At 38.1% G+C, this 121,896-nt stretch overlaps 10 protein-coding genes across 12 annotated transcripts; 5 read left to right on the top strand and 5 right to left on the bottom strand.

The window, feature by feature from the left end:
• The first annotated feature begins 10,272 nt into the window (after nucleotides 1-10,272).
• LOC135733816 (T-cell ecto-ADP-ribosyltransferase 2-like) lies at nucleotides 10,273-13,910 on the top strand. The gene is made up of 3 exons (XM_065252601.2): nucleotides 10,273-11,700; nucleotides 12,854-12,929; nucleotides 13,012-13,910. Exons 2-3 carry the CDS (start codon nucleotides 12,873-12,875, stop codon nucleotides 13,750-13,752), a joined length of 798 nt encoding a protein of 265 aa, XP_065108673.1. The 5' UTR covers nucleotides 10,273-11,700; nucleotides 12,854-12,872; the 3' UTR covers nucleotides 13,753-13,910.
• A 7,710-nt stretch (nucleotides 13,911-21,620) lies between these two features.
• LOC135734126 (ecto-ADP-ribosyltransferase 4-like) lies at nucleotides 21,621-23,134 on the top strand. Its single transcript, XM_065252995.1, has 2 exons — nucleotides 21,621-21,752; nucleotides 21,834-23,134. The coding sequence occupies exons 1-2, from the start codon at nucleotides 21,696-21,698 to the stop codon at nucleotides 22,566-22,568; spliced, it is 792 nt and encodes a 263-aa protein (XP_065109067.1). The 5' UTR covers nucleotides 21,621-21,695; the 3' UTR covers nucleotides 22,569-23,134.
• Nucleotides 23,135-33,883: 10,749 nt separating this feature from the next.
• Nucleotides 33,884-35,001, top strand: LOC135733815 (ecto-ADP-ribosyltransferase 4-like). The gene is made up of 2 exons (XM_065252599.1): nucleotides 33,884-34,007; nucleotides 34,089-35,001. Exons 1-2 carry the CDS (start codon nucleotides 33,948-33,950, stop codon nucleotides 34,800-34,802), a joined length of 774 nt encoding a protein of 257 aa, XP_065108671.1. The 5' UTR covers nucleotides 33,884-33,947; the 3' UTR covers nucleotides 34,803-35,001.
• Nucleotides 35,002-50,647: 15,646 nt separating this feature from the next.
• On the top strand, nucleotides 50,648-51,701 carry LOC135733814 (ecto-ADP-ribosyltransferase 4-like). Its single transcript, XM_065252598.1, has 2 exons — nucleotides 50,648-50,771; nucleotides 50,853-51,701. The coding sequence occupies exons 1-2, from the start codon at nucleotides 50,712-50,714 to the stop codon at nucleotides 51,555-51,557; spliced, it is 765 nt and encodes a 254-aa protein (XP_065108670.1). The 5' UTR covers nucleotides 50,648-50,711; the 3' UTR covers nucleotides 51,558-51,701.
• A 3,918-nt stretch (nucleotides 51,702-55,619) lies between these two features.
• LOC135734127 (erythroblast NAD(P)(+)--arginine ADP-ribosyltransferase-like) lies at nucleotides 55,620-61,838 on the bottom strand. 3 transcript variants are annotated; one of them, XM_065252997.2, is made up of 3 exons: nucleotides 61,503-61,838; nucleotides 56,903-57,029; nucleotides 55,620-56,829 (listed from the first exon to the last, which is right to left on the bottom strand). In XM_065252997.2, the coding sequence occupies exons 2-3, from the start codon at nucleotides 56,957-56,959 to the stop codon at nucleotides 56,104-56,106; spliced, it is 783 nt and encodes a 260-aa protein (XP_065109069.1). In that variant the 5' UTR covers nucleotides 56,960-57,029; nucleotides 61,503-61,838; the 3' UTR covers nucleotides 55,620-56,103. The 3 variants fall into 3 exon arrangements, with proteins under 3 accessions (XP_065109069.1, XP_065109070.1, XP_065109068.1); XM_065252998.2 differs by lacking the exon at nucleotides 61,503-61,838 and adding an exon at nucleotides 57,275-57,359; XM_065252996.2 differs by lacking the exon at nucleotides 61,503-61,838 and adding an exon at nucleotides 57,195-57,285.
• An 8,438-nt stretch (nucleotides 61,839-70,276) lies between these two features.
• Nucleotides 70,277-71,821, top strand: LOC135734124 (ecto-ADP-ribosyltransferase 5-like). The gene is made up of 2 exons (XM_065252993.2): nucleotides 70,277-70,814; nucleotides 70,896-71,821. Exons 1-2 carry the CDS (start codon nucleotides 70,758-70,760, stop codon nucleotides 71,640-71,642), a joined length of 804 nt encoding a protein of 267 aa, XP_065109065.1. The 5' UTR covers nucleotides 70,277-70,757; the 3' UTR covers nucleotides 71,643-71,821.
• Nucleotides 71,822-76,978: 5,157 nt separating this feature from the next.
• LOC135734125 (erythroblast NAD(P)(+)--arginine ADP-ribosyltransferase-like) lies at nucleotides 76,979-78,057 on the bottom strand. The gene is made up of 2 exons (XM_065252994.1): nucleotides 77,843-78,057; nucleotides 76,979-77,772 (listed from the first exon to the last, which is right to left on the bottom strand). The coding sequence occupies exons 1-2, from the start codon at nucleotides 77,900-77,902 to the stop codon at nucleotides 77,029-77,031; spliced, it is 804 nt and encodes a 267-aa protein (XP_065109066.1). The 5' UTR covers nucleotides 77,903-78,057; the 3' UTR covers nucleotides 76,979-77,028.
• An 8,415-nt stretch (nucleotides 78,058-86,472) lies between these two features.
• LOC135733813 (ecto-ADP-ribosyltransferase 5-like) lies at nucleotides 86,473-89,254 on the bottom strand. Its single transcript, XM_065252597.2, has 3 exons — nucleotides 88,185-89,254; nucleotides 87,581-87,655; nucleotides 86,473-87,498 (listed from the first exon to the last, which is right to left on the bottom strand). Exons 2-3 carry the CDS (start codon nucleotides 87,635-87,637, stop codon nucleotides 86,533-86,535), a joined length of 1,023 nt encoding a protein of 340 aa, XP_065108669.1. The 5' UTR covers nucleotides 87,638-87,655; nucleotides 88,185-89,254; the 3' UTR covers nucleotides 86,473-86,532.
• Nucleotides 89,255-90,610: 1,356 nt separating this feature from the next.
• Nucleotides 90,611-91,628, bottom strand: LOC135733812 (ecto-ADP-ribosyltransferase 5-like). Its single transcript, XM_065252596.2, is given in 2 exon segments — nucleotides 90,611-91,190; nucleotides 91,193-91,628. Coding segments are annotated over 2 exon segments (723 nt in total). The 5' UTR covers nucleotides 91,560-91,628; the 3' UTR covers nucleotides 90,611-90,834.
• Nucleotides 91,629-103,562: 11,934 nt separating this feature from the next.
• On the bottom strand, nucleotides 103,563-104,272 carry LOC135769134 (NAD(P)(+)--arginine ADP-ribosyltransferase 1-like). The gene has a single exon (XM_065278518.2). It carries the CDS (start codon nucleotides 104,256-104,258, stop codon nucleotides 103,563-103,565), a length of 696 nt encoding a protein of 231 aa, XP_065134590.2. The 5' UTR covers nucleotides 104,259-104,272.
• Between the last annotated feature and the right edge of the window lie 17,624 nt (nucleotides 104,273-121,896).

Here is a 121,896-nt window from a genome sequence, read left to right as displayed (position 1 = left end):
GACGATGGAATTGCGTCACCTCTCTCTCTGCAACAACAATGTTTATGCAACTGGAAACATCAATAACAATAGCCCCAAATCGTACTCACACCTCTGCTGTTTCCTCGGCTCTTCACCGCCACTCTCCACATCCGCCCGATGTCTAGACGGGGGAAAATCGTTTCTGGGCACCGTACTATTCCTGGAGGCCCAAAGCACACTCACAACATATGCCGTATTGGACTGAGCTAAAGCCAGCAGCCTCTTTGTCTTCTCTCGACGAAGTGCGTGAAGGCGGGGGTTAATCTGACAAGACACACAGCAATACACCGCAACCCACAGCAATATACAGCACCACGTCAAAAATAAAGGTTTCCACAGCACAAAGACTCACCCACCACTCCAAGTGTACGAAAAAGGCGCCCGTCTTCCCTCACTTCGCTTAGTTCAGATATGGCGATGGAAATATGCGGCCCAGCTAGTGGTGTCGTTGTTGTGTCTGCTTCGGTAAGCATTTCCTCGGCTCACCCACCACGCTCTATGAGGGGTAGGGCCGTCCTCCTTCTCCTGGAGGGAGTTAACATAAGCCAGGTTCCAAGGACGGGGCGTGTGGTTCAGTCTGCCCTAGGCAGTAGTGGCGCTCGTGCCCGAAACAAAACGACTCCCTTGTGTATTGCTACAGCTCCATTTATGTGGCCCGTCCTCATCTCTTCCTCTAATCAGAGCTGCTACATAAATTGGCTGCACCTGTGGCTCGTTTCTTCCTGATTTGTGTTGCCAGGGAGACTGGGAAGTGAAAGGAGCACTTAAAAATTCTGTCCGGGCAGAACCTCTCCTCTCCCTTTTTGGTTCCGCCCTAAGTCACCCTGTGACATATTTTTGGAGAGATGTGCGTCAGATTCGACCATCCCTGATGCTATTTTGGAGTTTCACAAAACAATTGCGCCACTGACCAAAAAATGCGCCTGGTTCATTATGCTATTTTAAGGGCGCATGCTTGACCATAATGTATAGCGTGCACAACGCGCACACACTTTGCTTATCTAATGTACACAGATGCAACAGTGATTTTTGCAAATCATAAATTGTTACAATAAAAAATATTAACACATGAAATAAGGGAAATCGTAGTGGTGAGCATTGTGGTGATAGTTTTTATTTATTGTGTGGCTGCGTTAAAAAAATTCTCATGCAAATAACGATTAAAATATTCGGTCAGATCAGGTATGAGACAAATTAGCATTGGAGCCTGAACAGCATAAACACAAGACGGTGACAAGACTGGAACAAGACAACACAGAAGTCAGGTAGAATGCATTGAGTAAAGAATGGTCTGACACAGGACAAGAGAAACACGCAAAATAAATAGGGGTAAAAATGGGAGACAACTGTAGGGAGTGAAGCAATAATCAGATAATAATGTTGAATATGTTGCTTCTTGCAAAGAGGTATTTTCAGACCCTGACACCAGTGGCGGCTCGTGACTTCTTTTCCGAGGAGGCATGAATGTGAAACTTGTGTGTGGAACGTCATGTCAAAATATATGTTCAGTGCATCATGTGAACCTATGTGCATTGTGCATCCTGTCAAAATACCAACCCTATATCACGAAAATGCGTGACTATTTCACGCATGGACCAGCGTGACAATGTCACGCTTTGCCGCGTTTGAGCGTGAGCATGTCACGCTTTGCTGTTTGTGTCACTGTCACGTATTGGTTACTCAACTTTTTTTTCCTATTTTCAAACCATTGTCGCTTCGGTTTAGGGTTAGATTTGGTGCTTGTGTTATATGTCACTTTAAGTATTTGTCACTTTAAGTATTGGTTTATAAAAAAAAAGATACAATACTTATTCTTTTATATTTTCTAAACTTTAACCAATTGTCACCTGACGTTGGGGTTAGAGTTTGTTTAGGTAAGGGTGTCATTTTATGTAAATCTAACCCTAAACCGAAGCGAAAATGGTAAGAAATTAGGACAAAAAAGTTGAGTAACCAATACGTGACAGTGACACAAACAGAAAGCGTGACATGCTCACGCTCAAACGCGGCAAAGCGTGACATTGTCACGCTGGTCCATGCGTGAAATAGTCACGCAATTTCGTGATACTGGGTTGCAAAATACGTGCCTGCTGAAGACACGCTGTTAGGGTTTATGATAAAAGAAATGCTAACGTTTGCTGGATACTCGCTTAATCTCGTGTGTTATCAGTTTAGTGTTAAGTTAGTGTCTTGCGAGACATGAGTGTCTCTATTATAAACCCCCAGCAACCTAATATGTAGATAAAATACATTCAAGTATGGTTTTAAATGCATGTTTCATGTGTGAAATGTAGGCATAACATTCATAGGTTCAATGGTAAACAAACTTTTAATAAAGCGTCAAAATACATGCTGAGAGTGCAATCCACAGCTAAATTAACAATTTGTGAATGGGAAACCACAGATGAAGATGGTGTTAAGTATGCATCTTTTCTCAAAAAGCACATAGTGAGAATGAGTAAGCTGCATGGCATTACTAAGAATCGTTATAGGCTAAAATACAATGAAAAGTACATGTAAACATGCAATAACTTTTAAACCTGTTAGAATATTTTTTATCATTTTGTACTTTCTTAAAGGGACAGAAAAACTGGTTATCTAGCCTATGATAATCATGGCATGTTTGAAAAAAAATTATGACATAATTGTTGTAGTGAATAATTAGAGAACAACGAATAAAGTTTTAAGAATTAGTCTATAGGATTGTCCTCAGGGCCCCCTACAGAATGTTTTAGATGTCTCCTAATATTTTTAGTTTTAGAAGTCCTTTCTACCATACGAGCTTAACTCCTCCTACGCTTGCTTCGAAACGGACATTACAACACACATAACGAATGCAACCACGGCTAAGGGCCGATTCACACCGGCTGCGTGCAGTGCCGGGTTAAGCCTTTGTGAGGCCCTGGGCTAACGCTGGTTTGGGGCCCCCCCAATACACTGAAAAAAATAAAGGCTGGATTTACTAAGTGCCCCATTGCATACATTTTTTTAGTAAAACTTGCAAAAACGATGCACTGTCTATATTTTTTAGTAAATCCAGTGTTTTTTACAGCGTATGTACAACATTAAATGGCTAAAATTATTTAAATAAATTAAACAATATTATCAAATAATTTTACAATCAGAAATAGCCCAGAAAATAACATTTATTTAATAAAACTTACAACAAAAAGTGCTTCTTTCTGCTCTTCTTTAAAGAGAATTCTTCAATTAAATCATTAAAATCAAGTTGACGCAAAAGTAGGCTGAAATTATTTAAATAAATTAAACAATATTATCAAGTAATAATTTTACAATCAGAAACAGCCCAGAAAATAACATTTATTAAATGCAACTCACAACTAAAAGTGCTTCTGTCTGTTCTTCTTTAAATATAATTCCTCATTTAAATTATTAAAATCAAGTTGACGCAAAAGTAAGAGCCCAGAATTCTCAGCACGAGTCCGAACTTTTTAATTCTCCCCATTAGGAATCTGTGTCCGCAGATATAGTTAGCCTACTGCATCGCGTATGTTTGTGAGTAGAAGTCTGTGCTGTCTGCTGTGAGGTTTTTATGAGAGAAGCACAAACTTTTTAATAGTCTATTTAATATGTAAAACTTGAATTTGAAATAAAACTTACTGCGGAGAAGTTAATGAGATCTCTATCCTCTCTCTTGCTACGTGACGCGATAATTATATATTATTTCAAATCCGTTTACAAGATAAATATATATACATTGTGTTGTTAAACTGATGAAATTATCTTGCTATATACGCTACATTTATTATGAGAAGCCTTTTCTTTTTACTGTTACACTGTAGACAGTAATATATGTGTATTATATAAAACTTAATGGTCGTGAAAGCACATTATCCATTATCTGTTGGTTCATGTTGGTCTAGTTTAATTCAGGGTAATCCTTTAATAAAATGTATAGTATAGTTATAAAATATTTTATTTTTTTAATATTCACAGCGCACATTCTCTCGGATCGTTTTAAAACGTTTTAAATCATTCTGCAAAATTCCGCATAGATTTAGCATAGAAATAGCAAAAAATAACTGCTTACACAGCTTGTACAGCTGTACTGTTGCAGCAATTAAAGCAGTTCAGTTTTGTTTTAAATGGCAAAATAGTTATATTTCTTTTTTATTTACATTTTAGAGCAGTTTTTGTTTGTTAAAGTTTTTATGATAAACAAGTGGTTAGCGGCCGACAGCAAGTTGACGACATGTATGATGAATTGAGCTTCTCAAATCAATACTTCACATAATAACAACTATTTAAATAAATATTTTCAGCATATCACAATGTTAGTTTAAACGTTTATTATCAACACACACTATTTTTAAAAAGCGAAGGCAGGTTGCTCTGCTGCTGGCAGTTGCAACGGGTGCAGAAATAAAAAAATAAAAAGGGCTTTACAAAACGAAACGAAATAAACATGAAACAGAATAAACATGCATGTTGCCTTAGCTTACAACTTCGCTTTTGCATATACATTTTTTTAATGTAAGGACTTACCACAGAAGATGGCTATTCATGTATCCATCCAACAGTTAAACTAAGAAAAAAGTCGATCCATACACAAACAAGAAATAAAGAAACAGCCTTCTTACACGAAATTAATACAGTGAGAAGTCTTTAATAGATTATGTCTTGGATGCTGTCTGCATATATTATGTACAGTATCCAAGGTTTTAATCTAGTACTCCATTTATAATTTTTCCTGGTGCGTTGAATGTCCTGCTGTTAAATAAGCACAGCTGCATTGTAAATGTGTGGCTGTGCGTAGCGGACTCATGCGATAGGTTAAACGTCTTCCTATGTTTGTTTTGCAATCATCAATTTCTGTCAAAAGGTTTTTTTAATTAATTGAAAAATATAAAAAGATGGAGAAGCCTAAATAAGCCCGAGGTCCGGCCCGCGTATCTGCTGTGACGTTAAAATTGGCCCGAAACCCGACCCGTAAACAGGTCGAGCCCCGTCAGGCTCGGGCTGAAATGCAGGGCTCTAAATAGGCTAAAATTATTTAAACAAATTAAACAATATTATCAATTAATAATTTTACAATCAGAACAGCACAGAAGATAACATTTATTAAGCAACTAAAAGTGCTTCTTTCTGCTCTTATTTAAAGAGAATTCCTCGACTAAATCATCAAAATCAAGTTAAATCATATTTTGGCAGATCGTTTTACTTTCATTGTTTCACGAGATTCCCTGCCTATTTAGTAATATTAATAATTAACAGTAAACGAACTTGGGTTGCTGTTTTTGAAGGCAGCTCGAGCCTCGACCTTAGGTCGGGTTCGAGCCCCAAGTTTAAGTGAAGGAGGAGATGATGAGGAGAGATGCCAGAAGAATTGCGGCTGGGCGCGGAGGCTCTTAAAGGACAAAATATCCCATACGCTTTTACGTAGCTATTATACAATTTTTTTTTTCAGAACATTTTTGCGACCCAGTGGTTGGGGGCCTCTGCTCTAGGTAGCACTTACGCAGAATTACGTCAATCAAAATGTTTTTAAAAACTCAAAAAAAAAAAAAAAATTTGTCTCGGAGGCCCCCTAGTGTTCGGGGCCCTGGGCTGCAGCCCATGTTGCCCATTAGGATAACGCGGCCTTGGCTGCGTGGCGTGTGCCTCTCAGCTGCGTGGCGTGTGCCTCTCAGCTGCGTGGCGTGTGCCTCTCAGCTGCGTGGCGTGTCCGTTTTTATTTAGGCTCCCATGTTAGCAGGTTCGACAGTTCACACCTCCTGCTGCGTCAGGCACACTTCTGGTATGTACAGACACAGAAAACGCAATGCAGCCACCGCGCAGATCAGCTGGTAACGAGTGGATATGTAGAGTGAGCGAAGTCTCAGTAATAAGGTTGAAAGAGGTTTGTGTGTGTGTGGTGGCGCTGTTTATGGTTTTACATTGAATTGTAGTAGGACTCAACTGATCCGGGTTAATGATACTAGAGACTCGCGACTCATGAGTTAATTTAAAGATCCGGGTGAAAGATCCAAGTGAGTCATGACTCAAACAGGTCTACTCTGCAGTTTGCTTACCGCAGCAATTGCTTTACAGATGATGCCAAAGCCTTCACCCTACACACTGCCCTGTCCCATCTGGATAACAAGAACACCTATGCGAGAATGCTGTTTGTGGACTACAGCTCAACATTCAATAGTGCCATCTAAGCTTGTTGTGAAGCTTCAGATTCTGGGACTAAACTTACTTTGTCACTGTAAGTATTGGTTTATAACATTTTTTCTGATGTATTCTTTATATTTTCTAAACTTTAATCAATTGTCACCTGGCATTGGGGTTAGAGTTGGGTTTGGGTAGGGATGTCATTTTATGTAAATCTAACCCTAAACCGAAGCGAAAATGGTAAGAAAATAGGACAAAACAGTTGAGTAACCCATCCGTGAGAATGCCACGGAAAAGAAAGTCCGTGGCAGGGCCACGGAAATATGCGGAGATCCGTGAGAATGTCACGGAAAAATGAGCACAAAATTCCGTGACTATGCCACGGAAATTCGTGAGATCAGGTTGGCCTAAACATATCATTTTGTGGCTGGATCCTGGACTTCCTGTCAGGCAGACATCAGGTGGTCAGAATGGGAAACAGCATCTCCTCCTCAATGACTCTCAACACAGGTGCTCCTTAATGCTGCATTCTTAGCCCTCTTCTTTACTCCCTGTACACACATGACAATAATGAGATGGCTAACAGAGAGGAGGTGTGTGCTCTGAGACACTGATGTCAGGAGAACCACCTCTTACTCAACATTAACAAGACCAACGGTGGATTTCAGGAACGGTGGACAGGAAAAAGAACACACCCCAATCAGTATAGATGGAACACCTGTGGAATGGGTCAACAGCTTCAAGTTCCTTGGCATATACATCACTGAGGATTTTACATGGACTGTTTACACTAATGCAATGCTGAATGCTGAACATCAGTGCTTATTTTTCCACAGGTGCCTGAGGAAGTTTGGGATGAGCCCCAGGATCCTCAGATCCTTTTACACCTGCACAGTGGAGAGCATTTTGACTGGTTGCATTACCGTCTAATATGGGAACAGCACTGCTGGCAACTGCAAAGCACTACAGAGGGTGGTACAAACTGCCGCCATGTTGTAGGAGGTGAGCTCCCCTCCCTCTAGAACATTACATTTACATTACATTTAGCAGACACTTTTGCACAAAGCGACTTAAAAATGAGGTAAACAACAAAAGCAATTATAGCAAAAGAAGATCAGCATAAGTGCACTAAAATTAGTCTTATCAAGTCTAACATAGTATACATAGCCAAGGGTTGGTTAGTTAGTTGTATATTGAAAAGAGCAGTGGTCCAAGCACGGACCCTTGAGGTACCCCGGTATCGAGCCATTGGGGTTCAGAGGATTTTTAGAGGATACCTTAATTGACCTACCTGACTTGAATCATAGAAGCGCCGTATCAGAGACACCCATGGCCATTAGGGTCAACAGGAGGGTGTGGTGATTGACCGTTTGAACATCTACACATTTAATATATTCTGTGTATATTGTGAACATCTGTGTATAATGTGTATTATGTAAAACTGTGATTTTTACAGTTTGTCTTATTGTATTCTACTGTCTGGAGCACACACACCCAAGACTTTCACTCACACCTTGCACATGTGCTAATTGTGATGTGACAATAAAGTGATTTGATATGAAAACAAAACGATCAATGTCAGACAGCTGCAGAAGTAACTGTTGCCTACATTCCTTGGGTTCATTGTAGTCCACAAAAGGAGATTTAAGTTGGACCCATCCCAGTAAGTAGAGAACATACACATGCGCAAGTCATGAACACCCACACACATAGACACACACTCGGAGCACTGGGCAGCTACTGCATCACTGCTTGCAGCAACAATTTGCAACAATTTGCTCGCTGTGAGACTTGAACCAGCGACCTGACACAAACCAGCCTGATCTTACAAGAATTCATTCATATTTACAAGATGGCTAATTCGTATAAATTTGTACAAAGTTAATCGTGCAAAAATGTATGATTATCATAAAAAAACAATAACTATATTTGGCATAATCATAGTTTGATATTTACAAGTCTATTTACAAACATCCTGTCACAGACTAATGAAAACATGGGTGTTATAATTCTCAGAAGTTTTATAAACTGTTAATATATTCAGATGTGATGAGTTTTCTAAGAACTGATTATGTTTTCTTAGTATTTAGTGTGTCTTTGACCCGCCTACTACTTTCAGAAAGTATAAAACCCTCTGAGTTTGTTCCTCATTGCCACTCTTTCTTCATGCATACAGGTATGATATCTTAACTTTCTATACATTTTAATTACTTTACAGTAATTACAATAAATAATTACAATAAATTAATCTAATGTAGGGGTAACTATTAAAAAACAAAACATAATTTTACTTTTTGATAGACTCATAAGTTGGCACTGAAGACAGTGAAGTATTATCACACTTATGGTGTAAAGTAAGGATGTAGCTAAAAATCTATTTGTGTCTTGCAAACATCCTGACACAAACAAATAAAAAAATTGTGTTATAAGATTCTCAGAAATTATAAGGGTAACTGTGAAAAACATGCATTTAATATTTAGAAGCATTCATGTTTCTTAAGAACTGACGTACAGTCTTGGTACAGTATTGGGCAGCTTTGACCCGCCTATTATTTTGAAATAATATAAAAACCAATGAGATTGTTCCTCATTGTCACTTAGGGCCCTATTTTAACGATCTGAAACGCAAGTGCAAAGCGCAACGCGCAAGTGACTTTGTGGGCGGATCTTGGGCGCTGTTGCTATTTTCCCGGCGTGAGAAATAACTCTTGCGCCAGGCGCAAATCAATAAGGGGTTGGTCTGAAGTAGGTTCATTATTCATAGGTGTGGTTTGGGCGTAACGTCAAATAAACCAATCAGAACGCTATCCAACATTCCCTTTAAACGCAAGGGCGCAAGTTCCATGGCGGGTTGCTATTATTATGACGGATTTACCAGGCGTACGCCAGGAGCGGTTTACAGCCGAGGAGACCGACGTTCTTGTAAGAGCAGTCAAAGACAGAGAAGTTGTTTTGTATGGGGATGGGAGAAACCCGCCCAAATCAGCGTCGGTTAAACAGGCATGAGAGGAAATAGCCACAGTCTCATCAGCTGGAATCCCCATCGTTGCGCCAAGCGCTACAATGATGTCAGGAGACGGGGAATCCCAAGCTTGCCAGCATAAATCGGGCACGCCATGTAACGGAAGGTGGATCTGCCTCTACACTAGGGGTGACCCCGAATAGTCGAAGATTCGATGCATCGATAGGAGAAGTCTGATTCGATTACCAATCTCACAGTCCAATCGTCACAGATGTGTTATGAAATGAGGATCATTCAATTTTAGCCGTATATGGGTTCACACATTATCTGATTTCACATATAACAGCTTTCTCACAATATATTAATATACAGCATATTATGATAATGCTGCAAATAATATGTGAAGTAACAGCTTTCAATAAATATTTTTAAAATGCGTTAATAAACATCCAACATCCCCTGTGACCGGGCTACACGGAGGTTTCTTTGTTAATAAAACATTGCCTCTTTGTTTCTACATTTAAAAGACAAAGCTGGCAATTATATTATGGCTATAGTTTTCTATTCTTTCAATAATTTATTTTATTTTATTTATAAATCACTCTGGGTTATCTGATTTGATTTAACTATTTGGCTTGTGTTTTGTTTCTGTGCACTTGAGGCATTTTGCATATTTGTTCTGCACCTTGTTACTTCTGATGACCTTATTTTATTTAAAAAATGTATCTATTATAAACGTAAATTCTGATCTAATTTAAGTCTGTAAATTTTGGATAGCTTTTCGTTGTATCAATGTTGCGCTACTGCGTGGTGGCCATGCTTGCGCATGTAATTTAGCCGAACGGGCTAGGTGCTCTGCCTCTCATATTTAGGAGTTCATCAAACTAAACATTAAAAAACGGATGTTTTTCGACGGGTATAAGTTTTTAAAATGTATTTATCATACATTTTGGTTATCTTGTCAAAAGTTAAACTACAAAACAGGTAAGCCGTGGTGATGAAACGGAAAATATCTGCACCGAACCTATTTCTGCCTGACACGAATGTCTTTCTTGTGATTTAATATTATGGTTGGTGTTCACTTTTAAATGATAGCAAAGAGATTCCTGAAATAAATAATATCATCCGGTCTTTCTGTATCTTAAGTTAATACAGAGATTATCAAAGTCAAAGCAAGCAAGCAGGTATTTCTGTGCTAAATAATAACGCATAGTGTCTATAAAATCATTAATTTCAGTGTTTTTCATGTTATAAATTAACGTTTAATGAATTGTAAATAAAGATTAGTTTTTATCATTTACAGTCACAATCACAAATTATTTGTCATTTCTCATTTGTCTGGTTTTTTTTGGTCATGACTGCTTTGACGCGCTATATCTCCAAATTAAATAAAAACACTGAATTAGCCGAGGTTTCCAAGGCAGAATCACCTTTGTTATTTTTTTTAGGTTTAGTTATCAAAATGTATTTTTGTGTGATGTTCTGTAGATCTTGGCTTTAAAATGTTATGAGGAATAAATAAACAAATGTTGCCTTATATATTTTACCTTAAAAAAATAAATATATAAATGCATCGTCAGTTTTGTCTTCGTTCATCACTTGAAAGACAGTTTTGGTCACTTTAACAGAAAGTTGTTTATGTGTGCTGCTTGTGAAAGAAAATAAAAGTTAACAATTTGTACCTGGTCTGGCCCCCTCCCAACCCATGCAGACAAACATAGATATGATTCGACTATCGGTCGACTATGGAAAGATTCGACAATTCTAATTCGAATACGTAAATCCTTAGTCGAGGACACCCCTACTCTACACAGATCTGCGTCCACCCTTGCCGCTGAAAGGGTTTGGGGGCTTTGAAATCGGACCCAAGAAACGCAAGCAAGGTCCAACCCAAAGTACTCTTACAAATCAAGTTCATATACATTAAGGTTTCTTATGAAAACATTTTAATTATTATTTACATAAAATAAACATAATACAGCCACACAACAAACTTATGAAAACATTTTAATCGTTATTTGCATGAGAATTTTTTAACGCAGCCACACAATAAATAAAAACTATCACCACAATGCTCACCACTATGATTCGCCTTATCTCGTGTATTAATATTTTTAAGTGTAACAATTTATGATTTGCAAAAATAACTGTTGCATCTGTGTAGATTAGATGCAAAGTGTATGCGCGTTGTGCACGCTATACATTATGGTCAAGCATGCGCCCTTAAAATAGCATAATGAACAACACGCAACGCGCCACTGACTTTAAACTTTTTTTTTCTGGTCAGTGGCGCAATTGTTTTTTGAAACTGCAAAATAGCATCAGAGATGGTTTGCGCTGGAACACGCCTCTTTTTTTGCGCTGAACCGCCCAGGGAGCGCAAGTTCATTCCCTAGTTTGCCGACGTGCGTCTGTGGAGGGAAAAACCTGCTGTGCGCCGGTGCAAAATACGAATGATACATGCGTCACTGACAAAGTCAATTGCGCTGGGTGCAAGATAGGGCCCTTAGTGTTCATCAACATATGAACTTTTTCATATACTGAAACTTGAAAATCAAAACCTGGACTGAAAATCACTTGAAGTCTCAACATCTGAAAAGGTTTGTTACTGTAAATGTTTTTGTCTCACAAAGGATGCCTGTAAAATTTTAACTGATGTAACAATTACATATTTACAGAATAATGCTAAGTTTAAATTAATGCCTGTGCTTTGAAAAGTAAAAATGCTTTTTTAAACAAGCTGTTGAATGCTATTTATACATTGAAACTATAAGAAACTGTGCAAGTGATGTGTTGTAAGATTTTGATTTCAAACACAAAGGCACATTTTATCACGTTTCTCATTGGGCACTTCAGTAGCCTCTTTCACACAGTAATTCTGGTAAATTACCATGAATTTACCAGAATGAATTTACCAGTAAATACAAAAATGTGCTGTTCACACATGCAGTGACATTCCGTCTTTTTACCAGTAAGACATCATTCACACATCATTATCAAAATACCGGTAAATTCGGAGAGAAAGCGGAAGTTACCTGTGGCGCGCGGCCGGCGAGCTCCGTCCGTGTCGTATTTGTAAACGGCGGGTTATGACTTAATATCCACGGTCCGTATTTTGTTGTTTTCACATCTTTGGCAAACGCTCGCGAAGTTGCTCGTGACCAAACAACATTGCGTTAGGCGGCGTCAAACGGAACCTGCGCGTTTGCACATTAGGCTTCACAGATGGTGTGCTAAGGACGTCGGCAATTTGGCAATTAGATGGTAAGCTGTTTTAAACAACTTTGGTGAAGAAATGTGGATGTTAACTTCAGGTGTGCTCGACTTTTAAGCAACATGTGTGTGGAAACGTCCGTAAACAGTCTGCGTCACCTGTATAAAAAACTTTCTGATTGGCCCGCCCGATCTGTCAGCGCGGTCTGACGTCATCTAAATGCCGGTAATGCTATATTTTTCGTTCACACACAGCGCTTACCGGCAAATTACCGTTAATCTTACAACCTGTCTTACTGGTAAATTGGGAGCACTGATTTACCGGAAAGGTTCTGTTCACACATGACATGTTAACTGCAATTTACCAGTAAATTACCAGTAAAGACTGTATGTGTGAAAGGGACTAGTGATAGCTGCCCGCTGTTCTGTGTGCATGTGTTTATTACTCCTTATATTACCATACATTGGCAGTTACATCACTTTTACAAATATTTGTGGTTTTCTTCACTGTACTGAATTTCTATTTGTTGTTCATCTGAGGATTCTGAACCAAATTAGGATGTTGACCATAGCATCTTTTATTCTCATCATCACCAGTAAAGTTGTCTTAGGACAGGTAAGATTGAATTATGAGTCTTTATATTATTCCACAAGCATGATTACTGATGATATGCAATTATTTCTTATTCATTTCTCAGGATGACAGATGCGCTGATGAAGAGGAGATATATCCATTGGATATGGCAGTGAATTCAGTTGATGACCAGTATGTAAAGTGTACAAAGGAAATGGAAACCCTGGTGTGGAAAAAGTATTTAAATAATGAAATCAAAACTAACAAGGTTTTCGGAGAAGAATGGAAAAAGGGGGAAATAAAAAATTACTCTAAACTACAAGATAACTTGACAAGAAACAATTCAATTGCCATTTTTGTGTACACTGGTAGAGCATCTAAGCTATTCAATCCAGATGTTTTATTTGGTAAAGAAAAATACCTAAACGGTACATTCGCTTGGTATTCACTTCACTTTTTCTTGACACAAGCAATACAGACTCTAAAAATAACAAATTGCATCTTAACATATCGTTGTACCAGAGATAAATTTAATGAAACTGTTCTGAATAAGGAGATTCGTTTTGGCTTTTTTGCATCCTCCTCTCTTGATCGTAAAGCAAATGTATTTGGAAATGAATCTTGTTTTGAAATCAATACTTGTTATGGTGCTAATGTGATACAATATTCCCAGCATCCTCTTGAGAAAGAGGTTCTGATTCCCCCGTATGAGAAGTTTAAAGTCACTGATATAAAGAAGACTAACTGGTGTAAGACTGTGTTTGTGTTGGAGAGCACAGGAATAGAAAGTAATTTAAACTGTGCAGTACCAAAAAAAATGAGAACCCAGTATAGAAGGAAAGGCACTGGCTTTCTGTTGTTATAAGAAAATATTGCTGTTTTTAAAGACTTCAATCTGTTTTCCTCTTTTTTTCACAGGGATGAATATCTAGTAAATTGAGATGATTTGATTATTATAAAATGAGAAGTGTTTCTAACTATGCAAAATCTTTTAAGGGAGGAAATGCAGGCAACTGTGTATTGTAGGTGATTTTTTAAATATAAAAGCTTACATCTTTATTCATTTACTGTATCTCTGTACTGTGTTGCTTTCTGTACTAACATCTGAAGAATTGATTCTGATGATTTTGTTAAATCTGTACTTCTGTAACTTCTCTTGGTTAAAAATAAACAAATATAATATTGAGAGTTCTTTCTGTATTTTCTGAAGACAGATTTGCAATGTGAAGACATCACTAAACTGAAGACATAAGAACTATACAGTGTATATATTTACCGTGCACCAGAGCAATGTTTGTGTTAACCGTGGTATAAGAGGAATAATTGACTCCGGTCCTTAGAATTATTTGAAAATAATACACACCCACGTTGTAAACCACGTTAAATATAAATAATAAATGAACCTTAGGTATTTACCCTGTCTTGGGCGTAGAATAGCCTTAATTCTTAATTCATAAGGAGAAGCAGATGATTGAAGGTCAGCTACCCTCCTCAGAGAGGTAATGGCCAAAAGAAACGTTAAATTAGAGAGAAATGTAATCTGTACTAGAGTCAATATATTCAAAGGGTGCCAGAGAAATCCCTATTAAAACTACAGTGAGTTCCCATGCTGGAACTCTCCCTTCAATAGGACGCCTTATTCTCAAGGTACCATGCAGGAAACAAACAAGGGGTTGACACCTCTAGACCCCTCAGGAAGAGGTCTCACGGTAGAGCTAGGGGGGCTGCAAAACAACAGGAGAACATGACGTGCCAATCTGCACAGTGGGCATGACCTAAGGCCTCCCTGGTGATGAATGATGTAGAGACCACCGACATATTGTCTAATCTAACCAGTAAAACATGGCCTAGTAAACACAATTTTTAGTGACCAGCAATATAACAGCTTTTCCAATCTGTTATCAAACAGTTCAAGAAAACGTTCAGAAATTTTCTCATGTAATGGAATCGTTTTGTGCAGCATTTAGTACAAATATTTGCATCTTTAGCCATGCCTGCCAAGAAGAGCCATGTATTTCATTGCATTTAGCTGCTTTGTTTACATTTTCAATGACAAAGTTGAATCTAATCTAATATTATTAACAGAATGGGGACCAGTAGGTAAACCTACTATATATATCTTGTTCCTTTTACAAGGTTTTCACCAGCAGGTGGCGCCATATTTAGGTGTTTCGAGCGCTTCGAAACAGTAAACAATTTGGTAACACTTTATTTTACGACCCGCACAGTACTGCGTAATTACACCGAATTTACAGCGTACCTATTTGTAACAACAGGGTACCTCTACAGTACCTACTTGTAGGTATAAGGGAATAATATTTTAAGTTTGGGGTAATAAGAGGGTAAGAATATGAAGAATTATAAATTATTTATACTCTAAGTATTTTATAACTACAGGGTACCTATTGTAATATTACGTGTTATGTATGACTTAGTCAAGTCTGTGGGGAAATTATGTTTTACTTTTTTATGATTTTATTGTGAATTTTTCATATTGACTACTGAATGTTGTATACAGTCAATGTCTAGGAGCCACATCGGCAAATAAATATAACAGCACATCACTTTCATTTTAGTAGCCTATATTACTTGCTTTTACAAAAGTCCAGCTGATTTAATGTGGTTATCTTTTTTTAAGGTAAGTACAATAAAAATAGCAACTTATTCCCTATTTACCAGGAAACTCTTACATTTGCGGACATATTTGAAGTGGTGCTTTGCAATTTTGACTCTGAAACTCTTTTATTTTAAATGACACAATAACACAATAATGACCACAAAGCAGCACGCTATTTGTTTATTTTTAATAAGTGTTATCATTGGTGGAATAAAACTTTGTAACATGTGTAAACACAAGTATTTTAGCCAAATATAATGTATGCAATGGCAAACCAGAATGAAACAACAGAAGATATCAGCACCCGCTAAAGCAAACGACGACTACATGCGTAGGCTACTGCGCAGGTGTAGAGCGCGCGGGCGTCTGCAGGAGGTTTGCTGGAACGCGATCCTGAGGTGAAATTTCTTTAAGAGGTTTTAAAAACGTTCTACACTGTGGAGTACGGCTGCAAGTGATGTGAGCAGGATCCGCATGCTGAATAAGGTGACTGGTTTTGTTAATACATGACTCACGCATTTCAAACAATGTTTTTTCAAGACAGTTGCCAGCTAACTGTAGCAGCAGGTTAGCTAGCACATAAATTAGCCTAAAGTTATTAACGTAACTGGCTCAGAAAACTCTGTTTCTGTCAAGGCACAGTGAAGAAACATTTACTGAAGGCTTTCATTTATGTTTTTTATATGTAATGCAGAACAGCATTTGTGAGACGACATCAACTCAACATCCGAGTGGACAAGAACACCAACAGAGGAAGCCAAGCCGCAAAAACAATGAAAAATTGTCATGACTTTTTATTTGAAATAAAAGTTTTGTGTTAATAAAAATTAAGGGTTGGCTTAATTATAGTGTTTTAAAGCTGTTTTGAAAGAAGTTGCTTTAAAATAAAAATAACAATATTCTGTATGTTTATGGTATTTACCCTATAACATTTATAACAAGAGGTGAACAAAGCACCACTTTAGTTTACAGCCCGCAAATATGAAAGTTACCTGGTACCTACAGAGAACAAGCGGGGAATAAGCCCCACTTTAATTTACAGCCCGCAAATATAAGAGTTACCTGGTAACTCCTGTATACATATACAGATCAAAGAGGTACAAGTTGCTATTATTTTTATTGTGCTGTTATATATTATTTACCGACGTGGCTTGTAGACATCAACTGTAGGCTATACAATACACCTCATCAGATAAGTAGCAAATATGAAAAAAAAAACATATTACACATAGACGTAAGTCATACATACCACGTAATATTACAATACTGTAGGTACCCTGTAATTATGAAATACTTAGAGAATAATTTTCCATATATTCTTACCCCCTTATTACCCCAAACTTAAAATATTGTTCCCTTATAACTACAAGTACGTACTGTAGAGGTACTCTGTTGTTACAAATAGGTACGCTGTAAATTCAGTTTAATTACGCGGTACTTTGCGGGTCGTAAAATAAAGTGTTACCAACAATTTTTCAAAGGAAATGTTTCAGTTGATTCGAAGCTTCGAAAAGCTTCGTTTCTCCATCACTACCACTCGCCTTCATCTGCCTTCGTAAAAACCTTCTGATGTGTGCAGCAGGGTTACATGAATGTCTGAGTGGTACAAGCGATAGATTGACAGTAATATGATAGGCATGTGAGAGTGCTGTGTGTCATCACGCTCCAAATGCCTCATAATAAAAAACACAGACTTAAGAGTAATTTATAGTCCTGTGTAAGTTCTAGGCCATAGCTACGTTGTAGGCTATGCGTAGGCTGTCATGTACCTCACAAAAATGTAACAACACGTCTGTTCTATGCGGACCGCAAGCGCTGTAACTGGTCAACTAGTCAGGTTTAGGCATTACCACTTGTTGAGGCCTAGCTGAGGTGATCTCTGCTGGAAAACCAGGTGACCACCAGCTAAACCAACACCAAACCACACCAGCATGGGAATTTTTCGGCAGAGATTTTACTCAAACTGCAACAAACGTCGTTGTTTATTTACCTCCATCACTGCTGGTCTTCTCAAATCATACACAACAAGCTGCTTCTTCTTCTTCGTTTGTGGATTTATTGGCCAAGCTGCTGCATCTTCGGTGGTTGTGCTGCTACTGTGGGTTACATGCATGTCGAGGCTTTGCCAGCGAACTTAGACAGAAATATAATGAGCTTTAGTCACTGAACCACAACACACTGATGCACTCAGGAAACTATGTAAAACTGCCATCTAGAGGGACATTGCTGTATGTATGAATGATGTAGTAAAACTTGTTTCACTACATTTCAGAAAATGAAACGGTATAATGCACTCCACACTACATTACTATCCATACTGTATACTGCATTGTGATTATGGTGATGAGAGGAGTTCAACATGTACTTTAATAGTCGTTCTAATATGTGCCATATTCCTTCGCTATGTTGGTGTATTCAAATTACACTAGGTGGAGAGCTAAATGTCCAAAGTTGAAGTGGGCAAATGTGCAGTATGTTGTGACATTTGAAAAGGAGAAGAAAATCAGTCACAATAACGTATAGTGTGGAGCCCCCCAAGGGATTAAAATGCCCCCCCCCCCGTTATGCCATCCTGGCGCTGGACCTGATTGGTATTAGCTCCTTTTATCCTAAACCCCCTGACAGCAACCTAATATGTAAATGAAAGACAATTAAGTATTGTTTTCAAAAGCATGTTTCAAGAAGCAAAGATGCAAAAGTTCAACTTAAAAAGTTGATAATGTGTAATGTAGGCATAATATTGATAAGTTGAATGGTAAACAAACTTTTAATAAAGTGTCAAAATACATGCTAAGAGTGCATGCTTGCTATACACAGCTAAAGGAAAACCACAGATGAAGATGGTGTTAAGTTATACATCTTTTCTCAAAAAGCACATGATGAGAATTAAAGAGTAAGCTGTGTATATATTGTAATGTGGAACGGGCCAACGGGTTCCTTGACATACACATCGGATATTACATGGACTGTTCGCACTGATGCATTGCTGAAAAAGGCACATCAGCGCCTATTTTTCCACAGGCACCTGAGGAAGTTCGAGATGAGCCCCAGGATCCTCGGATCTTTTACACCTGCACAGTGGAGAGTCTTCGTGGTTGTACCGATGCCGATTTTCCTGTGGTGCGTTGTATGTTAAGAGCTTGGAAGCATGCTCTGTTTGCAAATCAGTAATATTTTATTATTTTCCACAAACATACCGTACATTATTGTTGCTCCTCTATGCTACTCCTTTGTGATTTGTACAAAGCTCATATTTCTGAGAAAGTGCAGTGTGCTCCGATTGGCCATTTATCTAGTGTGTTGTGATTAGCCGAATAGCTCAAGCCAGTGGCGGAAATTTGATCGCCACTCTACGATCAATTCAATTCGTGATTGTGGACTGCTTAAAACTCGTGGTTTGAAAAGTCAGCAGTACATTCTCTAAATATGAAAACATAAACTACTTACAGGCTGTGAATAAGAGAGTGTGGAGTTATAATGTGCATCCAGTCCACATCAACCAGCTGCAGAAGTAAACTGTTGCCTACAATCCGTGCGTTCACCGTAGATCAAGAAAAGAGATTTCAGTTGGAGATGATAACTCGCGTCTTCGAAGACTTTGTGTTTTGTAACTTTGCGGGTTAACATGTAACCCACACTTACACACCAAAAGAAATGTAAAATCATGGAAAAGAAATTTGCTTCAGTTGGCTGTCATCTTGTTTAACACCACTGAAGGCAACGTAGTATGTAAATTAAATAAAAATATCATGATTGTAAAGTATGGTTGCCTATACTCGAAATTTTACCCCTGTATTTAACCCATCCCAGTAAGTAGAGAACACAAACACGTCAAGTCACAAATACACACGCGTGCACGCACGCACACGAAGCACTGGGCAGCTACTGCATCACTGCCTGCAGCAACAACTTCACAACTTGCCCAACTTGCAACAACTTGCTGGCTCTGGGACTCGAACCAGCGACCTAATACAAACCAGCCTGATCTCACAAGAATTCATTCATATTTTAAGATAATTCTTATAAATTTGTACAATCTTAATCATGCAAAAATGTATGATTATCATAAAAAAACAATAACAATATTTGGTATAATCATAGTTGGATCTTTACAAGTCTATTTACAAACATCCTTTCACAGACAAATGAAAATCTGGGTGTTATAATTCTCAGAAGTTTTATAAACTGTTAATATATTCAGATGTGATGAGTTTTCTAAGAACTGAGGATGTTTTCTTAGTATTTAGTGTGTCTATAACCCGCCTACTACTTTCAGAAAGTATAAAACCCTCTGAGTTTGTTCCTCACTGCCACTTTTTCTTCATGCATACAGGTATGATATCTTAACTTTCTATACACTTAAATTACTTTACTGAACTTAAACTTTGAGAATTGTTACTCTATTTATGAAATCTTGCACACTCTTTAAAAAATTGTTCTTTAGCACCACCTATGGTTGTACAGAGGTGTTATATTCAGTATGGGCCCTATCTTGCACCCAGCGCAATTGACTTTGTCAGTGACGCATGTATCATTTCGTATTTCACAGCGGGTTTTTCCCTTCACAGACGCACGTCGGCAAACTAGGGAATGAACTTGCGCTCCCTGGGCGGTTCAGCGCAAAAAAGGAGGCGTGCTCCGGCGCAAACCATCTCTTATGCTATTTTGCAGTTTCAAAAAACAATTGCGCTACTAACCAAAAAAAACTAGTCTAAAGTCAGTGACGCGTTGTGCATAGTTCATTATGCTATTTTAAGGGCGCATGCTTGACCATAATGTATAGCGTGCACAACGCGCATTGCTTATCTAATCTACACAGATTTAACAGTTATCTTTGCAAATCATAAATTGTTAAAATAAAAAATATTAACACATGAGATAAGGGAAATCATTGTGGTGAGCATTGTTGTGATAGTTTTTATTTATTTTGTGTGGCAGCGTTAAACAATAATCATGCAAATAACGATTAAAATATTTTCATAAGTTTGTTGTGTGGCTGTATTACGTTTATTTTATCTAAATAATAATTAAAATGTTTTTATAAGAAACCTTAATGTATATGAACTTGATTTGTAAGAGTACTTTGGGGTTGGACCTTGCTTGCGTTTCTTGTGTCCGATTTCAAAGCCCCCAAACCCTTTCAGTGGTGAGGGTGGACGCAGCGATGTCCTCCTGTGTGCCCGATTTATGCTGGCAAGCTTGGGATCCTCCCGTCTCCTGACATCATTGTAGTGCTTGGCGCAGCTGATGAGACAATTGTGGCTATTTCCTCTCACGCCTGTTTAACCGACGCTGTTTAAACAACTTCTCTGTCTTTGACTGCTCTTACAAGAACGTCGGTCTCCTCGGCTGTGAACCGCTCCTGGCGTGCGCCTGGTAAATCCGTCATAATAATAGCAACCCGCCATGGAACTTGCGCCCTTGCGTTTAAAGGGAATGTTGGATAGCGTTCTGATTGGTTTATTTGACATTACGCCCAAACCACACATATGAATACTGAACCTACTTCAGACCAACCCTTTATTGATTTGCGCCTGGCGCAAGAGTTATTTCTCCTGCCGGGAAAATAGCAACAGCGCCAAAGATCCGCCCACAAAGTCACTTGCGCTTCGAACTTGCGTTTCAGATTGTTAAAATAGGGCCCTAGGTGTTCTTTAGCTCTCTAAAAATGATTCCCTTATGATTACAAGCTTTTGGTACTATTATAGCACAAATTAATTATAAATATTTACAGTTCATGTTTGCTTTAAAAACTAAGGGGCGGTTTCCCGGACAGGGATTAGACTAGTCCTAGACTAAAACATTTTTAAGAGCTGTCCAAACTGAAAACAACTTGCACTGCCATATCTTAAAATACATCAGGGCCCTTTGCTTTGCCTCAAAATGCACACAGATAATGTTTTTAGTAAGGCATATTTGTTAAAACAAGTTATATTTCCTAATTAAACTAAGGCCTAGTCCTGGATTAAGCTAATCCCTGTCAGGGAAACCGCCCCTAAATGTTTAAAATGTCTCAAAGAAAATGTTGAATAAATCAGAAATTATGCGAAGCTATGAGTTTTGTACTGTGCAAAGATTTTGGATTAGTAATACAATGTTGTATTTGTTGTCTTTTGCAGTTTCTTTACTGTATTATATTCATACCTGATCTTTTTTTTCGTTGTTCATCTGAGGATTCAGACTAAATCAGGATGTTGACCACTGCAGCTCTTATTCTCATTGTCACCAGTAATGTTGTCCTAGGACAGGTAAGATTGATTTATGAGTCTGTATATTATTGTACAAGCATAATGACATTATTACTAAAGTTATTATAATTTTGGATATAGGATGACAGCCATCCATTGGATTTGGCAGATAAGTCAGTTGATGACCAGTATGACGGTTGTGCAGACAAGATGAACAACTTGGTGGTGGATGAAGACTATCTAAACAAAGAAAGGAAAGCTAACATAGCAGGCTTTGGAGACGCTTGGAGTAAAAGTGAAAATAAAACCAAGGGAAAAAAGCTAGAAACCTTAACTAGAAACCATTTAATTGCCATTTATGTGTATACTGGTGTTATAGGAGGCGTACATAAAAAATTTAATCAGGATGTTAGGACCGGTGGAGAGAAATACAAAAACAATAAATTCTCATGGTATACACTTTACTTTTGGTTGACACGAGCGATACAGACTCTTAAGAAAACGCAAAATGGATGCATATCAACTTATCGTGGTACCAGTGTTAAATTTAATGGTGTCAAGAACAAAGAGATTCGTTTTGGCTCATTTGCGTCCTCCTCTCTTGAGCGTGATATAGCAGAGTGGTTTGGAACTGAATCTTGTTTTGAAATCAAGACTTGTCATGGTGCTGATGTGACAGAATACTCATTTCACCGCAATCAGAAAGAGGTGTTGATTCCCCCATACGAGACATTTGAAGTCACTGATATAAGAAACGGTAAGATGGGTGACTGGTGTACGACTGTGTTTGAGTTGAAAAGCACTGGTATAAAAAGTAACCTAAACTGTAAATTGATAAAGAAAATGAAATATCACAATGTCAATATCTCTGAATGATCTTTACATATTATAATTTTTCGTTGATATATTAAGCAAGCTTTCAGGATTGCAGCTTAAATGACACAAATGAGAATCAAAATTGTTTTATCACAAGCAGAATTAATTGCAGCTTAACATGTTTGTTGCATATTTGTTGTTTTGTTTATAATATAGTAATACTGTCATGGTTCTGCCATCTTGTCTTTTGTTTAATCTAGTCTTGTGGCAGAATCATGACAGACCCATGTTTTGTGTGGGTTCACGTGGTCTTAGTATTGGTTTACTGGACCACGTGTTCCCTGTGTCTTGTCTCTTTTACCCCGCTCCCTTGTCGTCGTCCTCATTATTGTTTGATTCTTATCACCTGCTCCCCTCTTGATTTGTTACCCTATTTAATCCTCTTGTATTCATTGTCCTGTGCTTGTGCATTGTGTGTTCCATATACCTGCGAGTACTCTGTTAAAAGTCAAGTCTAGTGTTTATACATTAAGTGTTTTGTCTAGTTTATTGTTAAGTGTTTCCAGTTTAGTGTCACAGTTTAGTCCTGTCTAGTTTAGTGTTCTTTAGTCTTCCTGTTTATATTGTTTTGCCCCCTCGTGGGTTTTGTTTTCTGTTTTATTCATTAATAAATATCCTTAGTTAACCCCTTGTTGTCTGCATCTGGGTTCATCCATACATCCTCATAACAAATACAATATTTTAAATCAATATTTTGTGTCCTCTTAATTATAGCTGTCTTTATTATCTTGTAATTATAATGTGATAAATAAGGGATACCTGCACTTAGAAAAAATAATGGTTTAATTATAGTTAAAGGTGGGTTCCCGGACAGGAATAAGCTTAAGCCAGGAGCTTAATTAGGAAATATAACTAGGTTTGTCCGGGAAACTGGCCCAAAGTGTAGTAACCGTGGTTTTTGACAGAATAATACATTTGTATTAGCTACCACATAGTTTTTAAGGTGGCGATACAGGCTCTGTATGCAAACTGCATGCCTGCACCTGCGCTAGAATCACCTGCTTCATCATCTTCTCAAACACGTTCATAACCAGGGAAGTTAAAGCTACAGGTCTAGAGTCATTTAGCGCTTGGGATTAGAGCACTTTGCAACAGGGACTACAGTGGATACTTCCAAATAGCAGGAATACTCTGTTCCTCCAGGCATTCCTGAAAAATATACTGGAAGATAATCCCCAGTTGCTTAGCACAGGTCTTTAACACATTTCCACAGATGTAATCGTGGCCTGGACTTTTTCTACTATTAATCTGCTTGAGTAACCTGATCACACACCCTGTGATAATTTTAACATTGTTCATTGTTTTTATCAGAGTCCCCAAAACAGCCTGTCATTTTCTCACACCATTCCACGCAAATTCTGTCTCTATCTTATCTTTGTAATTTATTTTAGCTTTCTTAATTTCACAATTTTCACATTTCTTTAACCTTAAGTGTATTACCACAATTGAAAGCAGCATTCCTTTGGCTTATCAACAGTTTTATTTCAGGTGAAACCCAAGGTTTATTATTAGGATAAACCTTAACCTCCTTAGAGGAATTCACAGAATCTTTACAGAATTTAATATAGCTACACACTACATCAGTAAGATCATGCATATTAGCTGAGGAGTCCTTAAGCAGCCTTAAAGGGCAAGGGAACTCTCATCAGACCAGACATCAACCTTCTGCTTGCATTTGAATCCGCCACCTTGTCTTGCCTAGCCTTCAACCATAACAGAATACTTAGCCAACTATTGGATTCAGCATTCCAACTCATCTGCCTGCGCCAAGGTAATCTGTCCCTTGAAGACCACACCCAGCAGGGCTGGACTGGGACATAAATTCGGCCCTGGCATTTTGGCCCAAAACGGCCCACACTACATAGTCTGCAAAAAATTATTTTCAAGAAAAAAAATTCTTAGTGTTTTTGTCTTGTTTTCAGTAAAAATATCTAAATGACACAAGACAATAAGTATAGTTTTTAGACCAAAAATATCAAATTTAAGTGATTTTGTGCATAAAACAAAGAAAACCAATACTACACCTCATACTATCTTTGTCTGAGCAGCCCAGTTAGCGACAGACCGGCCCACTGACATTTAAGCAGCAGCCCATTGGTTCTTTTTTTAATGACATTAAGCTGGCCCAATGACTGCCCAGCCCAGTCATCGTCCTTCTTTTCCTAGATAGACCGGCCCACTCAGCTGCAGCCCATTGGTTATTTTTGATTGACATTAAGCTGGCCCAATCACCGCTTTGGTCTCTGTGCAAGCGAGCGTGCATCGTCGGTCAGTTCACGTGTCAAAATAGAGAGAGAGAGAGAGAGATGGAGAAAAACGCAAGGAAGGCGCAGAAAAACTGTGCGACAAAAAGAAACAGGCTATTCAGGCAGACGCTGCAAAATGTGTTAAAATAACACAGCAGGACCTTCAACTCGCGTTACTGGTGATGATGATGATGGTGGCGGTGGTGGCCCTGGCTGGCAGCACCAGCAGCACGCAAAGCAACCTGATCTCACGAATTTCCGTGGCATAGTCACGGAATTTTTTGCTCATTTTTCCGTGACATTCTCACGGATCTCCGCATATTTCCGTGGCCCTGCCACGGACTTTCTTTTCCGTTGCATTCTCACGGATTGGTTACTCAACTGTTTTGTCCTATTTTCTTACCATTGTCGCTTCGGTTTAGGGTTAGATTTACGTAAAATGACATCCTTACCCAAACCCAACTCTAACCCCAATGCCAGGTGACAATTGATTAAAGTTTAGAAAATATAAAAGAATACATCAGAAAAAATTGTATAAACCAATACTTACAGTGACAAAGTAACGCAAGCACCAAATCTAACCCTAAACCGAAGCGACAATGGTTTGAAAATAGGAAAAAGCAGTTGAGTAACCAATCCGTGAGAATGCCACGGAAAAGAAAGTCCGTGGCAGGGCCACGGAAATATGCGGAGATCCGTGAGAATGTCACGGAAAAATTAGCAAAAAATTCCGTGTCTATCCCACGGAACTTTGTGAGATCATGTTGCGCAAAGTGTCAGTGATGAGAAGGAGAGAGACGCAGGAGAAGTGAGTGACGTAGATTCATTTATGCTTTTTAATAATTACAGTTTTCTTTCATGGGATATGGACCGCCTAAAGTAGCCTTGGCCAACCCATTTATACAATTCTGGTTCCACCACTGCATTACTGATGTTGTATTTCAGCATATTAAGTGTATAATAAGTATGTGCATATTGTGAATTAATTTAATAAACTAATTATTGATAGCCTTAAGTTAATTTACTAAAATTATCATATATTCAGTTGCCCAGTGTGCCCAAGATAAAAAAGAGTAAAAATAATTATTAAAATGTATTCCTAATGACCAACACAAATTTTCTGCATACTGACATGGTTTGAAATATATAGTTTATTGATCCTTTGGTTTTCTAATGTATTAAAATTCATATATGTAGAGCAGAGAAATAAGATTTTTTTCCTGGGGTGCATGCCCTAGAAAAATATATATATGGACCTCTGTATTTATAAAATCCAGCGTACGGCCCTGCTCATAATTAAATACGAAAGGAGGAGAAAAACTGCAAAAAAGAACCCCCCCCCCCTTTCAATAGGCTGGCTACGGACCTGTATTAGTATGATGTTTTCAAGTAAAACTACATTTTGAAAGTTTATTAGATATTTGTTATTTTTTGACACAAGGTATGCCTACATTACGTTGGCAATATACATGATCTAAGCAATAAAAAATTTACTATAAGGAGTTTTATTTTTCCATCTGTTTCCCCTGCATACTTTTTACATCTTTCTTGTGTTTTGTATATCGGGGGTTCCAAGAAAATGAGTCCCACTCTGTCCCTGATTCCTTCTTAAAGGAATAGTCTACTCATTTTCAATATTAAAATATGTTATTACCTTAACTAAGAATTGTTGATACATCCCTCTATCATCTGTGTGCGTGCACGTAAGCGCTGGAGCGCGCTGCGACGCTTCGATAGCATTTAGCTTAGCCCCATTCATTCAATGGTACCATTTAGAGATAAAGTTAGAAGTGACCAAACACATCAACATTTTTCCTATTTAAGACGAGTAGTTATACGAGCAAGTTTGGTGGTACAAAATAAAACGTAGCGCTTTTCTAAGCGGATTTAAAAGAGGAACTATATTTTATGGCGTAATAGCACTTTTGGGAGTACTTTGACTCGCCTGAAAAGTCCGCTCCCCTTCTCACTCTCATAATGGGAGAGGGAGGGTGTTACTGCGCCGAGTCGATTAGTTAATTAGAAATAAAAAGGTTGGCAAGAAAATGCATCTCAAAACTCATCAGATTGATGCTTTAAAATGCTTTAAAATGTGTAATTTTAAAAAAATTCTAAGGAGGAGCATGCTCCCAGACCCTAGAGGGGTAATATTCTTCTCATCTTTTTCACCCCTGACCCGTTTTCATGCCTGAAAGGTCTCCAAAAAAATCTGGTTATTATTAAATTTTGGAGTTAGTTGAACCAATGTTAAAATTATAGTCATTTTACAATAGACATATTTATTGGTTTCTGTAGGAAAAAAGAGTGGGTGGTGGCAGCGGAGCTCATTGAGTGCTTAGCACCCCTAAAGCTCTAACCCTAGAATCGCCTCTGATGATAAGTATAGACCAATTTAGAGTAGACGTCACAGTTACGTCACTGCAAGCTGCGCGCACAATGCGGTTGCAGAAAAACAGTGGAAATAAATTAGACACGAGTGAAAAGAGCAAGATAACTCACTAGAAAATGTCCTGTTGTGCTGTTAAGTGTCAGAATAAGAATGCCAAAAAAGATGGCTTTCATTTTTATAGAATACCGTCGTCGAAGACATCATTTGAAGATAAATAGATGTTTATGATTACAATAAGCCCTTAAACGAACAGAATGGAGCGAGGAAATCATCTGGAAATCTTTTAATAATTAGAATAGAAAATAAGTAGAGAAGATGTCTGGTGTTCTGTCGAAGTATGTTTCTTATAGCGTTTTTATCACGTTACAATTATAATTTATTCAGAATAAATGTTTTTTTTATACTGAAAAAGGCAATAATATCACAATTTATTTTTAATATTTCATAATTTTTTCGTTTTCTATTATTTCTTTTTATTTCCTTATATCTTAGCTTATGTCTTCTTCCTGTTTGTTCTAAAATTATTATGTTTACATACTTAATAAATATATAAATATCAGGCTTGTGCACAATTCAGAATTTCAGAATTGGCCTCCATTCAATTCATGAATTGGAATTTGAATTGAATTGACTCCACCCTACAGGAAGTTGAATTGGAATTGGAATTGAAATGACAGGAAGTGGAATTTAATTCATGGCAATTCAAAGAAATTCAACAGTCACACAACAGAAAGAATCTCACATACATTCAGTGTTAGGAAAGTTGCTTTGGAAAATTGTTTGCCAACCATTTTAAATACTTGGTAAAATTAAAGCATTCTGGGAAATGAAGTCATGTTACATCGTGTTCCATAAAATTACAATTGCAAAAAATCAAACTTAATTATTTGCTATGTGACTAGAGCTTTTAAAATTAATTGCTGGGGGAAAACATTTCCTGTTAATATAATCTGTACAAACGAATATATTTATAAAATGTGTAATGCAATCATATCTGACATATACTGAAAACTTCATTTTTAACACTTCACTTACTGTATAATATGTATAAGAATTTCTTTGAATTTCTATTGAATTGCAATTCTGCTTCCTTTAATTCAAATTCGAATTGTAATTCTAGATCCACGTAAGATAAATATAAGGAAGAAATAATAGAAAACAGGAAAATTATGAAATATTTAATAAACTCTATTATATATAATACATGATAGTATTGCTTTTATATGTACTTTAGCGATTCAGACTGTAAAAATAATTGATTTAGCAAAAAATAACAATACATATACATTACATACATGCATATCAGTAGCCAAGCCATTTCAACTTTTTAACTATCTAAAAAATAAACGTAATGTGATTAAAACGCTATAAGAAACATTGCACTAAAGGGAAAACCTAGGGGAATCAGACTTCGACAGAACACCGGATCCATAAAAATCACGGTTTAATGCTAAAACACTTCACAACCCTACTGCGGAGCTGTCACTTTCTGCAACCAGTTTGGCTCCGCCCACAAAAAAACGTCATCTCTGTTTGCAAACACGAAATTTGTCTTTATGTACAATTATTTTGTGTTTCCTTAAGAATCTGAATTGTGTTTGTCAACAAAAAGTGAAATGAATACCAAGTGTATGTCTTGCCTTTTTATTTTTGTTTACGATTATTGAATTTTATATGTACATCGGAGTGTACACAAAAAATAGCAAATAAATGATTTCTTGTCAAGTTATCTTCTGGTTCAAGGATATGCTGTCTTCCATTTATCCAAGCATTTGCAAAGTCTTTCTTACGAAGCCTTTTTTATGATTAGAAAATCTGACTCCACCTGGTTTGCCATCCTCTCTGTACAGCCATCATACCAGTCATCAACTGAAATCTCTAACATATCCTATGGATATATCTCTTCTTTAACTGGCTCACCATGATCCTATAGAAATTACAAATAGTAACTTTTCATCATTAGTAATCATAGTTGTAACATAGGGACTCATAATTCAATCTTACCTGTCCTAGGACAACATTACTGGTGATCCTGATTTAATCTCCAGATGAACAATATTGTGTCCAAAATCATACATCCCAAAGCTTCTTAGTTTCCAGTTTACAAATGAGGCAGAATTCAGCATTCTGTCTTAAGAGACATTTTGTAATCTGTAACTTAAAATCTGTAAAACCTATTTCCTGTGAAATCTGACTTGACAGTTCAAATTGTTATTCATTATTATAAACATACTATATTTATGTTACCGGTATAAAGTAAGGAGACTGTTTTAAACTCTGATTGTTTATGTACTTGCTCAGTAAATGTTTTTTTTTTTTATGATTTAATGTTTTCAATTCAAGGAAAGTTATTAAAGTTGCTACTGTATTAAAAAAGCTACTGTATTTTAAACATTTAGTTTTCAAAGCAAACATATTCTTTAACCTAAGCATTACCTGTGAATATCAAATCGTGGCTATCAATGCAAATTTTGCATCCTTTACTAGGCAAAAACATTTACAGTTACAAATCTTTAAGACCTTTAGGGGATTTTTGTTCAGTTAAGTAAAATGTGAAGCACATAAAATGTTAAACTTTCATTTGTATAAATCAAAAGTGGCAATGAGGAACAATCTTATTGGATTTTTTATATTATTGTGAAATGAAAGGCTGGACAAAGGGACCCGATTCCAGGAATATCAGTTCTTAAGAAAACAAAATAAATCTATATATAAAATGGGTGTTTTGCACAGTTCCCATTATATTTTCTAAGAATTACACATTTTTTTACATCTGTCAGGATTTCTGCAAGACACAAACAGACTTTATTTAGCTACAAGCTGACTTTATATAATAGGGGAGAGCAGGGGCGATATAGCTTTTCAGATTTTTTTTTTTTTTAAAGATATTGTTTTAGACAGATAGATATATTTTTGCTAGGGTCAATAACTCACAGGTGTGCTCGATCAAGCTGGTATTTCGTACAAATGTAGAATGTAAACATAGAATTAATGTAAATGTAGAACGAATTCAACTCCAGCACGACCTTTTTGTCAGAATGTCAGAAGCCAATTCACTTGGATATAATTTACGTCACAGGGAAAATAAGTCAATTGCAACTTCTGTTTCATGGCAACTTTAACAGTAACACACATCAAAATACATAATTACACTGTAAAAAAATGTCTGTAGAAATTACAGTATTACTGAGTATTACTGGCAACTTGCTGCCAGTAACTTACTGTATAATTTACATGTATGCTATTTACTGGCAATAGTTTGTTCAAAGTTAAATGAACATGAAATATTTTCAGTCTTCATCTTCTACAGTAAGTTACTGGCAACCAACAGCATTATTACAGCAATTTTTTTTACAGTGTAGCATTTTAGCTTTTCTTAATGAATTATATATTATTTTATGTGTTCTATGTTGTTTACTTTATTAAATCAATGAAGCATCACTGATTTAATTTAATAATTCAGTGTAGCATCACTTAGGTCAGGGTAGCTGTTAGATTGTGGATGGATCTGCAGTAAAATGTAACACCATCTACATATAGTTTTCCTTTCACATTTTGTAACTTCCATATTTTGTGGCTTCCTCAAATGCAGTTTTGTCCAGTATTTTTGAAAAGTAACCACTTTATTTAAAAAAACTGATCTGATAAAGTTATGTTTGATGCGAACCCACAAAATAATAACCATTCAACATTATTCAACATAGCCTACGTTACAAGTATTTTAAAACAATATTGACAAACAGTTTTAAATATTTTACTTTTTTAGTTGTAAGTAGCTGCTCTTGTATGCTTCTAGTTAAATGATTAAAATTTGGTTGCAGCAATTTTGCTAATGTTCACTAGAAGTGATCCATTTATTCATCTTTGTTAATGTTAGCTAATGCAAATACACTCCTGAACAAATTCTTAAGACCAGGGAAAACATTACAAGTATTCACATCTTACGCTGGCGGATCATAACTGTTTAGTAACTACTGCTTTAAAATCCCAAAATAAGAAACAGGAGCAAGAGAAAAAAGAGTAGTGAGTAAGCAATTTATTGACAACTGCATTTGAACTCAAAGAGGCTGTTTATCAGCTGATCAAAAGTTTAAGACCATAACCCAAAAATACCCCATAACAAAACTAAAAGTGTTAATAGGATCTCAGTACTGAGTAACCCCACCATTATTGTTGATCAATTAAAAACCTCTTTGTGGCATGCTTGATGCAACTGTTTCCAGGAGGCTTGTGGAAACATTGTTCAATGTGGTGAAGATGGCTTCACGAAGGGCATCTACAGTCGGGAACTGATGTGTGTTTTTGTAAACTTTCCTTGCCATCCTGTTCTCAATGGGATTTAGATCAGGGGAACATGCAGGATGGTCTAAAAGAGTGACGTTATTCTCCTGGAAGAAGCTCTTCATCAGGCGGGCATTGTGAACTGTAGCATTGTCCTGTTGAAAGACCCAGTCATTACCACACAGATGAGGGCCCTCAGTCAAGAGGGATGCCCGCTGCAACATGTCCACATAGCCAGCCGCTGTTTGACGCCCCTGCACAACCTGAAACTCCATCTTCCCATTAAAGGAAAAAACACCCCAGATCATGATGGAGCCTCCTCTACTATACGCGTAGAAAACATCTCTAGTGGGATCTCCTTGTCATGCCAGTAATGTTGGAGGCCTTAAAAATGGCCACCCTGTGGATCCAGCCATTTGGAGGCTATATATAGCTGCCTTTTGCTATATACAGCTACGTTTTGACACCATATTATACACTTGTGTCAGAAGAACCACCTCTTACTCAACATCAACAAGACCAAGAAGCTGGTGGTGGATTTCAGAAGACAGGACAAAGAACCCTAACCCTCATCACCTTAGATGCAACACCTGTGAAATCGTTTAACAGCTTTCCTGGGTGTACACATCACTGAGGATCTTACATGGACTGTTCACACTGATGCATTGCTGAAAAAGGCACATCAGTGCCTATTTTTCCTCGGACGCCTTAGGAAGTTCAAATAAGCCCCTGGATCCTCAGATACTTTTACAACTGCACAGTGGAGAGCATTTTGACTGGTTGCATTACCGCCCGGTATGGCAACAGTACTGCTGGCAACTGCAAAGCACTTCAGAGGGTGCCCCCATATTGTAGGAGGTGAGCTTCCCTCCCTCCAGAACACTTTACATTACATTTAGTCATTTAGCAGACACTTTTGTCCAAAGCGACTTACAAATGAGGTAAACAATAGAAGCAATTATAGCAACATAAGCATAGCAATACATAAGTGCGCTAGGAATAGTCTTATCATGTCTAACACAGTATACACAGCCAAGGGTTAGTTAGTTGTATATCGAAAAGAGCAGGGATCCAAGAATGGAGCCTTGAGGTACCCCGGTATTGAGACGTTGGGGTTCAGAGACGTCACCTTTCCAGGATACCTTAAATGCCCTATAAAACATAAAACCATGCCTTCAATTGTGATCGTAGACTGCTCAAAACTCGTGTTTAAATCATTGTTTCAATAGTCAGTAGTAAAGTCTTTAAATTTTAACAAATTTAAACTTTGTGTTTTGTAACTTTGCGGAGGGTTATGTACTAACACTCACACACCAAAATAAATGTAAAATCATGAAAAGAAAAGTTTGCTTCAGTTGGCTGCCATATTGTTTAACACTACTGGAAAGCAACCTAGTATGTAAATTAAATTAAAATTTTCATGACTGTGAAGTATGGTTGCCTATACTCGAAATGTCATGCCTGTAATTAACCCATCCCATTAAGTAGAGAACACACACATGCCGGAAGTCATGAGCGCGCACACACACACACACACACACACACACACACACACACACACACGTGCGCTGAGCACTGAGCAGCTACTGCATCACTGCCTGCAGCAACAACTTCACAACTTGTACAACTTGCAACAGCTTGCTAGCCGTGATACTCGAACCAGTGACCTGATACAAACCAGCCTGATCTGAATTCATTCATATTTTACAAGATGGCTAATTTATATAAGTTTGTACAAAGTTAATCGTGCAAAAATCTTTGATTATCATTAAAAAACAATAACAATATCTGGTATAATCATAGTTGGATCTACAAGTCTATTTACAAACATCCTGTCACAGACTAATGAAAACCTGGGTGTTATAATTCTCAGCAGTTTTATAAACAGTTAATATATTTAGATGTGATGAGTTTTCTAAGAACTGATGATGTTTTCTTAGTATTTAGTTTGTCTTTGACCCGCCTACTACTATCAGAAAGTATAAAACCCTCTGAGTTTGTTCCTCATTGCCACTCTTTCTTCATGCATACAGGTATGATGTCTTAACTTTCTATACACTTTAATTACTTTACTGAACTTATACTTTGAGACTTGTTATGAAATACACTATTGTGCTTTAGCATCACCTATGGTTGTACAGAAGTGTTATATACAGTAGGTGTTCTTTAGCTCTGTAAAAATGATTCCCTTATGATTACAAGCTTTTGGTACTATTAAAGCACAAATTAATTATATATTTTTACAGTTCATGTTTGCTTTAAAAACTAAATGTTTAAAATGTCTCAAAGAAAATGTTGAATAAATCAGAAATTATGCGAAGCTACGGTGTGCACAGTTTTGTACTGTGCAAAGATTTTGGATTAGTAACACAATGTTGTATTGTTGTCTTTTGCAGCTTCTTAACGGTATTATATTCATACCTGATCTCCATTGGTTGTTCATCTGAGGATTCAGACTACATCATGATGTTGACCACTGCAGCTCTTATTCTCATTTTCACCAGTAATGTTGTCCTAGGAAAGGTAAGATTGATTTATGAGTCTGTATATTATTGTACAAGCATAATGACATTATTACTAAAGTTATTATAATTTTGGATATAGGATGACAGCATTCCATTGGATATGGCAGAGAATTCAGTTGATGACCAATATATTGGTTGTGCAGTAGAGATGAACAACTTGGTGGAGAAAGAAAACTATCTAAACAAAGAAAGGAAAGCTAACATGTCAGGCTTTGGAGACGCTTGGAGTAAAAGTGAAAAAAAAATCGAGGGAAAAAAACTAGAACCCTTAAAAACTAAAAAGCATTTAATTGCCATTTATGTGTATACTGGTGTTATAGGAGGCGTACATAAAAAATTCAATCAGGATGTTAGGACCGGTAGAGAGAAATACCAATACAAGAAATTCTCATGGTATACACTTTACTTTTGGTTGACACGAGCGATACAGACTCTTAAGGAAACGCAAAATGGATGCATATCAACTTATCGTCGTACCAGTGTTAAATTTAATGGTGTCAATAACACAGAGATTCGTTTTGGCTCATTTGCGTCCTCCTCTCTTGATCGTGATGTAGGATTGAAGTTTGGAAATGAATCGTGTTTTGAAATTGAGACTTGTTACGGTGCTAATGTGACAGACTACTCCTGGTACCGTGATCAGAAAGAGGTATTGATTCCCCCATATGAGAAATTTAAAATCACTGATATCAGGAAAGGTAAGAAGGGTGACTGGTGTAAGACTGTGTTTGTGTTGAAAAGCGCTGGTATAAAAAGTAACCTAAACTGTAAATTGTTCAAGAAAATTAAATAGCAAATGTCATTATCTCTGAATGATCAGCATTTACATATTATCATTTTTCTTTGATATATTAAGCAAGCTTTCAGGATTGCCGCTTAAATGACCCAAATGAGAATCAATTTTTTTATCACAAGCAGAATTAAATGCAGCTTAACACGTTTGTTGCATATTTGTTGTTTTGTTTATAATATAATAATAAAATATTTTAAATTAATATTTTGTGTCCAATTCTTTAATTATAGCTGTCTTTATTATCTTGCAATTATAATAATGATAAATAAGGGATACCTGCACTTAGAAAAAATCATGGTTTAATTATAGTGATAAGGGTGAGTTCCCGGACAGGGATAAGCTTAAGCCAGGACTTGGCCTTAGTTTAATAAGGAAATATAACTATTTTTGTCCGGGAAACCGCCCAAAGTGTAGTAACTGTGGTTTTTGACAGAATAATACATTTGGTTTACCACAGTTTTTAACACACATCAGCTTATGTATGACTCACTGGATATACTGTGACTCGCATGGGACGTGGGGCTCTCAAGGTGGCGATACAGGCTAGTCAGCATCGTCAGAGGCATCCTCCACATCTCTTTCTGCCCTGTACGCAAACTGCATGAGGTCTAATGACATACCTGTTTCATCACCTTCTCAAACATTTTCATAACCAGGGAAGTTAAAGCTACAGGTCTAAAGTCCTTTAGTGCTTTGGGATTAGAGCACTTTGCAACAGGGACTACAGTGGACAGCTGTTGCTCAGCACAGGTCTTTAACACATTTCCACAGATGTGATCGTGGCCTGGACTCTTTCTAATATTTATCTGCTTGAGTAACCTGATCACACCCTGTGTTAATTTTAACATTGTTAGGGGATGACCTACTCATTTGTCTCAAATAGTTAACCTGACCAGTAAAATTATGCTTGTCGAAGCTCAAATAAAATGTATAAGCCATCAGATCAATGTCAGAGTTAAATCCAGCAAGTCTAACTTCAGAGCTCCCAAAACAGCCTGTAATTTTCTCATACCATTCCACGCAAATTCTGTCTCTATCTTATCTTTGTAATTTATTTTAGCTTTCTTAATATTGCAATTTCATACACTTCTTTAACCTTAAGTGTATTACCACAATTAAAAGCAGCATTCCTTTGGCTTATCAATATTTTTATTTCAGGTGAAACCTAAGGTTTATTATTAGGATAAACCTTAAAGCAGACATATCATGCTTTTAAATCTGTCCTTTTTACATATAAATCATCTATTTGTGGTCTATATAAAGCAAAACTGCAATGCTTGGGTCTGAATTCCTCATTATTATAGTCCCAGAGGCCCCCTTTTTACCCCTTTTCTGATGTGCATCTGAGAGCAACTCGTTTTGGTACTATCTTTTTAAATGCACGTCATACCCTGCCCCCTCTCCAGGTTGCAGAGGTGACACTCGGTTAAACTCCACCCCGTTCGGCCATTTTTGTAGTTTTATAGCAGAGATACGATTATCTAGCTGCACAGAAACTTTTTATTTACTCGTTATTCACAAAATGTCAACAACGGAAGACTTGTCCATCCAGCCTTATATGTTCGCGCCAGAGTCGGAAATGGAGCGAGATGAAAATGAAGACGACGAACCTGCAGAACAACGTCTTCATATGGAGGTATCGCAATGGTGTGTTAATGCCGGCTGTCTTATTTCAGAATATTAACAATTATAAAGTTGACTATTACTCTTAGTTAATTGTAAGTTGTTGTAATATGCTATAACTTAATCCCGGGTTGATGACCACATGCGACATCCACAGGCTGCAGCCTTCGGATTGAGAAACAGCACTGCTAAACCATGACCACCGTGTACTTTACTGTTTTTAAAGTTATTTACAGCTTACCGAAGTGCTCTGCTCGTCGTCTCCAAAGATAGAAGTAATTGACCCCTCAATCAGACGAAGTCTATCGGCAAATCCTTCTTTATACTGGTGGAGGTTGGTGAAATTATCCTTGAAGTGCTTCGCACACTAAAAAATGACATTTCCGTGAAAAATAAAACTCAACCAGGCACAGGTTCAACAACCGAACATTTTGATTTACTCTCTCGTAACTTCTGCATCCTTGAGCTTGGACTACAATATCGCAGCGAAAAATAAATAATGGCGGATTGCTCGTAGTGTTGGGCTGGGAGTCGATGTCCTTATTTGGCAGTTCCGCTGCAAATACTGTGACGTAATTGTTCAAAAAACGTAATAGATAATAGAAAAATCAGAACCGGTTGGAAAATATGACCAAAACAGAATATAAAGATATCAACAAAGCACCTGAAGAGACTAATTTCAACTTTGATGTACTTCTAAACACTACAAATATACAACAAAATGCATTTAAGAGCTAAGAAAGTTGATTTAGCATGATATGTCTCCTTTAACCTCCTTAGAGGAATTCACAGAATCTTTACAGAATTTAATATAGCTACACACCATGCATCTTAGCTGAGGAGTCCTTAACTCTTTCCCCGCCATTGACGAGATATCTCGTCAATTAAGAGAAAACGCGTCCCCGCCAATGACGAGATTTTCCGTCTTTCCGCAATACCGCTATTAATTACCCTTCCGCAACTTTTTAAAACCGGAAGTATTGCCCTATGGCAAGCTGCTGCATGTCCGTGTCTGTTCTAAAGATCGCTCTGAATCGGATCTCTATGAAAAGTCCGTCACAAATATGGAATTATCTCTGCTTTTTGCTCAAAATATGGTGTTTTTGCAAAAACCTACCCATATTCAAAAGCTGATTGCAAAAGAACCACTAAAGGTAGGATGAAACGTTTTTTTTTGTTTGAAAGCAGAGGGTCTGTTCTTTCATTTGAAATATTGTATGTTTATTTATTTAAAGAAGAACATTTTCTGGAAGGCATTAAACTTTGGTGAAAATCATGAAAAACGCTGGCGCTGGCTGGCAACTTTTTTTAAAAACGCTGGCGGTGAAAGAGTTAAGCAGCCCTGAAGGGCAAGGGACTAATTCAACCACTCAAGGCCATTTTCACCTATAATGATCCTTGAGGGTCGATTGAGCCATTTTTTAATTATGCGCTGTTGTTGGCCGGGTCTTCCTTTACCGTGGGTGAGGTAGACGAGGACGCCTTGCCTAAACAGTTTTTTTTTTGGGGGGGGGGAATATGCACCAGGCTACGTATGCCTGAGAGCCAGGCCGGTCACAGATGCCTGTGTGCACCACAATGGTGGTTAGACCGAGACTCATACCTGCACCTGTGTCTAAGATGGCTGCCGTGTCAGCATCTGAGCCTGTGTCCAAGATGGCTGCCAAGCTCGAAAAGTTCTTGCAATGAAGCACTGTTTCGGAGCTTGTATCGTTACGTCAATAGTAACGTGAAATATGACGTCTGAAGCAATCAACTTGAACCACACGACTGCTTTGATAGCCCAATCCGGCGTTGACAGGTTTGAAACTTGGCAGCTTTATTTTTCACACAAGTGAAGCCATGCCATAGAAAAGCTTTTGTGTACTCCAGCATTATCTGTTTCATGCGAGAGAATGTTCTCCAAAAGCTGGTGAAATTGTTAAAAAAGAAATTACCAAATGTATAGCCTATTATATTATAAATTATTATAAAATAAAAATATATTGTATTTATTATCAAATTATATTTCTAAATAAAAACCACAACATTTAATGAATAATCTCCTCCACTCACCTTTTTTAAATACATAAATGTCCAGCCCACAAAATCTCAGGCTCGATGTTTTATTATTAAGGTGAACACATGAAACTCATCAGTATCTGTAAAATTCACCTACTAAATAAATGTGTGTTTTGTCTTATGCAGTGACCTGTATATTGCTTGTAAGGTGACGTTGGGTGTTCTGAAAGGCACCGTGAAATAAAATGCATTATTATTATTAAATGGGTTTAAAAAACATGAACACTGTGTCAAAGCTCTGACCGCTTAAATGGGGCAGTAACATTAGCCTACTTGTATTTTATAGTTTCAGCTTTGTTGCATTACATTTACTTCACCAGAAGATGGTGGTGTGCATTTTCTCTTTGATTGAAGCTTCGATTAATTAACCATTTTTGACAAAATTGCATCAGAAAGCAATAATGCTTTGAAATGCTTCATTTAGCCATCACTAGTCATAGTCAGCATGTATTTTTTAATAAAGCGTTGTTAGCACAGTCTAACTTCAGTTTAAACTGGTACTCACACTGTATCTAAATAAAACATTAATCAAAAATATGTCATCAAAATTACTTATGTACAGAACAGGTGTGGCTATTGGGGTGCATAGCCTTAAATGTTTTTTTTTAGTCAAAATATATGGTACAGCATCAGTGAATAATTAGAAAACTGAGTACATTTTTAAGAATTAGTCTAGTCTACAGCAGTGTCCTCATCCCCCCAGATTTTTTATATAAAACATCTGCCTCTCTCCAAAATGTTTGAATTGTCTTATAAGTAAACACACTAACAAGCTAATAATTTGAATCAGGCGTTTTATAAGACATCTAAAACATTCTAGGACACTTTTGGGTCCTTTAGAAGCTTGAAGAGTTTTCTGGTTACGATGACCGACTCAATCCCCATCCACTCATGTTTTCCAAAGAAAGGGCGCATAATTGATTTTTGTTTATTTCTAACCAAAAGACTTAATGATTGCAGATTTAACAAAAACACCAGAAAAGTTTAATTCAGTTCAATTTTATTTATATAAAGCTTATCCCAATTGTTCATTGTTCCAAAGCAGCTTTACACAGATTACAACAAAAAGTTTATCAAGTATAAGTTCAATAAAAACATCATGTAATTTAAAGAAGAAAAATGTGTAAAGATTTAAAGCTGCATGGACTATTCAATGTTTTTGACTCAAGTATTTTTTTTTAATCAAGTAACACAGTTGCAATTACTGAAATTTAAATGAGTTGGTTACTTGCGTTGCTCTATTTGTGATAAATGAACACTTGCAGACAAGACATTTCTGATTTAACATAGCAGGACTGTGGTGAGTGGAACAATGAATAATAACAAAGAAGGTGTGTTAGTATAGGGACAACACATTTTATGCCGCCCACCAAGGTCCTGCAACATTATATCAGAAATGTCTTGTCTGCAAGTGTTTATTTATCACAAAATAGAGTAACACGAGTAGCCAACTCATTTAAATTTCAGTAATTGTAACTGCGTTACTTGATTTTAAAAAATACTTCGTTACATGTTTATTACCGCTAAAAGTAGTGGAATTACAGTAACGGAATTACTTTGTAACGCGTTACTACCGTCACTGTTTTTAACGCAACTTGTGTCGGCCCTTTCATTTATTTTAACATGAAATAACGCCTTTAATGGCATGACACACACAATGTGTAAAAAATTAACACATCATTTTTTTGCAGTGTATAAATCAAAAGTGGCAATGAGGAACAATCTTTTTGGATTTTTTATATTATTGTGAAATGAAAGGCGGGACAAAGGCACCCGATTCCAGGAATATCAGTTCTTAAGTAAACAAAATACATCTATATATAAAATTGGTGTTTTGCACAGTTCCCATTATATTTTCTAAGAATTACACATTTTTTTACATCTGTCAGGATTTCTGCAAGACACAAACAGACTTTATTTAGCTACATGCTGACTTTACATAATAGGGGTGAGCAGGGACGAAAATTTCTTTTCAGAAAAACATAATTTTAAAAGATAACGTTTTAGACGTTATCTTTTAACTACAGTCATCAGAGAGAGGCAACGTCATCAGAGAGAGACGCTGAGAGTAAGACGAAGAGAAGAGTCGCAAGCCCGAAGCTCCGTTGAGCTTATCAGCTAAATCCTATTTTTTCACTATCTTATTCCTATCTATATAATATAACTTATTAGTTTATCTTAGGAATACTTTACCTTGACGATTACTGAATTGTATTACTAAGCGAAACGATTTTATCACTTGTAACACCCAGTTTTAGCATATAGCCCTCTAGCATTTCTTACCGTCTGTTTACTTAAACCTGCCTTCTTTGGCGATCTAATGGCGGATTCATCCGAGGTATGCTTTTCTGATCTGTCCACACCAGATCGGGAAGCTGTGAAGGAGGTGCTGCCCGGCCTTCGCAGAGTCAGCGTGCCTCACATCACCCTGACCACAGACACTCGTAGGCGGCCGAGGCGTACTGCGAGCCAGCACCCGTCTCGATGCAGCTTCACGGACCGCGTTCAGGCGAACGGAGACGCCATCGCCCAGCATGAACACGGTAAGACTCCGCTTGTCATTGTAACCTGCACTACTTGCCACATGTACAGTTTAGCTTCTTCCGTCAGCATAGAGGGGTTTACATGTGCTAAGTGTATTGAAGTAGTAAGGCTGACGGAGAAGGTTGCTGAACTAGAAGCGCGCATCCGAACGCTAGTTGAGGACAGTAAGACCGCTAATGTTATTGTTACAAACACTGTTTCGGGTGCGCCTAGTGTTAAGCGTAATACACATGGCTCGGTTCCGACTTCAGAGTCAAGGCGGCTGACTAACTGGGTGACTGTCAGGCGGCATAGTCACATTCGGCACCCAAATCACGCTCCTGTTTTAATATCAAACAGATTTTCTCCACTCAGCAATACACCGGCTGAGACGTCTGTTAAAAGTGCCCTGGTTATTGGAGATTCTATACTCAGGAACGTTGACATTGAGGCACCAGCCACCATAGTCGATTGTATACCGGGAGCCAGAGCGTCTGACATTAGATCCAAATTAAAAGTGCTGGCTAATGCTAAACGTAAGTTTTCTAAGATTGTTATTAACGCCGGCACGAATGACACCAGACTCCGCCAGTCGGAGATCACCAAAGATACTATTAAAGAGGTGTGTGAAATTGCAAAAACAATGTCAGACAATGTAATTTGCTCTGGTCCCCTCCCCGCCTACCGGGGAGATGAAACTTACAGTAGATTAGTGTCTCTTCATGGCTGGATGTCAAAGTGGTGCCCTCAGCATAACGTAGGGTTTATAGACAATTGGAAGCATTTCCGGGGAAGACCTGACCTGCTAAAGAGAGATGGCCTCCATCCGTCTCCGGAAGGTAGTGCTATACTCTCTAGAAATCTGACCAATAGTCTTACTTTTGATATAGTCTGACTATCCAGGGCCCAGGTCAGGAAACAGACAGATCGGCTTACCCATCAGTCTGTTAGCTGCCTTGACATGTCAAGATCACATATATCCCAGCACATAGAGCCTTTTTTACCAGAGTACCAACACATCTCGACTGTGTCTGTTCCTCGAACAAATAAATACAGAGCACCGTCTACCTCGTCTCGTACAAATCTTATTAACATAAAATTAGAACACAATACACTAAAAGATGAAACTCAAATGTTAAAATTCGGCCTTCTTAACATTAGATCGCTTACCAATAAAGAACCTATTATCAATGAAATAATTACTGACCAAAACTTAGATGCACTCTGTTTAACAGAGACCTGGCTTAAAGCAGACGATTACATCAGTTTAAACGAATCCACCCCACAAGACTATTATTATAAACACGTTCCTCGCCTAAAAGGGAGAGGGGGTGGTGTAGCTACAATATACAACAAAATGTTCAAAGTAAACCATAAATCAGAACTAAAATTTAATTCGTTTGAAATAATACTGTTAAACATGGAAATAACTGATCGTAACAACAAACAGCTTTCGTTCATTTTAGCTACCATATATAGGCCTCCGGGCCACCACACAGATTTTCTTAAAGAAATAGCAGACTTCCTATCTGAGCTTACAGTCACTGTAGACAAAGCTCTTATCGTTGGTGATTTTAACATCCATGTGGATAACTCAAAAGATGCATTAGGACGTGCGTTTATGGATGTTCTAAATTCTCTCGGTATTAAACAAAACGTGTCTGGACCCACGCATACTCGTAAGCACACATTAGACTTAATTCTGTCACTCGGACTCAATATTAATGACATCGAAATATCACCCCAGAGCGATGCCGTTTCAGACCATTGCCTTGTGTCATACACAATACTTCTAGATAGGACCGCTCAGTCTACAACATGCTACAGATTAGCCAGAACAATAATTTCCACCACTAAAGATAGCTTTATTAGCACTCTTCCAGACCTGTCTCAAATGAAACATGTAGCAGATAACCGTGAAGATCTGGATATTATAATAGAAAACCTGAACAACGTTTGCTCTAGCACGATGGATGCCGTTGCTCCCATACGAAAAAAGAGAATCAAAGGAAAAACGCCAGCTCCATGGTATGACCATCATACTGCAGCCCTTAAAAAAGTAGCTAGAAAAATGGAAAGAAACTACCGAAACACAAAGTTAGAAGTATGGCGTTCAGCATGGAAAGAGAGTGTTCAACACTACAGACAGGCTATTAAAACCGCCAGATCTACCTATCTCAGTACGCTTATTAAAGAAAATCATAACAACCCTCGTTTCCTCTTTAGCACAGTTGCGAAACTGACTAGAAACAAAGAACAAACAGAAACCAATAGTAAATTCCAACACAATAGTAACGACTTCATGAACTTCTTTACTAACAAAATTATTTCTATTAGGGAAAACATAGAAACTACGCAAGCAGCCACCACTCAACCCAATAGTACATTTACCACTAGATTATCATACGAACATCTTGAGTCATTTAAACCTACTACAATAGAAGAGCTCTCTAAATTAGTAACGTCATCTAAATCATTGTCCTGTATATTAGACCCCATTCCCACAAAATTACTAAAAGAGGTATTTCATGTAGTGTCCGACTCGGTACTAAATATCTTTAACTCATCGCTAGAATTAGGATACGTTCCAACAGCTTTCAAACTAGCAGTTATTAGACCGCTCATTAAAAAACCAAACCTTGACCAGGGAGATCTTAATAACTTTAGACCAATCTCAAATCTACCTTTTCTTTCTAAAATATTAGAAAAAATAGTGGCAAGCCAGCTACGCACATTCATAGCGAATAATAATACATATGAAAAGTTCCAATCAGGATTCAGGCCCCACCATAGCACAGAGACAGCGCTGCTTAGAGTTACAAATGACCTCCTATTAACATCCGATCGTGGTGAAATCTCAATCCTTATATTACTAGACCTTAGTGCAGCCTTTGACACAATAGATCACAGAATCCTACTCAATAGACTAGAAAACTATGTTGGCATCAGTGGTCAGGCGTTAGCCTGGTTTAGATCGTATCTAACCAATCGATATCACTTTGTTTATGTAAATGAGGAAGAGTCACATCACTCCCCCGTTAAATACGGCGTACCTCAGGGATCAGTTCTAGGCCCTATCCTATTCTCGTTATATATGTTACCTCTAGGAGACATTATCAGGAAACATAACATAAGTTTTCACTGCTATGCGGATGATACCCAGCTTTACATCTCGTCACATCCTAGCGAAACCCACCAGTTTGCTAAGCTAACAGACTGCATTAGTGATATTAGGGACTGGATGGCACATAACTTTCTTATGCTAAACTCCAATAAGACAGAGATACTTATTATTGAACCAAATCGCTCCAAACATAATATGTCAGATTACAAGTTGCCCATAGATGGCTGCACGGTGGTGCCATCTTCCACGGTTAAGAATTTAGGCGTAATGTTTGACAGCAATCTATCTTTCGATAGTCATATCTCCAACGTCTGCCGCACAGCATTTTTCCATCTTAGAAATATCTCAAAAATACGCCATATGCTGTCTGCATCAGATGCAGAAAAGATTATCCATGCTTTTATGACCTCTAGATTAGACTATTGTAACTCGTTACTCGGGGGATGCCATGCAAATCAGGTAAACAAGCTACAGCTGGTTCAAAACGCCGCCGCAAGAGTGCTTACTCGATCTAAAAAGTATGACCACATTAGTCCAATTCTGGCATCTTTACACTGGCTACCAGTTAAATATCGCATACAATTTAAAATATTACTAATCACCTACAAAGCCTTAAATGGCCTAGCGCCCTCGTATATAAAAGAACTACTATCAGAATACAATCCACCACGTAAACTGCGATCACAAAATTCGGGTTACTTAATTATCCCTAGAATATCAAAAGTGTCTAAAGGTGGTAGATCCTTTTCCTACTTAGCCCCTAAGCTCTGGAATGATTTACCAAATAATGTTCGAGTATCAGACACAGTCGATCAATTTAAATCTAAACTTAAGACATTCTTCTTTAACAAAGCATTCACATAGAATGTCCAGTAAATGTACTTTTCCCGCAGTAGTTATTTTGTCTAGAACAAAGCACTCACATACCTCATACGGGTAATTTACTCTTGCCGCAATAGTTAGCCTGTCTGGAACCGAGCTGAATTAAACCACTATAATGTATGACACTTGCATTACATGCGAACGGCCCCTACGCTAATAGAATTCTGTTTTTGTCTCCCTGTCTCGTCCTCGACTCTGAGGACAATGAGACAAACAGACCCAGTTCCTGTTGCTGTGAAGGTCATCGCACCACTAATCAACTGGCTGTCCTTCAACGTGACGCCCAACCGATGCGCGACCAACGGCCACCGGCTGAACCAGTTTAATCCGCTTACACGCTTCCTATCCCTACCGTGTCTATATATTATAAATATAAATATTAATCTCTCCCTAGGGTTTTTTGTCCTTCTAGGATTTTTTCCCATTGGGTTTTCTCCTAGGGGGTTTTTTAGTCCCAGGGAGAGTCAGCCAACTTTGGCTTAACTTAGCACTTTACTGTATACGTTACATTATTAATATGCTCGCTTACACGGTTTTTTATCCTTAGCCGCTATATTCTACTTCTTATACTATGTATTGATTTTCAATGTTCTCCTCTACATCTACTCATGTAAAGCTGCTTTGCAACAATTAACAATTGTGAAAAGCGCTATATAAATAAAATTGAATTGAATTGAATTGAGACAGAAATATATATATTTATACAACAGTTCTTTCTGGTTCTCGAATCTGATTGGCTAAGAGGCGTGCGATATTGTACTGATAACGGCACAGTAACCGCTTCACCTTTCGTATCATTCCGCCACCTAGTGAATGGAGGTCCTTTAAACAGGCTCATCTCTGAATGGAAAATCTGCACGCACACACGGGCACACACGGACACACACAAACGCGCTGTTTTTAAACACTCTCCATGTGTCTCATTAGTTCACTAGCTCATAAATCAGTCTGTGAATCCCAATCGAAAGTGATTATTCCGTCAAAGATCAGCGCTCTTGGATGTTACGTTAAACTTAATGGAAGTTATGTCTTGTCACATCGTGTGGACGATTAACAGTTGGAAAGAGGAATGTAAACACTCATTTTTTTCTGGAGCGATCTCTCTTCTCAGAACGCGAAAACACTGTGGAACTGCAGGTAAGCACCGCAGCTTTTAAATGTGGACATTGATCATTTATTTTATCGTGACGTGACTATAAAAACATGTTATGAGATATCGCCACTGATATATTTATAAGCAGCATGCAAAAACATCTTTCTGACCCCTATAAAAAAACAGTTTTATATAGTGCTGATAAGACCAAAGTCTAATAATAATTGAGTGCTCGTATCGCGTTAAGAATAAATAAGAAAGCAATAGTAACATTATATAAGTATAGTTTTATTAACTTTTACCTCACGCCAAAACAATAACAACACAAAAGACACTAAATATGAATAAGAAAACAAGTAATAGTTTCATCATGACACCAAATACTGCTGATGTGATCTCATGTTTGACCATCAAACCCAGACAAGGCCAACATCAGAGCCAGGGAATCCCTGTCAGAGATGTAGCCCAGATAGGGCGATGTATTTGACAGAGAAAAGACAGAACGTGACTTTAGGGAGCATTTGTATGGAAAACTACAACTCCCACAATGCACAGCTCTGCAAGCCACCACCCCTAATCCAGAACACCGCTAGCTCAGCTGTATGCTATTTTACATCCAGTCCATTTTATTTATATAGCACATTTAAAAAAAAACGAAGGTTTACAAAGTGCTGAACAGGAATAATACACTAATAGTACATATAAACATATGGAAATATAAACACATAAAAACTAACACATAAAAGCCTCAAAGAAAATATATGATCACACAGTTATCATCATGTGTTAAAAGCTAGAGAAAATAAATAAGTTTTAAGACGAGATTTAAAAGATTCGAGGGTTGGGGCTGATTTGACCTGTGGATGAAGCTCATTCCACAGTTTAGGGGCTACAACTAAAAAAGCACGATCCCCCTGGTTGCAATTCTCTTCCGCCTGACTATTCACCACACAAACGTCTATATCCAGATCTGATGCAGAAATTCCGTACAGAAGGCACACAGCAAGAGTACAGCCACTACGTTTTTGTCCAAGCTCGTGCCTATCCGGGCTCCTCTACGCAGCCGAGGATGCTGCGTCCTCCACGGGCTCTACTACGCAGCAGAGTCTGAGGCTGCGGCCTCTTCTCCGGGCTCCTCTGCTTTCTATTCCTCCATCTCCCTCAGCTCTTCGCTGTATTGTGGCTCTTAAAGGTGGCATAGAAACACCCGATTCTCTCAACAGCTCTTCAAAATCCCCTTCTGCCATTTCAACCTTAAAACTACATTCCGCCATTGTTATTCAAACTTTTCCACGGAGCAATAGCCTGTTAGCTTAGCTTCTACTGATGGCTGACACTATCTTTACATTCTGTGAGTGAGATCCCACCTATATGGGCATGGTGAAAACATGCGGAACTAGCTGCTACTACTGCCTGTAGTTTTAAGCCTCTGGCCAAAAAAACCTCTGATGACGCAAAAATCGTCAGTTTGCAAAAAATACACACATCTCTCATCTAGGGGCAATATGAAGGAGAGAGGCACGGTAATTCGAAAATACTACTGGTTTTCTACTGATACAAAGCTTAATTCTAAATCCTGAAGTATTCCTTTAAATGACCTACCTGAGAGGTAAGACTTGAACAATAGTAGCGCTGTATCAGAGAAACCCATGGCCATAAGGGTCAACAGTAGGATGTGGTGATTGACCGTATGAACATCTACACATTTCATATATTCTGTGTATATTGTGTACATCTGTGTATAATGTATATTATGTAAAAGTGTGATTTGTACAGTTTGTCCTATTGTATTCTGCACTGTTTGGAGCATGCACCCAAAACTTTCACTCACCACTTGCACATGTGCTATTGATGATGTGAGTCACATCGTGTGACAATAAAGTGATTTGATTTGAAAACTCCTAATTTAAAGTCAAAAGCCTCCTTCCAGAATGTTTTAAAAGTTAATCGGCTTAATCCAAGGTAAAGTCCTGATTTTCTTTGTGGTTGTACCGATTCCAATTTTCCTGTGGTGCGTGGTATGTTAGAAGTGACTGAATCTGCTTGGAAGCATGCTCTGTTTGCAAATCAGAAATATTTAATTATTTTCCACATACATAGAGTACATTATTGTTTCTCCTTTATGCTCCTCCTTTGTGAAATGGGTTGATTTGTACAAAGCACATCATTCTGAAAATGTGCAATGTTGTCATGAGTCTGTTCTGTGTTCCCCTGTGTATGTCTTATATTTTAAAGTCCGTGTCGCCATTTGTAGTTCTTTGTAGTTCTTTTGTTTCATTGGTCTGCATGCTGATTTTTACCCCAGTTCTCATTTCCCAGTGTATTGAACCCCAGTGTTTGCCTTGTTTGAGGTCAGTGATTGTTAATGTAATGCTCTGTCTTTGTTTCGTGTCTGCCTGTTTGGATTATGTTTACCTGTCTGTTTACTTTATGTTCACTTTAATTAAATACTGTACTTGGATCCCCTGCCTCTGACTGCTTGCATTTAGCAACCAACTTTACAGAATCACAGACCAAAATGGATCCAGCAGAAGTTTTGTTTTTGCTACGCCAGGGAAACTGCCCCATCAAGGAATATGTGGACGTGTTTCTGGACTTGTGCAATCAGGTGGACTTCTGAGAGGTAGCACTAAAGGGCATTTTCCAAGACAACAGTTTGCACTGTTTAATGCCTCATAGTTGAGTTGTAGGGGCATTTACACTCCCAAGCCCCATAGACTCTCTTCCCTTGACAAAATGGCCATGCACAACTCTCAAAGTCTCTCTGTCCTGCCCGAGATGACCGATTCTGAAATCCCTGAACTCTCTGCCCGGCCCAAGATGGCAATTTCCGAGCTCCCTGAACTCTCTGCCTGGTCCAAGTTGGCTGTCCCTAAGCTCCTTGAACTCTTTGTCTGACCCAAGATAGCCGAGCTCTTTGAACTCTTTGCCTGACCCAAGATAGGCCACATAGGCTACTTACAGGCTGTGAGTCAGAAGCAGGTGGAATTATAATGTGCATCGAGTCCACATCTACCAGCTGCAGAAGTAAACTGTTGCCTACAATCCTTGTAGTCAAAGAAATGAGATTCAAGTCGGAGACAATCACCTGCATCATCACAGACTTTGTGTTTTGTAACTTTGCGGAGGGTTAACATGTACTAACACTCACACACCTAAAGAAATGTAAAATCATGAAAAGAAAAGTTTGCTTCAGCTGGCTGCCATCTTGTTTAACACCACTGGAAAGCAACCTAGTAAATTGAATTAAAATTGTCATGACTGTAAAGTATGGTTGCCTATACTCGAAAAGTCATGCCTGTATTTAACCCATCCCAATAAGTAGAGAACACACACATGCCACACACACACACACACACACACACACACACACACATTCTGGTTACCATGTTTTGTGGGGACATTCCATAGACGTAATGCATTTTATACTGTACAAACTGTATATTCTATTCCCCTTACCTGCCCCATTCCCTAACCCCAACCATCACAAAAACCTTTCTTGTACCTTAGATTTTCAATAAACATCATCATGTTTGATTTATAAGCTTGTTTCCTCATGGGGACATCAAAATGTCCCCACAAGGTCACAAAAACACTGGTATTCCTATCTTTGTGGGGACAATTGGTCCCCACAACGTGATAATTACCAGGTACACACACACACACACACACACACACACACACACACACACACACACACACACACACACACACACGGAGCACTGGGCAGATATTGCATCACTGGCTACAGGAACAACTACACAACTTGCAACAACTTGCTAGCTGTGATCCTCGAACCAGTGACCTAATACAAACCAGCCTGATCTCACAAGAATTCATTCATATTTTACAAGATGGCTAATTTGTATAAATTGTACAAAGTTAATCGTGCAAAAATATATAATTATAATTAAAAAACAATAACTATATTTGACATAATCATAGTTGGATCTTTACAAGTCTATTTACAAAATCCTTTGACAGACAAATGAAAATCTGGGTGTTATTATTCTCAGCAGTTTTATAAACTGTTAATATATTCAGATGTGATGAGTTTTCTAAGAACTGATGATGTTTTCTTAGTATTTAGTTTGTCTTTGACCCGCCTACTACTTTCAGAAAGTATAAAACCCTCAGAGTTTGTTCCTCATTGCCACTCATTCTTCATGCATACAGGTATGATATCTTAAATTTCTATACACTTTAATCATGTTACTGAACTTATACTTTGATATTTGGTACTCTATTTATGAAATCTTGTACACTCTTAAAAAACACCTATGGTTGTATAGAGGTGTTATATACAGTAGGTGTTCTTTAGCTCTCTAAAAATGGTTCCTCTATGATTACAAACTTTTAATACTATTAAAGCACTTTTTTATTTTTGTTGAGAAAAATCACCTGATTATATATTTACTGTTAATGTTTGGTTTAAAAACTAAATTTTAAAATGTCTCAAAGAAAATGTTGAATAAATCAGAAACGACGCAAGAGATTTTGAATTTGAAACAATGTTGTATTTGTTGTCTTTTGCAGCTTCTTCACATTATTATATTCATACCTGATCTCCATTCGTTGTTCATCTGAGGATTCAGACTACATCATGATGTTGACCACTGCAGCTCTTATTCTCATTGTCACCAGTAATGTTGTCCTAGGAAAGGTAAGATTGAATTATGAGTCTGTATACTATTGTACAAGCATAATGGAATTATTACTAAAGTTATTATAATTTTGGATATAGGATGACAGCATTCCATTGGATATGGCAGAGAATTCAGTTGATGACCGGTATGATGGCTGTGCAGCTGACATGAACAACTTGGTGGAGAATGAAAACTATCTAAACAAAGAAATTAAAGCTAACATAGGCTTTAAAAATGCTTGGGGGGAAGGTCAAAAGAAAATCAAGGAAAAAAAAGATAACTTAACTAAAAACCATTTAATTGCCATTGCTGTGTATACTGGTGTTATAGGAGGCCTATATAAAGACTTCAATAAGGATGTTAGGACTGGTAGAGAGAAATACCAAAACAAGACATTCTCATGGTATACACTTTACTTTTGGTTGACACGAGCGATACAGACTCTTAAACAAACGCAAAATGGATGCATATCAACTTATCGTCGTACCAGTGTTAAATTTAATAGTGTCAAGAACAAAGAGATTCGTTTTGGCTCATTTGCGTCCTCCTCTCTTGAGCCTGATGTAGAAGAGAAGTTTGGAACTGAATCTTGTTTTGAAATTGAGACTTGTTACGGTGCTGATGTGTCAAACTACTCCTGGTACCGTGATCAGAAAGAGGTGTTGATTCCCCCATACGAGACATTTAAAGTCACTGATATCAGGAAAGGTCAGAAGGATGACTGGTGTAACACTGTGTTTGTGTTGAATAGCACTGGTATAAAAAGTAACCTAAACTGTAAATTGTGCAAGAAAATTAAATAGCACACTGTCATTATCTCTGAATAATCAGCATTTACATATAATCATTTTTCTTTGATATATTAAGCAAGCTTTCAGGATTGCAGCTTAAATGACACAAATGAGAATCGTTTTTTTTTTTTATCACAAGCCGAATTAAATGCAACTTAAAATGTTTCTTGCATATTTGTTGTTTTGTTTATAATATAATAATAAAATATTTTAAATCAATATTTTGTGTCCAATTCTTAATTATAGCTGTCTTTATTATCTTGTTATTATAATAATGATAAATAAGGGATACCTGCATGAAAAATCATGGTTTAATTATAGTTATAACGGTGGGTTCCCAGACAGGGATAAGCTTAAGCCAGAACTTGGCCTTAGTTTGATTAGAAAATATAACAAAGTTTTGTCTAGGAAACCGCCCCAAAGTGTAGCAACAGTGGTTTTTGACAGAATAATACATTTGTATTACCACATAGGTTTAACACACATCACAAATTTGTGAGTAACTTAACTGATTAAAGATATATTTAAACCTCTCTGTCTGTCTGTCTCTCTCTCTCTCTCTCTCTCTCTCTCTCTACAATTATCACACATAATGTAAGAACTCTCTATCAATGCATTACTGATGTGAAATCATTGTGAATTTCAGTGCAATGCATATGGGCAAAATATAAGCTGCTTAAGTTACTATATAGCTTCTCACCTTCTTACTTTTGACGTCTTTTAACAAAACAAAACAAAAAATAAATACGTTGTGGCATCGTGAGAGGTAGGGTATCACCCAAGTGTGGGTTGTTTCACAAATCGAGTCCAGGCAGAGATCAAATCACTGGGTTCTTTTCAAACATCAACTTAAATACCAACGATTTTTAACCAAACCTATTCCAGCTTCTCTTTGTGTGTCCTATCAAACACAAAACAATCAAGACTCTCTGTTCTCAGCTCATTAACAGCTTTTCTCCTTCACTCGCAACAGCTCTCTCCACCATTGAGAAACCTGGGTAATGTAGTCCGGGACCCGGTGGCCATCTTGGTTTGTAGTCCCCATTGCTGCAACCAACTAGATGGCAGATACCTTGCCTCTATTACAACGTCTTTTAACAAAAAAAAAAAAAACAATATGTCCATTTATAAACAAGGGAGGTTTGCAATGAGCGAGTTTTAGTTCCCTGTGTGTGATAAAAATGTGGCTCACATACCGAACATAATTTCCCTCATCTCTTTTACATCCCTTAACCCACTCAAGAGCACCCTCTGTCTGCAGGTTGGTTCCACTACACCCCCCATTTTAATCATAAGCAGAGTATGCTTCAATTACTAATTAAACATGGACATAGCCACTTCTTTACCTGCTTATTATATTACACAGTTCTTTTAACTTTTTTCTTTTTTTCCCAAAGACAGTTAATTTTAAAACGTTTTCTGGCAGCCAGGGTAGACTGGACAATACCAAAACAGTAGACTCCATGGGTGGATCCGCTCCAAAGTTGGCAGACCAGTCTATTGTTATCCTGGTTCAGAGAAGCGATTATTCACCCTACAGTATTTCTCAACAACATTATTTCATTTTTCTTGCTATTCTTTAACTATATTCACTAGTCCAGTCTTTCAGGAGGTAAGAAATTCTGCTCAGATTCCCACTAAAAGGTAATTTATTTTATTGTTAACTTAATGATGCACAATTTTTGTTAATTCATACAATTTTTGTTAATTCGTATGTATTCAATATAAAAACTAACATTCAACACTTAATGAATGATATCTTATTTAATTTTATTAAATCAATGACGTGTCACTGTTTTAATTAAAAAATTCAGTAGCATCACTTGGATGGATTGATGTGGATTTTTTTTTACTGAAAGCTTTAGACCATGCAGGAACATATAAATTACTAATTTCAACATACTACAATTTGAGACTAATTGCTAATTGTTATGTTGAATACTATTTGGAATGGACGGTAGGAGAACATCTTGGTTACGTATGTAACCCTCGTTCACTGAAGGAGGGGAACCGACGTATTGGGAGCGCGCTTTGAGGGAATGAAATTTGGAATGGACAGCAGAAGAACTGGGATTCAGAGATATTTCTAGGATTTACAACATTATTAAGAGTGCTGCACAATGATACACAAAATGGTTGGGTGCAGAGTTTACAGCTGTTTGTTATTTTACAATAAATTTATGCTATTGACCAATCAGAATCAAGGACTGATTTGTCCACTTCAACTTTGTAACATTGCCATCTGGTGGCACATTGCTCAATCTGCTTTATGGATAGTTAACAGTATATAAAATTAAACCTTAGTAATACAGAAATAAAATGCAACATAACACAGTATTATACTAGCAATAATATTAATGGAAAACATCAATACACTTATGCTGAATACATACTGTACAGTACTGTTATTTAACCTGTCTACAGGGGCACAATGAATCTCTTTTGATCTGGAGATTGGATCCATTTGTCCGTCTTGTTGGTTGTTATTTGTATTTACTAATACCATAGTAACAAATTAATCATGGTTCAACTAAAATTTTACTAAAAATATGATCATTAAACTTGATGGGCTACTATAATAAAATCATGGGTAAAAAGATCAGATAAAAAACATTACAGCAGGACTGGAAAAATATTAAATAACTGCGCATCAAAAATGGGCATAGCGTAGGCCAGTCAACAACAAAAAACCACACAAAACAACACCAGCTCAAAGGAGCAGTGCCAAAGCACCATACTGTAGAAATCAGCAGAACATTAAGTCAATGATTACAATGAAATTCATTACATATGTAAAAGAAAACACACCATAAGCACACAACACAACATATGTGACCCTGGACCACAAAACCACACTGCAAAAAAAAAAAAAAAAAATGGTTTTCAAGAAAAGATTTCTTAGTATTTTTCTCTTGTTTTCAGTAAAAATATAAAAAAAATCTTAAATAAAGATGCTTTTTCTTGATGAGCAAAACGACCCAAGAAAATAAGTGATTTAAGTGATTTCATGCATAAAACAAGCAAAAAATTTTCTTGAATTTAGTGTTTAAGAAAAATGTTCAAGATGTTTTGCTTACCCCATTTGTTTGCTTGTTTTATGCACAAAATCACTTACATTTGATATTTTTTGATATTTTATTTTTTTGGGTCGTTTTGCTCATCAAAAAAAGCATTTAATTTAAGAATTTTTAGATATTTTTACTGAAAACGAGACAATAATACTACTACATTTTTTCTTGAAAATCTTTTTTTGCAGTCGTTCACTGCAAAAAATGACTTTCTTACTTAGTATTTTTGTCTTGTTTTCAGTAGAAATATCTAAAAATTCTTAAATCAAGATGTATTTTCTTAATGAGCAAAATGATGTAAGAAAATAAGTCTATACAATTTAAGTGAATTTGTGCTAAAAACAAGCAAAATTTTCTGCCAATGGGGTGAGTTTTTAAGAAAAAAGAAATCTTATTTTTAGTATTTTAAGTATTTTTTAAATATTATATTTTATTATATATATATTTAATACAATTTAAGTGAATTTTTTTATTAATACAGGCAAAAGTATCTGCCAATGGGGTGTAAAAAAATCTAAAAAAATATATATATATATATACACTCTTAGAACGAATGTGTTAAAAACAACACATTAGTTGCGCAGATGTGCAGACCAGACATTCAGCAATCCAACCTTAAAAACAATTCATAAGACATAATAACATACAATAACAATAAAATATTACAATATGTAAAAAGGTCATGACAATCATGACAACTTTCAAAAAGTGGTGGGGACATATCTCCAGCTGCCCCAGTGTAAATGACACATATGTGGCTCGCTATAAAACACAATTAGGCACAAAACTTTGATTTTAAATGTTTTATTAGCTCATAACAAATAGCTGGGAAAAGAACAGAAACTTAAAAGTGATACATAAGCAAATAGGTCAAAATTGCATGACCCAAGTGAGATGTGTGTTAGTTTAAGTGGTTGTTGTTGGAGAATAAATGTCACCTCTGACAAAATCAGAATCAAGTATTTCAGAGAGCCATGTAATAATAACTACATACAACACTGAAAAGTACAGTAAGTGCAGTTTATTAATGCTATAATTGACAAATGCTTTTGGATTTTTTGCTTAACTGATATTTAAAACATGGTTTTCAAAGCATGATGGCAAAGTGCATCAAATATGACAACAAATATGCACAAAAACATAAAATTAAGTTGCATGTAATACTGCATATTCTAATAAAAACCTCTGAACAATTCTTATTCAGGTCCTTAAAGCTGCAATCCTTCACTTTGTTTCTCTATCTTATTTAACACATAAAGTTGCTTGCAAAATCAGACCTGACAGCTCAAATTATAAATCATTATTATAAGCGTAACACTGTGAATCAGAGTAAAAAGGAGACAGTTTTAAACATTAATTGAAGTTAATGCTCAGTGCAATCTTACAAAACAAAAACATTAGGATTGATTTATGAAATGTTAGTACAATGACAGCGACACTTATTATAAAAAAGATTATATGATAATATAAAAGCCAATCAGCCAGAGAGATTAGCATTGTGATATCTGGGGCTTGGCTGATGCCACAGCACAGTTTAAGTCACTTCTTATACCAGTGCTATTCAGTTTAAACACAGTCTTACACCAGTCATCCTTTCTTATATCAGTGACATTAAATGTCTCATATGGGGGAATCAGCACCTCTTCTTCATCAGGTTTCTGGGAATATTTTGACACATTGGCACCATGACAAGTCTCGATTTCAAAACAAGATTCAATTCCAAATTCCCTTGCTACTTCACGATCAAGAGAGGAGGATGCAAATGAACCAAACCGGATCTCTTTGTATAGAACAGACTCATTAAACGTAACATTGGTACCACGATAAGTTACCATGCATTCTGTTTGAGTTTTCTTTAGAATCTGTATTGCTTGTGTCAAAAAGAAGTGAAGTGAATACCACGTGTATGTGTTGTTTTGGTATTTTTGTTTACCAGTCCTAACATCCTGATTGAACGGTTCATATATCACATAACGACTGTACATATGAATTGCAATTAAATTGTGGATTTTCAGTTGATCTAGTCCAGGCATTCGTCCTGTACTAGACAACCAAACGTCCCCAAAGAAAGAGATGTTAGGACAGATTTCTTTGTTTAAATATGTTGTTAGCACCCGCACTTCCATCTTGTCTGTGCAACGATCATACATGTCATCAACTGAATCCGGTGCCATATCTAATGGATATATCTGTCCATCACCAGGCTCTTTATCATCCTATAGCAATGAGAAATTATAACTTCACATCATAATACTGCTTAAACAGTACAGACTCATAACTTAATCTTACCTTTCCTAGGACAGCTTTACTGGTGACAATGAGAATAAGAGCTGCAGTGGCCAACATCCCGATTTAGTCTCAATCCACAGATGAACAAAAAATGGATATCAGATATGAAAAAGGTACAGTGAAGAATCTGCAGGACCAAAAATACAATATTGTGTTAGACAGTGTTAGAAATCCAAAATACTACAATATCCATTAAAAAAAATTTTAAGCAAAGATTTCTTTAACCAAACCTGCTATTAATTAAAACTTTACAGACATCCTTGATGAGATAAAAACATTTAGAGTAACAAACCTTTTCAGATGTTAAGAGCTTCAGGTATTTTTGTTCAGTAAAGTAAGATGTAAAGTCTATAAAAAGTTAAAATTTCATACCTGTATGCATGAACCAAAAGTTGCAATAAGGAACAATCTCATTGGGTTTTATATTATTTTGAAATGAAAGGCGGGACAAATGCACCACATTCCCAAAACTGAATGCATCTATATATAAAATCTATGTTTTCCAGAGTTCCCATTTTAGTTTCTAAGATTCTATTGCGCAATTTTTCGTCTGTCAGGATGTCTGGCAAGACACAGACAGGTTTTATTTAGCTACATGCTGACTTAAGATAATAGGCAAGGCAAGGCAAGTTTATTTGAATAGCACATTTCATACACAGAGGTCATTCAAAGTGCTTTACATAGAAATGAGAAAACAATGTATAAGAGAAAAAAGTATGTAGAAATGAGAGACAAAAAAAATCAAAGATACATGAGAATTTAAAATATCAATTAAAAGAAAATGAATGTGATTTTAATAAAAACTGTTTAAATGTGTTAAAACGAATAAAACAGGAATACAATTATAAAACAGTAAAAAATAAGAACAAAAACAAGAGAAATAAAAATAGAATTAAATAAGTGCATATAAAATATAATAGGGGGAGCAGGGGAAAAAGTACTATTTAAAAATTAATAATAATTTTAAAATAAAATGTTTTAGACATGTATTATAAATATATTTGCTGTGGTCAATAAATCACAGGTGTCGTCTATCAATACCAGCTGTTTTTTTTTTTACAAATGTATAAGTAAGGTAAATGTAGAAAGACAGTTTAATTTCTCTAGTTTGCATATTGTTACTTTCAACTCAGACATGTGGGTCAAAAGTAACACAACAATATAGGCTAGATTTTTTTATATTGTTGTTTTTATTAAATACACATATGACCTTGTTAATATGTAACTGCAATCATATTTGGTCCTTTATCTTTGCAAAAAATAATTTATTACATTTTTTATTAAATTTCAGTTTTCATCAAATGTTTTCAAAGTAAACCAGCAGTACAAACTTGAATTGTTTAGAAAACACTGTATTTGACAATGCCAATCAATAAAAAATATGTTTTTAACAATATAAAGCAGTGTTCCTCAAATCTTACCCTGGAGGGCCAGAGCATTGCACAGTTAAGCTCCAACCCTGATCAAACACACCTAAGCAAACTAATCAATGTCTTCATGATCACTAGAAAATCACAGGTGGGTAAGATTTGAGGAACCCTGATATAAAGATTTAATTAAATTAGCATGATATAAATTGACAACATAATGTAATGGCAGCCAAGTCATGTTTCCAGCTGTTTTTTTTTTCTTCGTAAATTCAAAATGTGCATAAACATCTGGATAATAACACTGAAAATACTTTATAAATAGTTTGTATTTTTGACTCATGTCACAGCACTGCCAAGCTACGTGTAATACTTTGTAAAAGTTTGCATTTTTGACTCATGTCACAGAGAAAAATGCACATAAATGCCTTTTAAAATACATCCAGAAAGTTAATATTTTCCAGAAAAACAGTGTATATTATTCTGTCACATACTAAATCAGAATAAAATGTGTGGAAATGGTCAGATAAGCATGTTAGACCTCATTGTAGAAGGTGGTAACCAAGTGTCCCTTTGGAATCTCATAGTGGCTTTTTTTTGAAAGACACCCAGACATTCAATATAACAAAAAAGCTTGTAAAAACCCTTTTTTGCTTGTATCAACTTCAAATTTTACAAATAGACTGTCAAGACCTGTGGTTTTAGATCAATTATATTTTCAGGCATATTTACCACTGGCTTGTTAATTATTTTGCCATAGAAATGTACAAATGGAAATTTTTCAAAAGAGAAAAATCTTGAATGCTGTATTTCTGCTGCCATATCTATGAAAGAGTTATTGCTAGAACAGTTCTGCATTTCTAATAGTGAAATTTGAAGTGTTAGCTTTCAAAGGACACCTTGGTTATGTTTGTAGACAGTAGGATGCATGAGCAACAGCCTTTTTATTTTGGGTATGCCACTTGCCAGAGTGGGGGGGGGCTGGCTAGACGTCTAAGAGGTTAATGTGGAGGTGGTAAAGCTAAGATATGACTCTAAGATATGTTTTAGTAAATAATGCAACTCACAGAACAGCACATCAGCAGCGGGACAAAAGAAACAAGTGCAGCTCAGTCAAGGGTTGCATGCTTAATGTGCTGTCATAACCTGGAATGCAAACAGTCAGGGCTCTGAGAAAATCACTGTCGTCCCACATTATTTCATCCCTGCTCTCTCCTAAGTACATGTGCCCAGTTCTACTTTATTTAATTTTTTATCCGCTCTAATATTTTTGCGATTTGGGAGGCACAGATGACAAAAACATTTTTTCTGAACCTGAAAATTGCAGAGAAATTGTATTCATTAGGAATAACTAGGAGGTTAAAATGTTTTGCAAAAACTATTTAGCCTAAGTTACTGCTCACTCTACCTATTAAAATATTAAAATATTAAGATTAGACAAATAAAAAATGAGTATTTCTATTCCATCATAATTGTCTCTGGTCTGGGGGGGGGGGCAGTGCTCCTAATACTGTAGCTCTTTTCACAATGTTTATTGTAACAAAGCAGCTTTATCAAAGTAGAAATGTTTTAGCACAAAAATAAGTTTTTTTTTTACTTCGCAAAAGAGGCTGCAAGCACACACTATTGCGTAATGAAAGTAAAGTTTGTAAACAGTAACACACAATAAAATCAGTTTGTAGTTTAGCTTTTCTTAATAAATTATATCTTTTTTAATGTTTTTCTGTATTGTTTACTTAATTAAATCAACGAAGAGTCAATGATTTAATTTAATAATTCAGTGTAACATCACTTAACTTCTCACTTTCACATTGAGTTTAGGTCATGCAGGGTAATATTAGCTTTTAGATTGTGGATGGATCTGCAGTTCATTTTTTTATTGAAAGCAGTAGATCATGCAGAACTTTCAACGTTACTTCCAATACTATTTTGAATGGACAATAGGAGAACTGAGATGCAGGAATGTTTCTAAGATTTACAACATTGCTGATAGTGCTGCACAATACAGAATGGTTGGGTTCAGAGTTCACAGCTGTTTATTATTTTATAATATATATGCTATCAGAATCAAGGACTGGAACTAAGCTTTTTATAATTTTAATGCTAGCCTGTTACAGTTTTACATGATCTCAGCATATTAATTTTTACCATCTGTTTTCTGTAAATAAATGTAAAATTGAACACCACCTCTATACAGATTTCCTTTTACATTTTGTGGCTTCCAGATTTTGTGGCTTCCTCAAATGCACAGTTTCAACCACTTCAAAAAAGACTGATCTGATAAAGTTATGTTGGATGCAAACCCACAAAATTATAACCATTCAACATTATTCAACATTTATAGCGTACATTACAAGTATTTTAAAACAGTTTTAAAGATTTAAGTTTTTAGTTGTAAGCAGCTGTGCTTGCTTCTAGTGTAAATGATTAATATTCATGTGATTAAAATACTTTTATTGCATAGTATAAAAAGATGAATTTGGTTGCAACTATTTAACTAATGTTCACAAGAAGAGATCCATTTAATAATCTTTGTTAATGTTAGCTAAGGCAAATTTAATTGTTTATATTCACTAGCATAAACTCATAATCAGCAATAAACTCAGTCCCAGTATAACATTAACACACAGCACAGTATATCATTGATGTACAGCAGGTGAAATAATTATTGAACACTGTAGCGGTTTTCCCTCACTTTTGGTTCGGTTTTTATATGCTGGGGTGCCAGACAGGTTTTCTGTCATTAAGTTTTGAGTTAAAGTAAAGGAAACGTACAAAGGTCTTGTGCAGTCATGGTTTGTCAACACAAAACCCCTAACGTTATGAGAATAGGCCTAATAAACCCACAATAAATACAAAAAAAACCCATATAATCACCACTCCTTACACAGGAAAATGCAACATTTCAACCACTCAGGACACATAGAATTGTTTTCAATATGTGTATTTCATGAAAATGATCCGATTCAAATAATTAGTGAAAGAAGAAGAGAAAAAAAAAACAATCATCATTTTCCAACCCCAAAATATGCACAAGAAAATTATAATCCGTTTCAAAAGACCACAGCTATACACACAATAAGAAACCACAACAAAGAATAAGAAACCACAACAAAAATATTTCAGATAATCACAATATAAGAAGAGGAAAATAATGTTTAAATCCTCATCCAAAGTCACAGTCAAAGTCAAAGCAACCTGTAATACACAGCGCAAATGTGTACTCACGCCACCTTTTCACTGGTCTGGTACAGGTTTTCCGGGTCTGTTCAGGCACTGATGATTTGTATGCTGAAGACTCCTACTCCTTAAATCCAGTTAAGCTTTTGAAAGTAGCTACTCGCTTTTGCTTCCCCTGCAGCGTCTGTGCGACTCTCAGCTAGTCACCTGTGTTGACGATAGCTTGCGTCTTCCTGAAGCGCGATCGCATAAAACACGGACGATAACACTCGTTAAAAACAATGAATCGCCGCAGGAGATTTCATGCGGAGCTCCGCGAGACACCCTCAATGTCTTTCAACGGCAGCCGCCATCTTGCCAACCCCCCTCCACGTCAGACAGATACCGGTAAAAAAGGCTAGCTCGCACATCGTCATCTGAATGCCAACATAGACATGACAGTGGATTGAAGAAATCATGATGTGATAATGATAGATAGATGAGTTTTGACATCTGAATGATGATATGATGAATACGAAGTGATAAATATATTTATTTATTTCAATATGACATCGTCACAACACGTCAACATTTTTCTTGGTTAGCATATTTCTAAAAGTGCTATTAACATGAAATTTGTATCAGATGTTGGAACAACCCATGTAAAGAAATCAAACCATGTCTGTAAATTAAAGGGGACAGAGAATGAAAAAACATTTTTACCTTGTCTTTGTTGAATAATGGTACTCTACCCACATTCACAAACATACAAAAAGTGCTAAACATGCTAAACATCTCGGTCTCATAGAAATTCCTCTTTTAGAAATGTCAGCCAGAAAACGGCCCAATCTGAAAAACTGATGCTTATGACATCACAGGCATCTCACTGCCCCTCCACTTTAAAATAATTGGCTGCATTTTTTGAGTGGCAGCAAAGTCAGCCAATCAGTAATGAGATTGCAAGTTAAGCCAGTAGGGGGAGCCAAATAGGTGCAAAACCACTTGTTTAAAATCCCCCACCCTAATAGAGCTATCTGAGAGAGGTTTTTAGGAAGCTTCTAAGGCATTACAGACCCAAACAAAAACATTTTTGTCTACATGTCACATCACAGAACAAGGATAAATACTCCGTTCAATCATTCTATGTCACATTTAATATATGTTTATTTCAAGTTTTCTGCAAAATCTCATGGGCTATTGAGAAAAATCCCATGAAACGGATATCATTTAGTCAGCATTGCACACCCCTAGTGTGTAAATACGATGGTTTGTGCTGAAAAGTAAGTGTGTGCTGGAGTTAAGGACCACTGGTATAGGACAAAAACATAAAGCACCCAAATAAACACTTTTAAACAAGTTATAAGTTAGTGCTGCAAATTTCAGTTTCATAACATTTCAAAATATAAAACTGTCTAATGCACTGCACACTACACCACTATGTCTAAACTGCATTGCAGTGATAGTGATGAGAGAAGTTGATCATGTAGTTTTATAAGGCTTTATGTATTCTGTTGTGTCTATCTCATATACTTCATATGTGCCATATTCATTCTTTTTGTTGGTGTGTTCAAATTATATTGAGAGGAAAGCAACATGACTGTTGTTGAACTACAACACACTGCACTCAGGAAACCATTTGCCCACTTCAACTTTGTAACACTGCCATCTAGTGGGACATTGCTGTAATATCAATGAACAACACAAGTACTGTAAGTTGCATTTATGGACATGCATACAATAATAATACACAAAATACTGACAAAATACTTGAAGTAAACTGGGTTAGAGATGGGTTTAGTGCTTCATTTACTGTAACTGGTTTAAACAGGTCAAGTCTCAGTATATTGTATGAACTGGCCTATAAGCTCAGCTGTTGATGTTCTTTAAATTTAAAGTATACAACAATTTTCCAGCCGTGCAATATGTAAGGGATAATCCCCGGCTAACCATGCATTAAAGGGTTTTAATGCACGACGTAGAGGCGAAGAACCACCCGACGCGTAGCGGAAGGTGGTTGCCTCTGCGAAGTGCATTAAAACCCTTTAATGCATGGCTATCCGAGGATTATCCCGCTTATACCTTGGTTATTTGCCAAGTTAAAGCTGTAATTAATGTTTACAGTGTAATGTTTTAACAGACGGGTAAAAATGACGGTCATTTTCTTAAGTTAAGGCTCGCACTCCGTCCGCTTTAAATAAAGTAGTGCCATTGTATTGCTTTTATTTAAATGAATTATCATATTTATTTAAATTCATTATTAAAAGAGAGAGACAGAGAACTGAAAGAGAAGGACCCGTGGGAGAGAGTTAGAGAGAGAGATGCGTGCGCGAATTACCAGCGGAGAAAGACGTGAGAAAAGCTATACGGTCCATTGATGCAAAACTGCCGAATATACAGATGTTAAGGCGATGCAAGAACAATGTTTGCTAAGTTTTGTTGGTCTGAACATTCGGACTTGTTTCCGGCCGGTTTTGGCGCATGATATACATCACGACCACACGTTAGCGATTGGCTATGGCAGATCCTGAGCGACTCTGGGCAGGTCCAATAGTTTTAAACTTCAACAGAGGACCCTCCTTAACGGAAGTAACGCTTTGCAATGGAGCGTACCCAGACTCTCTGTACAAATGAAATGAATGTACGAGAGTCTGGTTGGACCAGGCTAGGTAGCTAGGGCCCCGGTTATGGAACAACCTGCCGCTTGGCTTGAGATCAAAGTGGCACCTTCTATCTCCATTTATAAGCCTCTTTTAAAAACATACTTGTTTGATCTGGCCTATTAACATTACATTATACTGTAGTATACTTGATGATTTGCGAGTCACAAAATTTCACAAGCTTGCATGTTAATTTAACCAGCAGTTTACATTTTTGCCTGCTGTCAATAAATGAAGGTTTGAACAACTTTGCCACAGGAAATGAACTTTAACTGCACTTCTAAATCTAACACGAAGGGTGACCTTAGAAATATACAAAATTAAACCCAACGTGAACAATATTGCAGCAATAATATTAACACAGATATTAATTCACATCCTTAAAACATAATTTAATCATAGTAAATCAGTGAAAAGGACCTCTAAATTCCTAAATATTTTTACTACAATTCTTAATGTTTTTTTCAAAATACCCAGACATCAACCGGCACGCATTATCTTGGGATAGCTAAGGCTGTGACGGATTCATCTATGGATCCTGGGTTTCAGGGGAAACAAAGGCCACATTTGTAGGCTGCAGGTGAAGGAGCCTTCGAATTGGGACAGCCTTCATTGCAGCCCGGTGACCTCATTGGCTTTAGAATACTTAAAATTGGAAAACCGCAGCCCCTGAATTGGGATGCACCCAGAGAGACATTAGGAGAGTTGAAATAATATCACCAGATATGGTGAAATTAACTTAAACTTAAAGTAAAATAAAGCAGTCAGACTATTTAACTTTTTTTTAGTAAATTGACTTCTACTCCATTAATAAATAATTTTTATATGAAATAAGAAGGTTTGTAAATAAATGTAAATAAGTCAGGATTGATTTTAAAGTTTTGCTATTTGTTTATAAGTCTTTGAGGAACCAGGCACCACAGTACTAATCAGAACTTCTGCACCTGCCGTCTCAGTCTAGAGCTCTTAGATCTGGACATTCTGATTTATTGTTTGTCCCTAGAACTAGACTTACAAACAGGGGTGACCGCTCCTTTGCAGTCATTGGTCCGAAGTTATGGAACAGTCTCCCGGCCCACATAAAAGCTGCCCAAACTCTCTCTACTTTTAAATCTGCCCTGAAAACTTACCTTTTCTCATTGGCTTTCAATGTCATTTGATTCTTACTGTTATTTTTATTTCATATTTTTATTTTAAATTGTTTTATCTATTTTTGTTTCTCGTCTCTGTAAAGCACTTTGGTCAATTCTAAATTGTTTTTAAATGTGCTATACAAATAAACTTTTATTGTATTGTATTGTATTGTTTTGTTACAGTTTTCAATGCAATGGTACGGCCATCTTGCAGAATGCAGCCTATGATGTCACAGGGTTGGACTTCCTGAATAAGCTTGATAGATACAATGGTATAGAGGTATAAAAACAGACAGAGATGACAGATAAAAAAAAAGATTAACACTACAACAGGGCATCAGAAGACATCAGCCCATCACTGGTCATAAATGTGAAAGCCAGTTTTAAAGTGTTAAAACAAAAAACATAAACTTAAACTGAAATGGATAACTATACTACAACTAGGTTCTTGCTGAAAGAGGTGTTAGTAAGACAAGGATGAACAAGGCAAACCACAAATGAACATTTATTTGTAGAAAACAAATGGTGAGAGTTTGCTGAGTATCATGATGAGTATGGTGTGAATGAGGTATACATATAGTGTAAATGAGGTATACATATGGTGTGAATGAGGTTTTGACCAATGAAGGAAATATGTTTAGAGATGTTTTCTTTTGTTTAAAAATTATCTGTCATCTGTTTTAAATCTGGTTATTCTGTTTCCACAGCCTTTTAATAATCAACACACATTGTACATTGCAATACTAAAACAGTAAAGTTTGAATGTTGACAGTATTAGTTTACTAGTTGACAGTAGTAGTTTACTTCATGGCTCTGTGTTAACCCTTGATGGTAGATATCATAGCCACACCTCTTGACCGCACATATCAACTTTCAACAGCGACAACCCTTCACACATATCAGTGTCCTCTTACACAGTACATTTTTGCAAACAATATTTAAATTTAAAATATAAAAAAAAATGTATGGGAAATAAGTATATCAGGGTTCCCACAGGTCCTTGAAATTCTTGAAAGTTTGTGAATCTGGGGGAAAAAATTCAAGGCCCTGGGAAGTTTTTGAAAATATACCTAAATAGATACAGGTCATTGAAAGTGCTTGATCTATTTTATGCAAGAAGTTTTCTGGAAAGAAAATCCATATTCCCTGTGTAGTGTAGGATAATATCATAAAAATGCTAGTTTTTTTAAGCACACGTGCTTAACTGTTCACTTTAAATGCTTATATCTTCTGTATGCGAATGTTGATTCATACCAAAATTGATTTATTTCCATAGTTGTGTTGGACAAATGAAAATGCCTCGGGTTACGTACAGTATGTAACTGTTGTTCCCTGAGAAGGGAACGAGACGCTGCGTCTCCCTTGCCATACTTCCTGCATCCCTGTAACGTCGTCTTTGGTAATATTTCAGATAGAGATATACTTACTGCCTCCCACGTCACCCTGTTTTTGTCGTTAAGCCTCACCATTGGTTGAATTTGATATACACATTCAGACGCACTTACCCCTGGAGGTGTCCCCAAAGTGTCACCGCAGTGACGCAGCGCGAGTTCCCTCGAAAGGGAACTGTAACAATGTATCTTAAAAGGTAACACGATGTAACCTTGCTCTCACTTGAAAAGTGTTCCCGCATTTAGTCCTTGAATTTGAGGGTATTGGACATGGAAAGTCCTTGAAAGGTAATTGAATTCGAAGTTAACTAAGGTGTGGGAACCCTGGTATATATACAATCCTATGTTCAAGCTTTATAAATGAGGCCCCTGCTCTGTTCTAAGTGACACACAGATCCTCTATTTTACTCAACAGCATCGGCTTAAGAAATTAAGCTTTACAGAACAACAGTTAATAAGCAAATAAAATTTTATTTCAAGAGGTTTTTTACGATGTGTATTGATGCAGAAATCTAAATGTTTAAGTGCAATAGGAAGAGAAGGTGGCACAGCGGGTAGCAGCAGAGGCCTTTCTGTGTAGAGATTGAAGTTCTCCTTTTGTCAGGGTTTATTCCAAGTATTCGGTTTTCTCTCACAGCCCAGGGACATGCAGGTTAAGCTAAGGCCAGACTAAAAGTTTAGCCTTGATGTTCAGTTTTATTAATAAAGTCAGATTTATCTTTGCAGTTCCCATAATAATGATATGACAGCGACAACAACATTACTAACTCGTGTGATTTGCATTTAAGGAACGAAAGTTTAAAACCTTGCAGGCTGAAACATCAATCAAGGAAATGCATTCGCACCGAGTTAATTCATGATAATCAGGCTTATTAAGATTGTTTGGCAATTTAATAGTGAAGGTTGAATGTGAATAGGCCTACAGCCAATAATATAAAAAGGAGAAGGAAAACAGTCACAGTAACGTATAGTGTGGAGCCCCACCCAGGGATTAAAATGTGGACTACAATCCTAAACACAATCACATGCTTAAATGACTGGCGCCCTATTACTTTCACAACCATCTTCAGCAATGGTTTTGAGATTACATATCGTCGCTGTCCGATGAAAACCACGTATGTCCATTTTGCCAATTTTGAGATTTTCGACGGATTGAATGTCCAGGTTCATTTCTGTATACAGTATGCTTCACATATTTAAATGGCCAATGAAAAGTTGTAAAATCATGTCATCTGATTTTCAGGAATATCCATTTGGTGTCAAAGCTGTCAAGTTTCATCGAAGCTCAGCACTGGATAGCCGAATAAACACAACCTGGTGAGACAATGGCTTACCTTCATGGATGTAAACGTTTCCCCCCTGACGCCAGACGTACATCTAGGAGTGACAAAATTATGGTAGGACTGTGCAAACAAAGTATCTGTCTAGCATTACCATGTCAGGGTATTGATTCATTGTCCCTTCATAGTTTGCAAGAGACATTTAATACATTTATAATTAATATTAAATAAACTAAGCGTATTAATTAAACTAAGACGTAGGCTATTTAATAAACTGAGCGTATTTATCTGTCAATATGAAACGTGACTTGGCCATTCTAATGATGATCGGAAGAACGCGTATCGACCACCATTACTGTAAAATATGCACGTATTTCCATTTACTCAATTTTGGTCAAATGTGGATAATATCATTACACTGGCAAGAATATGGTTACATGTAAAGATGGCGTACCAAGTATGACAACGCTACATTCAACTGCATTTCAAATACAGTGGTTTTTTTCACTTCCTGAAAAGTAACCGTTTTGGACATACATGAGTTTCATCAGGCAGCGACGATATGCTCTGTACTCCCTGCTTCTTTAGACCCTCTGCAGCTTGCTTACCGCAGCAATTGCTTTACAGATGATGCCTAAGCCTTCACCCCCTACACACTGCCTTGTCCTATCTGGATAACAAGAACACCTATGTGAGATTGCTGTTATTGGACTACAGCTCAACATTCAATACCATAGTGCAGCAACAGACCTAAACAGATCTTTGTGTGGCTGGATCCTGGACTTCCTGTCAGGCAGACATCAGGTGGTCAGAATGGGAAACAGCATCTCCTACTCAATGACTCTCAACACAGGTGCTCCTCAGGGCTGCGTTCTTAGCCCTCTTTTGTACTTCCTGTACTCACATAAATGTGTAGCAACACACAGCTCCAGCTTCATCGTCATCATCAAATTCGCTGATGATAAAACAGTGGTAGGCTTTGAAAATAATGAGATGGCTAACAGAGAGGAGGTGTGTGCTCTGAGACACTGGTGTCAGGAGAACCACCTCTTACTCAACATCAACAAGACCATGGTGGATTTCAATCACCATAGATGGAACACCTGTGGAATGGGTCAAAATCTTCAAGTTCCTTGGCGTACACATCACTGAGGATCTTCCATGGACTGTTTACACTGATGCAATGCTGAATTAGCGCTTATTTTTCAACAGGTGCCTGAAGAAGTTTGGGATGAGCCCTAGGATCATCAGATCTTTTTACACCTGCACAGTGGAGGGCATTTTGACTGGTTGCATTACCGCCTGGTATGGGAACAACACTGCTGGCAACTGCAAAGCACTACAGAGGGTGGTACGAACTGCCCGCCATGTTGTAGGAGGTGAGCTTCCCTCCCTCTAGAAAATTACATTTAGATTACATTTATTAATTTAGCAGACATTTTTGCCCAAAGCGACTTACAAATGAGGTAAACAATAGAAGCAATTATAGCAACATAAGAACAGCAATACATAAGTGCGTTAGAAATAGTCTCATCAAGTATAACACAGTGTACATAGCCAAGGGTTAGTTAGTTGTATATCGAAAAGAGCATGGGTCCAAGTACAGAGCCTTGAGGTTCCCGGGTATTGAGATGTTGGGGTTCGGAGACGTCACCTCTCCAGGATACCTTAAATGACCTACCTGAGAGGTAAGACTTGAACCATAGTAGCGCTGTATCATAGAAACCTATGGCCATTAGGGTCAACACTATTGTATTATAGTATACATAATAGTTTTACAGTCACAGTATTTAATTACATCAGAAGTAGGCTAACTGTAATTAGATTACAAGAAAAATAAGTGTAATCCATATCTTTACTTTTTTAAGGGAAAAGTAATTAAATTACAGTATCTTATTACTAAGTAACTAGTTACACCCAACACTGACATACCCACACTGAGCCCTGAGCAGCTACTGCATCACTGCCTGCTGCAACAACTTGCTGGCCGTGATACTCGAACCAGCGACCTGACACAAACCAGCCTGATCTGACAAGAATTAATTCATATTTATCAAGATAGCTTATTTATATAAATTTGTACAAAGTTAAACGTGCAAAAATGTATGATTATCATTAAAAAACAATAACTATATTTGGCATAATTATAGTTGGAGTGTATTTACAAACATCCTGACACAGACAAATAAAAACCTGGGTGTTATAATTCTCAGAAGTTTTATAAACTGTTAATATATTCAGATGTGATGAGTTTTCTAAGAACTGATGATGTTTTCTTAGTATTTAGTGTGTCTTTGACCCGCCTACTACTTTCAGAAAGTATAAAACCCTCTGAGTTTGTTCCTCATTGCCACTCTTTCTTCATGCATACAGGTATGATATCTTAACGTTCTATACACTTAAATTACTTTACTAAACTTAAACTTTGAGAATTGTTACTCTATTTATGAAACCTTGTACACTCTTTAAAAAAGATCCTTTAGCACCACCTATATGGTTGTACAGAGGCGATATATAAAGTATGTTTTCTGTAACTCTCTAAAAATGGTTCCTCTATGATAACAAGCTTGTGGTACTATTAAAGCACCATTTCGTTTTTAATTTAATTTTATTTTTTTGGAGAAAAATCACCAATTATATATTTACAGTTAATATTTGCTTTAAAAACTAAATGTGTAAAATGTCTCAAATAAAATTTTGAATAAATAAGAAATGCTCGAAGCTACAGTGTGCCCAGTTTTGTACTGTGCAAAGATTTTGGATTAGTAGTACAATGTTGTATTTGTTGTCTTTTGCAGTTTCTTTACTGTATTATATCCATATCTGATCTTTATTCATTGTTCATCTGAGGATTCAGACTAAATCAGGATGTTGACCACTGCAGCTCTTATTCTCATTGTCACCAGTAAAGTTGTCCTAGGACAGGTAAGATTGAATTATGATTCTGTATATTATTGTACAATCATGATTACATTATTACTAAAGTTATTATATTTTTGGATATAGGATGACAGACGAGCTATTAAAGGACAGAGATTTCCTTTAGGTATGGCAGAGAATTCAGTTGATGACCGGTATGATGGCTGTACAGAGAAGATGAAAAAACAGGTGGAGAGAGATTATTTTAACAAAGAAATTGATGATAATAAATCAGGCTTTGGAAAAGCTTGGAATCTCAGTAAAATTAAATTCCCTAAACCACAAGATAACTTAGCTAGAAACCATTTAATTGCCATTTATGTGTATACTGGTGCTGTACCAGGCCTATATAAAGAATTCAATCAGGATGTTAGGACCGGTAGAGAGAAATACAAAAACAAGAAATTCTCATGGTATACACTTTACTATTGGTTGACACAAGCAATACAGACTCTTAAGCAAACGCAAAATGTATGCATATCAACTTATCGTGGTACCTGGGATATATTTGATGGTGACCAGAACGATGAGATTCGTTTTGGCTCTTTTGCATCCTCCTCTCTTGATCAGTTTGTAGCAATGGGATTTGGAACTGAATCTTGTTTTGAAATCAAGACTTGTCATGGTGCTGATGTGTCAGAATACTCATGGAAACGTGATCAGAAAGAGGTGTTGATTCCCCCATACGAGACATTTAAAGTCACTGATATAAAAAATAACGACTGGTGTAAGACTGTGTTTGTGTTGAAGAGCTACAGAATAATAAGTAATTTAAACTGTTCAGTGGCATCAGGCAAGCCCATGAAATATCACAATGTCATTATCTCCGACTGATCAGCATTTACATATTATCATTTTTCTTTGATATATTAAGCTAGCTTTCAGGATTGCAGCTTAAATGACCCAAATGAGAATCGATTTTTTTATCACAAGCAGAATTAAATGCAGCTTAACACGTTTGTTGCATATTTGTTGTTTTGTTTATAATATAATAATAAAATATTTTAAATCAATATTTTGTCTCCAATTCTTAATTAGAGCTGTCTTTATTATCTTGTAATTATAATGTGATAAATAAGGGATACCTGCACTTAGAAAAAAAAATCATGGTTTAATTATAGTTAAGGGTGGGTTCCCAGACAGGGATAAGCTTAAGCCAGGACTTGACCATAGTTTAATTAGGAAATATAACTAGTTTTGTACAGGAAACTGCCCCAAAGTGTAGTTTTTGACAGAATAATACATTTGTATTACCACATAGTTTTTAATACACAGCAGCTCATGTGTGATTTTAATGTTTCCAGCAGGGGTCATGACTGCACATAAACATACATCAATAATATACCGTGAGTTTGTTCCTGATTCTGAGTTTATGCCAGTAAAACATTTATATTTTTGCGTTAGCTAGCATTAGCAAAGATTAATAAATGATGATAAATGTATTTTTATTTTTCCAAATATTTTTGTAGTTTCTAGACTATTTTAAGTGAGATAATTATGTTTGAAAATTGAGCGCTTGGCTCAGTTGGCAACTGTATGTAATGATCGAGCTGAGAGCAACAGCACCCCACATTTATCCCCAGTAGGCATGAGGTATGTATTTTGTTGTTGTTGTAGACTGGACAGCCTTGTGTTGGTCTATTTCAAATGGTTTTGGTTGATTAGTCTGTTTCTCACTTTATGAAGTGTGACCCCCACGAAAACGAAATGCCCTTTAGGATGGCTGTGGGGAGAAGGAGGAGTCATTAAAGCTTCTGATTGGATGTCTTAAAGTGGACTAACATGCAGCCATGTTCAAACAAGTGTGTTAGGTCAAATGATTTCAATGATCATTTTCATTCATTTACTAATTCATTCAGTGATTTTTATATCATTACATCTGTACTATAGGTGGCGATAAGTGAATATCTTTCTGCATTCCTACACAGATCATGCTGCATTCAGTTTGTAAAATGAGCCTGTGGTAAAGGCTCGATTTCTTTTTGTCTGCTGTTGTAAAAATTATATTACAATGTAGGCCGACTGCAAATATTTATGACAGTAATGTACTAGAGCATTGTTTCTCAACTTCGTTCCTGGAGGCCCACTGCTCTGCACATTTTGAATGTCTCTCTCATCTGACAGACACTGTTCAGTTCACAGAGATCTCTACTAATGAGCTGATGATTTGAATCAGCTGTGTTGAATAACGGAGACATACAAAATGTGCAGGGCAGTGGGCCTCCAGGAATAAAGGGCGATTTATAGTCGTGCGTAGGTCCTACGGCGTAGCAGCGACGGCGTAGGTTCCGCGTCGGTTTTCATTTATACTTGTGCGTCGCCGTCCGCGTCGACGTGCAAACACACGCGAAACCGCTGGTTGGCAGTAATCACGCGTGTAACCACAGTAGCAGCAGAAGAAGCTAAGCAAGTTAACCCACAAACGAAGAAGAAATAGCAACTTGTTGTGTATAATTTGAGAAGACCACAGTGATGGAAGTAAATAAACAGCGACTTATGTTTCAGTTTGAGTTAAATCACTCCTCAACTTGGCTCATCTTTGTTTTCACCGTCTCAAACGGAAATACCTATGACGCAGTTTTTCTACCTGACGGGAGGGGTTTTGGTGGACCAATCACAGCGCTTACGGTTTGCGTAGAGCCGACGCGCTGTTAGAAATTTTGTGAGGTGCGCGTCAGGCTACGCAGAGATACGCACAGGCTACGGATAGCCTACGCCGTAGCTACGCCGTAGGACCTACGCACGACTATAAATCGCCCTTAACGTTGAGAACCACTGTACTAGAGTAACTGTAAAATGTATCTAATGTTCAAATATGTTTTTTTAATTTTCCATAATAGCTTGGTTACTTGCGTAACCCTTGTTCCCTACGGAAGGGAACAGAGACATCACGTCGATTATAGGCAAATCCGAAATCTAGCCAGAGAGTCCAATCTACTTCAAGTATACCTAAAAAAAGCCAATTCACATTGGCATGAGGCACGAATCATGGACTGAAAAAGCGCGCAGGTCCCCTACCATCTTTATCGAAGCCAATGCAACCAAGAGCAGTGTTTTCAGAGGATAGAATCTCTTTAGTTTGACTGAATTCAAAGGCTCGAATGGGGCACCCTGGAGTGCTTTCAGCACCATGGACAGGTCCCAAAAGGATATGGAGAGGGGGTGAACCTCCTCACCCCCTTAAGGAACCTGATCATGTTATGCTTTACAACAGACTTCTATCTAGATCAATGGTTCTCAACCTTTTTTGAGTCACAACCTCTGACAGATAATACGTAAGGAATAATTGACGACCGGCCATTGAATTATAAGAAAATAATGCACACCCAAGGTGGTAATGTGGCACGACGCAAAGCATAGTGTGTTAAGATCTGTTTTCACTGGAGATAGGATTGAACATGTCTTGTATTGCTCCTGCATCACATTATGTAAACTGGTTTCATAAAGTACTACACAGGTGCAGATGTCATCTGTCAGTTAATGTACACACATTTGTACTTTGATGTTGGCACTGTTCTGTGCCATGGCTGTGAAATTGCAATGAACTTGAAAGAATGCAGACTAAAAGGGCGGAGCCAAAATCTGCAGCTGTTTTCCTGTACCGTGGTGCGTCTGTTTATCATAAATCCTTTTGACGGATGTGCAGCAGGCACGTATTTTGACATGACGCATGATGCATGTAAGTTCACGTGATGCACACATATTTTGAATTTGCACCCCTTGGAAGAGAAGTCACTGGCTGCCACTAAGGGTTACCTTATATGTCAATCATAGAAGTGGGCAGGACATCAAATCATGCCAAACGCTCAAATCAGAAATGCGGAAATATTGGGAAACACACAAATCAGATGATAAACTGGGTGGAAATGGTCATAAAAATTACTTACATTTATGATTTTTGGAAAAAAAAGAATAAATAAATAAAATAGTTACATTTTTGGTACATCTCATAGAACATATAATAAAAAAACATGTTGGACCCTATCTTGCACCCAGCGCAATTGACTTTGTCAGTGACACATGTATCATTCGTATTTTGCACCGGCGCACAGCGGGTTTTTCCCTCCACAGACGCACGTCGGCAAACTAGGGAATGAACTTGCGCTCCCTGGGCAGTTCAGCGCAAAAAAAGAGGCGTGTTCCGGAGCAAACCATCCCTAATGCTATTTTGCAGTTTCAAAAAACAATTGCGCCACTGACCAGGAAAAAAAAGTTTTAAGTCAGTGGCGCGTTGCGCGTTGTTCATTATGCTATTTTAAGGGCGCATGCTTGACCATAATGTATAGCGTGCACAACGCGCACACACTTTGCATCTAATCTACACAGATGCAACAGTTATTTTTGCAAATCATAAATTGTTACACTTAAAAATATTAATACACAAGATAAGGGAAATCATAGTGGTGAGCATTGTGGTGATAGTTTTTATTTATTGTGTGGCTGCATTAAAAAATTATCATGCAAATAACGATTTAAATATTTTCATAAGAAACCTTAATGTATATGAACTTGATTTGTAAGTGTACTTTGGGGTTGGACCTTGCTTGCGTTTCTTGGGTCTGATTTCAAAGCCTCCAAACTCTTTCAGCGGTGAGGGTGGACGCAGCGATGTCCTCTGTTGGCGTCAGGTTCTGTGTAGAGGCAGATCCACCTCCCGTGACATGGCGTGCCCGATTTATGCTGGCAAGCTTGGGATTCCCCCATCTCCTGACATCATTGTAGCGCTTGGCGCAACGATGGGGATGCCAGCTGATGAGACAATTGTGGCTATTTCCTCTCACGCCTGTTTAACCTACGCTGATTTGGGCGGGTTTCTCCTGTCCCAATACAAAACAACTTCTCTGTCTTTGACTGCTCTTACAAGAACGTCGGTCTCCTCGGCTGTGAACCGCTCCTGGCGTACGCCTGGTAAATCCGTCATAATAATAGCAACCCGCAATGGAACTTGCGCCCTTGCGTTTAAAGGGAATGTTGGATAGCGTTCTGATTGGTTTATTTGACGTTACGCCCAAACCACACCTATGAATAATGAACCTACTTCAGACCAACCCCTTATTGATTTGCGCCCGGCGCAAGAGTTATTTCTCACGCCGGAAAAATAGTAACAGCGCCCCAGAACTGCCCACAAAGTCACTTGCGTTTCAGATCGTTAAAATAGGGCCCGTTGTGTTTTCCCATAGTTTATGGGTTTGTATCAAATATAACTTTATCAGGACAGAATTTATATAAAAGTGTAACTTGTCAAAATTCAGACTTGAGTTTGCAAGGGGTGCAATCCACAGACACCTTATGAAAATGTGAAAGGGAAATGATGGTGGTTTTAAGTTCACACCTTTTCTCAGAAGCCACATGGTGAGAATGAGTATGAGGTGTATGGTGAGACTATTGTAAAGAAATGTAACATACAATAGAAAAAGTAAAAATGACATTTAAAAACACCTTTTTACCTTGTTACGTTAATTTTTGAAAACATTTTTGATCCTTTATAAATAGGATAGAAAAACTGTAAGAAATGAAACTAAATCCATAACAGTTAAAATTATGTTTTTTATGAATAAAAAGAGCTGCTATTGTAGCACAATCTGACTGCAGTATAAACAGGTTCACTTATACATATTTTAATAAAAAAAATCATCAATAATATCAATACATTTACTGTATAGGCCCATGGCTATTGGTGAAATATACTGTAGGTTAGGGGTGTGTTAGGTGCTCCAAAATAAGTTTGAATTTCACCATAAACCTTAAATGTTTATGAAACCATTTATGCAATGCATCTTGATCTGATGCATAAGGCAAACTATAGGTTGTAATAATAAGCTGCTTGCACAAATGATAACAATATATGTAAAATATTGTACTAGCTAATTTTTAACAAAAAAGACAGGAAAGCGATACATTGATCCTTTAAGTCGTACAGGTTAATGACTCACAGTACCTTGATGAGTCAGGATGTGTTAGTTTTAGTGGTTGTTACTGGGGAATTACAGACCCTGACATTTGTGGTCACAACTGACCAACAGTCATTTATTTTTAGAGAGCCTTTACACGTAAAGTAGAATGCAGGCAATGAAATAATGCAGTTATTTATATGCTTTTCAGTTTTCAGTCAGTAAAACTAATAAAGTTCTTTAAAACATTTTTATTTTTCAACGAATGGTGGTAGTACAATGAAAGCAACACTTAATATAAAGAAAGAAAATAAAGAGGTAAATGCAGATCAGTCAGAGATAATGACATTGTGATATCTCCTGGGCTCGACTGATGCCACTGCACAGTTTAAGTTACTTTTTATCCCAGAGCTCTCCAGTTTAAACACAGTGTTACACCAGGCACCTCTCTTCTTTATAGCAGTGACTTTAAATGTTTCATACGGGGGAATCAACACTTCTTTCTCATAAGGTAAATAGGAGTATTTTGACACATCAGCACCATAACATGTTTCAATTTCAAAACAAGATTCGTTTCCAAACCGCTTTGCTATTTTACGTTCAAGAGAGGAGGATGCAAATGAACCAAATCGAATCTCTTTGTTCTGAACATTTTCATTAAACATAACTTTGGTACCACGATAAGTTAATTTACATTTATTTTGCTTTTTCTTAAGAATCTGTATCGCTTCTGTCAACAAAAAATGAAGCGAAAACCATGTGTATTTCTTTTCTTTGTATTTTTGTCTACCAGTCCTAACATCCTGATTGAATTCACGGTTAACTGTAAGACCAGTGTACACGGTGATGGCACTTAAATGGTGCATTTTCAATTTTTTTGATTCAGATATTTTTCCTGTACTGTTTATCCAAGCTGCTCCAAAGCCAGATAAGTCAGCACAGATTTCTTGTTTTAGATATTTTGTTCTCACCAGGTTTTCCATCTTCTCTCTACAGCCATCATATCGGTCATCAACTGAATTCACTGCCATATCCAATTGAAAAATATCTCCTCCAAAATACTTTCTGTCATCCTAGCAATGAGAAATAATAACTTCACTTAATGATTGTACAGTAATATACACACGTATTATTCAAGTTTACCTGTCCTAGGACAACTTTACTGGTGACAATGAGAATAAGAGCTGCAGTGGTCAACATCATGATGTAGTCTGAATCCTCAAATGCACAACGAATGTAGATCAGGTATGAATATAATACAGTCAAGAAACTTCAAAACAACAAATTCAACATTGTGTTAGATCTAATACAGTTTAAAAGTTTAAGTTCAATAAAGTAATTCAAGTGGTTAAGGTATCATACCTGTATGTATGAAGAAAGAGTGGCAATGAGGAACAAACTCAGAGGGTTTTATACTTTCTGAAAAGTAGGCGGGTCAAAGACACCCAATACTAGTAAACATACAGTACTTTCTTAAAACAATGTATCGAATGTAAATATTAAATAAACGCTTCCTCCATAATTTATCATCTGCAAAATCTATGTTTTAGAAATTTTGCACATAAAAATAAAAAATAAATAAAACTACTGTATGACTAGATTAAAGGAAAGTATAAAGTAAAAGCAGAATAAAAAAAATGTAAGTTCTCATACACCAGATCTAATAAAATATGATTTGGGTGGCACAAAATTACAAAAAAAACTGGAAAAACGGGGGGCTGGAAAACCTTAAGACGTGAAATGCTGCACGGTTTTGCACAACAAGCACAATGCATACTCTTTCAGAAATGTAGATACAAAAGCTGTCACTAAGACGAGACCCTTTAAAAAGCCCCCCTGTTTTTCTATCAAAAAATGAGTCGCCAGTGTGTGTGTGGAGGAACATCCTGCACTGAAAAAAAAATTATGTGCCTTAGTAAATTTAATTTAAAAGAAATTATTAAATTCTATTAAAAATGAAAAAGTAAAAATAACACAAAATATTAAGTAATTCTAAATTAACAAATTATTTATTACATTTCACTTAATTTTATCATGTAAAATCCACCCAAATTTGTAGAAGGAAGGAAGGAAATTTTATGTTGAAACTACTTAAATTATTTAAGTAAATATAACTAACTAGGCAGGGCTTGTACTTCCCAGCATGCTTTCCCAGCTAAATTACTTCATTTTAGTATGTAGAAATTAAACCATTAAATTAATCTGGTTGCACATAATTAATTTTAGTGTACTGAACATAAAATTGAGTAAATTCTACTCAAAATAATTATAAATATAATTAATCTGAAATTGCTTATATAACATAAGTACACTCAATTGATAAATTATATGTACACTCAACTTAAAAAAATATATCTGGAATTAGATAAATTAATTGTGTGCATCTTCTTGACATAATAAAATTAAGTAAATTCAACATAACATTTTTTTCCAGTGTGTTATTATACAAATCCATCTATTATTCTTTGTGTAATCTCCTTTAAACAACAACAGTCACACAAAACAGGCTGGTGAGGATCTCCTATCAATGTGATGTCACATTGATTACGCCCATGCCTGCTCACAGACTCTGCCTTATGAATGCATAGTTCAACCATCTGCCAGAGACACATGTTTTGATGTAGTCCAATCACATGTGTAAGCTCTCTACCCCCTACTTTGCATATGGGGAGGGGAACAGAAGCTTTCTTTGCATTAAAAGAGACACACGCACACTGAAAAAGTTATGTGGAATTTACTTAATTTTATTATGGCAAGAAGATGCACACAGTAAATATGTAACTTCAGATATATTTTTTTTAGTTGAGTGTACTTATAATTTATGAATTGAGTGTACTTATATTTAATTAGTAATTTCTGATTAATTATATTAATCAGAATCACTTTATTCGCCAAATGTATCAGCAGATACACAGGAATTTGATATGGCTATCAGTAACACACAACTCAACATACAACATATATACATATAGCTACCAAAACATGCCACAAAAACAATCAATTAAATAATAAAATAGTCCAAAATGTGCTAAATCGGCTATTCTTAAGGGAAATGGCTCTTGGGAAAAATTTTTTTAATGGCGTGAGGTCCTTGTCCTCACTGCTCTGTACCTTCTTCCTGAAGGAAGCAGCTTAAAAATGTCACTTGCTGGATGGGACTGATCAGCAACAATTTTAGCTGCCCTTTTCTGGCCTCATATAGGTCATTAAGTGACAGCTGCCTCTTTCCAGTCAGCCTCTCTGCTGTGCGCACAATACGCTGTAGTCTGACCTTCGCCAGGGCTGATGCTGAAGCAAACCAAACAGTAATGGATGCTGAGAGAAGGCTTTCCACAGTGGCTCTGTAAAAACTGGACCGAATAGAGCTGGAAACGTTCAGTTTTTTTAACTGTCTTAAAAAAACATTCCCCTATGAGCTCTCTTAAGAATGGAGGAACTATTTTCCTCCCATTTTAAGTCATTTGTAATAACAGTGCCTAAAAATTTGATAGACTCGACCTTCTTCACAGCAGAACTCTTGATGATTAAAGGAGGAAGGGAGGCTGGTGTTCTACGAAAATCTATCACCATTTCCACAGTCTTTTGCTGATTAAGCTCTAAGTTGTTATCATCACACCAGGCAACCAATTTGGACATTTCCTGCCTGTAAGCAGACTCGTCGGTCCCCTTAATAAGTCCGACTAATGTAGTATCATCTGCAAATTTAATCAGCTTGATGGAATCATTATTAGAAGTACAATCATTAGTGTACAGTGAGTAGAGAAATGGTGACAACACACAGACCTGTGGAGCTCCGATATTAGTAGTCTGACAATCAGACATGTGCTGTCCAAGCCGCACATACTGTTGTCTGTCACTTAGAAAATCCATAATCCAGTGGCAGATAGAGGGTCCTACGCCCAACAGTAACAGCTTCTCCCACAATCGCTTGGGTAGAATGGTATTAAAGGCTGCACTGAAATCCACAAACAACATCCTTACATAGGAGCCAGGAGAGTCAAGATGGTCCAGAGCATAATGCAGTCCTAATTTGACCGCATCATCTACCGAACAGTTTGCCCTGTAAGCAAACTGTAGTGGATCAAGATAAGGTGCTGTGATAGGTTTAAGATGTGACAGAACCAACTGCTCCAAACATTTCATGACCACTGATGTAAGTGCCACCGTTCTGTAGTCATTTAAGTCCACCGCTTTGTCTTTCTTCGGCACTGGAATAATAGTTGATGACTTAAAAAAACTCGGAACCCTACATAAAACAATTGATTGATTAAAAATGTCTGTAAAAACTGGAGCTAGCTGACTAGCACAGTACTTGAGGGTGGCAGGTGAAATCCCATCAGGGCCGCTCGCTTTCCTTACATTTTGTCGGCTAAAAAGCCGATACACATCCTTGTTTGTTTAGCTTTATTTGTCCCCCGTGGGGCAATTTGGTTTACAGCAGCAGTTACATACAACATACAAAACATATAATAATACAGTATGTTTTACTCAATCATTTAAAAAACTAATAGCTCTTCGGATCATAGACTTTTTGAATCTATTGGTCTTACACTGCGGAACATTATAGCGGCACCCAGAATTTAACATTAAAAACTCTTGACACAAGGGATGGGAAGGATTAGCGATAATAGCCTTAGCCTTCTTCACACATCTGACCCTGTACACCTCACTGAGGTCATTTAAAGCAGTTCCAACTATTTTTTTACACACATTGACTACAGAAGTCAGACAGTTCTTTTGCTTCTCCAAGAGGAAACCATACCAACAGATAAATTAAAAGGTAAGAATTGATTCAATAAAGCAAGTGTAAAACATTTTCATAAAAACAGAATCCAGGTTTAAATTTCTAACTTTGCGAAGAAATTACATACGTTGATGAGCCAGCGGATCCTTCTCCGCAATCTCAATGTCAGAAATGACCTTATCCTGCGGGGCAATATTCTCCCACTCTCTAAGTGTGCCATCCCCCAGAGGGAAAGGATGAGAGCATTTTGATTTCTCAAATCGTGTGTAAAACATTAAATTCATTGGCCAATTTGGCCAACCCATTCTCACCCCATGGCGTCAATATTTGATGCCACTTGACCATGCGTCAATATGTTACGCGGAGGGTATACCTTTCGCGTCATTTTTTGACGAACTGGGGACTTCAATACTATTACGTCCGTTGCATTCTCTTTCCTATTTTCTTACCATTTTCGCGTCGGTTTAGGGTTAGATTTACATAATGACATCCCTACCCAAACCTAACTCTAACCCCAACGCCAGGTGACAACTGTTTAATTTCGCGTACACTGTTTAATTTTGCGTAATCTAACCCTAAACCGACGCGAAAATGGTAAGGAAATAGGAAAGAGAATGCAACGGACGTAATAGTATTGAAGTCCCCAGTTCGTCAAAAAATGACGCGAAAGGTATACCCTCCGCGTAACATATTGACGCATGGTCAAGTGGCGTCAAATATTGACGCCATGGGATGAGAATGTGTTGATTTGGCAGATGGTGTGACTTGTTGTTTTTTTATTTTTATAGCCTGTCAAGTGCTTTAGCGATCTCCACGCTGAAGAGGAGTCATTTGTGCCAAATTGTTCATCCATATTCACCTTATAGGCACTTTTTGCCTTCTTAATGGCTTTATTTAACTGTTGTCTAGCCAGCCTGTATTCATCTCCATTTCCTTCTCTATAGGCCTGCTCTTTGGTTTCCCTAAGCAGCCTAAGGGATTTTGTGAACCAGGGTTTGTTGTTATTATATTTCACCACAGTTTTAGTGGGAATACACGTTTGCTCACAAAATGAAATATATGAACACACAGTGTCTGTATATGAGTCTATAGAGTCACAAGAGGCGCGCATGGATTCCCAATCGGTGGTGTCTAAACAGCCCTGTAACATCCCAATTGCCTCTGTCGTCCATCTTTTAGATGTATACTGTACTGCCCTTGCTGATTTTAGTTTTTGTTTGTAGGTGGGGACCATCTGAATAAAACAGTGATCTGAGTTCCCAAGAGGAGCACGGGGAAGTGAACAATATGCTGCGTTATGAACAGAATAAAAACGATCCAGAATATTTCCTCCCCGAGTCGGACAACTAACTAGTTGTTTGTATTTGGGCAGATCATGTTTCTAGTGGCATGCGTTAAAGTCGCCCATAACAAGAAGTACAGAATCAGGGTGCTTATTCTCAATATTCATAATCAGCTTCGTTAAAGCGTTCTGCGCTTCCCAGGTGTTAACTTCAGGTGGAACATAGACGCATGCAAATATAACAGAGGTTAAAACTCTCTAGGGGCATAAAATGGCCTGCAGTCTATAGCCATAAACTCCAGCACGGGGCAACAATGTTCATGTAATACTAAAACGTCAGTGCACCAGTTAAAATTAATATAACAACACAGACCTCTGCCTGATGTTTTCCCACTTCGTAATTATGATGTTTTCCCACTTCATATTTATAGCTAAACTATTTTGAGTAGAATTTACTCAATTTTTATGTTCAGTACACTAAATTTAATTATGTGCAACCAGATCAATTTAATGGTTTAATTTCTACATACTAAAATGAAGTTTAAAGGGATACTCCATTGTTTTGTCATATTACAGTTTTTTACAGACGCTAGGACACATTTCTCAATATTTAGGTCACTTTTGCAAAACTCTTCACACAGTGAGCACAACAGAAGTTTATGTGGGCTAAACTGAGGATAAATTATTATTGCTTTGTCACAAAATGCATTCAATAACTACATCTCTCAAATTTCATGAATTATTTTCTCACTCAGACACAACAACTGCCAAAACTCTTTATACATACAGGCCAGTGTGCTCATGCTTATACTGTTTTCAAAACTGTTAAACTTATGTTCAAAACAATAACATAATACAAAACTAAATAAGACAGCTATTTACAACATTTCTACAGTAATATTTTAATGAAATATATTTTAAATCTTAAAATTAAATGCTATAAAAACAATTGGACAATTTGACAAGCCACAGTTGTCCACAGCCGAGTAGATAAGCATTACCATTGTATCTGTATTAGTGGATGGTGTGTATACAAATTCTTGCATTTTTGAATCATGCGGTGGAAAAAAATAAACTACATAAAATATTGACGAATTCTGCATCATGTCTGATTCATTCCAGTAACATATATTGCAGCCTCAAATTAACCCTACCTCAAATTAACTACCTTTTTTCTATGATCCCCGTCACTCCAACAGATAAATGGTTTAAAACTCTTAATTCTTTAACAACACAATTTTATTGGAAAAATAAAAAACCCAGAATTTCACTCTCAACACTACAAAATAAAAAATCACATGAGGGGCTTGAGGCTCCAAACTTCCATCATTACTTCCTGGCAAATCAATTACAGTATTTAGTTAAATGGATCAATATACACAAGTACAATTACCCATGGCTAGAATTGGAACAAAACCAATGCATAAATATCCCAATTTCAGATCTCCCCTTCCTCCCAGAATCAATTAAGAAATCCAACCTCTTCCAAAGCATTACTATACAATCAACTCTGACAGCCTGGTGGAAAACAAATCAAATCACAAAATCATCACTAGAATTAAATAAGTTTACCCCACTTTGGCACAACCCAGAATTCAAAATTCGAAATAAACCTCTTTTTTTCCCGACATGGGCACAAAAAGGAATCACACATCTTTACCATGTATTTGAGAACCACCACTTCATGTCATTTGACACACTCACACAGAAATATGGGGTTGGGAAAGAACAATTTCTTCAATATCAACAACTTATAATTAAACACAAAACCAGACTTATCAACAACACATTACAACCATCTCAACTTATAGAACAACTTATGAAAATTAATACCTTCAAAAAATTTACCTCCCAACTACCAAGTGGGAAGCTGACTTGGCCTTCTCTTCCAACCCTGAGTACTGGGAACAAATCTGTAGGAACACATTTTTCATGACCAATAACACAAACCTGCAACTTATACAATATAAAGTCATTCACAGAACTCACATCACCCAAAGTAAAATGTTTAAAATGGGCCCACATAACACCAATATTTGTTCACAATGCACTTTAGGTAGGATAGATGACTATTTACACGCCATGTGGCAATGCCAACCAGTTCAATCATTTTGGGTTACAGTCACTGAGACATTATCCACCATCCTGAGTCACAGAATCCCATTATCTCCAACACCCTGTCTCATTGGCGACATTTCTGAAATCCATATCCCCCAAAAATACAGAAATCCGTTGCTCGTCTCTCTAGCTGTCGCTAAGAAAGTAGTTCTCCAAAACTGGAAATCAAAGAAATCTTGCAACATCAATCATTGGATAAATTTAATTTCTGAACACATTTCAATAGAGAAATATAATGCACGCAGATGGAAGCAGATATCAGCCTTTGAAGACATCTGGTCCCCATTTCTATCATTTCTTAACACAAAAACATAGCTACAAGCCGTGTACATAACTAGTCACACATCTCTCTCTTCTATTATGTAATTGTATTTATTTTATCTCTATAGGCACACACTATTTAAACTCATGCATAAATTTTTTTTCCAACCCTTTTTAAACCCATTTCCGCTTAAATACTCTAACTGTGACTAACGAACGTGAACCTCAAGATCATTCTATTCAACCAGCAGTAATAAGGTCTCACTGCAACTGTATTGTCCTTTTGTAATTTGTCTGTTATTTTGTTGTATGTATGTTATGTGTTACACTTTTACGTGGTGCTTAATCCCCCCCCTCCCCTTATGTGCACTGTAAATAAGTATTCCTATTTTCTGTACTGTAAAATAATTTACTTTATATATTAAAAAAAAAGTTCTCCTCCGAAAGTTCTCCTCCGAAAAAAAAAACAAACATATATTGCAGTGAATTATAAACAGAGATGCGTCCTTGTTTTACACAAGAAAACATTGTATAATGCTACATGTTGTTAGTGTTTTTAGGTGTGTTTTGGTAGTTGTAGTGCATTTTGAATGTGAAATGAACTGCTTTGCCAAGCTGAAAGTTGCAAAAGTGACCTAAGTATTGAGAAATGTGTCCTAGCGTCTGTAAAAAACTGTAAAGTATGTTATTACCTTATAAGAAGTGTTGATACATACCTCTATCATCTTAGTGCTTGCACTTAATCGCTGTTGCGCGCGGCGACATTTTGATAGCATTTAGCTTAGCCCCATTCATTCAATGGTACCAAATATAGATGAAGTTAGAAATGACCAAACACATCAACGTTTTCCCTATTTAAACCGAGTAGTTATACGACCAAGTATGGTGGCACAAATTAAAACCTGGCGCTTTTCTATGCGGGTTAAAAAGGGTAACTATAATGTATGGTGGAATAGCACTTTTGGGAGTACTTCGACTCGGCGCAATAAAAAGTCACGGCTGAAAAATCCGTTCCCCTTCTCCCTCTCATTATGAGAGGAAGAGGGGGAGTTTTACTGCGCCGAGTCGAAGTACTCCTTATGTAACCACATCCTGATCACACGGTTTATTCTGTGGTAACAACTGGCTAGCTATACATTATGCCTAACAATCACATGATAATAGTTGTGTAAAGGCGAGTAAATGTATGACTACTACCCACATATTTTATCCCATTTGTAAACTAATGGGACTGATATTAAAAACATTTGTAGTTTTCAGAACAGTATGGCATATTTGTGTGTTAAAAAAACAACAAAAAATGACAACCAATGTATTAAGCCATTTAATTCTGCATATAATCTTAAAACCTTTAAACTGTTGCTTCTACTTTTACATATTTGACATCTTCTTCATTATATCAAAGGGTTACATCAGGCTTGTTTGATTTCAGGGATGCATACTATGTGCATGACAAAAAGTTATTATCATCATCATTATAAGAACAACAACAACAAGTATTATTATTATTATAACACTTGGCTTAGTAAGAATAATAATTGTAGAATTACGCTGGTTGTCTTGTAGTCTTTTGAAATTGCAACTCCTTTGTAAGCATCGAAGAAAGTTTTTTGTATTGTGACACATTTTTATTGCGAAAACTGGGTATGTGTCACATAGGCCCTTCTGGGGCTTAATTGATGATGCCACTAATGCACAGTTTAAGTCACTTCTTATTCCTGTGCTGCTTAACACAAATACAGTCTTACACCAGTCATCCTTCTTGATAGCAGTGACTTTAAACTTTTCATATGGAGGAATCAGTACCTCTTTCTCATCAGAATACTCAGAGTATTTTGACACATCAGCACCTCCACAAGTTTTGATTTCAAAACAAGATTCGCCTCCAAACCCTTTTGCTACTTCACGATCAAAAGAGGAGGATGCAAATGAGCCAAAACGAATCTCTTTGTTCAGAACATCCTCTCTAAAATTAAGTCCGGTACCACGATAAGTATATTTACATCCCTGTTGTGTTTCCTTAAGAATCTGTATCGCTTTACTCAACAAAAAATCAAGTGAATGCCATGTCCATGCATTTCTCTTGTGCATATCAATTTTATACTTTTTTTTACCAGTCCGAACATTCTGATTGAATTTTCTGTATACTGATTCACCAGTGTACATACAAATGGCAGCTAAATTATTACGAGTCAAGTTATTTACTGGTTGAGGGAATCTATCTAAACATTCTTTCCAAACATTTCCAAGCCTCTCCAAATAGAGTTCTTGGTTTAGATATTTCTTTATCACCAGAAGGTTCATGTCCGCTGTACAGCCATCATACAGGTCATCAACTGAATTCACTGCCATATCCAATGGCAATATTTCTCCTTCAACAGGCAATCTGTCATCCTATAGCAATGAGAAGAAATAACCTCACATCATCCGTAATCATGATTGTATAGTAATATACAGACTTAAAATTCAGTCTTACCTGTCCTAGGACAACTTTAGTGGTGACAATGAGAATAAGAGCTGTAGTGGTCAACATCCTGATTTAGTCTGAATCCTCAGATGCACAACGAATGGAAATTCAGTATAATGCAGTAAAAAAGAACACATACAATATTGTGTACAAACCCAGAATCATACACCTTAAAGCTTCTTACCAGTTTATAAATAAGGGATAAATTAGCAATCTGTCTTAAGAGACATTTTGTTTAAAGCTGCAATCTGTAACTGTTGCAGGTTATTTTACATGCTTATCTTATTTTTGAAAAAAATAAAAAATAAAATCTTGACATTCATTATTATAAACATGTCCTCAGTGCAAGACAAGGAGACAATTTTAAACCCTGATTGTTTTTGTACTTGCTCAGTAATTATTTTGTTATTTAAAACCAAAGAAAGTTAGAAAGAAAGACTGCAGCTAAAACATTTACTTTTTGTGAATATCAAATCATACTGACTATCAATTAAATATTTTACAGACATCCTTTGCAGGGCAAAAACATTTACAGTAACAAACCTTTAAGACCTTTAGGTTTTTTATTTAATACATTTAAATGTTAAGTGAACAAAATGTTAAAATGTCATACCTGCATGCATGAATCAAAAGTGGCAGTGAGGATTATTTTGAAATGAAAGGCAGGATAAAGGCACCCAATTCCAGGAATGCATATACATTCTTATGAAAACTGATTACATCTAAAATGATTGTGTTTTTCACAGTTCCTATTTTAGTTTCTTAGAATTTTATTACACAATTTTTCATCTGTCACATGTTGAATAGGGGATTTTTTATAAGATAATGTTTTAAGACAGATATATATTTTTGCTGTGGTAAATAACTCACAAGTGTGATCGGTCAATACCAGGTGGTATTTTGTACATAATGTTCAATTAATGTAAATGTCTCTAGTTTGCACATTGTTACTTTCGACACCCCCAGGGTCATAGTTCATAAGTAACGCAACAATACAAGCTATATTTTTTGTGTTATTCTTGTTTTCAGTACACTATTAGAACAAATGTGTTAAAAACAACACATTAGTGTTGATTCTGGGACGACACGCTAAATGCGTTGTCCCAGAATTCACCCATCTCTGTGTTATTATTAAAACAACACATTTTGTGTTACTTATAACACAACTTGTTTTATATTTAAACACAAAATTAACACAAAATGACACAAAATGTGTTCAAATTACACATACTGTAATGTGTTAAAAGCATAACGCACAAAAGTTAACACATCCGTTCTAAGAGTGTAAATATACCTGACTATGATCTTGTTAATATGTAACTGCACACATATTTGGTCCTTTATCTTTGCAAGAAAATAATTAATTCAATTTTCATTTACATTTCAGTTTTCATCAAATGTTTTCATGTAACCCAGCACTACAAACTTAAATTGTTTAGAAGAAAATGTATTGACAAAATGTATTTAACAGTATTAATATAAAAATGTAATTAAATTAGCATAATATAAATTAACAACATAATGTAACAGTAGCCAAATCATGTTAATGTAAATAAAAATGTGCATAAACTTCTGGATGGAAACACTGCAAATTCATATGTGGATGTGGTAAAGCTAAGATATGACTTGTTTTAGCAAATTCTGCAGATTACAGATCACCACATTAGCAGCAGGACAAAAGGAACAAGTAGTTTCATTCCAACCACAGCAACTTCAGAATGTGTACACTCTAAAAACAAACGGTGCTTTATAGCACCAAAAGTGGTTCTTTGGTCGTAATCATAGAAGAACCATTTTTAGTGCCATATAGCACCGGTGAAGCACCTGTATAGCACCTGTGTAGAACCATATAGGGGCCATATAGCACCACATATGGTTCTACATAGCACTAAATGGTTCTACACAGGTGCTTCACTGGTGCTTCACCGGTGCTATATGGCACTAAAAATTGTTCTATGATTACGACCAAAGAACCACTTTTGGTGCTATATAGCACCGTTTGTTTTTAGAGTGATCGATCAGTACTACATGAAACAAGAAACATACATGTAAATTATTTTTACAAAAAATACCACTTCAGTACTTTCCATGATAAAAAACTTTTTTACGGACCTTACTGCGGTAAAACCTTGTAAAGTATGTGCCCAGTGTGACATAAAAGATACACTGCCGCTTTATTTATTTTCTTATCCGTTCTAATATTTTTGCGATTTGGGAGGCACAGATGACAAAAACATGTTTTCCAGATCTAAAATTGCAGAGAAATGTAGCATTAATTGGGAATAACTACACTCTTAAAACAAATGTGTTAAAATAACGGGGCAAAAAAAGTGTTAAAGGACAACACATAGGGTAATGTAGGGTATAAAATGTATATTTTTTCATGTACACTGAAGTTTTCTGCACACTCTAAAAATGGCTGAGTTATATGTGACCCATAATGGGTAAATATTGGACAAAACACCCAGTGTTGGGTTGTTGTTACACAATTGGTATAATAACCCAGAAGTTGGGTTAAAAAAACCTATAGCATTGGGTCAATTTTAACCCATCATTGTGTTCTGTCCAATATTTACCCATTATGGGTTATAGGTCAAAAATATAAAGCACCCAAATAAACACTTTAAATCAAGTTATAAGTCAATGAAGCAAATGTTTATTTATATTAATGTTAATGTTCAAAACTTCAGTTTCACAACATTTCAGAAAATGAAACTCCACATACATCACTATGTCTATACTATATTGCGATGATTGTGATGAGAGGAGTTGATCATGTTGTTTAATAACAGTTCTTAATGTATTCTGTTGTGTGGTCTTTAAACTTATGTGTCATATTCTTTCTTTATGTTGGTGTATTCAAATTATATTGAGAGGAAAGCATTATGTAGTCGTTGAACCACAACACACTGCATTCAGAAAACCATTTGCCAAACTTTGTAACATTGCCATCTAGTGGGACATTGCTGTAAAAGCATCAACACGTGTAGTAAGCCTATATGGACATGCATACAGTAATAAATATCTGCACACAAACTATTGATTTCAAATATTTTATTAGCTCATTTGTAACAAATTTAAACCAGAACAGAGACAGTAAAGTGATACATTAAACATAGGCATAAGCCGTATACATTTTATTGGTTGTTATTGTGTCACCACTGACCAATCAGAATAAAGTATTTCAGAGCAATACTTTTTATTTGGCAAGTTGTGTCAACACTTAATATAAAAAAGAGAATGAAGTTGTGAAGGCAGATCAGTCAGAGATAATTGTGATATCTGATATTTGTCACATTGTGATATTTCTTGCGCTCGACTGATGCCAGTGCACAGTTTAAGTTACTTTTTATCCCAGTGCTCTTCAACTTGAACACAGTGTTACACCAGACACCTTTCTGTCCTCTCTTCTTTACATCAGTGACTTTAAATGTCTCATACGGGGGAATCAGCACCTCTTTCTCATTAGGTAACGGTGAGTATTTTGACACATCAGCACCTTCACAAGTTATGATTTCAAAACAAGATTCAGTTCCAAATTTCATTGCTACTTTAGATGTACAAGAGGTGGACACAAATGACCCAAAACGAATCTCTCTGTTCAGAACATTCTCATTACGGTAAGTTTGGTACCACGATAAGTTAATTTGCATCCCTTTTGTGTTTTCTTAAGAATCTGTATCGCTTCAGTCAGCAAAAAGTGAAGTGAATACCATTTGTATGTCTTGTCTTTGTATTTCTGTCTGCCAGTCCTAACATCACGATTGAACCGTTCAAATAGTACATGACCAGTATACACATAAATGGCAATTAAATGGTGCATTTTCAATTTATGTGGTCCAGGGATTTCTTCTGTACTATAAATATAAGCTTCTCCGAATTCAGATATGTCAGAACAAGTTTCTTTATTTAGATATTTTTCACTCACTAGGTTTTTCATCTCCTTTGTACAGCCATCATAACGGTCATCAACTGAATCTGGTGCCATATCTAATGGGATTATTTCTTCTTTAACAGGTCGTCTATAATCCTAAAACAATGATGATAACATCAAATCATCAGTAATAATACTTGTACAATACAGATTCATAATTCAATCTTACCCATCCTAGAACAACTTTACTGGCGACAATGAGAATAAGGGCTGCAGTGGTCAACATCATGATTTAGTCGGAATCCTCAGATGTACAACGAATGGAGATCAGGTACAGTATAATGCAGGGCTTGACATTAACTTTTTGAGCAACTTGTCCTTTGGACAAGTAAATTTGTGTTTCACTTGTCCATACACAAAAGTCACTTGTCCGGGAAAAGATTTATAATATAATGTATTTTTTGTGTTTTGCTAATCAGTGGCGGAGCAAGGGATTTTTCATAGGGGTGGCCAGGCAGGGTCCAGCAGTTACTCTGGGGGTGACATATAAAATCTCTTTCCAACCCTAAAATACTTAAGTATTATAGGTGTGTTAATCAGAATAATGTATAACATACAATTGCTACAATACTTGAATTTTAATTAAAATGAATTGAGATTAACATACAATTTATAGTCATAATTCAACCTTATGTTTTTTAAACTATTTAATCAAATAAAACTTTTGAAATTTACTTTGAAACCAGGATTTATATCTCCCATTGCTGAAAATACTATAGAGACCAGAAAATCATGTGAATTTAGGCCACTGAAATGTATTTTACTATTCATTTGGCTGCTTCTTGCTACTCTTTCTGAAGAATGATGCTATATCTGCTGCCTTTCTCTTTATTTTTCCCACATTTCAATGATTGTAGAAAAGTGTCACCTTTAATAAATGGACTAATCCGGTCCCCCCTGTTATTAAGTCCGAAATGGACCAAAACTTACCGCTAGAGAGTCTGCGCAGTGTCGGAGAATAGAATGATAACGGGAAAGTTGATCGGCTGAATAGTGTAAATAGTTATAGTTTAAATAAGCAGGATTGATTCAAATCAAATTAGGTTTTGTGGACTGTGCGTGCATTATACTTACCACCACAGACACATCTATGCACATTTAATAAAGTCAACGATTGAATATTTTGAGTGAGACATACTTGTTCTAACCGGACAAACTGTAGCCTTCAACCAAACCCGGACTAGCAATTAAAGCGAAATAATAGAATATTCTTCAATGATTGTCTGACATTAAAACACTAAAGCAAAACATTAAAAAATTACCATGTTTTAAAACGTGGTATAAGAATAAATGTATCTAGATTATCTGTTATAAAATCAAGATTATCTGATATATAATCAATCTTAAAACTAGCATTTACGCTGTAATGTTCGTGTGGGATTTTTAATGTACAGTGACGAACTCTGTCAGATTCAAATCAGCTGTCGCGCAGCGCACACAATCATAGGCGCGCTGAAAGAGAGATTCTCGTTATAAAACAGATTCTTAAACAAGATTTTAAGCCCATTATGTGTTTTTACCGAACGTTAGAAGAGAAAAAATACGGACTTAAATCGGCTTTTTTGACACACAGTGAAGTCATTTATATTCACGCCGGAGCCTGAAGAAACATCAATCTCCACTCCATGCCGTCCCTCCGTGTTCGGCGGTCAGATTTAATGCGCGCACAGCTTGTTTAGTAACAATAACAGTACATGTGTCGGCGTGCCGCGCTCTCTGTTCAATATTCCGCTCTGTGTTTGCGCTGCGCGTTCTGCTCTGTAGTTAACGGCACATAACGTGAAGTAACATTGATTGAAATTTTACTTGTCCAGTCGGACAACTAATTTTCTCTTACACTTGTCCTACAAAAAATCCACTTGTCCCGGACAAGCGGACAAGCCTTAATGTCGAGCCCTGTAATGTACAGTGAAGAAACTTAAAGCCGACAAAAACAATATTGTGTTAAAATCTTACATAAAATCTTTACACAAGAAAACTTTGCACACCACAGTTGCTTATAGTTTAACTAAATATCAGATTATTTCAGCTAATTATCAATTCAAATGTATAGACCAGACACCATTTGTGAGACAAACACATAGCAGTAACAAACCTTATAGATGTTGAGATCTTCAAATGATTTTTGATCCAGTGTTTTATAGTAACAAGTTTCAAATCAATTTAAGGTTCAGTAAACTGCTTGTGCATAAACAGAGTGGCAAGGAGACAAAAAACTGTGTTTTATATATGAAAGGAGGCGGGTCTAAGGCATACCTGTCAAGTTTTGGATTTGAAAATTAGGGAAATTTTCCGGCGCCCACCGCGAACAGTCCCACCACCAACCCAAACAAGCTCCAGTATTCCTTACATTTTAAGACTGGTGAGGGCCGGATAATATTTTTTAAACCTTAGTGCTGATAATTGTGTTAAAATTAACTAAACAAACTAATTCATTAGCAAGAAATCTAGTGAAACACACAGCTCTGTGAAAACTACATTTCTTAAGTCACACTCATACTGTACATACTATACACACAAATTTGCATCTGTACAAAACCCACTGGCATTAGTTTGAAAAGCCTTATTTTAACTTCTTTTGCATTATACCTTAATGCCAAAATTATTTATAAACCATTCACGTTTCTTTGTAATGAGAACAGTCGTTTAGAAAATGAAAATGCTAGATGGGGCAGTGGCCCAAACCAAAAAGGGCACTACAGGGGGTGGTACTATTAGTATGGTTTTAATAAAGTATTATAAATAAATGATGTGTTACTATATTACTAGCATCAATTTAGACAAGTGATTACAAGTGATTATAATGGGAAAATATAATAACAAGAATTAAAGTGTGACAATAGATATTCAATATGATTTACCTGCTGGCTTGATGGAGCTTTGAATTAATGTTTGCAATGTTGAACTGCCTTTAGCAGCCTCTCTTTCCGTTCTCTGTCTTTATTTTGTGAAGCCATTGGTGTTTTTGGTATTTTTTGTCTACAAAGTGTGCCAACAACAGCAAATGTAGTGTTTATGTTAACTTAGATCTGACCGGGAACATTTAATGCATTGTAACGATAATAATCTGGATATTTTGTTGCTGTTTGCTTGCTAACTTGTTAGCACTTTTAGAACACCGACAGCAAATCATTAACCAAAGAAATACATAAACAAACTTCCAAATTAGTAATTCTGCGGTTTAACAACTGATATATTATGTAATAAATCTACCTGTTAATGCAACAAACTTCAGACAGAAACTGTCGTCTTCGCTCTCCAGGCAGAGAGTGGACACAGAGATGCTGCGAAGCGGGTGGGAAAACACGAAGTGGATTAGCGGAATTAGTGGATCTTTAGCGATCTGGGATTGGGAATGTTTTTTTATTACTCCGCCCGGGCAATATTATTTTTGTAATAACGCAGGTTAAAATACGGGAGATTTACGGGAAAATACTAATACGGGAGGACGGCGGGAAAGAAGGGTAAAATACGGGACTTTCCCGGCCAAAACGGGATACTTGACAGGTATGGTCTAAGGCACCTCAGTTCTTAAAGGGATAGTTCACCTAAAAATGAAAATTCTGTCATCATTTACCCTCATGTTGTTCTAGACCTCCATGAATTTCTTTAACACAAAACAATATATTTTGGTAATATGACTTAAGTGTACCCATTTATTTTTTTTCCTTCTAAGAATGTAACCTGAATTTTCAATCACACAGTTTTTTCATCCCTAGTTTCACTTTCATTATCGTCTTACTACAGTATAACTGTCTTTATATCTTTATTCTGTATTCTTAAATTAAAATGAATCTCTTAAATAATAGGATGTATATTTTATGCCCAACCCCAAACCTAACCTTCACACAAACTTTTTTGTATTTTTAACTTTTCAAGTAGGCATCATTTACATTGGGGGACTGCTCGCCACATTGATCCTTCAGTTGTTCAAGCTACACGTTTCCTTTGCTTCACAAGTACATGTGGCTTCAATGTGTCACAGGTGTCAAAGAGCACACATACACGAACCTGAAGCTACAGCACTTTAATTTGAATTCTTATACACCAGATACTTATAATCGGTTACAAAAACAAAACTGTTGCTAAAACACATTAATTTTTTTTGGACAAAATGTATAAGTTACAAGTTTGCTATCAATAAATGGGGTCTTGAATACAGTACCTTGCCACAGGAAATGAACAAGCAACGGTTTCTGTTCATGGTTTGACAGCTTTCTTGGCAGAGTGACTGTCAAATTAAATGAATAAAAAAAACAAAGAGGCTTAAAGGGATAGTTTACCCAAAGCCTGTACCTTTAGTGTCTTTCCTCTGTTGAACATAAAATAATTTATACCATGGTCTGTTTAAATACTCGATTCTGATTGACTGGAAGGTGTGCATTAAAACCGTTTAATGCACAGGTAGTTCCAGTCAGTTTGATTACAGTTAGAAATTAATCCGCTTATATAAACATTGGTAACCATAGTAACACAGTTACAATTGCAGAGAGAGCGAGAGAGACAGAGCGAGCGAGAGAGAGACTAAGTGCGTCTCTCTTTAAAGTGCACCCGTTTTATTTCACACTTTACATAAATAAATTACATGATTAGTTCAAATAAAGATTGCCTTGTCACTGTCAGTGTTGCCTGTCATTCATAAATTATTTTAATAAATCAATTAAAGAATCATTAAGTTAGCTATATGCTTTAGCAGAGGCGTTTCCAGCTTTTAAGGACATTCGGGGCTTAGCCCAGACATATTAAATACAGGGATCTCTCAAAGAGTGTATAAAGTGTATAATAAGAATATTAACGTGATCTGTAGCATATAAAAGTGTACTCACCTAATCGCGGCGGGTCGCAGGAGTAAAATGTCATAAGAACTTTAATCTTTCCTCTCAAGTAGATTTTTGCACGTGAGTTTTACTCAGACAGGACCTGAATGAGCTGATGTCACAGAACCGCCAAAATTAGATTATTAAACTGCTGCGCCGAAGGAATAACGATCAAGTGATAAATAAACCTACAATACTGTATACCTACTGTATAACCATCTTATTTATGTACCATACAAAACCAACATTATCTGTCTGCACAAGCGGAGGCTGTAGTTTCAGGACCGCAGTTTCAGGACCACAGTTTTAGGACCCTCGTTTTTTTTAACAGCGCCATCTAGCGAAACTGTAGCCTCTGGTGGTGCAGGCAGATGCTACTCGAAAAAAGTGCCACAAATGCATATTTTCACCCAATTTAAACTACTTTTAAAGTTTTAGATGTTTTTAAAGGTTTATTACACCCAAATACTGCTTTCATTATTTAAATTAAATCTGATTTTTAGGAATGTTAAGTAATTATTGGCTCTACGTTGCATTATTTAATAACTCATCAAGTAAAATAAACAAGGAATCGTGTACTTTAGCCTTTTTAGTCAATCACATATTCAAGAACAGAGGGAATACACAAGGATGACTCTGGGGTAGATTTAAAATTTTTGTATTTATAAAATTATATATTGCAACAGTTAAATTTGAACACACACAAAAAAATAGTGTAACACTTTACAATAAGGTTCATTAGTTAACATTAGTTAATGTATTAACTAACATGAACAAACCATAAGCAAAACATTTGTTACAGTATTTATTAACCTTAATCTTTAATTAAGCTAAATAAAGCGTTTAATTGTTTTTTCATGTTAGTTCACAATTCATTAACCAACTATCAAGTATTACTAATTGTTGAAATTAACATTAACAAATATTAATAAATGCTGTATAAGTGCAGTTTATTATTAGTCCATGCAATTAATGTAGTTAACTAATGTTAACTAATTAACCTTATTGTAAAGTGTTACCCAAATTTGTTAATGATGTGAACAACATAAGAACTGCATGGACAACGTCTTCACTGACTCCTAAGTGAGAGAAAGATAAAGAAATGAATGAAACCAGGAACATTTAGTTGAACATGTTCAACAACTCTTTAATTTTTGATTTCAAACTTTATATCAATCTTCATACCAAGTAATGTTCATATTAGTATTGCATAGTGTTCATTACAGGATCGAAGGTTCTTGAAACATTCATGTCAATAAAGCACATCTGAGCAGATAAAAAATAATAATAGAGAGAGATAGATAAATATAAATATTAAATATTTAAAGCACACATTGTGATGTATGCAGCAGCAACTGGATGCTCTCCCCTCTTTTTTTCAATTGTTTGTCTATGATTCGATTAAATTCCTCCACTTCACTGAAATAGTACATAAAGAACATAATCACTGATTAACAAAAATGCTGTTAAAAAGTGGTACACAGTACAGTACAGTACAGTACAGTAAACAGTACATGACACAATCTAACACATGGTATTTTAACAGTCAATTATTATGATGGCCTACTGTTATGTCTGACTATAAAAATGTCACATGTCTCAATCAACATTAAAACCACATCTAAATGAAGAGACATATTCATAACATGTATTGTGTGGTAACGTCAAAAAGGCTGACTGTGATCATGTGACAGTTAAAACATATTTATATTATTTTAACAAAAAAAAAAAAAAAAACGAGTAACTAACTAACAAGTTTTTACAACCAGCGTAATACAGTTTTCTTGTACTGTCACTAAGTCAACACAAGCTTTTATGCAACAGTTTAATTAAACGAATGTGCTAACAAGTTATTTACAGCATTATTCTATAAAAAGCACGTTGAATGACCTCTGTGTATGAAATGTGCTACACAAATAAACGTGCCTTGCCATATTACGTATGATGGATATGCAAGACTATTTAGCAAATCACAATCACTATGTTAATCGGCTATGTTAACTTTCCAATGAAATGCATCACGATTGTATTTAATGTTCAAATAAAAATTGATTCAAACTTGATCCTCACACTCTGCTTGTCATCCATCTTTGTTGGTCCTCTAGTTCGCTAGGTGGCGTTGTCACTAAAAACCTAGGGTCCTATAACTGCGGTCCTATGACTGCGGTCCCGAAACTGCAGTCTCCGCTTGTGCAGGAAGATGCTACTCTACAAAACGTCTAAAACATAATATAAACAGAACATCTAAAACTAAATATAAACGTATTGCTGCTGGAGACTTGCCATTGGCTGTTGTAATTGAATAAATAATGAGGTCAGTGTAAGAATAGATTACAGGAGCTATTTTGGGGATGTTTTTATAAATATTATTTTGTTTCATGGTATTATGTTTTATATTATTACGTTTAATGTTATAATGCGTTATTATAATTATCTGATTTAAATATTAAAGATACTTTTTCAAGTTACCGTTGTTGAGATCAGTGTTTCCTTTCCGGTAGTTAAATAAGATCTCGTTAGCTCCTCCCCTACCTGTTGCATATTCAACGGAGTGGCAGAAACGGAGTAGCCCATAGGCTACCGACAGCAAAGAGACGTATTCTATAGGCTAGATATTTTTTAAGACCTAGCCCTATGTCTATTTCTAACAGACTGTATGCAGTAAAGCCAAAGCACAATGAAATAAGACAACTTAATTTAAAAGGTTTACATAGGCTTTTGTCCGGTTTCATATTTGTCAGTCAACTTTTCAAAATACATTCGGAGCAACGAGGGGATAGACTTTAAAAAAGAGACGCACACAGCCACAGGTAACTCGCGCACGCATCTCTCTCTGTCTCTCTCTCTCTCTCTCTCCCTCGGGTCCTCTTTCAGTTCTCTGTCTCCTCTTTTACTAATGAATTTAAATAAATGTGATAATTCATTTAAATAAAAGCAATACAATAGCACTACTTTATTTAAAGCGGACGGAGTGCGAGCCTTAAGTCTCATCCCATGTCGTCAATATTTGACGACACTTGACCATTCGTCATATGTTGACGCGAAGGGTATACCTTTCGCGTCATTTTTTGACGAACTGGGGACTTCAATACTATTACGTCCGTTGCATTCTCTTTCCTATTTTATTACCATTTCCGCGTCGGTTTAGGGTTAGATTTACATAATGACATCCCTACCCAAACCTAACTCTAACCCCAACGCCAGGTGACAACTGTTTCATTTCGCGTACCTAACTCTAACCCCAACGCCAGGTGACAACTGTTTCATTTCGCGTACACTGTTTAATTTTGCGTAATCTAACCCTAAACCGACGCGAAAATGGTAATAAAATAGGAAAGAGAATGCAACGGACGTAATAGTATTGAAGTCCCCAGTTCGTCAAAAAATGACGCGAAAGGTATACCCTTCGCGTCAACATATGACGAATGGTCAAGTGTCGTCAAATATTGACGACATAGGGTGAGACTGTGTTAGCCTTAACTTAAGAAAATGACCGTCATTTTTACCCGTCTGTTAAAAAATTACACTGTAAACATTATTTGCAGCGTTAACTTGGCAAATAACCAAGGTATAAGCGGGATAATCCACGGCTAGCCATGCATTAAAGGGTTTTAATGCACTTCGCAGAGGCAACCACCCTCCGCTACGCGTCGGGTGGTTCTTCGCCTCTACGTCGTGCATTAAAACCCTTTAATGCATGGCTAGCCGCCCTTACATATTTTGATAAATGATGGTAAGCACACAGCTGCCGGTAACATTGACTTCCATAGTTAAAAATTACATTGAGCAACAGTAATTCAATTTTATTTAAATGAGCTATTTTCACAATGTGTTTTGTATTAAAGCAGATTTGCAGAAATATGAATGTTTCAGTACAATAGAAAGCAAAAAGTTATTATTTTAATTATATAAATGATCCATGTTGAGAGACCACCAGAGGAATTTTTAAATCAAATATATGAGATCTATGAAGCAACATGTGTTAAAAATGAATGGGTGGAGTAATTTATGTGTTATTTTGAACATTTAGCAGGCATGTATATTGACATCATTATTAATCTCAGTATTCACACCCTGTGTACTGTATGTGCTTCTCTTTTCATGACCTTGGACAGTTTACTAAGTAATTAAAGCTGGCCTCTCTATCGCTAACGTTATCTCTGATTGAAATTTACAATTGCAGTTACAGTATTTGCGGAGTAGTAATATTATGTGCGTGCGTTGTGCTTCGCCTCACTACTCTCTGCAGATTAATCTGCTGTCTTTGATCATCGTGGTATCAGAACTGGATCCCCAAATAACCGATCTAAACCCATATTAGTTATATATTTGTATTTTCACCCATCCACCTGGCGGATGTGCCTCCAACATTTACAGATTAAACGCTGCAATCTAGATGACACGCTTAAAGCAACTGTTTTTTAAAACTAACTACACGCTCCAATCCGTAGCACATGCAATGAAGCGGCCGACTCCTCTTCTTTGTTTACGGACGTGACGACATCACGCAAAGATGAATGACTTTTTCAAACTTTTCCCAGAAAAAAACGACACAACAGCTCAAATTATAAACCATTATACAACAGTTCTTAAGAGGCATGCGAGAATGAAGTTCACGTCAGGTAAGTGTTTGTAATTAAATGTTCATTTTAGAATATATTAATTGGCAAAGACGCAAATACTCGACGTTTTTGTAATTATATTTTTGTAAAGATACATTAGAAGTGTGTTATGTTACGTGACCGAAGTAAAGTGGAGCTATTTTAGTTAAGATAAAAAGCCTGGATATAGGGTTGGTTTACCGGACAAAGTTTAGGACTCGGTCTTTATTATAATTGGGACATTTTTACAAACAAACCTTATAAAATACAATACTGGCGTGCATTTTGAGACAAACAATAGCACTCATATGTTAAGAGATGTCAGTAAGTTATTTTAGTCAGTGAAAAGTCCTGTCCGAGAAAACTGCCCAATAGTGTTTAATTATGTGTGATGTCTGAGGGAAATTTGGCCTAACATTAACGTTATTTAGGGAATAAAGTCTTTCACCGTCAAACTTTATTATATTAAACATGTTATTTATGTATGTGTGTGTGTGTTTATATTCCTCTGTTTATCAAACCAGAGCGGAGATGATGTGAGGGGCAGACCAGAAGGATACATAGCGAGACAGTCTCCGCTTGGACTGGCTGAGGAAAGTCTCCTAAATGGCCCTGGAGATGTTCTGACTGACTTTGGAGGCTTTTTGGACTGTTTTATGCCCTCTATTTAAAGAAGACTTAATTCTGTATGTTCAGTCTGTATGATAAGTGAATAAAAAGCTTTTGTTTTTATGTGACTGAAGTTAATTATTTTGTTTACAACACCAGCATAAATTATTTGATAAATAATTTAAAAATGTTATTAAAAAAATCCCAAATAATAAATATTAATTGAAGTAACACATAAAACATTGAGTGAATACTTAAATTTTAATTGACAGAGTCTTTGCTGTAAGTTTTTAAAGATTTAACTGATTAAAACATTTTAGTTGAATGAACTATAAAGCTAATTGAGCCAACATACTTTTTTATATTTGAGTCAAATTTGGGCCAACTAAAAAACATCAATCCAGGTAACACTTTGGAGACAGAAATTGAGTGAACGTAAAATTTCTGTGGAACTAGTTACTAAAAAATAATTCATTGAGCCAACAATTTATTTTTTACAGTGTATGGCCAGGTATGACTTTGTAATTTTTGCAACTGTTGATCATTTTAATTGGAATTGAATCATATTCTGTATTATATGATATTCTTTAAGCTGGAACCTGCCTGGTATAATAAATTGTTATAATTGATTCATTTTTAATTCTTCAGAAATTGTTATGACTACACTCTAAAAAAACAAACGGTGCTATATAGCACCAAAACTGTTGCTTTGGATCGTAATCATAGAAGAACCGTTTTTAGTGCCATATAGCACCGGTGAAGCACCAGTGAAGCACCTGTGTAGAACCATAAAAGTGCTTTGTAGAACCATATGTGGTGCTATAGTGGTGCTATATGGCCCCTATATGGTTCTACACAGGTGCTTCACTGGTGCTTCACCGGTGCTATATGGCACTAAAAACGGTTCTTCTATGATTACGATCCAGAGCAACAGTTTTGGTGCTATATAGCACCGTTTGTTTTTTTAGAGTGTAGTATATTAGAAGGAGTCTGGTATTACCGCAAGATTATTCTGTCAGGATATGATCACACTGGTGTTTTGATGGCCGAATGGAGCATGGGGCACATTCATTAAAACTCTCAGATTTATGTCTATCACCTGCCTTAGCAAGTTGCATGAGCGCTAAACTTAAGTAACTATTTTTATGATCGGAGCAAGCATGGAGCGGCCAGACATAAAAATATTAGTTTTCCCGGCAACCTCTGACTAAGATCAGACTGACAATTTTGTGTCCGTGAGATGTACGCAACGGCCGGCGTATATCCTGTGCGATATCGGGTCCCCAATGAACGAATAACTAAGCTATGGGAATTTATAAATAATCAAATAGCTAAATTATGATCAACAGATAATTGGAATAATACACTAAATTCTTACTATATTAAATTGGAGTCAGATTATAATTTAAATACAGAGGTCAAAAGAATTTTAATTAATCCTGATATGGAATTATTCTTCTAGAAGCGCTATGGACGGAAAGATCACGTAATGCCTTCACCACATCATTGGATTCCATCGTTGGGCCAATAGGGTGGCGTCTTACACCACCCCCTGCCTTCTGGGCTTCTTTCAAAGCAACGCCCCAAAACACATGAACAATGAATTTGGAAAAAAGTTTTTTTAGACAATTCCTGCCTTTAATTAAATTGTTTATATCCCTTCAGAACAACCAAATCAAGCACAGTTTTTTGTGTATGTATAGATAGATTATTTAGGAAAAGTCACACAATTTTATATCTCTGAGATGTAGGGAATGTTGTTTTGGGTCATATAGACCCCAAGGACCAATTGAGGGTTAAACAAGAACTACACACAAAAATATAAGTGAAATTTATTCATGCAGTAAATAACATGCTTTTGGAATTATTCTTAGTTTTAAATTTGTAAAACTTGCATGCAACAGAACAACTAATAGGCAACAAATGCATTTAATTCTGAACAATTATCTCTCAGGTAGCCTACTTAAAGCTGCAATTTGTTATGAAAGCCATGCTTAATATAAAGAGAAATGAAAATATGTAAATGTTGATCAGTCAGAGATAATGACATTGTGATATTTCTTGGGCTTGACTGATGCCACTGCACAGTTTAAGTTACTTTTTACACCAGTGCTCTCCAACACAAACACAGTCTTACACCAGACATTCTTCTTTATAGCAGTGACTTTAAACTTCTCATATGGGGGAATTAGCACCTCTTCCTCTTGAGGATAGTCAGAGTATTTTGACACATCAGCACCTTCACAAGTTTTGATTTCAAAGCAAGATTCATTTCCAAATTTCACAGTTTTTTCACGTTTAAGAGAGGAGGATGCAAATGAACCAAAACGAATCTCTTTGTCCTTAACAGTGTCAATAAATTTAACACTGGTAGCACGATAGGTTTCCTTGCATTTTCCTTGATTTTTCCGCAGAGTCTTTATTGCTTCAGTCAAAAAAAAGTGAAGTGAATACCATGTGTATTTCTTGTTTATGTATTTTTGTCTATCAGTCCTAACATTATTATTGAAATCTTTATATACCAAATCACTAGTGTACACACTAATTGCAATGAAATGGAACATATTCAGTTTATCTGGTCTAGGGATTTTTTCGATCCCAAGCATCCAAGCTTTCCCAAAATTTATGTTAGCACAGATTTCTTTGATTAGATAGTCTCCTTTTACTAGAGCTGACATGTTCAATTCACAACCATGATACCAGTCATCAACTGAATTCTCTGCCATATCTAATGGATATATCTGTCCATCAAGAGACTCTCTGTCATCCTATAGCAATAAGAAATAATAACATAACATCATCAGTAAAAAAATTATTAAACAGTAATATACATACTGTATACAGTCTCATAATTCAGTCTTACCTGTCCTAGGACAACTTTACTGGTGAGGATGAGAATAAGAGCTGCAGTGGTCAACATCCTGATTTAGTCTCAATCCTCAGATGCACAATGAATGAAGATCAGGTATGATTACAATACAAAGAAGAAAAAAAGACAAAAAGTACAATACTCTGTTACAAATAAATTATCTTTACACAATACTAAACTGTGCACATCATATCTCATCTTTTTCGATTAATTAAACATTTTGTTGAAATTTCAAAAATTTGATACAAAGTATCAAAGTTTAAGTTCAGTAAAGTAATTAAAGTGTATAGAAAGTTAAGATATCATACCTATGCATGAAGAAAGAGTGGCAATGAGGAACAAACTCTGAGGGGTTTATACTTTCTGAAAGTAGTAGGCGGGTCAAAGACACACTAAATACTAAGAAAACATCATCAGTTCTTGAGAAAACTGATCACACCTGAATATTAAATGAGCATTTGTTTCACAGTTTATATTACATCTGATAATTATATTAACATTATATTAAAATATATACATTAATAAATAATACAATAAAAGTCAATGGTGACTCTACACTCTTAGAAAGGATGTGTTAATTTCAAATCATTGTGCGGTAATCTTTTAACACATTATGGGTCATTTTGTGTTAAAATATAACAAATGATGTGTTAAAAGTAACACAAAATGTGTTGTTTCAATAATAACACAGAGATAGGTGGATTCTAGGACAACACAGTTAGTGTGTTGTCCCAGAATCAACACTAATGTGTTGTTTTTTTTACACATTCGTTCTAAGAGTTTAATCGGTTTAATTACAAACTTTACTCAAAATATCTTCCTGTTCATCAGTGCAAAGAAATTCATACAGGTTTGTAACAACATGGTAGCGAGGTAAATGATGATAGAATTTTTATTTTAGGTGAACTATCCCTTTAAGAGGTCTTGCTTTAGGTATCTTTAGGTATCTCTTTTCATTTAAAAATTATTTTGTCCGTTACTCAAAGATAAGCGACAATCTTGGGTCTTATAACAGGACCTACAGTAAATCTCATGCTCAGTGTCTTTTGTGCTTTGTTTGTCTAGTGTGTGTTTATGTCCTTGTGTTTTCTTGTGTTTTCTTGTCCAAGCACATGGCTTATGATCTTCTTTGTACTGTGTTCTGTGTTTGGAAGCACATGGCCATTGACATTAAGATCCTCCACTTGTTGTGAGCTAAATGTTAACGCATACTGTAGATGACTTCAGTGTGGCACAGGTGTCAAATTACAGCATTCGTATCTATTCTTGAAGCTTTTTTTTAAATACAAGTCCGGTATTTTACACTTAAAGCCGTGTTTCAGATTGTTTATGATGAAATAGAACGGTTTTGACTGAAATTTGAACATATGATGCTGGCCCGAGAATTTTCGGGTGTTTGTTGTATCAGCCCCCACCTCTACAATGGCTCTATAGGTGAACTGGAACAATCCTTCCTAAAATGCATTAAACTCTCGTTTACAAGGATGTGAAACTCACCGAGTGGTCAGTGGTGTTCACTGATATGCTCACACAAAAATCACTGCAAAAGATGCTTTCCAACAGGTTTTATCATAGTTTTTGTCCAACTCCATTGACTTGTATTAGTTGTGCTGTGAGGTGCGGTATTACTCCGCCGCCGGAAACTTTGTTTGTATTTTTGGCAAAGGTGGATTATCGCCACCAACTGGGCTGAAGTGTCTATTATTTAAGCTATCAACGGAAGAATGTACAGGTGTGAGGCATTTGGAAAATAGGTTCACAAGTTTACAACGAACGGTAAAACACCTGTTGGAAAGCATCTTTTGCAGTGATTTTTGTGTGAGCATATCAGTGAACACCCCTGACCACTCGGTGAGTTTCACCTCTTTGTAAAAGAAAGTTTAATGCATTTTAGGAAGGATTGTTTCTGTGCACCACCTAGTACCCATGGAACGATGCTTGACCTTTTCTGCTCTGCAGATCACACAACCTCTTTTTTTTTGGTGCAGAAAGGGTTGTAGACTCCCTTATCACCTTCTGACACAGCTCTGCTAGTTGCTGACACAGCTCTGCTGGTTGCTGACACAGCTCTGCTGGTGGATGCTGTGAAATGTCAATGGATGCTATTAATAATAGTATTTGTATTTTATTTATTAACATTTTATATTCGATTTTTTTTAATGAACTTGATTGAACTAGATAAATATTATCTCTCTTAGGTTATTTGGTCATTTTTTGTGTATTTCTTACCTTCTTCCACTGTATGTTCTTCCTCTGTCATTTCCACCCACTCCTTTAAAAGCTGGCCTTTGTTTTCATCTTTATCTGTAGCTCCTCCAAAGCGGTCCCTCTATCTTGAGTCAAGAAGAGTGGCCTTTCTCAGGAGCTCTTGAAGTAAAGCAGAGTTATACTTTTCATCACACATTATTTCTTAATGTTTGCTGTCAAAATTGTGTCCTTGAAAGAACGTCTTCATTTTAAAGGTCCAATACAGGTTTCACTGAAGACACAGTCATGTAATTTTCCCCAGACAGAACATCTGTAAAGCCACAGGTTTTAGTGCTGTATTAATGGACTCAAGAACAGACACATCCTGCCATGTTGGGTTAAGGTGTCCATGTTTTCTGTCATCAATCAGGACATGTCTGATTGCAGGAAGTTGCTCAAGAATTATGTTAATCTTTTTCTGTTTTGTACCCCATCGTGTAGAGACATCCTGAGAAAATATGAATACAAAATTGTTTGCTATCTTCTTAATAGGGGTTATTCGATCTACGTCATCAATGTTCGCGGCGGCCATATTGTTGACATATAACTGTCAGTCTGTCAATTGACAAGCGAGGCAGCGTGGGTATTATGCATGGTATTATCGTTGTAATTTTTTTAAACCGCGCGATGGTGTGTGGTGTAATATGTTCTAACAACAGCAAAAAATACCCCGAAATTAGTTTTATGCGATACCGACTGTCAGAAAACATGAAAGGAAGGAGACAGAGGAGTTGAACCAGCGAAGATTCCCAACAACAAAGTCTGTCCCCATCATTTTACCACAGGTAACGTTAGGGATATATGCCTCACAGCAAAGTCTGTCCCCATAATTTGATCACATATGGTTAGCTGTAAGCAGTGGCTGAAACTGCTCTTTCAAATAAGCTGCCATAAATTGAGACAGTTATTAAATTAGTATTAATAACTATATGAACATAATAATAGGTCTGGCATTGATACCCCGAGGGCGGACCCAACTATGCTAAGGGTCACACCCCTCTCAACTCTTCCACCTCGAGGAGTTTCCCAAGACCACCCCAATGACCAGACAGACGAGTATACTATAATTAAAATAAACTTTATTAAATATTTAAAAAGGGAAAAGGGGGAAGGGAAAAAGGGAAACTTAAAACTAATGTGGCTCTTCTTTGCCTCCAGGGCCACTTGGGGAAAAGACTGGGGACCGGGCTCTGGCCCAGCAATCCGTGGCGCGCTCCGCTTCTCCTGGAGGCAGAATCAAACACAGTCAGACCAGGGTAAGTACTCCGTTGCTACTCCAGTACTGGGGGATCCTCGTTCCCACACAGAGCTTCGCTGATGCAGGTAGGTAGTTGCTATAATCACAGCACCGGTTTATCCCACAGGTTGTGTTACTCACAGTGCCGGGGGATCCTCGTTCCCACACGGAGCTTCACTGGTTCAGGTAGGTAGTTGCTGTAAGCACAGTACAGGTTTATTTCACAGGTTGCATTACTCACAGTGCCGGGGGATCCTCGTTCCCACACAAAGCTTCACTGGTTTCAGGTAGGTAGTTGCTATAAGCACAGAACAGGTTTATTTCACAGGTTGCGTTACTCACAGTGCCGGGGGATCCTCGTTCCCACACAAAGCTTCACTGGTTTCAGGTAGGTAGTTGCTATAAGCACAGAACAGGTTTATTTCACAGGTTGCGTTACTCACAGTGCCGGGGGATCCTCGTTCCCACACAAAGCTTCACTGGTTTCAGGTAGGTAGTTGCTATAAGCACAGAACAGGTTTATTTCACAGGTTGCGTTACTCACAGTGCCGGGGGATCCTCGTTCCCACACAAAGCTTCACTGGTTTCAGGTAGGTAGTTGCTATAAGTGCAGAACAGGTTTATTTCACAGGTTACGTTACTCACAGTGCCGGGGGATCCTCGTTCCCACACAAAGCTTCACTGGTTTCAGGTAGGTAGTTACTATAAGCACAGAACAGGTTTATTTCACAGGTTACGTTACTCACAGTGCCGGGGGATCCTCGTTCCCACACAAAGCTTCACTGGTTTCAGGTAGATAGTTGCTACATACAGTGGATTTTGCTACAGTGTCAGTGTACCGTATTCCTTCGCCCTTCCAGTATGGCTGTCCGGGCGTCGTAGGGACTAGTGAGTCCGATGACCGGAGCCGAACGCTTCCCAAACTCCCCCTCCTTCTTCCACGACCGGGGTCACGAGCTGGGGCGAACTTTCGTCGAGGCTCCGTTCACCACAAGCTTCTGTTGACGAGGGCAGTACACACACCGTTACGACCCACAATCCGCACGGTACACACTTGATACTACTCACTGCGTTCTACCACTGTCTGTTCTGTGTACAAACGAAGCTCTCGTTGTCACACCCCGGGCACAGGGCTTGGTTTTCTCTCTCTCTGTAGGACTCAGGCCACAACGGATGTCGTCCTCTCGTGACTCGTCGGAGGCTCGGCAGTTTGAACGCTACAAGCACAGCATATACACAGCAAGTAAAGCGTAAACACCATCAATCAGTGAAACTCACCCACAGCACTCTTATACAATTTCACGTGAATTTTAGATCGTCCTTGCCACCTGACTACGACGACCTCGAGAGGATGGTTGGGTAACAACTGGATCACAATTGAGGGAGAGATATGTGATGTTCACAGGCCCGGCGTGTTGGTTATCACTCCCCTGGCTCACCTGCACTTCCTTTTTCCCACAGGGCCACTGACTTACTGGTAAACGGTGCGTCGTCCGTGCTTCCGGTCAACCCGCGGCTCACCCACACTTTCCTCTCCAGTGGGGCCAGGGACCTCAAGAAACGCAAAAAAGCACACACCAGGACAACTCTTCATACAAGTTATGTACAGATAAGTACCACCACGGTTACTCACGCTTTGTTTCCAATAACCTCGGTTCACTGCGTTCTTGATGGCTCTGTGTCCACTCTTTCTCACTGAAACTCCACAATATTCCTTCGTCAGCTGATTGTCTCTTTCTCTCTTCCCCAGGAGAGCGATCCAACCAGCGTGGTCCGTCTGCAAAGCAGCAACACAGCGTACACAAAGTATACCACCAGCACCCCGTTTGATGTCTACAAAGGTCTTTTTATATGCTGGCTCTTCCCCTCGTCAGCCTACCAGCGATCGCTGTGCAAATTATCCCCACCTGCGCGCAATCAGGCTTAATTTGACTTCGGGGAAACCCCGGAAATGAAATGTGGAAGCCGGGTTCCGCCCGTCGTTCATACAAAATGTGGAAGCCGGGTTCCGCCCGTCGTTCGTTCAAAACGTCACCTGTGACATCCTCCCCCGCCGAAATGGTTCTAGTCCCTAGAACCGCTTCCTGTGACCCACTCTCCATATCGGATGGGCGGCCGCCCCCGGGTTTCCCGCTGGGGGCGTTGTGGTAGGGGCTCTGGGGCTTCTTCCGCAGGTAAATCATCCGGCTCTCCTGGGGCCTCTGGGGCTCCTTCGGCAGGTAAGTTGTCCGGCTCTCCTGGAGCCTCTGGGGCTACGTCGTTCGCTGGATCCACTACGACAGGTAAGTTCTCAGGCTCCCTTGGGGCCACTCGGGCCGGCCCCTCCGCCGGGCCTCTTGGAAAGATGATCCACCCTCCGTACCAGGGGGCAGCAGTCTCTGGCTCCTTAGGAGCCACCTCTGTGACTAGCGGGGGATAGTTTGGACAAGGGCGGATCATGTTCCGATGAACCACCCGATCCGTTCCAGGCTTCCCTTCTGGCCGGATCGTGTATACCGGCTGCCCCGGTCTCTGCTGCCGTTGCACAATGTACGGCCTCGCCTCCCACCGATCACTCAGCTTGCCTCTACCTAGTCGCCGATTGTCCCGGACTAGTACCCTTTCTCCAGGGAGCAGGGGAGCATCCCGCGCCGTCCTATCATACAACCGCTTGTTCTTTTCCCCGGCTGCCTGGATCCCCTTATTGACCTGTTCGTAGGCAAAGTGGAGACGGTGGTGGTGTCGTCCCACCCACTCGGTCACGTTCCCTTCTCTCTCACCTCCCGATGTTCCCAATAGGAGATCTGTGGGCAAGCGAATGTGTCTCCCAAACATTAAGTACGTGGGGGCATACCCCGTTGTACTGTGTACGCTGTTATTATAGGCTTGTAGCAAGTTCGGTAAAGCACTCACCCAATCATCCTGGCGTCTCTGGTCCAGAGTTCCCAGAAGGTTCAACAGGGTCTGGTTGAAGCGCTCACATCCTCCGTTTCCTTGGGGGTGGTACGAGGTCGTATGGGTCTTTATACACCCGTACAGCTGGCATAGTTCTCGGATTATACGGGACTCGAAATTTGGGCCCTGATCCGAGTGCAGGAACTCAGGGCACCCAAATGGCTGGCAGACCGCCCGCCATAGCGCCGTGGCCGTGGTACTTGCCGTCTGGTCGAGAGTGGGAATAGCCCAGGCGTACTTGGTAAACAAGTCGGTTACGACTAAGATGTTCTGGTAACGGTCCTTGGGACGACTCAGGGTCAGATAGTCCATCGCCACAATGTGGAGGGGGGCCTTTGCGTGAATCGGGACCATCGGTGCTCGAGGTTCCTGCCGGGATTTAAACAGAGTGCATCGGGGACATGCTTGAATGAACGTACGCACAGAAATCTCCATCCCTGGCCAATAGAAGTGTCGGCGTAGCAACGACACGGTGCGCTCCTGCCCCTGATGTCCCATCTGGTCGTGGTATGCCTCCAGCAGTGCCCGAACTTGGCTGGCCGGTACCACGATCTGGCTAACCTCCTCTTCGGTCCCTGGGTCCCGAATGTTCCTACACAACACACCTTCTCTCAATGTCAATCTCTCCCACTGTCCCAGTATTTTTCGACCCACCTCTGTCTGGGCTTGTCTCTCGGCGGGGGTCGGTCGCCGAGCCTGCCTGAGCCACTCGCCCAGATTCCGCAGCTCCTGATCCTCCTGCTGCCTAGCCTTCCAACGCTGGGGGTCCCATCCCCAACTTACGGGCGCTGCCTCCTGTTGGCTCCCAGGCGCCTCCACTACTCAAATCATCAGTCCTTCTTCCGCTTGTTCTCCTTCGAGTGGGGCCGGGCCCCTCGAGTCTTCCCTTGCTGGCAACCGGGAAAGGGCATCGGCGTTGGTGTGCTCCCGCCCCGGACGGTACTGCAGCTGGTAGTCGTAATTTGCCAGCTGTGCCACCCATCGCTGTTCCACTGCTCCCAACCGGGCCGTCTGCAAATGTACCAGAGGGTTATTATCAGTGACCACGGTTACCTTGGCTCCCCAGAGGTAATCCTTGAATTTCTCACTCAAGGCCCATTTTAGCGCCAGCAATTCAAGCTTGAAGGAACTGTAATTGGCATCATTTCTTTCAGCAGGGTGGAGACTCCGACTAGCGTAGGCGATCACCCGTTCCACTCCATCCTGTTTCTGTGCGAGCACCGCTCCCAGGCCCAGGTTGCTGGCATCTGTATAAAGTAAGAATGGTTGGGAGAAGTCAGCATATGCCAAAATCGGGGCTTGTAATAATTCTTGCTTCAGAACCCTAAAGGCCGTCTCACACTCTGTGGTCCACTCCACCGTAGGGGATCCTCGCCCTCGTGGTCGCCCGGTCCCGACCAGTAACTGGTTCAAGGGTTTGGCAATCTTTGAAAACCCCTTGATAAATCGCCGGTAGTACCCTACAAAGCCTAGGAACGATCTCACTTGCCTTACAGTCCTAGGGGCCTCCCAGTCCCGAACCGCAGATACCTTCCCGGGGTCAACGGCCACGCCAGCCGCACTCACCACGTGTCCCAAGAACTGCACCTTACGGCGCAGCAGGTGGCACTTTTCTGGTTGTAATTTCAGTCCGTACCTCTCCATCTCTCGAAACACCTTTTCCAGGTGTTGCAGGTGAGTCTCGAAGTCTGGGGAATACACAATCACATCATCAAGGTATACTAGTACCGATTCCATCAACTGACCTCCCAAGCATCGTTGCATCAGTCTCTGGAAGGTGGCGGGAGCGTTGCAAAGACCGAAGGGCATCCGGTCCCACTCAAAAAGACCAAATGGCGTTGTAAAGGCGGTCTTCTCTCAGTCCCGTTCCTCAACCGGTACCTGCCAGTACCCGCTGGCCAAATCCAAGGTGGAATACCATGCAGACTTGGTCAGGCTTGTCAGCGAGTCCTCAATACGAGGCAGGGGGAACGCATCTTTCTTGGTCAGTTGGTTCAGCTTCCTATAGTCCACACAGAACCTCCAAGCCCCCGTCTTTTTCTGGACCAGTACTATAGGTGCCGCCCATGGGCTGCTGCTTTCCCGCACAATCCCCTGCTCCAGCATACCTTGTAGGAGAGTTCTCACTTCTGTGTATAAGGTGGGGGGTATCGGCCGATACCGCTCCCGACTCGGTGCAGCTTCTCCCGTAGGGATGCTGTGTCGTATTACCGTCGTACAACCATAGTCTTCATCATGGGTAGAAAACACGTGTTGCTATCTCTCCAGTAACTTCCGCAGCTCTTCTGCCTGTTCCTGTTCCAGGTCCTCTCCTCGTAAGGAGTCCCCTGTCAAATGGGCCGGTACCTTTTTCTCCCTCATCCTAGACGCTCCTTCTGCTTGCGTTAGTGCTACCTCAACAACTGCAGGGTGCACTCGCCGGAAACTCACATCTTCCTTATCCCGCACCTGATGTCCCTCGACCGACGTCACCGTCACCAGCCGCTGGTGCTTGTGTAAGTGTACTGGGTAGGGATTTTCGTTACAGACCTTTACCGGCACTCGGCCTCGTCGCACCACCGTCAGTCCTCGGGCCACCCTCACCTGTGTGCAGTCTTCGTGAGGTTCAACCAACACCCAGCTCTCAGAGCCTCGACGCTGTTGTGGCACCCTGGCCCACACTATGGCTTCGCTTTCTGCTGGCACTGACAATGCAAATCGACATGCTACTCGACCAACCTCCTCTCGGCCATCTTGGTTCTTAGCCAGCTGCACTCGCCTGCAGTCGGCCACTACTCGTTCCCAGCCTGGCCGCTCGGCCCTCGGTATTGTCTGAACGGGCCTAGCCCGAAATAGCTCCTCCCAACACTCCTAGAGAACATTCATACCCAGGAGGGCTCGATGGCGGCCGAGGCAGTGGTCCTGTACGATGATGACCCCCTTCTGCGGAACTCGTACTCCATACAGTTCGAAGTCGGTAAGTCGATAGCCGATGTAGGGGATCTCCAAGCCGTTCGCCCCCTTCAGGGTAAGCCAGGGCGCTTCCGCCTTGTGTGCAGGGTGGGCCCCAAATAGCTCATGGGACAAGCTCTCGGAGAATAAGGTGACCTGGGAACCAGTGTCAACGAGACAGCGCACCATGGTGCCACATACCTGGGCCTCCACTGTTGGGCTAAGCCCAATCATCCCATCCTTGGGTTCCATTCTTCTATGGGGGTCACTTTGGGGGGCGCCGACCACATGACCCACTGTGGCCGGTCGTCTTAAAAACCCCCCTCGGAGGCTCTTCGTGGTCCGCACTGCCTACTCACATGCCCTGCGGTCCCACACCGATTGCAAATGGGCCTCCCTTGCTCGTCCCACTCGAACCTGGGCCGACTCGCCTGCCAGGGCCGCCTCATCCCATCTCGGCCCCGATCAGAGCACGTCCGTTCTCGGGGGGCGGGCCCTTCTTCTTTCCTTCCCGGCCCTAGGCGCAGTTCCCCTACCAGGGCCTTAGTTAGCTCGGCCATCTGATCTCGCACGTCTTTTAGGAGCTCCATCTTCAATGTTTGTTTCCAGTCTGATACCTCCGAGGCTGCCGCCGGGCCACTCACTGCTGCACATACGGGGGCCTCCTTTACTTCTGCATGGTCACCTTCCAAGGCCATAGCCTCCTTCTTCAGATCATCAAACGTAAGTTCAGGGTCTCTTCTAAACTGTACTCGGAGGCTTTGACGTAGGGGGCCCTCCCGTAGCCCTAACAGGAACTGGTCCCTTAGCAGGGTCTCCTCATCTCCCAACCCATGATCTCGTCGTTGCTGTAGGCGCGTATACTGCTCGCGCAGCTTCAGGGCAAAGGCTCGAACAGACTGGTGTGGGCCCTGCTTGTAATTAAAGAACTGCGACCTCAGGACGGCCACAGGGGTGGTATCACCATACTGCTCGGTGAGGAAGTGGAATATGGTCTGGGCGGTGGCTCGAACGGCTTCGGGGGCAGCTTGTACTTCTCGCCGGGCTCCTCCTCCTAGTGAGTTTAATACGAATTGCTGTTGTTGACTGGCGCTCAGCCCCTGAAGGCCGGCCAAATACTCAATCTGGGCCCTCCACTCAGTTAAATGAACCTCGGACTCGACCCCAGTATACTTCTGCACCCAGGGGTTTCCCAGGAACACGGGCATGACACGGGGTGGTGTTTCTGGCCTTTCAGGCACAACACGGGGTGGGGTTTCTGGCCTTTCAGGCACAACACGGGGCGGGGCTTCGGGCAACTCGTCGTCGGCCATTGGAGGGCCTTGGTACCTCAACTCGAGGTGGAATCCTGCCGACTACGCCAAATCTGTCACACCCCGAGGGCGGACCCAACTATGCTAAGGGTCACACCCCTCTCAACTCTTCCACCTCGAGGAGTTTCCCAAGACCACCCCAATGACCAGACAGACGAGTATACTATAATTAAAATAAACTTTATTAAATATTTAAAAAGGGAAAAGGGGGAAGGGAAAAAGGGAAACTTAAAACTAATGTGGCTCTTCTTTGCCTCCAGGGCCACTTGGGGAAAAGACTGGGGACCGGGCTCTGGCCCAGCAATCCGTGGCGCGCTCCGCTTCTCCTGGAGGCAGAATCAAACACAGTCAGACCAGGGTAAGTACTCCGTTGCTACTCCAGTACTGGGGGATCCTCGTTCCCACACAGAGCTTCGCTGATGCAGGTAGGTAGTTGCTATAATCACAGCACCGGTTTATCCCACAGGTTGTGTTACTCACAGTGCCGGGGGATCCTCGTTCCCACACGGAGCTTCACTGGTTCAGGTAGGTAGTTGCTGTAAGCACAGTACAGGTTTATTTCACAGGTTGCATTACTCACAGTGCCGGGGGATCCTCGTTCCCACACAAAGCTTCACTGGTTTCAGGTAGGTAGTTGCTATAAGCACAGAACAGGTTTATTTCACAGGTTGCGTTACTCACAGTGCCGGGGGATCCTCGTTCCCACACAAAGCTTCACTGGTTTCAGGTAGGTAGTTGCTATAAGCACAGAACAGGTTTATTTCACAGGTTGCGTTACTCACAGTGCCGGGGGATCCTCGTTCCCACACAAAGCTTCACTGGTTTCAGGTAGGTAGTTGCTATAAGCACAGAACAGGTTTATTTCACAGGTTGCGTTACTCACAGTGCCGGGGGATCCTCGTTCCCACACAAAGCTTCACTGGTTTCAGGTAGGTAGTTGCTATAAGTGCAGAACAGGTTTATTTCACAGGTTACGTTACTCACAGTGCCGGGGGATCCTCGTTCCCACACAAAGCTTCACTGGTTTCAGGTAGGTAGTTACTATAAGCACAGAACAGGTTTATTTCACAGGTTACGTTACTCACAGTGCCGGGGGATCCTCGTTCCCACACAAAGCTTCACTGGTTTCAGGTAGATAGTTGCTACATACAGTGGATTTTGCTACAGTGTCAGTGTACCGTATTCCTTCGCCCTTCCAGTATGGCTGTCCGGGCGTCGTAGGGACTAGTGAGTCCGATGACCGGAGCCGAACGCTTCCCAAACTCCCCCTCCTTCTTCCACGACCGGGGTCACGAGCTGGGGCGAACTTTCGTCGAGGCTCCGTTCACCACAAGCTTCTGTTGACGAGGGCAGTACACACACCGTTACGACCCACAATCCGCACGGTACACACTTGATACTACTCACTGCGTTCTACCACTGTCTGTTCTGTGTACAAACGAAGCTCTCGTTGTCACACCCCGGGCACAGGGCTTGGTTTTCTCTCTCTCTGTAGGACTCAGGCCACAACGGATGTCGTCCTCTCGTGACTCGTCAGAGGCTCGGCAGTTTGAACGCTACAAGCACAGCATATACACAGCAAGTAAAGCGTAAACACCATCAATCAGTGAAACTCACCCACAGCACTCTTATACAATTTCACGTGAATTTTAGATCGTCCTTGCCACCTGACTACGACGACCTCGAGAGGATGGTTGGGTAACAACTGGATCACAATTGAGGGAGAGATATGTGATGTTCACAGGCCCGGCGTGTTGGTTATCACTCCCCTGGCTCACCTGCACTTCCTTTTTCCCACAGGGCCACTGACTTACTGGTAAACGGTGCGTCGTCCGTGCTTCCGGTCAACCCGCGGCTCACCCACACTTTCCTCTCCAGTGGGGCCAGGGACCTCAAGAAACGCAAAAAAAGCACACACCAGGACAACTCTTCATACAAGTTATGTACAGATAAGTACCACCACGGTTACTCACGCTTTGTTTCCAATAACCTCGGTTCACTGCGTTCTTGATGGCTCTGTGTCCACTCTTTCTCACTGAAACTCCACAATATTCCTTCGTCAGCTGATTGTCTCTTTCTCTCTTCCCCAGGAGAGCGATCCAACCAGCGTGGTCCGTCTGCAAAGCAGCAACACAGCGTACACAAAGTATACCACCAGCACCCCGTTTGATGTCTACAAAGGTCTTTTTATATGCTGGCTCTTCCCCTCGTCAGCCTACCAGCGATCGCTGTGCATATTATCCCCACCTGCGCGCAATCAGGCTTAATTTGACTTCGGGGAAACCCCGGAAATGAAATGTGGAAGCCGGGTTCCGCCCGTCGTTCATACAAAATGTGGAAGCCGGGTTCCGCCCGTCGTTCGTTCAAAACGTCACCTGTGACATAGGGACTTAAGGGCCGTCCACATTATAACGATAACTATAAAATATAGTTTTGAAAATCGTTTTATATTAAAAAGAATAGCGGAGCTCACACCAAAACTATAACGATACAGATACAATGAACGACATCATTGGGATCACTTTCTGAGCGATTTTTCCCACCTGATGAAGGATAAACCATTGATACCATTAAAAATCTATTTGAACTTCAAATGCACGAGCACTTAAAATGACAGTGAAGCTCATTGCTGAGGTCTATAACATTAGATTAACTGCAGTTGCTGTGAAAATTGACTACGTAATGCTTTTTAATCTATTACATTAACTAACTGTTATGCCAAAAGGTAAGAGATTACACAAACTATTAGATTCACTGTTTAGAGTTACGTGAAACGCAGCGTGTGGAGGACATCTACAAAAGTTTTTATTACAAGCAATATTAAAGGCAAGTGATTTGCGCGAGTGCCGTGGGCGAATTAGCATAAACGTATTGTTTGGTGATGTGGACGATGATATAGTTATTGTTATTGTTATAATGTGAACGGCCCTTCAGTGCTTGTATGAGGAATGCGTATACTGTATGAACGATATAGTTATAAATATCCGGATAAGTTACGGCTGGCAATAAGGACGGATCTTTACTTAAGGCTATTGGGTCTATTTGATATGGTTCCACAATAATCAAGCTCATCTTCTCTTAATACAGATGAGATGAAGCCATTAGGCTACTCCTCCCCTCGACTCAAATCTACGTGCGGCTAGGGGCAGGACAGATGTCATGTCAACAAGATGGCCGCGGTTAGCGACTTCTGGTGTTTGCGAATAAGCCCTATTATACAGCCTAGAAAACGAATCTAAACTGACCCATTTTCCAGGTCTCTTTTTTTATCCAGATCATGCTGAAAGTTCTTACCAGCCTCCTACAAAGTCCTAGGGCACGGCCCATGCATTCCTTTTCACTTGCTATGGCAGTTACAGCTAAATGGAGATTATGGCCAAAACAGTTAAGCCATGGCCAGCCCAGTTTGGCTACTGCAGCAACAATATTGGCACCATTATTCTCATCTAATGCCCAATCTGTTAATATGGAACTAAGACAAGTGTATCAAGTGTATGATTTATGGAGCCTGTCTTGTTTCCAGACACTTTGATTGTAGGGTCCAGCCAGTTTTAAGGTAATACTGTCAAGCTCATGTAAGGGGTCATATTAGAACTTGACCACATGTTTGTAGTGGCAGCAAAAAAATCTATTCCATTCAGATCCTTGATTATAGAATCCTTCACTTCCCTGTATAAATTTGGAGTTGCTGTTTTGGAAATGTACATTTTACCTTGAAGTTAATAATGCCAGCACCCCATATGTTCTCTACCCTGTCCAGGTGCGCGAACCAGCTTCGCTGATGATCGACGTAAGAGTCCTGGTGGACGTTAAGGAGAGCTTTGTTCCCGCTTCTGCTGCTGAGGGTGAGCACGGTCGGGAGACCCACCAGCTCTGCCCTGGCCCTCCGGGTCTTCGGCTCCTCCAGGCTCCCCGCACGGCTCCGCCCAGGACTCCTCCCTGTCAGCTTTCGTTTCTAGCATCCGTCCCCAGGGTGGGTAAGGAATGTCCAGCAACCTGGCTCCTCCCACCAGCAACTCCACCCTGGGGCCACCATCTGACTGGTCTCTGGCTCCTGCTTCAAGGTCAAGGTAAACTTTATTATCCACAAGTAGGAAATTCATATGGTCAGCCTACTGCCTAACAATAAAAACATAAATACAGAAGACATTAAAACATTTAAACATTAAAAACATAAAAGAACAAGGTCCAGACCAGGGGTGTCGCTAGACCCCTTTTACTGGGGCACGTGTCCCAGTGTAAATCTTTTGTGCCCCAGTGTAAATCTCAAGTAAAAAATGTAGCAGTTATCTAGTGTATTCATTTACAAAGATAATCGCGGCAAAAAACTGATCTATATGCATTGTAGTTATGTTTGTAACAATGCAGTGTGTTTTTTATGCAGTCACACTTGTAAAAGCGCCGCAGCAGTCGCACTGACGCGTGCACACACATGTCTTCCTTGTTATGTGAAGTCCCTCCTTTCTGAAATACGTAACAAGTTCTGATTGTGTAGTTTGTTTAGTGTGCTGTGATTCGATAGCAGCTTAGCTTAGCAGAGCCGTTTGAGCCAAAGCTGGTGACAGACGTATTCCTGTGGGCGGAGTTTAGTCAACGAACTGTTTTACTGACGTCCGTAAAGCAGGAAATAGAGGGCTGTAGTCCAAACCGGCCGTTCGTTGTTGGCTCTTAAAGAGGAATTCTATTGAAAAAAATATATTGTCTGGCAGTGAACTTTGAGCTTTATCATTTTACAGGTATTATTTATGCTATTATAGCAACATTACACACTAACTAGGGTTTAAAAATGGTATCAGGAAGAACGTGACCTTTAAGGGAGGTAAGATAAACTACATATGAAAATAAAATGTTTCTCTGCTGCCATTATTTCCAAATATTTATGCAACCAAACATGTTAATAATGTTAAGTATAAGAAGATGATACTAAAATATTTTTAAATCGGCTACATGTTTATCTTTCCCAGTACTTTTTACAGTGTGGGAATAGTGGCTTAAGCTAAGAAAATTGTATATAAGTGTTGCACACAGCAGGCTTTAAAAAAAGTCTAAGAAAATAGGGGGCTGTGCCCCAGTAGAGCTTTATGTCCAGCAACGCCCCTGGCCCAGACAGACAAAACAATAAACATTGAAGAAACATGACAAGCATGTATGAATAAGTAAACTAAACTAGCTGAGTGCTGTTAAACAGCCTTCTGCCTTACCGTAAAAACATAAATACAGAAGACATTAAAACATTCAAAAAACATAAAAGAACAAGGTCAGGGGCGTAACTATCGGTAAGCAGGGTAAGCGTTGCTTACGGGCCCGGACCAATCAGGGGCCCGCCCGATCTGGAAGAATTTCACATATCACATATTCGTTGCTATCCGCTGTTCCCAGGCTTTCTCACGGGTTTTCAACGGGGCCGTCCGGGGCTAAGCCCCGGCACATAGGCTGAAGGTCTCGCTCTGCTCTTGCCACTGTACCAGCTGCGCTTGTGCGCATGCACTCGCTGCGCTGGTGCGTGTGCACTGAAGTGAAGGGAATAATGCATTTCCATTCATTATAGGGCATACTCACCAACGCAAGTTTAACGATTTGCGCGAACAGATTACATACAAAGTCAATGCAAAGACGCAATCAGGTGCGTTCTCACAGGGCGATGCAAATGACGCGAATTGGGCGGCGCAATTGCCGCGAAAACACGCGCTTTCCCACGCGTCTTCGCGCAAATTATGCAACTCAAGCGAAAAAAACTCAACTGCAAGAACGTGCTCTCACACAGGATCATACCTGTCAAGTATCCCGTTTTGGCCGGGAAAGTCCCGTATTTTACCCTTCTTTCCCGCCGTCCTCCCGTATTAGTATTTTCCCGTAAATCTCCCGTATTTTAACCTGCGTTATTACAAAAATAATAATGCCCGGGCGGAGTAATAAAAAAACATTCCCAATCCCAGATCGCTAAAGATCCACTAATTCCGCTAATCCACTTCGTGTTTTCCCACCCGCTTCGCAGCATCTCTGTGTCCACTCTCTGCCTGGAGAGCGAAGACGACAGTTTCTGTCTGAAGTTTGTTGCATTAACAGGTAGATTTATTACATAATATATCAGTTGTTAAACCGCAGAATTACTAATTTGGAAGTTTGTTTATGTATTTCTTTGGTTAATGATTTGCTGTCGGTGTTCTAAAAGTGCTAACAAGTTAGCAAGCAAACAGCAACAAAATATCCAGATTATTATCGTTACAATGCATTAAATGTTCCCGGTCAGATCTAAGTTAACATAAACACTACATTTGCTGTTGTTGGCACACTTTGTAGACAAAAAATACCAAAAACACCAATGGCTTCACAAAATAAAGACAGAGAACGGAAAGAGAGGCTGCTAAAGGCAGTTCAACATTGCAAACATTAATTCAAAGCTCCATCAAGCCAGCAGGTAAATCATATTGAATATCTATTGTCACACTTTAATTCTTGTTATTATATTTTCCCATTATAATCACTTGTAATCACTTGTCTAAATTGATGCTAGTAATATAGTAACACATCATTTATTTATAATACTTTATTAAAACCATACTAATAGTACCACCCCCTGTAGTGCCCTTTTTGGTTTGGGCCACTGCCCCATCTAGCATTTTCATTTTCTAAACGACTGTTCTCATTACAAAGAAACGTGAATGGTTTATAAATAATTTTGGCATTAAGGTATAATGCAAAAGAAGTTAAAATAAGGCTTTTCAAACTAATGCCAGTGGGTTTTGTACAGATGCAAATTTGTGTGTATAGTATGTACAGTATGAGTGTGACTTAAGAAATGTAGTTTTCACAGAGCTGTGTGTTTCACTAGA

Source organism: Paramisgurnus dabryanus, chromosome 3, assembly GCF_030506205.2.
Source record: "Paramisgurnus dabryanus chromosome 3, PD_genome_1.1, whole genome shotgun sequence".
NCBI lineage: Eukaryota > Metazoa > Chordata > Actinopteri > Cypriniformes > Cobitidae > Paramisgurnus > Paramisgurnus dabryanus.
The sequence above is the reverse complement of the archived record's forward strand: the minus strand, read 5'-3'. Positions and strand labels throughout refer to the sequence as shown.

Excerpts from the sequence above, each read along its gene's own strand:
- LOC135769134 (XM_065278518.2), bottom strand. The coding sequence starts at position 104,258 with ATGGCAGAGAATTCAGTTGATGACTGGTATCATGGTTGTGAATTGAAC.
- LOC135733816 (XM_065252601.2), top strand. The coding sequence starts at position 12,873 with ATGTTGACCATAGCATCTTTTATTCTCATCATCACCAGTAAAGTTGTC. Across the intron at positions 12,930-13,011 it reads GTAAAGTTGTCTTAGGACAG|GATGACAGATGCGCTGATGA; the intron begins GTAAGATTGAAT and ends TTCATTTCTCAG.
- LOC135733813 (XM_065252597.2), bottom strand. The coding sequence starts at position 87,637 with ATGTTGACCACTACAGCTCTTATTCTCATTGTCACCACTAAAGTTGTC. Across the intron at positions 87,499-87,580 it reads CTAAAGTTGTCCTAGGACAG|GATGACAGATTGCCTGTTGA; the intron begins GTAAGACTGAAT and ends TCATTGCTATAG.
- LOC135733814 (XM_065252598.1), top strand. The coding sequence starts at position 50,712 with ATGATGTTGACCACTGCAGCTCTTATTCTCATTGTCACCAGTAATGTT. Across the intron at positions 50,772-50,852 it reads GTAATGTTGTCCTAGGAAAG|GATGACAGCATTCCATTGGA; the intron begins GTAAGATTGAAT and ends TTTTGGATATAG.
- LOC135733815 (XM_065252599.1), top strand. The coding sequence starts at position 33,948 with ATGATGTTGACCACTGCAGCTCTTATTCTCATTTTCACCAGTAATGTT. Across the intron at positions 34,008-34,088 it reads GTAATGTTGTCCTAGGAAAG|GATGACAGCATTCCATTGGA; the intron begins GTAAGATTGATT and ends TTTTGGATATAG.
- LOC135734125 (XM_065252994.1), bottom strand. The coding sequence starts at position 77,902 with ATGATGTTGACCACTGCAGCTCTTATTCTCATTGTCACCAGTAAAGTT. Across the intron at positions 77,773-77,842 it reads GTAAAGTTGTCCTAGGACAG|GATGACAGAAAGTATTTTGG; the intron begins GTAAACTTGAAT and ends TCTCATTGCTAG.
- LOC135734124 (XM_065252993.2), top strand. The coding sequence starts at position 70,758 with ATGTTGACCACTGCAGCTCTTATTCTCATTGTCACCAGTAAAGTTGTC. Across the intron at positions 70,815-70,895 it reads GTAAAGTTGTCCTAGGACAG|GATGACAGACGAGCTATTAA; the intron begins GTAAGATTGAAT and ends TTTTGGATATAG.
- LOC135734127 (XM_065252997.2), bottom strand. The coding sequence starts at position 56,959 with ATGTTGGCCACTGCAGCTCTTATTCTCATTGTCACCAGTAAAGCTGTC. Across the intron at positions 56,830-56,902 it reads GTAAAGCTGTCCTAGGAAAG|GATGATAAAGAGCCTGGTGA; the intron begins GTAAGATTAAGT and ends TCATTGCTATAG.
- LOC135734126 (XM_065252995.1), top strand. The coding sequence starts at position 21,696 with ATGTTGACCACTGCAGCTCTTATTCTCATTGTCACCAGTAATGTTGTC. Across the intron at positions 21,753-21,833 it reads GTAATGTTGTCCTAGGACAG|GATGACAGCCATCCATTGGA; the intron begins GTAAGATTGATT and ends TTTTGGATATAG.